The sequence below is a fragment of the Desmodus rotundus genome, chromosome 11 (genome assembly GCF_022682495.2).
Source record: "Desmodus rotundus isolate HL8 chromosome 11, HLdesRot8A.1, whole genome shotgun sequence".
Classification (NCBI taxonomy): Eukaryota; Metazoa; Chordata; class Mammalia; order Chiroptera; family Phyllostomidae; genus Desmodus; species Desmodus rotundus.
The window spans coordinates 88,394,052-88,505,134 of record NC_071397.1 but is presented as its reverse complement, the minus strand read 5'-3'; the positions used below and the strand labels follow the sequence as shown (position 1 = coordinate 88,505,134).

The following is a 111,083-nucleotide window of genomic DNA, read 5'->3' as shown; positions in this document are numbered from 1 at the left end:
TAAATCTCCATTGAACACGAAATTACCATTGAGATTTGTGTCTATTGCTAAATTGAAGATCAAACAGCAGCCACAATTTCCCTGAAGGGCGCAGTGCAAATCTGCCAATACTACCTCATCGCCGCTAAGAGACCAATGTTTTCCCCTTCCTGCTTAGGAATATCATTATGTGCTGTTAGTTATGCAGAGCAAATTCGTAATAAGGTCTCCGAGACCGGGACTGTAAGTGGGCATGTGTCTTGTAGCCAACCACCCTCCTATAATCCGCACTTTAAGCCAGTCCCCTGGCGCGTTTCTTAATGCATTCAGATCGCACACAGAGAGTGTGACATGAATAAGGCAACAGCACATCCTGGTTCGCCAGCAGGGATCTAGTTTACATCTCTTGTAAACCAATGAAAACATAAGGATTTTAACACCTCTTTTCATCCTCAAAATTGACCTGCTTTGAACAATAAATTACATGGTCACCCCGGAATTGAAAAATTTGGAGGCAGTTCCGAGGAGATTCAAGAAAACTAGAGGCATAGGAAACAGCCTCTGTGAAGAAATGACTAAAGGAATTTGTTTGTTTATTTGCGGCAGAAAAGAGAATGCTTAGAGAGATACTTAAATGTAGGAACTACTCTAAAAGGAAAAAAGTGTCTCTGCCTTCTCTCCTACCCAGAGCTGCATGGATCAAAATTCTCACAGTGCAGTTGTGCTGTGTGGGAGGTAAGAAGACACACACACTGGGTTGTTCCCCTGGGAAAGGTTATTGTTTCCTATTTTCAATTTTTTTAAAAAACAAATACAATGTAAACGTATTCTGTGTTCAGCAATTCTACTTCTGGGTATACGAGGTCTGTCCGGAAAAAGTCCAGCCATTGTTAACAAAACGAGAACAGTTTGCAGGACGTCGATGTCACCTGGCAGCCAAGGAGAGTGGACTGGAACATACATGCATGAACAATGACGACTTCACTGTACTAGTCAGTTGGGGCAGTAGACATGGTTGAGTGAGTATCTGTACTGTGTGGCCGTCGCATACAAAATGACTGAGAACAGAGCAACAAATCTGCATCAAATTTTGTGTTACGCTTGAACATTCCTCCACAGAAACTATCTGGGTGATTCAGAAGGTTGCAGCTATGGGCAACCGGTGACTGGCAGCTTCATCACGACAATGAGTCTGCTTATGTATCACATCTTGTGCAGATGTGTTTTGTGAAACATCAAACCACCCAGGTGACTCAGCCCTCCTACAGCCCAGATTTGCTGCCTTGCGACTTTGGGCTTTCCCAAAACTAAAATCACCTTTGAAAGAGAAGAGATTTCAGACCATTGATGAGATTCAGGAAAATACAATGGGGAAGCTGATGGTGATTGGGAGAACTGTGGGAGGTCCCCAGGTGCCTACTTTGAAGGGGACTGAGGCATCATTGTCCTATGTACAATGTTTCTTGTATCTTGTATCTTCTTCAATAAACGTCTTTATTTTTCATATTACATGGCTGGCTACCTTCTGGACAGACCTTGTATACTCTAGAAAACTTGTGCAAATGTACATCAATATATACATTTATTAACCAGGCTGTTACTAGTTTTACTGTTTGTAATAGGACCTAGTGAAAATAACTCATGTGTCTATTAAAAGTAAAATTTATGGGATACTCAAATGATGAAACATGCTATAAATAAAAATAATTGACCCATATATAGTTACATGCCACCATATGTATGTGTTTCAAAAAAATAATGTTGAGTGAAAGACATACTACAAAAGAATACATGCAGTAAGGTTTCATTTATATAAAATTCAAAAAACAGGTGAAACTTATTTTCTTAGCATGAGTGACCCAAAAGGGAATCTTAAATGAAGGATTCAAGCTCAAGTATTAAGTTGAAACATGAAACTGCTGATATTGAATCATTTTTGACCCACACAAAAAAAATGGCAAGTATGGTTCAATCAAATAGTTTATTTGGAAGAGGGAGAAAAGTACAAGTAGACCTGGGGAAATAGATAAGGATGGAAGCAAATAATATTGGTGCATTTTCAGGCCAGTTACCACTGTGGATAACTACAGCCCAATCCCATTTGGGAGACTCAAGGGACCCAGTAAAACACATGCACCATAATTAATGTATGTAGGGCAAAGAGACTGAGATAGTTAAGCACCATTTCCAGTCACTTTTTATTGGAGAGATGTGCCAGGGTTTGCAGGGACTCCACACAGCATCACTACCTACCTCAAGCATCTCTAGCTTGATGAGATCGGCTGGCACATATGTTCCCACAATCATTGTCATTTGTACCACAAGCTGGAGCGGCTACAAGCCCCTTTTTTGTTCTGGATCCAGTCCCAGCTGGTAGTCTTCCAAGTTGCCCAATGAAGAGGTTTGAGGCAACATTCCCAAGTGGAGTACATGCTCTCCCCAATCCACAGAGGGTGACTAATGCCTGTGCTTCTTTCTTAGTTTTAGGGACTGCAGGGTGCACTAACTTGTCCTTTACTCTCAAGGAGATGTGCTGGTATCCCCCGGCCACCAAATCTTTAAATACTGTTGGTGGTAGTGTCCCCTGCCCCTAAGCATGAAGGGATTATTTGTAAGCCTCTGGTACGTATTTGCCTTACTAGGACACCCAGAGTTTTGCAACTTCTTCAAACTCAGTTCCAATTATTATGCTGTCAAACGTAGTGGCTTGCCGTGATGTTCTGAGAAATATCCAGACGACTGAGATTCCTATGGGAGAGCAGAAAAGTCATAATCTTGGGAAGACTGTGCGGTGGTCTGCCGTTAGTCTATCCGATCCACTGGTTTTTTAAGGGACTGGACTGGTGAATTAAATGGAGATCCAGTGGGAACGTCATGCTGTTGCCACTTCGTTTGAAACATGAACTTGGTTATGACTCTGTATGTTGAGTTTACCATCCAAAATATCTTCAGTAAGATCACAGTACACTCCAGTCTCAAATTTGAAAATTTCTTGTGTACAAGAAAAACAACGCATCAACAGAGTGTACGTTTTATACTGCTGAAGCAAATGTTTATATTTGGTGGGAAGACTACCAATTTCACATTTTTATCTTTTTTAAAAAATTGAGGTAACATTGGTTAATAACAAGTTTCTTGCAAAGCTACATCCAAGGGCATTATGGGACTGACCAAGATTGCCAGGTAGATGAAGCAGAGTTGTTTTGCCTCTAAGATACATGGGAAGGGCTTGCTTATCTCATGCCTAGTGATGCGACCAAAGGCATGAGAATCAATTGACAGTAGACACATGAGCTGATTTCTGGACTTGCAGTTCTGTTTCATTCATTGGTCTAGATGTGTGTCCCTATGCCTGTACCACACTGTCTATTAGTAGCTTTCTATTAAGTTCTGAAATCGGAAGGTGTGTATCCTACATCTTTTTTATTTTTCAGGATTATTTTGGTTATTTTTCATATGAATTTTAGAATCAGCTTGCCCATTTCTGCAAAATAGGCAGTTAGAGATTTGATAGAGATTAGATTAAATCTGTCAATCACTTTGGGGACTATTGCCATCTTAACAATACTAGATCTTCCAATCCTTGAACATAGGACAGCTCTCCATTTATATAGCTTAATTTCCTTCAATAATGTTCTATAGTTTTCAGTGTATAAGTCTTGCATTGCTTTGGTCAAATTAAAGTACAGAAATAAAACTGATTTTGTAGATTGATCTCACATCCTGAAAATTTGGTGAATCCATTTATAAGCTCTAAATTGTGTTTGTGTGAATGTGTAAAGATATATTACTTCACAGGAAAATTAGGGCCACATTGTCTGATTTCCCTTCTCCCACAACATTTCAGATCAAGGCTTCTACTCATCTAGGTCATTCAGTGAACATGATGTAGAGCAGAGATATGGCCAACCCAATACGGACCTGTGATATGAGTGAGATAAACCGTGGGGGTTATAAGTCATGGATATTCGGGGGATGTTTGTTCCCAAAGTGTAACCTAATCCTAACTGATACACTTACTGTTTCAGCCTTTCCCAAAAGGCTACTTGAAGGGAGTGTAGAGAAAGAGAACACAACAGGGTATGTTTTACAGCCTTGAAGTCGGGAGGAGGGATTCCTTCCAAGTCAAGGGGTATATGTGTTCAGCTGCTCCCCCAGCTAGAGAGGTAAAGAATAGCATCAAGATCAATAGGTCCTTGCTGAGGGGTGTGTGCATGTGTGTGTGTGTGTGGGGGGGTGACTGTCTACCTGAAAAGTAAGATAACGTATAATGAGGTTAATATTGCTCTTGAACGCATTCCAGACCATGCAACTTCTTGGAAAATTCCAAGGTGGGGAGAGTGAGGTTTAAAATGCTGATAATATGTGGAACCATTACCTTCAAAGAGTAGCAGAAGGTACCCTGAAAAAGCTCTCTAGTATACTGTTCATAAAACCAAAATATCACTGACATTTATTTTCTTGAGGCAAACCACTCGTATCAGTCATGAATGATATATTTTCCAGTGGATATGTTATTGACACTTGATGTTTCCACACAGTCCTTCAGGAAAATGATTGAGGATGAAAACCATGGAAACAAGGAAAAATACGTCTCTGATGATTCTTCATGTTATAGGAATCTAGATTTATAGATAAAAAAATAGATGAGAATCTTAAAAAATGGTCTTATAAAAGCAGCAGTTTCCTTGTGTAACAAAGAGGCTGCAACACAAAGATCCTTCTGGCTCTTAAAAACCTGAAGCTCCAAATACAATAGTTTTTAAAAATTTTTTCTAACTTGGGGTAAAGTGGAAAACTCACTATGTTGAACTGACTGCATATTAAAGGTATTAATCTGGTAAAATAAATTATGTTTTCATTTATTCTGTGCAGGAATTTCTAAATTTAATAATAGAACCAATTGCTACTCCACCTGAGACATTCAAATTTAATTAAACCACATAATGTTTTTAGGTGAACTTAGTGGCCCTGCAGTGAGTATGTCAGAGTTGGACATTTATCAAAAATTAAAGATTCTGGGAAAAAAAACGACCTTTTCCTCAAAGTGATAATAAATTACATTTTCTAAAAAGAATGTTTTTCATCTCAAAAACATTTGCTTAAAAAAGCAACCTCATGTTAACCTGTACTTCAAGAAGTTTAGATAACTGAGTGAGATTATTAAATGCACATGAGCTTTGCCATGATTAATGTTGTTTTTTTCGTAAGTTTGTGCGGTGCGGTCAGCTACTCACTGCCGAATTGATTATAACAATTCACAGTGCACTGATTCCTGCCGCTGTGAGACAGCGTGATGGAACTCACGTCCTCACGCTGAACTAAGGTGTATGAAAGAGTTCACCTCTTGCTTTTAAGTTTGATTTTAATAAGGTGATTAAAGGCCCACGACATTTTTCTTCTTCATAGATCGACTTCAAACTGTGGTATGGGAAACTAAGCGAAAGTGCATAGTCTAAAAAAGAATTAAGTAAAGCAAACTACGGTTGTAGTACAATTACGTTAGAAGCCAATTTCTGGGATCCTTATCCTTTGTCACTCTAAAGTTCCTCTGTCTTCAATGTGCTCGGAGATGTCCTGCACCTGCTTTCGTTGATGCGGTGCCCCGACTAGGAATGCCAGGGTCCCCTCACCTCCGTGTCGTTGTTTTCATCTATTCCCAGTTCCGGCTGCAAGTCTTTCACGACCTGCTGTCAGGCCCAGTCTGTCCAGGTTGGGTGCACAGTCCTCTCCTGACCTTTACGGCACTCGTTTCTCCTTGTCAGCCGTTGCCCTGTGACAAAGAATTTAGTATTGTTAACTTAAAAAAGTTCCTTTCCTGTGCTGCAACCTAAGTTTTCATGTGTGCTTATCTCCAGCAACTACTCTATAGACTCCTGGGGGCAAGGCTCTCATAATTGGTGAGGTCCAAGTTCCCTAAGCCAATCCTGCATACTTCAGAGAATTTGTCTATTCATTGTTGGATGTGAATTAAATGCCTTTTTTTTGGAAAGATTTGAAAAAGATTAAGAAGGTCAATTAAAAATTAGAATGGCCAAGTGCAAATCAGTATCCTAGCGTAAAAAGGAGCAAATTCTCTTCTAGGTTCTTAGGGATCAGGTTTTATTTGCATTTTCCTTTGAAAAGCAGGGGTTTCAAACTCAAATGAGTTAAAGGGGTCACACAAACTGGTGGAACAGTTCACCTGCTTTGTTTTGAAACCACTGTTTGATATGTGATTTATGTTCTATACACCTGTCTTCCATTCAAAGTGCACGCGGCAATGGCTGTTAGTACAGTCACAGACTCGTGCAACCATCACAACCACTTTTAGGTCGTTTCTGACGCTCCACTCCCAAACCCCATACCTTTCACCAGCCACTCCCCATTGCCCCCCATTTTCCTACTCTTGTCCAACCTGAGGCAACTAGTCTACTTTTTGTCTTCATAGGTTTGCCTGTTCTGGACATTTTATACAAATGGAATCAAAGAATGTGAGTTCTTTTGTGACCAGCTTCTTTCACTCAGCACGTTTGCAAGGTTCAGCCTTGTCGCAGCAGGTGTCGGTACCTCCTTCCTCTTGCAGGCGGAATACAGTTCCATGGCATGGATATACCACTTTTATTGATCCGATCGTTAGGTGGATAGACACCTGGGTTGTTTCCAGTTTTTGCTATTATAAATAATGCTGCTTTGAGTGTTCAAGTGTAAGTTTTTGTAAGGACACATGTTTTCAGTTCTCATGGAGGAGTGGAATTGCTGGGTCATGTAGTACCTCTATGTTTAACCCTTTCGAGGGACTGTCAAGTTGTTTTCCAAAGCGGCTGCACTGCTCCACATTCTCCGCAACAGTACATGAAGGTTCCAGGACCTCCACACCCTTGCTAGTTTCTTTTAATGCGTTTACAAAAAACTAACTAACAAACAAAAACTCTGGGAGTGTCAGAATAAACAGCAACTTGGCCTCAGTTTCAGGGAGAAAATTTGGTGGTAGAGACTAGAGCGTCAGCAGTTCAAATCCATCCAAAGGGCAGGCAGCTTCCAGCTTCAGCCTACTGCGATTTTGAAGGTTGTGGCCCCTTCTTGCCAAATCTGGTTTTTAAAGAGAGGACAAACATGTGTATATTTGTGTGAAATTACCCAATTCTTATTTTTCAGCAACTATTTAAATAAAAGCATACATATGCCTGTCAGATGTGGTTTGCTATTCTGTGCCCTCTGACACAGAGAATAACAGAGGTATCTAAGATCACAGACTAATGATGTGTCCCAGTGGTTACTTCCTTCAGAGGGAGCAACAGGTTCTATTGCTACAATGCCTCCACCGATGCAACCCCTCCGTTTCCTTATCCCTCTCTTCCCCACGGGGTAACTTTGTAAATGCCGTAAGCCTGTGTGTGCATGTGTGTGGTGTGGCATGGAGAGCATAGCAGCTCACTCCATTTGGTCTTATTTCTAGCTGAAATTGAAGTGCAACGTGTTGTCAGGTTCAGAAACCTCTTTCATTCATCATAGCCTTCTCTGGCCTCCCTTCAAGGCAGGAAGCGTTAGAATTTTTGTTTCCTGTTTCACTCGTCATTCAGTTTCCTGAGCTGCATGAGGGTTGTGGCGTTTCTGCTCAAGTTCCTGCAGAACTAGGTCTTAGCAGAGAGCGCAGGATCCTACCCAGGGCCGACCCCCAAAGGCAGTTACTACCAGCATAGAGAATGTTGCAAAGTCTAGGCTACTGCTCCAAGTCTATTAATAGTTAGATGCATTTGTATTTGTGTATACAGATATGTATATGTATGTATACATGTATATGCAATCTGCTAATAGCAGTTATTTTGTTACGGATCTGTCCCAATGAGTAAAAATATTGAGATTTGCCAAACTGTGTCTGACAGTAGTTAACTTAAAAAAAATACATTTGGAGTCAGGCTTTAGCTTATATAATGCCTTTGTGGGACTCGGGGTCATGAAATACGTCACCCCCGGGCATTATCCACCTGCATGGCTTTCTACATATTTTTCCCTGTGTCACTAGGCTTACCAAGGAGCACGCATTTTAGGGGGAGAGAAAAGCACTCAGAGTAAAAGGCTCTGCAAGTGGAGCGCGGGCCCCTTCAGCCCAGGGCTTCTGTGCAGTGCTGAGCTGCACCATCACACGCCGAGTCCCTGGCTGGCGAGGCTATTGGGTCAGACACTCCTGGGTGCAAATCCTGGGTCTGTCCTTTATTAGCTGTATGGCCTTAGGCAAATCAATTAATGTCCCCAAAACTCAGGTCCTTCTTCTGCATGAAGGAGATCATAACTATGTAATGGAAATAGGGGAATAAGGTAATAATAAGTGAATTAGAGAAGATAAAGAGTCCAGTACAATGGTAGACAGACCATTGTACAGCAGTCCATGGTTTGTCTACCAGGCTATGGCAGACAGACGTCGAGCAAATGGTAAGTTTTTGTTGTTTTTATACATTGTTAAGAAAAAGTATCCAAAACTTAGTACTGTAATGTAAGAGTGACTGCATTGTCTCAGTATCTGTAAGATTACTCTTCCTGCAAAAGAACAGTGGTAGGGAGGGGACTCAGGGGAAGGGGTAGGCTCTCATAAATGCCAAGTGTAGAGGTGGGACGGACTTCAAGTAAGGCTTGATTTAACAGCTGGTGCGGGAACACGGTGCAACTGTGTGTTTTCCCTTGCAATCACTCTCCTTGGCCCATCCAGTTCCGTAGCCATGGTGACTGAATAATTTAATTATTGTTTAATAAACTGCTACAGAACTAAAAAAGAAAGATTACTTATGACTTGCCTTATTTAACAATTTTACCATTGATTAGGGCCTTATCCTCAAAGCTACATACTCAATCTTGTAGGTGTTCTGTTACACATGCGAGTGATTTGTGTCTGGCTGAAGAGGTAAACCCACAGGTTACAATCTTATGGCCCAGTAGGAGATTAATCAATTTTGCATCTGACCTAGTAATCTACTAGTCTTTCAGTGTCTATACACATTAGATCTTGAATTCTTTTTGACCCATCCTCACCATCCTGCTGGTTCTTTTGTTACTTTACATGCGAGTCATTTTGGAAAATTGCACCTGGCAGCATTGGTAGTGCATGCTTGAACAAGTACGTATCTTTGAATAATAAGTGGCTGGTTCCACTAATTAAACTATGAGTACACCTCTTCCTCCTACAGTATTTCTGCATTTCCAGAGAAACCCGGAGCTCCTATTGAGAACTGACGGTTTGGGGCAGGCCTACGGTCTTTGCCCAGCTCTGACTTACCCTTTCTCTCCTATTGAAGGTCAACGGGGCTTCACTGCAGGTTCTCCTTTCCAGTCACCACTACCCTGCACCTTCCTTTCTGGGAGCCTCTTCTTCATACAGATGATGGAGTAAAAGAATGTTTTCCAACCAACCTTCGGCCTGCTTTCCTCTCTCCATCTCAGAACTAAGCACCCTAAACAGTTTACGTTGAAAATACTTTTAATATAACCACAATCAATGGTTAGGGAAAATGAGCAAAAGGCAAATTACAGAGGGTTCAGATTCTTTAAAAGCACCTGTCAGGCTTGCCTCCTTCTCTCCCGCCTCCTGGCTTCTGCCCCACTTGTCTCCATTCTCCATGTAAGTATAAACGGGCCAGCTCTGCTTTCAGCTAACCTCTTTTCCTTTTATCAGACTCTTTGAAAGTTCCCCCGGGAGTCTCAAATCATCCCTTCCAGCCACCATTCCTTTTTATCTAGGGGGTGAGTTATCAAGCCCTCTACCCATTTTAAGAAAGATGTTAACTAGCCAGCCATTCAAGTTGCCCCAGACCTAGGAGGCTCTTCTTACCTCTGAAGGAAGCTCTGAGCTGGCGTCTCTAACCTTGAGGTCTGGCCACCCAGCTTGTCCCTCTCCTTTCCCTAGGAAAAGTCAGCTGAAGTCAGTGACTAACAGAACCCAGGCTTGATAGACCCATTGAGTAGAGGTTCTCAGCTGAACCGTGGGAGGAGGTGTGTGAGTGTTAAAAGGCTGATAATGTGTTGGGATGTGTGAGGGAGGGCACAGGTCAATGCTTTTGAAAAGGCATATGTCTCAGGGTAATTTTATACTTAGAACATTTTTTAACTATAACTTATTGATTATGCTCTTACAGTTGTCACAATTCTTCCCCTTTGCCCCCCTCCGCCCGGTACTCCCCTTCCCTCCAGCATTCCTTTCCCTCCTTACTTCATGTCCAAGGGCCATGCATATAAGTTCTTTGCCTTCTCCATATCCTCTACTATTCTTTTTTTAAGTATATTTTATTGATTATGCTATTACAGTTGTGCCATTTGTTTCTCTTCTTTATCCCCCTCTGCCCTGGCCCCCCTCCCTCCAGAATTCCCCTCCCGCCTTAGTTCATGTCCATGGATTGTACATATAAGTTCTTTGGCTTCTCCATTTCCTATACTATTCTTAACAACTCTCTGTCTATTTTGTACCTACCAATTATGCTTCTTATTCCCTGTACCTTTTCCCCCATTTTCTTCCTGCCTGCTCCCAGCTGGTAACCCGCCTAATGATTTCCATACATACCATTCTGTTCCTGTTCTGGTTGTTTGCTTAGTTTGTTTTTGTTTTTTCAGATTCAGTTGTTGATAGTTGTGAGTTTATTGTCATTCTGATCTTCTTCTTTTCCTTAAGTAAGTCCCTTTAACATTTCATGTAATAACGGCTCGATGATGATGAACTTCTTTAGCTTTACCTTGTCTGGGAAACATTTTATCTGCCCTTCCATTCTACATTACAGCTTTGCTGGATAGAGTGATCTAGGTTGTAGGTCCTTGCCTTTCATTCCTTTGAATACTTCTTTCCAGTCTTTTCTTGCCTGCAAAGTTTCTTCTGAGAAATCAGCTGACAGTCTTATGGGAACTCCTTTGTAGGTAAATCTCTGCTTTTTTCTTGCTGCTTTTAAGATTCTCTTTTTATATTTAAACTGTGGCATTTTAATTGCAATGTGTCTTGGTGTGGTCCTTTTTGGATCCAACTTGTCTGAGACTCTCTGTGCTTCCTGGACTTGTAGGTCTATTTCCTTCACAGGGAAGTTTTCTTTCATTATTTTTTCAAATAACTTTTCAATTTCTTGCTCTTTCTCTTCTCTTCCTGGCATCTCTATCATTCAGATATTGGCTCTTCGGGAGATGTCCCAGAATCTTATACTTTCCTAATTATTTTTGAATTCTTGTTTCTTCATTCTGTTCTGGTTGAATGTTTATTCCTCCCTTATGTTCCAAAGCATTGATTTGAATCCTGCCTCCCTTCCCTTCACTGTTGGTTCCCTGACAATTTTTATTTATTTTACTTAGTGTAGCCTTCATGTCTTTCCATATGCTTTTGCCATGCTCACCGAGTTCTCTGAGCATCCTTATCACTAGTGTATTGAACTCAGCATCTGATGGGTTGGCTATCTTCATTTCATGTAGTTCTCTTTCTGGAGTTTTGTTCTGTTCTTTCATTTGGGTCATGTTTCTTTGTCTTCCTAATTTGGCTGCCTCCCTGTGTTTGTTTCTGTGTATTAGGTAGAGCTGCCTTGGCCCTCTGTCATAGTGTACCTGTTAAGTTTTATAGGGTGGAGCTTTAGGTATTTGCCAGAGCAGGGCAACCTGCTTCACGGCTATGTGACTCTGTGTGTGGGGTAGGGGTCAGAGAGGCTTCAGTGACGCTGCCTGGCTGCTGGAGGCTTGCTCAGCACTTGCCCCATTTCCAGTAATTTCTCCCACTTCCTGCATGTGACTGGCGCCCTTCTAGCTGTTGCCCCGGTGGTGGTTCCCAGAAGGGGTGGGTTTGCATACGTTGTAGGACTATGTGGGGCATTTAAATGGACTCTTCTGAGAGACCAGCAGTTTGTTCTGCTGCTCCAAACCCCAATGGTTTTTATAAGTTATGAGGCTTTATTTTCCTGGTGCTGGAACCCTGGGCTGCACAGTCTGGTCTAGGGCTGGGATCACCCGCTGCCAGGGTGTCCCTCCTGATTTTTATCCACCACACTTGAATGGGGGACCACCCATCCCGCTGGCCACCACTGCCACGGCCTTGCTGCTGCCACCTGGCCATGGCCACACTGTATTCTCTCTACCCTGGCTCCCGTCTCTGCCCCTCTGGATGAATACGGCTTCTTTAAATCCTTGGTTGTTGGACTTCCGTACAATTCAATTTTCTGGCAGTTCTGGGTGTTGTTTTGAGGTTAGTTGTGATCCTCTATACTTGGAACACTTTTAAAAATTAACATTTTAATATTGTAGAGATCACAAAAAAGACACATGACAAAACTGGCTGTTGGTGAGGCACTGGAGAGTCAGTCCTTCTCTCTGTCAGGATGGGGTGGGAAGTGGAATCACGGGAGTCCCCTGGAGATGGGAGATTTTTATGTGTCTCAAAAAGGACATGAATTGTTTACATAGTTGAGAAGTGTGGGATTTTTGGATAAAGCCTTAGTACAGCTCAATTCCTTCTATTGCTCCAGATTCTCAAAGGGATTTCAAATAGCCTAGCCTACAATTTTCCAACCCGGGAAAGTCAGCCACAGCGTACAAAAGTTGCTAAGCTGTAGTCAGATTCTCTGTGGAAGGTTTTGTTTGTTTGCTTTTGTTTTTATTTTTTTAAGCTACAAAATTTGAAATAGTATGTGTGATACATTAAACCCTTAGCTATGTTCTGATACGTAATAAATGAAGAGTTATAAGGGTCCCTGAAGTATTTGGATGAAATGTGGCTCACATCAGTGAGGACGTGTATACATATACAATGTTATAAGGACAAATTTATGACAACCCACTGACTAGCCAAAGTTGCTGCAGGAAACATGAATCACAAGAGAGCTAAGTAGTACCTCTCCCCGAGGGGCTTCGAAATAATTAACATTTGAATTGGATCCTGAACTCTGAATTTGAATTCATCACCCATTCTTCAAGAAATATTGTAGTTATTGTAAGATAACACCACAGAAAAGAAATCCAGTGAAAGAAGTGGGTTTGGTGTTTACAAAATATTACCAGAATTATATTATTTTATTGAGTTGATTCATGCTTTAAAGTAAGCTTGTACAAGAAAAGAAAAAAGCAAACAAAATGTAACCAGAGACATTGAAGTTAAGAGCAATCTAACAATAGCCAGAGGGGAGTGAGGAGGGGACGGTGGGGAGAGGAGTGTCTTCAGGAACTACTATAAAGGACACATGGACAAAATCAAGGGGGAGGGTGGAGGTGGGGGAGGGAGGTGGGTTTGCCTGGGGTGGGGTGGAGGGATAGGGAGAAAATGCAGACAACTGTAATTGAACAACAATAAAAAAATGTTTAATTAAAAAAAATAAAGTAAGCTTGTCCTTATATTATCAAGAATCTGACCTCGAATCGATTTCATAAATAGTCCTTTTTACTAAATATCATGATTCTTTGAAATGTAAAAAAAAAAATGTCACATGGGGAACACAAGTAGGAAAAAGGGCCGGGCATAACACAGCTTAGTAAGTAGAAAAATTCTGCACCTTGGTTTCTTAAATCTGTGTTTCCATCACCAACAAGACAGGCATGGAAAGGCATCAAATGACCATTTTCTAGAACCTGACATCGACTCCACTCTAAACGCCAAGGCATTTATGTCTCTACAGCCTCACTGATCAATTTAGATTGCTGTTTATGATTCTGCACCATCATTCCTAGGGATGGACTTAGTTCAGGAAATCATTACAGGAAGTTCATTATTTATTAAGACCTAATGAAGAATAACTCATTTAAATATGCTGGGACTTAAGTGCATTCGGTAATGATTTTCCTTATCAGAAACCAAGTCATGCACATTACATATAATGTAAATTTATGTATTATGTAAATTTTAACTATAGGCTGAATGAATGACTTTAGCCCTGGCTCTGTCCCTTCCTTATTGTGGCCTATTTGCTGGACCTTTCTGTGACTGTTTCTTCACATAACATGGGGATAACAATAGTAGTTACCTCATAGAATTGGTGAATTATATAAGGTAATATGAGCATGAAAACCACATGCTCGGCACATAATAAGGGCTCATTGGCTGTTATAATTTTCATGGTTAACAAATTCAAATGACTTACAGTCACAGTATGATCGAAGCTTTGCCATATGTCCTTGAATTTATATTTTAGTCTTGCTCTTCTTTCTAGTTGTGTTTTACTTGCTGTACAATGTAGCTATCACATTTGTACAACATATAAATCCATGTTACAGATTTTGTTTAGGGGTACTTCCAACTGTTAAAATTACTCAACCTGTTTATAATGCAAGAGGAGGAATAATGTCTGTGGAACAAATACAGTGTTTTCTTTCTCTTTTTAGTTGATGTTTTATCTATGGAATGGTGTGAAAGAATTTTAATCTAAAATGGAACTGGAGGATATAAAGTAGAAAGTCACAGGGACAACAAACATAACGACTGAGAGACTGAGTTCCTGTAAATTTGTGATTTACAGCAAACTGATAATATCGGACTTTTCTTAAATGCAAGGGAGTTGGTCAGTGGTTACCTCATATTAATCTTGGGAAATTTTGCTTATGGTTTCTCGAGCCATAAACAAGAAATGGCCCAGATTGGTTGATCTTGCAAAATAAGCTGAATTGAGTTTTGTTTGTATGACTGGACTCTATTTTTCTGCTCAGGAAATTTTCAAAGCTGGTTTTTACTTTTCATTTTAATAGACTCTAACTGAACTTTCCCCTCTTTACATTCCTTGCCCATGAATACAGCCTATTCCAAATCCTCGATAGATTGGCCTACAGCTTGCTATAATTTGCATTTCCTTTATTGCAATTTCTCTGCTATTCATGAAAAAAAAATCCTATTTTGACAATTTAGAGCTTGCCTCAGTTTACTTCCTTATTTAGGTTGACAATGGACAGTGTTCATTTTGGAAGAGATGATGGGAATAATGCCATCTGGAAAGTACACAACAGAGGCAGCGGATTTTCAACAAAAAAGTCCTGAACTGTCGGCTCCTAGTGTTCTTGCACGGCCAGCTGACTCTTAATTTCCTAACATTAGTCTAAGAATATTCTGTAAGGTCAATTTGAATAAATGGACTCACATGCCACTGTGATTTAACGTCTGCTTTGCTAATGAATCAGCCATGTTTGGCCCGCCTTGCTGTCTTCACATTTTTCTTTGTGTTTATCCTTCAGCTTAGCAACCAAGCAAACATTGAATGGAATATCAATATTTAAGAGTAAAGCATACTATTCATTTACTAATTGTTCTACAGAGAGACTGCGTTTGTATGGTTTACATTTTGGTACTTTTCTGTTTTACTTATGATAATCTGAATGCATGACATTTTGGCTTTCATGATTAACAAGTTTTCAAATAAGAGATTGTCAAGTGTTTGTGAATACACAGACGTAAGAACAGGAGACCAGTTTTATTAAAGAATCAAAAGGAACAAATATGTAAATGGGACACTCAGTTATCTTATAGCAGTGCCAAAAATAAAGCCCCACCTCCCCTGCGAATAGTTTTCTTTTGACGTAATAGCTATAAACCTGTGTTTCTTGACATAAAAGCTTTACGTTGAAAAAATAGCCCTGTTACTGGAAGACGATCTTCAACAAAAGTTCTATTTTTATGCCATTTAAAAGTTATGAATGCCATACATTTATAATCACAGAATGAGTTTTTGTTGTACTTTGGGAAGGTAAAACAATCCATTTTACACATACTGAATTAGTACATTTTTTGAAAAAGGAAAGTGATCATGTTTTATTTCAGGCATCGATTTGGACGAGGTAGGAGAAAAAAAAAACCACTGTGTCTTTGCAAAGGGTCTGGGTCCTCGATGATGCCTCTCCCACCAAAGAGAGAAGCTTTGGGATTGGCAGGGTCTTTTAAGATCAGTATTTTATATCCTCATTTTTACGGATAAAGAGCCCGAGGCCCAGAGAGAGAGTCAATGTCCTGTTCAAGGCCTGGGGCTCTCCAGACACCAGGCCCGGATCCGTCTCCAACTTCACTGTTACGGAGGCTGCCTTCTACACGCCGTTCCCTTTTTGTTTGGGAACCTCCTCCAGTCATTTCCTGTCATTTGAAAAGATGACTGCAAAACCGCAGGGCTTAGGAGGTTTTCCTCCCTTTCCGAACCCCATTTTCTTTCCCCTTTCTTTCTACAAGGCCCCAGCCGCCGCGGAGCCGGGTTAGGAAGAGGCCGCTGGACAGGGGCCAGCCTGACTGTACGGGTCAGGCGGGGGGTGGCTCCCGCTGACCCTTTTCCGCGGCCTCAGGTCCCGGCCCGGGCGAGAGGCCCGGGCTCCTGGGCCGCGTGATGCAGCCCAAAAAGGGGCAGCCTCGCACGTGTCCCCGCAGGCGCCCGGGCCTCCCGCGTCCCGGCCCCGCGCGCCGCCCAATCGCCGCGTCCGCCTCGCGCTCCAGGGACACGCCGGGCACCGGGACTCGCCGGGCACCGGGAGCCGCGCCGCCCGCCGCCATGCGGTTCCGGTTCGGGGTGGTGGTGCCGCCCGCTGTGGCCGGGGCCCGGCCGGAGCTGCTGGTCGTGGGGTCGCGGCCGGAGCTGGGGCGCTGGGAGCCGCCCGGGGCGCTGCGCCTGCAGCCGGCGGGCACCGCGGCGGGCGCGGGGGCGCTGGCGCTGCAGGAGCCCGGCCTGTGGCTCGGGGAGGTGGAGCTGGCGCCCGACGCGGCAGCGCAGGACGGGGCGGAGCCGGGCCGCGTGGACACGTTCTGGTACAAGTTCCTGAAGCGCGAGCCGGGAGGCGAGCTCTCCTGGGAAGGTACGGGCCGGTTCTCTGCGCCCGGGGCACCCAGGGTCTGCTTGGTACGAGGTGTCCTTCCCCGTGCCCGGGCCCTGGGCTGCCCGGCCAGCCCCGCCGTCGTGGGTTCACCCCCCCAGCTCTGCCTTAATTGTTTCTGTGCCCTCATTTACTTGCCTTATTTCCCTAAAAAATGACCCCACCCATGAAGCCTGCCTTTTCGCTAATCCTAGGCTGCAACGTGCCAGTTACGTTACGATCCCCCCCACACATTAGATTTGAGAGTGAACTGTTATAAAGACGTTTGAGCTTTTCTTTTTGGATCTTTTAAAATCCCAAATATATGACAGTTAAGGCATGCTCTGAATTTTTAACATGTAAAAACAATAATACTTCTTGTAAATCAAATGCACACTCCAAACATCTTAGGCCCACTCATTGCCCAATATATGGATGTGTGTACGCATCACCTGTTAGTGTCATTCGGTATAGATGTGTCTCATTTTTGAAACGGCACCAAAATATTCTGCATGTACCAATGTACATTTACTTTAGGGTTTTTTCCCCTCCGTTATAAACAGTAACAGCGTACTTGAAAATCTGTATGTAGAGTCACCTTTGCGCATTTGGATAGGGTTGATTCTGGGAAATGAAATCGTTAGGCCATCGTTAGTTTGCATGTCCAGCAGGACTGCCCAATTCTGCCCTGAAAAGGTTACGCCAGTGTAGACTCCTGCCAGTGATACGACTTTAGACGCCCTTTCTTTAAATGAAATGTGTTTGGTGAAGGATTGGAGTGTGTGACCCTCAGTAGTTGTCGAAAGCCGACGAAATGAAGGTCTCTTCAGAAGTTTATATGACAAAGATAGGCCGTGTAATCCAGAAGGACGTGGAAACAAAGAGTGAGTACAGAAGATGGGAATTCTGCAACGTGCGCTGTGTTACCCCCGTGCCTCTGTATCCCACTGGGTTACCTGGTCTGGCAGCACTTACTGTCCTATTGCGTTTCCATGTCAGAACCGAAAGTCACCCTCTTCGGGGTTTTTTTTGCCCTTCTTCACAGTGTACTACTATTACCAATACTTACTTTTTATAATAAAATAACCTGACACTTTTCATAAAAATTAAAGTGGTTAAAAACAAAGGCCTTCCCAGTCCTCCTCATTTTCTGTTTTAGCTTTTCTGGTATTCCTTCCACACTTTGAATAATTTGTTTATATTGCTATTTTTTAATGTAGCAACTTTAACTTTTCTGAATTTAGATTTTTCTGAGTTACCATATAAATAATGTATTTTATTAGAATTAGACAATACCTGTTTTAAACAGAAGAGGCATGCCAGTCCTCAAAATTTCCTAGCTTGATTGCACCATTTGATGAATACACATTGCTTACTTTTTGAAGACATTTTTTTTTCTTAAAGAATGGGGAATTCCTCTTCTAATTTTCACTAATCTATAGCTTTCTGAGGGTAGCTATCTGGGACTTTTTTTTTTTTTTTTTTGGAATTGAACTCCTACATCAGTTACATTGTTTTGGATTCCACATCTTCTTTCTTGAATACCTGAATCATTTTGTTGGATTGTATCCTCAAATAATTTTCAAGAAACAGTAAATGGAAGATAAAATGTCTTGAGTTCTTAACTGCCTGAGAATGCCTTTGTTTTGCCCTCCCCCGTGAGTCATTGGTAGAATAGTCTAGTCTCAAAATAATTTCCCCCTGGATGGCTTTGCCTTTGTAACTTTCTAGCACCCATTGTAGCTGATAATTTTGATGTCAAAATAAGCCCATTTCTTTGAAGGCGATGTTTTTTTTTCTTCTTTTGAAACTTAAACTTTCCCTAAGATTATTTTATGAGGATGTATCTGAGGGTTGTGTGTGTGTGTGTGTGGCTTGTTAGCTCATTTATTTTTATTGCCGAGTAATACTCTATTTATGGATGCACCACAGTTTGTTTACTCATTTACCTATTGAAGAACGTCTTGGTTGCTTCCGGGTTTTGATGATTGTGAATGAAGCTGCCACGAACATGGATGTGCGAGTTTTTGTGTAGACCCGGGTTTTTCAGGGTGCCATAGCATTTTTTTAAGCCATTCCTACCAGCTATGAATGAGAGTTCCTGTTGCTCCATAGTCTCATTAATAATTGGTATTGTTTATTTTTTGGATATTAACTATTTTAATAGGATGTAAAGTGGTACCTCATTTTAATTTGCAATTCCCTAGTGATCGATAATGTTGAGCATCTTTTCATATGCTTGTTTGCCCTTCGTGTATCCTCTTTAACATACTGATATTGTGTCTGAGTGCCTACTCAGCTCTTTTCTCCGTTTTTGGATGGGGTGGTTTGTTTTCTTATTGCTGACTTTTAAGTGTTCTTTGTATATTTTGGATATAAATTCTTAACAGATATGTGATTTGCAAATATGTTCTCCCAGTCTGTGGCTTGTCTTTTCATTCTCTTAACAGTGTCTTTCCAGATATAAATCTTTCAATAAAGTTCAGCTTATTAATTTTCCTTTCATAGATTGTGCTTTTGGGTTTGAATAAAAAAATTATCCCCAACTTCAAGGCCACTTAAATTTTCTCCTATGTTATTTTCTAGAAATTTTTCTTTTTTATTGGATTTATTGGGGTGACATTGGTTAATGAAATTATATTGGTTTCAGATGTAAAATTCTACAATACATCATCTGTATATTGTATTGTGTTCACCACTCTAGAAGTTTTATGGTTTTATATTTTATGTTTAGGTCTATAATCAATTTTGTGTTAATTTTTTGTATGTGGTATAAGGTCTGTGTCTAGTTTTTTTTTTTTTTGTATATGGATACCTGATTGTTCTAATACCATTGATCAAAAATACTATTCTTTCTTTGTTGAATTGCCTTTATCAAAAATGAGTTAATTATGTTTACAGTGCATGGGTCTATTTCTGGGCTCTCTATTTAGTTCCACTGGTTTATGTTTCTATTTTTTTCACCAATATCACACTGTGTTGATGACTATAGTTTTATACGAATTTTGAAATAGTGGAATGTGATTAGTTCTTCAGTTTTGTTCTTCAGTATTATATTGGCTCTTCTTGGTTCTTTGCCTTTTCATATACATTTTAGAATCAGTTTGCTGATATCTACAAAATAGCTTGCTATGATTTTGATTGGAATTTCATTGACTATAGATTAAATTCAGAAGAATTTACACTTTATAAATATTGACTTTTTTAACCCATGAACATGGAATATATTTCTATTTAATTAGGTCTTTTATTATTTTTTTTCATTGGGGTTTTATAGTTTTCTACATACAGATCCAATACATATTTCATTAAATTTATACATAAGGGTCTTTAAATCCTATTTTAAGTGGTGTATATTTTTTAGTTTCAGTTTTAAATTTCCATTGTTCATTGATCATACCTAGGAAAGAAATTGACTTTTGTGTCTACTGATTTTTGTTTGGATGCTGGACATTTTAGTTTTATATTGTGTCAAAGAGTGTGGACTTTTTCCACCAGCAATTACTTCTGGATTTGCTTGTTCCCCTTGAGGTTTATCTTGAAGGTTTATAAGGGCAGGCCTATAGTATCTTTTACTGTAGGCCTACTGTAGCCTCGAAAGAGACCTACTAAGCCATGCTCTTTCTAGGTTCTCTACTGAATACGCCATGTGCTATACAAGATCCCCTCTGGTGGAAACTCGGATGTGCCCCTGTGCTGTGTGAGCACTGGTTTTCTTCTTGACATTTTTCTTTGCACAGCTCTGTCAGATCCCGTCTTGTGCACTCATAGATTGGACGCAGCCAGAGTCTAGGAGACCTGTACGCAGATTTATGGACCTTTTCCTCTGCGTGGCTTTGTCATCTCTGGAATCTGGCTCTCTAAATTCGAGTCACTGTTCTTCCCAAATTCAGATGTCTGTTTCCTTAATCATGAGACCACTGGGCTCTGTCTGGGATCACGTCCCTGTGCCATTGTTAGAAATTCCCTACAGGCGGAAATCCGAAGCATTCACATTGTTCATTTTGTTCATTTTTCTTTTCTCAGGGGTTACAGGTCCACGCAAGCTTTAGCTCAACATGTAAAAATGGTTGTTTCATATATTTCTCCACTTTTCTAGTTTCCACTTTTATAGACAGTAGAAGCAGTCTCTGATTTTTATAAGTTTATAGGTATGTATCTTTAAGATAATATATAGTTTGCTAGGGCTATCATAATGGAATACTAAGAATGGATAGCTTAAACGACAGAAATTTATTGTCTTTTAGTTCTGGTGCCTTAGAAGCCCAGAATCTAAGCAGTTACGTCTGAGGTCTGTGAGGGAAGGATCTGTTCTAGTCTTCTCTCCTTGACTTATAGATAGCTGTCTTCTCCATAGGTCTTCTATCATCTTCCCTCTGTGTGTCTCTCTGTCTGATTTTTTTCTTTTCATAAGAACACCAGTCATGTTGGAGTAGGGTGCAACCAATGACTTAACTGTGATTTGATTACTGCTGTAAGACCCTCTCTCCAAATAAGGTAGCATGCTGAAGAACTCGGGCTTAGGTGTTTAAAATATAAATATTTGGGGAGGGGGCAAAATTTAACCTGCAATAGATAATAAATCTTGACAAAATTTAAAACATTTATTAAATTGTTGTTAACATTCTAACATTACTTAGAAGAGGCTATCGGTTATCTTTGAGTGGAAAAATTTGCCCAGTAACTACTTCACTATGCTAGATAGAAGACATACATTCTGTAGACAGTGTGAAGGGACACCATAGTACCATGGAGAGGACAAATGTTTGGAGTAGGATCAAGCCAGATTAGACCAAATTCTGCGACAGACTTGTGTAACCTTACATAAATTACTTAACCCAGTGAGTCTGTTACTCACTTTCTAGAAGTGGGTGGTAAACAACCACACTATGGTTGCTGTGTGGACTAGTTTACAAAGTAGTAGTTATAACTTTAAGATACGCAACAGTTTTGGGTAGCAGAAAGGTATCTCTGCCTTTCCGCTTTTACTGAGATGGACTTATTTATGTTACAAACTGTGTTCACGGAGGCAGCAGTTCTATGCGGTTGGACTGCTCCATTCACTGCCCCTAAACTACAGCAGCACTACGCCTGCACTGAGGCCATGCTGCAGCTCCATGTGACTGCACCTCGGTGACGACTGTGGCAGAGCAGAGCTTGGATGGACACGTGCTGCCTACGGGCTTTCATCCACATTCCAGCCAAAGTTTGTGAGTACAGTGCATCGCTTTTAATTAGATAGCCTGAATAGAAGGAAGGTCTTCTGTCTGGGACCATGGTCCTCTGTTTCATCTGTTGATGGAGTGAGAGTGTCTCAAGAGCATAACTATGCGTACTACACTCGAATGAACCGTCAGAGGACTCCTTGAAAAGGTGAGTTGAGACTCAATGCCAGCTGGTCTTCTCTCGACATTCTCTTAATCCCTCTTCCCACTTTTTTTCAACCTAACACTCATTAATGTGTTGTTTCTGTCAAAATGACAAAGTTTTTTGAACATCATCAAGAAGGGCATTCGGATAAAGATGAAAAGCATTGTTTTCCCTCTCTTGGACCCAACCACAGCCTACCACCTGTGCAAACAAGTTGTGCTGGACTGAAGTAATCCAGGAGTAGGTACTATTGCAGTTTCTCATTCCATCTCCCCCAGTACCGGATCCCGGTCCTTTGCCAGAAAGTTAATGGGAGTTGAAATGAGAATTTTGCTGCTTTTAGATAACTTGTTCACATCCCCTGGAAGTGGAGTGAGGTTCTAATTTTACAGAAAGTTAAAATGTTATTGCATACTCACATGGTGGGAAGAGAGGAAAATCATGAAACTCTTTTTTCCCCCAAAAAAGGTGGTAGAGCAAGGGCGACCTTACAAATGTGCCTTGGTGCTTCGGTGGAGACAAAATAATAAGCTGGATGAGGCATTAGTATGGACCAGAGCAACATAGTGTATGGTGTTTAGGGAAACATAAACCCTATGAGAGAGATTTTATACCTTATTAAATATGTTTCTTTGTGTGAAGGTAATGCTCACGGATGTTTGGGATTTGAGAATGAATGAGAAAAAGATGTATCTATTGGATTTGTAGAAAGCCAGAGAATGGATTGCTTAATGAGGTGAGGGAAGTCTGCAGCCTTCTGGCAGAGAGACGAGTTCAGCGGGCAGGGCAGGTCGGACCAGCTGGGCCTCCTCTACGTGTGAGGGGTGGCTCTTGGTCTTGGCACCAGCGCTGGTGCCAGGGCTTCTGTTACAGTAAGCGCCTTAAAATGGTCTGTAGTTCCAGCACCATCAAAAACTTGAATTTTGTTACCTGGAAAATGTTCTCAGTTTTCTGCCCTGATGGTGGCGTCCTGGGCCGTGTGCAGCCAGCTCAGGTCTGTGGAAGAGCCAGCACACACTGGGGTGAGACGCTTAACCGTTGTCAGCTCTGCGACCTTCGTGTTTCTGAATGCGAAGTCCTAATGGCACATTCACAGAGAGCCTTATCCTGGATTTTAGCTGATCGGATCATAGGGGGTCAGGGGAATGGCTACTCTAAAATCATTTTCTTTTCCAGTTTAGTTGCAGAAGGATCTAAACTGTTCCCAGGAACAAAGGGAATTTTTATCATCATTTGATCTCTTTTGCCATCATTTCTGGATGTTATATTTGTAAATCTTAGGAACTATTTGTACCTTTGGGAACAGTTAGTATAACATTGGCATTCAGGTCTTTTACTATAGATTACCAATATATTACCTTCTCCACTGATCGAAGTCACTAAAAATCTACCTATTCGATGAGTGTGGCAGTAGTTGTGCAGATCAGTTCCAGAAATGGAGTAGTTTGCACGGCCCTACACAGAAAACTATGTTTGGGGTTAAGCTATAATTTCCATGTTAGATTCAGAACTGTTCTAAATAACATCAACTGAATTCCGAGGTTGTGTAAATTCTGCATGTTTTATAAAAAGACACTAGAACATTTACCAGTTCTGAATAATTGTGAGGAAGAAATGAGTTGATATACGAGGTCTGTCCAGAAGGAATCCAGCCATGTAATATGAAAAATAGAGACATTTACTGAAGAAGATATGAGATGCAAGAAACATTGTACATGGGACAATGATGCCTCAGTCCCCTTCAAAGCAGACACCTTGGGACCTCACACAGTTCTCCCAGTCACTGTCAGCTGCCCTGTCATATTTTCCTGAATCTTATTGATGGTCTGAAACCTCTTCCCTTTCAAAGGTGATTATACTTTTGGGAGAAGCCGGAAGTTCTAGGGCACTATATCTGGTCTGTAGGAGGGCTGAGTCCCCTGGGTGATTTGATGTTTTGCTAAAAACTCTTCATGAGACGTGATGCTTGAGTGGATGCATTGTTGTGATGAAGCTGTCAATCACCAGTTGCCCATAGTTGTGGCCTTCTGAATCGTCCAAATAAATTCCATGGAGGAATGTTCAAGCTTAATGCAAAATTAAATGCAGATTCATTGCTCTACTTGCTCAGTCATGTTGAATGTGACAGCCACACAGTACACATGCTCAGTCAATGGCGTCTTCTGTCCCCACTGACTAGTACAGTGAACTTGTCAATGTTCACACATGAGCATTCCCGGCCACCTCTCCTTGGCTGCCAGGTTATATCAATATTGCATGCAAACCATTATCATTATATTAACAATGGCTGGACTTTTTCTGGACAGACCTTGTATATGAACATTCTTTGTAAATGGGAATAATAAATATTTGTATTAATAATATTGAATGAAAAATTTATTTATTTATTTTTTAATGTTTTTTGTTTTTTTGGTAATATCTCACATTTTTTTTGTAATGAAGGGGTATCCTGTAAAAAATACTATTTGTGACAACATGGATGGATCTAGAGGATATTATACTAAGTGAAATAAATCAGAACACGAGTTTTTTTAAATGTATGGATTCTTGGGTCCATCCCAGGTCAGCAGAATCTCTAAGGATAGAGCCTGGAAATTCATGTGGTTTTTAAATAGTTTTATTGAGATGTAATTGACATACCATAACATTCACTCCTTTAAAACATACAATTTAGTGGATTTTATTCTATTCACAAATTGTGTAGTCACCAACACTAATTCTGCAACATTTTCACCACTCCAGAAAGAAACCCTGTACTCATTACTAATCAATCTCTATACCTCCCTCCCCCATTCCCTGGCAAACACTAATGTACTTTGTGCCTCTGGATTTGCCTATTCTGGATATTTTTTATGAATGGAACCACCCAACATGTGGCACTCTGTAACTGACTTTTTTACTTAGCCTAAATTTTCAAGGTTCATATGGGATTGTGGCATATGTCAGTACTCGATGCACTTCTGCTGCGGAGTAATATTTCATTATAGAGCTCTCTTGCCTTTGTTCACTCATCAGTTGATGTACATGTGGGTTGTTTTCACTTTTTGATAATGCTGCTATGCACATTTGTGCACAAGTTTTGTGTGGACATATCTTTTTGCTGCTTTTTAATTTATACCCAGAAGTGGAATTGCTGAATCATAGGATAACTACATGGTTTGCTTACCTTTTGAGGAAGGGCTAAACTGTTTTACAAAGTGACTGCACCATTTTACATTCCCAACAACAGTGTATGAGAGCTTCAGTGTCCCACATCCTTGACAGCACTTGCTGTTGTCTGTATTTTTTATTTTAGCCATCCTAGGGGGTGTGAAGTGGTGTCTCTTTTTGGTTGGTGTTCCCCAGGGACTGATGATGTGGACTATGTTTGTCATATGCTTATTGGCCACGTGTTAGAAGACAGCGCTTGTGATTGCGTCTTCTTGAAGAAATGCTTATTCGGATCCTTTGCCCATTTTTAATCGGGTTATTTGCTTCTCAGTTGTTGAGTTGTAAGAGTCCATGTTTTCTAAAAACCATGGGCCGGTGACATTGACACAGATAATCCCTGTATAGGCATGCCTTGTACGGGACAACACAGGGTAGGCAGCTGACACACCTAATTGGACTGGACGTTGAAGCTTCTACTTTGAAATGCGTGAACTGGTTTAGTATAGAGCTTCCTTTTGTTGTAGACAAGTAACACAATAAGGGTCAATGTTGATTTAGTGGAATTAGCTGTTGGTAGATTAGCCCTTCCTTGGCCACCCCTAATATGGCCAAGTTCATCTTTCTGTGCACTACCATTGAGTGTAAGTGCTCTTTGAGCTTCTTTCCTCAGGTCACTGCTTACATCAAGCTACATTGCTTCTTTGGAAGATCTCCTTGAATCCTATGATATAGCTTTAGCTGTAATTTCTTTTCTGGGCTCCAGACTTATACATCCTGTTGTCTGTAAGACTGGTTTCCTGTAAGTACTTTAAACGCCATACATCTGAACCTCAGCTCATGAACAACCACAGCTCCATCACTCAAATATGTGGAAACATAAGAACATCTGAGGCTGGGCTGCCTGCGTCATGAGCCTCTGGGGTATGAGACTAGCATTTCCTAGGCCACATCTGTAAAGACTGGGATTTAATAGTTCCAGGAATGGCCAGGGAATGAGACTTTTGCAATTTCTGCTGATGTTTTTGATTTGGGAGACCACTGTAAGGAATTCTGCTGTGGAAATACTTCAATTCTCCCCACCTCCCTTCTGCCCCCAATCACCCCTTTTCATATTCATTCCATTGCTTCTGCTGTAGGTTGGTTCCTTGTCATTTGAGTGGACTTCTGCATGATCTAACTCACATTCTGTCCTTCCTCCACCCTGCTACCAGCGTTACCTGACTAAAACACAGATTGGATATGTCACGTGATTAAGTTATTTGATGATTTCCTAGTTCCTATAGAGTAAGTCTGAAATTCTTAGTATGAGAAGGGCCTCATAATCGGACAGTTAACTTTTGCCTGCATTTCTCCTGCCACTTCCTAAAAGCAATCTAAGTTCTAGCCATCCAGACTCTTATTTTCCCCCAACATACAATGCAACTTTTTGTTAATGCTGTACCCTTTTCTTGGATTTCTGCCAAAGCTGTGGCAGTCGGAGATCTGTGATGAAGCATGCTACATCATTCCGTTGGCTTTCGTGTGACACTGTGAAGTGCCATCAGAGGTAGCCACTTCAGATCTGAACAAAGCGTTATGATTAACATACAGCACTCACACGTGCATACGTGCCTATCTTCAGAGTAGGGAACGGGATTAGTATCTTAACCTCTATGGCGGCGTATCTGCCCTGGCCCATGGGTGGCATTGTAGGTAAGGTTGCTTTCTTCTTCCCTGGTAGCTGCCTATGCCATCAGCATTGATTGGGTCTAGTACAGAGGCTTTATTAGAGCTTCCGGTCGGAGACTTACCCTTCCAGCTGGAACAGAGGGGAGGGACAACATGCACTCCTCCAGCTGGAGCATATGAGAAATGGGACACAGTTCAGTGAACTCACACACTTTGGGCATATGTATGATTGATTGGTACATGTGCTGGCTCTGTGGCCCCTCCGTCAGCTGGTTGTGGGTTTTACATACATAAATTAGGCACCCGAATGTGCTGATCCTAGATATAATTCGTGTACACCTGGCTCTGGTGCCTCCACCCACCTGCTACAGTTTTGTGTACATGCTCGGTAAGCAACCCTGCCAGTTGCTTCGGACAAGATGGAGCATCCGTCACTGGACACAGGCAGCTCCCATGAGTTCAAACTGATACAGCACTGTGTCCAGAATGGCACCAAGAGTCATATATAATTCATACGTACAAATACTCTAAATGCCTTTCTGTGTTTACTTGTCCAGTATGTACTCATTTTTATCTCACATATCTGAGGCCTAAATATTACAAATCCTTTAGTCTTCTATGATAAGCCTTTCTTCTGATATTTACGTAAACTTGCTTGAGTTCGCACCCCACGTGCTGACAGATCTGACCTCTTTCCTCTGTGTTACTCAGAACCACCTTTCCCAGGTAGACACGGAAAAGCCTGGCGTGGCAGACTATTACTGTTTACCAGCATCCATACCCTCTCCCCACGGGCGGATTAGTCTTTGCTGAAGAAGCCCAACTTTGTCACGCGGCCAGCTTTGGTCAGTAAAATGTGATGGACGGTGATGTGTGCCGCTTCCTGTTGCTTTGCCTCACTCTTTTCTCTGTGCTGTTCCCAATAGTGATGGCTTTGTCTGGTGGTCCCAAAGTGAAGATGATGGCAATGTGGAAGGAGCCCTGAGCCATCTGCAGTAAACTTCAGCACGGGAGGGAAGTAAACCTTTGTTCTTCCATGCCACTGATAATTTCGGGGTGTTTGTTATCACAGTATGCCCCAGCACTAGCACTCAAAAACAATGCCTGGCATTTAGCCGGTGTTCATTACATAGTTTGTAAATGAATGAACTTGAACAATGCACTTTCCAGGTGTCTCAAACTCTTCATCTTCCCATCTTCAGTGGGGTCCCGGGCAAGTGAATTTGTAGCATGGGATAGAGATGCACCAGTGTCTTAAAGCAACAATTTTTCTAAAAGACATTTGAGGGGGAAAAAAACCCCACATTTTATAATTAAAATAGACCCACATATGATGTGGAATAGAACACAAATATTACACAATTTTTTAAAAGAAAAGTACAAGTCTTAAAAATTTTCATAGCAACTACTGCTCCAGGCTACATGACAAACTTCCAAGACCCCCGGAGGTGTTCAATAAGCCTTGATCATCTCTGAGCCTGGTTCTTCCTCTGTGAAATACAGTAGATCGGATTAGAGTGGAGACATCAGAAGTCTTCGGGAGGGGCTCCCTGGTGTGAGCAGCAGTGAAGCGGGAGCCAGCAGCCTCAGGCTCCAGGACTTGCTTTGCTGCTAAGTGAACGTACAACCCTGTCAAGTCGTTTAATCTGCTAGAGCCTCAGATTCAGGAAAAGGTGTGCTCACACTTGTGCTCTCTGTGCCACTGGATTGTTTTTTAAGGAGTACTATTTTTGAAAGTATTTTGAAAATTATTAAGCTCTGTTATTCCAATAGAAAAGTTATAGGGAGTTCTTTCACTCATTTCCAATGTGAAGATTTTATTTATATTGTAATTCCACTGGGTGGCAGTATTTCATCGTGCTCTACTGTAGTTTTACAAGTTATGTGTAATCTCGAAGAGAATTTAATCGGCATCGCATTCTCTCTCAGTCTCCCCTCTCCCCTCTGCTATCCCACGCTCTCTCTATCTCCCAAAACAATTTGGAGACAGTGTTATCCTTAATTTAAAGCAGAATTAGGACTCTTTTAAATGACTCTTAGGGACAGTCTCCCTATGTCTTAGCAATTTGGCTGGAGTTTCTGCTTCATTTGGGAAGAAGTGTTAAATAGTTTATATTACTCAGATGTGAGCACATTACCTTGATGACAGGTAACTAAAATCAGTTAAAAATCATTTACAAAAATCTTGCCATTGACTTTTTTTTTGTGAATGCTTTAACAATTATTTTTTCCCTATAGACTCGTGTAGACATTTTTGACTGATAACACTGGTGATACCTGTTATATCTTAAAGATTTTAAAGCTGTTATGCTGAATCCTTTGATGACTATATATGTTTGGGAAGTATTTTGTCTCGGTTCCATATCAGTTTGCTTTGTGTCAGAATGTCTTAGAGAACAAGTTTCATAAATTGAGAAATAAGAAAAGTACACTTGTAAAGCTTTATAAGTGATTCCTTCTAACTTTCGTTAATACTGAGGTTTCACTATAAGGGATGGTCTCGGTCTGTTAGAATAGTATTGCCCTGTAGTGTGGGAAAAAATCAAACACCTCTAGCAACGTTATTTGATTTCACTTGGAAGGAGACCGCTGGTCGATTTTTAAACTGCCACAGTCCCCTGCGTTCTACGCAAGAGGAAGTACCTCCTTTGAAACACTAGGCTGGTAGAAAGGTGTTTATAAAACCTGCTGTAAATAGAGAAGTCTTTATTTTTTAATGGCTAATACCTGATAGAAAATTTTAATTGTTTTGGGCCAAATAAATCTTTGCTGTTTTCAAGGAACAAAGGAGAGAAAAAGTTGTAAAAAATGGTATTCAATTGGTATGTTAATGAAAATTTTATCTCTTTCTCTTACGGTCATAATTAGGAACCACATTTCTTCTCTTCCGACATACAGAATAATGATAAGATGTATGCATTGTGGATGTGAGTGTTAAAATTTTTTGGGGGGGGTGAAGATGGGATTCATAGCTTTTCATCAATTCTTAAAGGGCCTTGTGACCCACATAAAGTAAAATGAAAAAGCCCTGATATTTTATCACCATTACATAATTTTTAAACATAGGTTTAAAAATTGCCTTAGAAGGTTAGCCTCGTCAAATATCAACCCTCACTTGTACAAGGGGATAAAAAGGAGGAATTGTGTCTCTTGGTTTCAGTAAAGGATTTTAGAAAAATCTCCCAATTTCTTTGCATACAAATTGAAAAGTAACTGGCTGGCTAATAGGTTAGGTGGGCGGGTTCACTGCAAGTTGAGCAGCTGAAGCTGACCTGCTCCGTCAATAAGCCGGGAAGAACAGGAGGCCGAGTGCAAGTGGCAGGTTTCCTGCTAAATCTTTTTCTTCCTGATTTAGGAAGCTTACTTATCAAGTTTGCTGATAAGAGAACACTGGGAGAGAGAGACTTGTTATTTTGTTTGAGAGAAGCAGTACTCAAAATACTTAGTCCCAAAGATTGGAATAAACTGACAAGAAGAAATGAGTAAGAGTTAAGTCTTATATTTGCATGAATAAGTTCTTTTTATAAATACAGAGAACTAGAGAAATTTGCCTTGAGAACAATTCAGAGGGAAAAGATTTTGGAGTTTCAGTTAGTTTTGGTTCTAGGGAGAAGTTAGCAGATTTGGGGCAGAGAGTGGTCAGAATTTGTAAAGTAGGTGAGTTACTGGGAAAATCAGTGATCTTTTCTTTGGAACCCACGAGCCCAGGTGAAGTAGCTGTTGTGTAGTTGTCGTGAAACACATACGTCTGAACAAAGCTGTTGTTAAAGACGATTTGACCTTTTTTAGTGGTTTCCTTGTTTTGCAAGTCAGGGTACAGATTTGCAAGTGGACTAAAAGGACCGGACGAAATAGAAGAGAAGAGCAGTTGCGAAGAGTTATTAGTAAGTTGTTATGGAACACTAACCATCACAGGCCCTGTGTTTAATCTTTTAAGTGGATTAACGAAGTGAGTTTACTCACAGTTCCCTGAGGCAGATGGCAGTGCTATGGTCCCTTTGTCGCAAATGGGAAAGCAGAGGCACAAGTCGCTGGAACGACTTTCTCAGCGCTGTTTACAAGCAGTGAATAGTGTAACTTGGTCCGGAGCCCGCCTCCGAGTGTGGAGCCGGTGCACTGAACTGCTGTAATATACTGCCTTTCAGGAGGAGAGAATTATGGAGCCAGCAGAGGAGAGATTCAACAGAGAGGGGTCACTGTCATTAAATGCTGCAGGCAGGTAAGGACACAAGAAAAACGAACCTGACAGGTAGGCGATGAGTTCATTTCAAGGGTATTTTTCAGTGGAGCGTTGAGGGCAGATGTCAAATTGCAGTGCACTGAAGAACAAACAGGGAAGTGAGGTCCTTCAGTAAGGACAGGGCCAGTTGGAGGAAAGATAAGGTTAGAAGGCACGATGGCAGGGCAGAGACTGCAGGAGAACTAGACGCGGAGGAATGTGCGGAAGTTTACGGCTGAGAATAGAGGAGATGCTGCCATTCTAGCAAAGAGGTGGTACAAGCCAAACGCAAGCAAGCGTTGGACTAATAACCTCTGTCTCTCTCTGTGGCTAATTTTTAGCTTTTTGAAAGTCCATTAAAATGCCTTTTGTTTTACTGTTGCTTCTCTTAAAAAAATAATTTACAATGAACAATTTAGTACATTGGGTACTTTTATCCGAGGAAACGTGGTTTAGCTTTCAAAATGGTTTGCTGGAGAAAGATGATGTGCTCAGACCTAGCACGGTTGCCACCAGCGGCCTGATGAGCATTTGCTTTTCCCCGCTTGCCCTGGCTAGCAGAATCCTGACTTGCTTTGGTAGAGGTGGGCGAATCATTATTGCTCTAACTAGTATGGTAATCTTACTCCTTGGCTGGCAGTTGGTCTGAGGACGTTTGTGTCACTTAGTTCTGCCACCGAATGTAGGGAACCGGTCTGCTTGGCCATGGCGAATGCAGCTCAGCCCTGCATCGGAAAACCGACAGGAGCGAAGTGGTGGGCTGGAGCCAGACCCTCAGATCGGTTTTCCTGTGGGAACCAGGCCCGGAAAATGCCTCCAGACTGTTCTGGCCTGCTCTTGCTAAAAATCCTCACCCTGGTCTGAAACAGTAGATGTTTATTGCGTATCTTTAAGGTAATTTCCAAAGCCTGTGTGAATTTTCCCAAGGACGGAGTGTCATCAGCTCACCACCCTTCCTTTCTGCATTGGTTATTTTCGTTTCCTTGATTGTACCTAAAATGTAGACCACAGCATGCTATGTAATAGATAATAACTCCTTCTTTGATGTAAGACCCGAGAGAAACAATAAGAGCCTGTCCAGGCAAGGGTCTGGGCGCTCTCCCCTTGGGGGGAGCAGCCGTTAGACTCTCATCTGGAGAGAGTAGCTGCGCCGTCCCTTTTTCCGCACAGGACTGCTGTAGTGTGCGCGTTTGTTCTCGTCTTCAGCCGCAAACCACACAGACTCCGCAGGACAGAGTCTGCAACAAACGAGAGGTAGGAAATCTTTGGGGGGAGGCTCCCAGGAACGTTTTCACTTTTCTCATGAAACGGAGCGGAGGCTCTTCACCCTTCATCACGGCTAGGGCTCCAGACACGATGGGTGCCTAGAGGTTACCCTCTGAATGTGAGGTGACATGCACGACAACAAAGGCAAGGTGTGAAGGATGGCAAAGCCCACGTTTAGAAAGCACTTGGTATGTCACCAGCTCTGTGCTACCTGGCTTTGCGCCTTCTGTTATGCGAGAGATGGACCTGTATTTGTTAAATCACTGTTAGCATTTCTGTGGCTTGCAACCGGACATAATCCTCAGAGAAGCAAAATTCTTCAGATCTTACACATGTGTAGTTTATGGGTATGATAAATTTTAAGATAATCTCCTTAATTGACCCTCATTATTGTTACAGCCTATAATGTCTCATTAAAAGTGTTTAAAACAATCTATCTTATCAATTCCCTAAAAAATTGGTCTTTAAAAATTACATTTGACCACTCCTTCCTCTCCATCAGCTGGACATTTCTGGTTTCCCTCCAGTGACTAGAGAGTGCCCGAGTGAAGCTCACATCAGCTGCGTCTCTATAACGGCGATAACATGTTTTTGTCATGGAGGAAACCAAAGCACTGAACTATCCGACAGGGATTTTACATCACAAGTAGAACAGCTCAAAAGAATATTTTGTTAAACAATTTAGCCCACATTTTAACAAATCTTAGTAGAAGAGAGATTTCATGCCAAAACATTGACTTACTTTAAAAAAATTATTTATTGATTTGAGAGAGAGAGAGAGATCAGTTTGTTTTCCCACTTACTTATGCATTCATTCATTGATTCTTGCATGTGCCCTGACGGGGGTCCAGCTGCAACCTTGGTGTATGGGGGCGGTGCACTAGCCAACTGAGCTGCCCACTCGGGCCTTACTGTGAAACTGCTAAAATGCATGTCTGCTGGGGTCGTCAGGGGTAGGGTGGAGTTAAATATAAAATAATCCTCAATGTTCTTCAGAGTTTCCTGGGGTCAATATAATGTTTCTGTGTTCTTTAGATCTACCGTATTTTGCTGTGTATAATGTGTACTTTTTTGTCCAAATTTTTGAGGGAAAAATAAGGATGTGCATTATGTGTGGGTAGTACGAATTCCACATCCATATAAATGTTTTTAACTCTTTTATTTATGCTTATTTATTAAAAGTGTAACTGTAGAAAGCAGTAATGATATCTGTATGCAGAATAATACCCTGGAATATGATAATCAGTTATGTTTCTAAAGAAAAATAAATAAGAAATTGAATTAAAAAAAATAAAATGGAAGATTTTTTCCTGAAAGTTTGGGCTGAAAATGTGGGTGTGCATTACACACAGGAGTGCATTATAAACAGCAAAGTACAGTAAAGGTTGGACACTCTTGAGATGTGGCTCTTAGGGAAGGTGGCCTTCTGCCTCCGCATCATCTGCCTTGAAGTCCACAGAGACAGGTAACATGGGGGCTTTCGCCCTGAGAGTCAAGGTATGTCAAATGAAGTAGTGAAGTCTGATTAGAGGAAATTGCTTTATATAGTGAGTCTAATGCTAATATTAATACTTCATCTGTTTTTATAGTGGGACTTGGATTTGTGTTTGGATGATGAAACACAATGAAATTTCTAGTGAATTCTGAGAGTGCCGTGGGGAGAAAAAAAATGACTCCTCAATTTAACAATAACAAAAGTCTAGACACTACTATAAAAATTAAGTGGCAATATCAACATTAAAATTATTAGAGCAATTAACTAAGATTTATTGAACACATGAATGAACATCTCTGCCTGGGGCACAGAAAGTAAGTATGGTATCCAGCAAATACGTCCGATTATGCAGAGATGGAGCATTTTAATAGGCCGACCTTCCTGTGTAATCCCTTCAGTTATGGCATAATTAGCTACCAGAGGATTTGATCATTCCAGATCAGGTGGTCAAATCTTTGGCCTCACTCTTAAATTATCACACTGAATGAATTATTAATAATTCAGTCTTGGTGCTTTGAGTCAAGACTATTAAGAACAATCTAAGTTTCAGATTTTCTCTAAAAACCATAGAAAAAGGAGAGCTCTTTTATTGTATTCAGTTTTAAAGGGAAGCATAATTGCCTGGTAATGCCATTGTTTGGGGTGTTTTTAAAGAGAATCTTCAGTCTTTGAGATGCTTCCCATGAATCACTAATTAATGTAAATCTTTTTTACTTAAAAAAAATCTGACTGCTTAAATTACGGTTAGAGAAGTGGTAATTCTGTTCTCTGCTTTCCCAATCTATGAATCTAGTTGTTTTACAGTGCTTGCTTTAGAATTTGTAGTTATGTAGATCTCCTATGAGTTCATATTATGCTGTCACTCTACCCACCAAAATAAATGTATTTGTTGTTGTTATCTATTTGCTGCTTTGAATCATGTTCGTACATTGTTGTGCTCTTTGTTATGTCTCTAACACATGCCCTGTTGTCAATCACAGCTTGAGGCCCCTCCCGTCTAGCACGAACCCTGCCTCAGTAACTAACTCACACAGATACAGCGTCTCCATTTTCAGTCTGCGTTTGTGTGCCTGCCACAGATCTGTCAGTTTTCTTTCCCAGGGAGCCGATTGCTCACGAAAATACATCTCCATGTAACATTGCACATTAAAAATGTCATTTCAGATGAAGCGTATTTGCAATCTTTGAATAATCTGTTAATGTATCGGTGTTTTGCCGTATAAAGTTATATTCACCATTTAGTTTAGTTTTGTTTAATTCACTAATTGATTTGTGTAACCTTTGTCTAAGCAACAGTGGTCCATTCATTGTTGGAATCAGGTTTTCAATTTCATCTGTCTATCTCAGTTCACCACAGGACGGGACACAGAACAAGGTCTCGATAATATTTGGTTATTAACTGGATTAAACTCTAGAATAAGTCACACATATGAATGTATTAGTCTGCTTGAGCTGCTATAACAAAATACCATGGACTGGGTAGCTTAAATGACAGGAATTCATTTTCTCACGGTTCTGGACTGGGGGCCCAGGTCAGGGGGCCAGCAGATTTGGTTTCTGGTGAGGACTCTTTTCCTGGCTTTGCTGATGGCTGTGCTCTCCCTGTGTCTTCCCTGCACGGGGAGAGAGATCTCTGGTATGTCTTCCCATTCTTTTAAGGACACCAGTCCTTACGGGCCCCACCCTTATGGTCTCCTTTAACGTTAGTTACCTCATTTCCTGAAGGCCCTATCTCCAAGTACAGTTACTTTGGGAGTTAGAGCTTCAACATGTAAATTTGGGAAAAAACAATTTAGTTTATAAACACTGAGATTATTAGTGTTTATAAACTAAATTGTTTTACTAAATTAGTGTTTATAAACTAAATTGTTTACTAAATTGTTAGTCTTTTAAGAGCTATTGAATTTTGCTTTTCCCACAAGTTTTTCTTTCCTATTGTATTTCTTCAGCATAGCTTGTTCTAAGCCTCCATTTCACACATATCTTTCTCTAATCTTAAAAGCTTTTCCTTCTAATGTTTCCTGCTCTGTTTGGTGTGGCAGGTGTTAATGAAGTCTCCTTAAAATTGTTAGCCTTAACTGATCAAGGCTTTTCTGGGCATTTTACTTAAAAGATCCCCTCTGGAGGCCTGGCAGAGAAGGACTCCAAGGCCAAACTCCATGAATAATTCTGGCCGTTCTCCCTTTCTGCACACCTCGTGTTCCCCTCGGAGAGGACCCGCCCACTGCACCTGGCTGCTAAACATCCCTCTGAAGGACTTTTGTTGATTATTTCATAGAATTTGAAGCATATGTGAATGGCCTTAAGTCTGATTGTTAATGAGAACAAACGAGGTCCTCATTAGGTCTCCAACACTGTCTCCGAACGTAGCTATTTTCTTGGTTTGCGTGTTGCAGTTTATCAAAGTCTTCGACCTGAACAGGGTCCGCCCCTCCCAAAGAGGCAGTTGATTGAACAAAAATATTTTTTGTTTTGCTTTGTTTTGGCCATTAGGGCAGAATATCAAGATGCCAAAGAGTTTGTAATAATTATGGCATATGGTACAACTTTATGCACCAATAACTTATGAGGTAGTAACAGGTGGAGCTGAGAGAGATCCAATTTGGATGGATTATTAGCTAAAATTAGAGATTAAGGTGTTAGGTTCAGACTTTATGTTCATGTGCTAGAAATAAAAACTGTACAGTAATTAAACTCTGAAAAGGATTGATTCAAATAACATTTAAATGATGATTAGAATTTTAATTTTAAGTAAATTAGACTGTTCAATAGATATTACTTGTCCAATATAATTTCAAAACTTCTGACTTTATAAAAAATAATTTTAACCTTAACTTTGAAATTTATAGCACTACTTAAAATAATGCATTAGTTCTGATTATTTTACATTCTGAGGTTTCTTACTTTTCTGGCTTTAATTGGAGTTCTGGAAAGCAAGCCTTTTACCACGTTTACTTACTTTATTTTAACTTAGCTAACTTGCTTTTTTCTTTTTTTCATTCTGTTTGAGACCTTTGTGATTCTTGATATAATGAGTGACTTTTGGGGACACCTGGACATTTTGAGTATTATTACATAATGAGACTCTGGGCCTTATTTACACCTTGTGTTTTCACTGGATTCCTCTGACCTTGCACCCGCAGGAAAGTGGGGGTGCCATCTCATCACCCAGGCTCCCCTCCCAGTCTCCACTGCCAGCTGGAGGGATTGGACTCCTGACTACCGCTGGCGTGGGAGTTCCCGCTCTCTGCCAGGTCTCCGCTGATGCCTCCCAGGCTGAGAGAGACCCAGGGGCTGCATTGCTTCTCCCCATGTGGCTTCCACGGAGAGCCGGGGGTGGCAGGGAAGTGAGGGCCTCCCGTGACCCCCCATCCACGGGAAGGGGAGAGCATGTTGTTGTTTCTTTGTGGAGGTAGAATTCCATCTCCCCGGATGGCCTCCATGGCACTGCCAGGGGGGTGCTAAAAGTCTCGTCTCCTTTGACACCCCCCTAGGGAGCAGGTGTTTATTACAGCCCGGTGAGGGTGGAAGTCTAGGTTCCCCACTTGGCCCTTGCATGTGTGTGGGGTCACATTTTTTTTAAGTGGCGTTTGGTTGGGGTAGAGCAGTTACTGTCTAAAAGGTTTCTGCTATGCTCTTTCCTTTTGCTTTGGCTGACTGTTGGGTTTTCTTTTGTCTGTTCTCATTGGTGTTGCTTCGTGGCTGGCTTCTTCAGATCCAAGTCTGGGATACATAAGGCAAAGCACATAACCAAACAACTCAGGGAACTCGGCTGTGCACTTCCTTGTTTCAAATATCCCTGGGTGGTCTACTTTCTCCTTGCCTCTCGGAGTCTCCTTTGTTTGTGTTTATATATGAGGTGGGGCAAAATTAGGTTTATAGTTGTTCATATGGGAAAAATACAATAATAAATAATAATACAAGAATAAACTCTCTGTTCTGTATACTCACAACTGTAAACCTGCTTTTGCCCCACCCTGTGTAATGCCCAGTGATTTTAGTTGTAGGTAGCAGGAAGAATAGGGAAAAGTACATTTACTTCATAGTCACTGTCACAAGCATATGTTCTTGATACAGTCTTTCCTATAAGTCAGCTGGGCACCCGCTCGACTGGCTGCCTGCTGAGCAGCCCAGCACCAAGGAATAGATAAGAGTCACACACAATAACTATGCTATTCACTCAGCTTTCATTGAATGCAGGTTCACTCAAAGTAGAACATCAACATACATTAATACCCTACTTACACTGTAACAGTCTAAGAGAGACATAATATAAACACAGTAATCAGTGGGGAATAATGAACCCGACCGAGTCCCAGAGTCTTGGTCTGTGGGTCCAGGAGACAGCAGACTGGGCAAGGGAGTTGTCAGCATCTTGCAAGGAAGGACCTCTGGAGCCAGTGGGCAGCAGGGCAGGTGAAGTCCTCAGTCCAGCAGGGCAGAGCCTCCGGTGGCCGATGACAAGGGAGATCAGCGTGGTGTGGAGCAGCACTCTGGTATATGGAAGTCTCAGCAGTGGTCTGGACCCTGCCTCAGGTATACCTTGAAAGTGGTACTCTGCACCCTTCTGAGTCTCTTGATAAATGTCTTGGCACCCCTGCTGGCAAGTGGACCATTTCCCCGGGAGCCTCTCTGTGGGTTGTCCCACTCTGCAGACACGGCTGCTCTGACCACATGTGCCAGTATCTTAGGCGTGTCTCCTTGCCAGATGTGTCTGCTCTGACTTAGGCAGTTTCCCTCTTGAACCAAAGGGTCATGGCTGACTGGCAGCCATCCTGGTTGACATGAGTGACTCCACGTTGTTTTATATACTTTATACCAGGGGTGTCAAACTCATTTTCACTGGGGGCCACGTCAGCCTCGCGGTTGCCTTCAAAGGGCCGAAATAATTTTAGGACTGTATAAATGTAACTACTCCTTAACTGTTAAGGAGTTGAAATTACATTCGGCCCTTTGAAGGCAACCAGGAGGCTGATGTGGCCCCTGGTGAAAATGAGTTTGACACCCCTGCATTATGCTATCTTGACCGGACCAGTGCCATTCTATGGGTCTTGCTCTCCACACTCACTGCTACAGAAGTCTTAAAAACAAGATTTATTTTATTGTTCACTTTTTAAAAGCTAAATTCAAAAGACAATGGCTAACCCTCTAAAAACACTTCCTATAGAGACAATTTGCATGACCCAGGTTATTATATATGAAAGATCCCTTTAAAAGTTACCTAACATATGTATATAAAACTAAGTGACGAAAGACATCAATTCTAGGGGTGAAGAGTTCTTAGGAAGTTGATGTTCCATAAATGATTTTTCTTGAACATTATAATTTGTATATATTTGAGATCCTCAATAATTACACTTATTTAAGTTGTACATTTAAATTGTTATAAGTCTGTTGTATTGAACAGTGGGAGACATGCATATTATTCTTCTACTAAACTAAAAAGTAATACCTGCTTTTTGTAACAAATCCAATAAATTCAGAATAGTTTAGAGTAAAATTGTATCCCATCCCAATTCCATTCTCCACATGTAACTACTGTTAACCATCAGACATGCATCACCCAGCCGTTAGTCTGTGTTTACACCTTTAATCATGCTCCCCCCACCTCACTTACTCCCAGTTTTCCTCTCCAGCTTCTCTTTCTGTGCGTCCTGTGGAAGCTCACCCTTCTCTCTCCAGTTGTTAAATGTTGGGATGCTGTTTGACTTGGTTCTAGAATGCTTTAATTCTCAGTCAACATTGTGTGTCTTTGTGATTCATCTATATCCTTGTTTCAATTGCCATTTCCATTCAGATGAGTCATAAATTTATTTTCCTAGTCCAGACCTCTGGTCCGAGTGTCCAATCAGTAACTCAGACTCTCTATTTGGCATCCCCTTTTGGGTACCCAAACTGCACTCCGAGCCCAACATGCCGAGCTAGACTAATGAGCTTCCCTTCCAACCATTTCCAGATTTCACGTCTCAGTGAATGAAACCACTATATATTGAGTTATACTCTCTAGAAGCATATTGATTCCCTTTCTTCTTCACCTCCTACATCTCATGAATCACCAAGTCGTGTGTCTTTTTCCTCGTGAGTCTTCCCACTCCTTTCCATTTCTACCTCAATCTCCCCCCATGGATTTTCTGCTTCCAGTCTCATTGCTCTTGAATTAATGTTTTACTCTGTAACCAGAGAGATCTTTACAAAGTACAAATTTGGTCATGTCACTTGCCTGCTTAAAGTATTTTAATTGTTTAATTGCTTTTATGGTAAATACCTAAATCCTTAACAGGAATTATCACAGTGCTTGTCGTATAGTTGGCATTCGCATATTTGTGGAAGAATGAATGTGTAAATAAACTTACACAGGTTACAGTATTTGTTGTTAAAATAGTATTGCCACATACATATATCTCTGTATGTATCTTCCTTTACTCTTGTTAATATTTCCTTTAGATATATTTCTAGAAGTGGGGTTGCTAGTATAGTTTAGTTTTCGTGTATTAAATATCGAGGCTGATAGAGTAGCTGGTATAGTGTCGTGTAGTTATGAAGAGCAACAGAGGAGTCTGATCCAGGAAGGTTAAGTGATGATTTAGGAAGGTGCAGGAAGGAAGCCACCCTGTAGCTTCTGTCTGATGGAGGGGAATTATATCCATCAAAGATTAAAGAATTGCCCAATGACTTAAGTTGGATTTTTTTTTTTGAGATTTTATGCCAAATAACTTTAGATTACATATTTTGTAAGAGCAAGGGAAAAATGAGTCAAAATTTCACATTCATAACAGATGTGACTTATCCCTATTTTTATTTTGCTTATTTTTTTATTAATGACAATTATGGAAATTAGGTAATCTAAAGAATAGTTTGAAATGAGGTGGTGACTTGAGAATTGCTAATAAACGTAATGTGCGATTTATATTTCATAGAAGTAAAGTGTGGTTGATACTGGGCAGATAGTGTTTTCAGGGACATATTCTTCCGTTTCTGCCTCTTTTGCTCCACTCCCTGGAAAGAGGATGGTTTGTGAGATGCTTGTGAGAAGGGCAGAAACAGCCCGAAGACATCAGATTTTGGAAAGGTGGGGACTAGGGGCATTAGGTTGCCACCAGCTCTGTACTTACTAGTTCTGTGACCTTGGACGAGCTAGTTAATTTCTGTGATTCTTAGTTTCCCCATCTGAAAATGATACTAACTACTGATTTACACAGCCAACTACATTGGATGTGATCACTTTTTTATTATTTAATAAGGTATTCATTTTTAAACTGTGTTTATTTTTGAGCTGAAACAAAAATACTTTATAGCTGATTTTACTTTATTTTTAGTTACTTTTATTTTTTACTTTAAAAAATTATATTTTATTGTTTATGCTATAACAGTTATTGCAAAATTTCCTCCTTTGTCCCCCTCTACCCAGCCCTTCTACTCCCTCAGGCAATGCTCTCACCCTTGTCCATGTCCATGGGTCCTGCATACACGTTCTTTGTCTACTCTCTTCCCTGTGCTGTACTTTACATCCCCATGATTATTCTGTAACTATCAATTTGTACTCCTTAATCCCTTCACCTTTTTCCTCAACCCCACCCATATGGCTACCATTAAAATGTTCTCTGTATCTATGATTCTGTTTCTGTTCAGCTTGTTTATTATTTTTTTTTAGTTTCAATTGTTGATAGATATGTATTTATTGCCATTTTCTGTTCATATTTTTTATCTTTTTCTTCTTTTGCTTAAAGAAGACCCTTTACCATTTTATTTAATACTGGCTTGGTGATGATGACCTCTGTTAGCTTTTCCTTGTCTGGGAAGCCCTTTTCTGTCCTTAGATTCTAAATGATATTTTACTGGGAAGAGTGTTCTTAGTTGTAGGTCCTTGCTTTTCATCACTTTGAATATTTCTTGCCAAACCCTTCTAGTTTTGAGAAATCAGCTGACTGTCTCATGGAGGCTCCCTTGTACATTTTTAAGATTCTCTCTTTGTATTTAACCTTTGACATTTAATTATGTCTTGGTGTCTTGGAGTGGGCCTCTTTGGGTCTGTTTTGTTTGGTACTCTCTGTGCTTCCTGGACTTGTATGTCTATTTCCTTCACCAAATTAGGGAAGTTTTCTTTCATCGTTTTTTCAGCTAGGTTTCCAATTTCTTGCTCTTCCTCTTCTCCTTCTGGCCCCCCTATGATGTGAATGTTGGTATGCTTGAAGTTGTCCCAGAGGCTCATTACACTATCCTCATTTTTTTTTAATTCTTTTTTCTTCTTGCTGTTCTGATTGATTGGTTTTTGCTTCTTTATGTTCCAAATTGCTGATTTGATCCTTGGCTTCATCCACTCTACTGTCGATACCTCATAAATTGTCATTATTTCAATTAGTGTATCCTTCATTTCTGACTGGATCTTTTTTATGCTGTTGAAGTTCTCACTAAGTTCCTTGAGCATCCTTATAACCAGTGTTTTGAACTCTGCACTTCATAGATTGCTTTTCTTCATTTTGTTTAGTTCTTTTTCTAGAGTTTTGATCTGTTCTTTCATTTGGGCCATGTTTCTTTGTCTCCTCATTTTGGCAGCCTCCCTGTGTTTTTTATGTATTAGATGGAGCTACTCCATCTCCCAGGCTTGATAGAGTGGCTTAATATAACAGGTGTCCAGAAGGCCCAGTGCCACAGCCTCCCCTATCACCCAAGCTGGGCACTTAAGGTGTGCCCACTGTATGGGCTGTGTGCATGCTCTTCTTGTAGTTGAGCCTTGATTGCTGTTGGCATGTCTAAATCAGCCGCTGCCTGTGTTCTGTTTGGGGTCATAAAGCATTAGCTACAAAGCAATCTGCAGATGGCTGCCACTTTGTGCTGGACTTGGAGGTGCCAGGAGAGGCCAAGCTGTGAACTTAGGCTGGTTGCTGTAGTGCTGGGCCTGGGGCAACTGAGGAAGAGTTATGGGGCTAGCTGAAGCCAGATCCAGCTTGTTTGAGACAGTTTAGGAAAATCTGAAGCATGGGCCAAGGCAAGGCATTCAGATGGAAAAGCCACTGGAAACAGCTTGTGTGGGCCTGATAGTTGGGTGGGGCAGGGCCACAGGGGATCACCAAGGTATAGCAAACAGTGTGAGCCAGGTTGATGGAGTCTCATATATGGCCCCCACCTGCTGGGTCTGTGCGGGGAGGGCTCAGAAAAGGAACAGTGGCCTTTGCCAGGATTTCTGTCTGAGAGAAAGCTGCCGCCCAGCTCTTGCCCTGACGCCAGACAATTCCATTCCTCCCCATATATTTCTGATGCCTTTCAATCTGGTGCACTGGCACTGGGGCTCAGAGGGAGTGAGTCTGGGTAAGTCTGTACATTGGCTCTGCAAGAGGAGCTGCTTTGGATTCCAGCAGTTTCTGTCTTCCACAGACTCAATCCCTGCTGAGTTTTACAGCCAGAAGTTACGGAGACTGACCTTCCTGGCACTGGAACCCAAGGCTGCAGGGGCTGGTGTGGGGCTGGGACCCCTTGCTTCTGAGATATCCCTCCTGGCTTTTATCCACCACTTGTGGGTGTGTAACCAGGCTGTTCGGAGTCTCCAACCCCCTTACCAGTCTCAATGTGGTTTCTTCTTTAATTCTGTAGCGGTAGGACTTCCATTCAGCTCAATTTACAGCGGTTCTGAACGATAGATGTTCTATGGTTTAGTCATAATTTTGGTGTGGTTGTGTGGGGAAGTGAGACGTGTTTACCTCCACTGCCGTGTTGACCAGAAGACCTATTGGTGATTTTAATCATGAATTTGTATACCAGAAAATTAAAAGTATGTAAGACAAGGACATTAATTGCTTTAAGAAACATTTTCAGCAGTTTATCAGGTTGTAAAATAATCCACAAGAGGCTCTTAAGGCACTGAGAAGTACCACGAAATTCTGAAAGTGTTAATATGCTTTTGGAAATGTCCATGTACTCAAAAGAACACAGAACTTTATGACATTCATAACTAACATTTTACAAATTTCTGCTGTCTTCCCCCTCACTCTAGTCTACTTTTTAATACTGAAATGTGTAGATTATGCAGCTTTGTATTTATTTTCATGTTACTATTAATTTTGTGTCAGCGACTTTGTGGCTGTTTAAGGAAAACTTTTATTTAATTGCTGTGTTTCTCATTTCTTCTTGTTCCAGGCAATGGGCCTCACCATGACCGCTGCTGTACTTACAATGAAAACAACTTGGTGGATGGTGTTTATTGTCTCCCAATAGGACACTGGATCGAGGCCACTGGGCACACCAATGAGATGAAGCACACAACAGACTTCTATTTTAATATCGCAGGTCACCAAGCCATGCATTACTCAAGGTAAAAATAGTGCCATGTTTATAAACATAGAAATAGGACAAGAGGTAGCATTAGGACAATGGGGATATTTACTGCATTTAAAATTGCTGTGTCTCCCTTCCGAGGGGTCCACAGTCCTGCAGTTCTTTGAGGGGCCAAATTACAGTGAATCACAGTGTGACCTTTTGTAGTGCTAGACATGAAGGATCCTTTGAATGAGGTTTTTCATTAAGTTCATACCCTGGTATCCACATTTTTTGACCAGACAGTAGTTAAACAATCTTTGTACTTAGTGAATTAAAAATAAAAACTGGGTGAAAATACCCTAGATCAGTATTTGTATGTTTTATGCTTCTGACCAAACAAAAATGGGTGTCTCCTTATAAAATCTTATTCAGATAAACATGGGTGAAAATTTAGACATGAAACTAGATTGGGTGTGATCATTTGCTCTATTATTTATTAATATATTCAATTTTATATATTTGTTTATTTAATTATTATAGCAGCAATATATGCCTTATTAAAAATTCAAACACAGGGAGATGCTAAATGAAAAATAAAGTTTCATACATTTTCCTTTATTCCCACTCATCGGAAATACCTGTATTTACCCATTTACCATTAGTTTTTCTGCAGGTTATAGTCAAGTCTTAAATAATGTGCACGTACTGTATTTGTGACTGTAGCAATTTAAAAATAGCTGTTGATTCCCTCTATGATGTGAGGAAAATTTAGCTCTCATATACTTGTTCTTTTGTCCCATTCCCAGCCCCTCTCAGACTCATTTGAAAAAATTCTTCTGTTACTTAAGTTCATAAAAATTCTGTTTCTTGACCCATAAATTTTTGACAGTGCCTCTTGGTTTTCTACTGCGTAAGATCCGAAATGTATCCACATCTATTTTCACCAGTTAACTCCTGTTTTTAATTACTTCTACATTTCTGGGTTTATAGAACTTACATTTAATTTAGTAAATATAAATAAGTATTTCATATTTTGATGATTTCAATTTTCAAGCCAACATCCAACATATGAAATACTATGTATATGTTATTTGGTGTAGAACATGTAGTGTTTGTACCATAGACAAAGAGATGCATTCTCACGTTCTCAAACATTATATTGCTTTGAATGAGAGAGAGAATTAATACTAACAGGGCGGTGAGGGATCGGAGAGAGCGAGCATGCAGCTTCGTCCTAGGGTTAGGGAATCAATAATCTTCTTGGATGCACCTTTTTTATGAATTCATGCTAGATCTTGGTCTTGCGGATGGGTGGGATGCCGATCGTGAGTAATGGAGTAGTTGAGCGTGACTCATAGTTTTGTGGTCTGAGCAACTGGATTAATGGTGTTGCTGTTTACTGAGATGGAGGACTAGGAGATGAGTAATTTAGAATAGGGGTTGAGATAAAAATTCTATTTCAGATATTACCTTTGAAATATATGTTAGATTGCAGAAAGGAAATCAATTTGATGTGTGAAGCTTTGGAGAAAGGCTGGAAATGGAGAGATAAAATAGATGACATTCAAAGTGATGAGAGAAGATGAGATCATTTAGCAACTGAGTGTAATATAGAAAAGAAGCGAAAAGACAGGCTCTTGGGGCCACATAATTTAGAGATCAAGAAGGGGATGCAGAGAAAAGATTGAGAAGGAGCACCCTTTGAGATGTGTGGACATCTAATGAGGATGTGTTTATGAGTTATTTTTTGTTTATCCCGAACTACATTTGCTGAATCCTTTTGTCTGAAAAGTCATGTCTTAGAGTCTAGGGATTTTCTTCTATTTGATTATCTCTTCCTTTTATTGTCTTTATTCTGTCAACAAAGACACTCCTGAGATGGATGTTAGACTTTATGCATTTATATACTATTCTGGACTTCTAAAAAAAAATTTCACCTTCTGGTTTTATTGCTTTACATTTTTTTCCAACTCAACTACTTAAAAAAATTTTATAATTCTTAATTTTTATGGACTCTGATTTATTCTGTTATTCTCTTTTTGCATATTAGTTTGTTTTAGCTTATGAATGAATATATTCTTTAATCTTAGAATAGTACTGAAAATGATTTAAAAATTCTCATCTCTTACTGGATCTACCTTGTCAGTAGTTTTCTCTTCATTTGATCTTTTTCTTTTGTGTCGTTAGTTTTTCAAATAGCTGGTTATACTGACTTGTTCATGTTTATTGTGTAAAAGAGTAGGTGGAGTGTTAAATGTGGTTGGCATGGCCATCAGTAGCTTCTTTACCTGTGAGAGTGTTGGTGTAAGCTGGGTGCCTATGGACAAGTCATGTCTCCCTGTATAGACAGGAAACAGCCGGCCGGCCTGGGCACCCGTGCCGCCCCACCCCGAATGAAAAGAGGAGGACCTGTGTGGGGCATGCCTGTCACTTTGACAGCCTTTGTTCCTTAAGTAGATGTTTTTAAGGAAGCATTTCTTCAGCTTCACAGTCAGTATCGTAGCTGTATGTGAGGTATGAATCATGGTTCATGTTCTCAACTGTGCAAAAACGGTTACATTTCTTTATTTTCTTTAAAGCAACTTAGTTTTATATCAAGTCTCTATCCTACTGATTTACTAGGTAATTCAACCTGTTATTATCCTTCTCAAGGATGTAATTATATATTTAATGTGTAATAAACATATAAGTATGTGTCCATGTGTATTATATATTGCATATATGTTATATACCAAGTATAAATATACATAATCATGATGTATAATATGCAGTGTAGAATGTGGTATTTAATATATACTAAATAATAGATATATACAATATAAATCTGTATCATAGATATATATAATACACACACACACACACATATATATGTGGGACAGAATCTCAGACTCATCCCAGTTTTGCAGTTAACAGCACCATCTGCTCCTCTATTTATCTCCACACCAGAGATAACTAGAGACTTTGTAATAAGTAACAATTGTTTATAGTGGGCCTGGTGCCATATCTTTGCTTTGAAGGAGTCCCATTAACCTCCAGTATTTCTCACAGTTCTAAGTTCCCAACTGAAAATCAATTGGGTGGTATAATTTATTTTTAAAAATAAAAATCAATTGAGTGATGGATTTTTTTGAAAAAAAAGTATAGATTTGTGGGCCTCACTAAGTAGTCCAGGAATCTTTATTTTCCAACCTGTTCTTGTGATTCTAGTGGGCATAAACGTTTGAGAACTTCCGTGATTAGCCCAGTAAATACAGTAATTTAGAATAAAAAAGGAGAAGATTTTTGGAGATTTTCCAGTCATTTTCATCTAACTCCCCTTAGAAATCCCGGCCACAATTCATCCTCGCTTGAAACTGGGCAAGATAACACTGTGAACTCAGTTCAAAAGAGCAGAAAAGACATTGATGTGTGCTGTTATTGAATTGAAAGCATTTAATTGTTATCTGCTTGCCCTTTTCTTCTGATCACGTATAAAGCTAAAATAATTTGCCCATTTCCCTTGGCTCACGACAGAATAGGTTATCTGTGTTTGAGTGCCTGTGATGACAGATACTCAACTCACCTGAGAGTTTGCAGTCCCACACCTGCACCCTTTAGTCAGAACATGGGACTGGAATTATGCCTGTGGGGTTTTTGTGGTTTTATTGTGTGGGTTCCATTGCGTGGCCCCTGTGTTCAGTGCTGGATGACCAGAGGGGGAGGGAGACAGTGATTCCGCTCTCAGGAACTCCTGTTCTCCGGGAAGACAAGCGCGTAAACAGCTGCAATAGAGTGAGAATTGTTACAGTGAAGTTGTATGTGAAGTGTTTGAGGCACAGGGGAAAAAGTCTTTAGTTCAAGGAAATTTTTATGAATAGAACTTGTACAGAAATGGGAAGGACTCTGCTCCAGAAGGACATTTGGGAGAGAAAACTCAAGATAAGGAGACTAGCAGGGGCAAGTGCATGGAGGTGTGAGAGAGCAATATTAAGATGACCAAATAATTTTGTCCAATGCAGATAATTTTGAGAGTAAAAAAAAGGTATTTTTAATAGTTTATTTTTCAATGTATTTTTTCCATTACCATGTACCTCCCAACCCCCATTCCCCGCCGTCCTCCCATTGTCCTCCCCATGAGTCCTTTTCTGGTTTTGTTCGGTCCCTCCACCCCTCCTCACCCCCGAGCTGTCCGCCTGCTCTCTGTCAGTCCGTCCATCTCTATTTTGCTTGTTAGTTCAGTTTGTTCATTAGATTCCACATATGAGTGAAATCATATGGGATTTGTCTTTCTCTGACTGGTCTGTTTCACTTAGCATAATGTTCCCCAGGTCCATCCATGCTGTTGCAAAGGGTAAAATTTTGAGAGTGAAAAGAGGTATTATTTCTCATAATTAGCCTGTATACAACAGGTATAATATGACTATATCATATTGGTTTTAGTTTTAGGTATTATCTATTCATTTCACACAAGGAAATATGAAGATTTATCTTTTTTTCTCCCCTGCCCCCCAAAATATCTCAGTTACATCTTTTCTATTGTTCAATCCTCCCCATTTAGTTACCCCACAGTTTTGAGAAGATCAATGTTTTGCTTGTTTGTTCGTACACCCATGTAAATGCTATACAACACCCCTCACCTGGTCACAGACGTCCACACCTTTGAAGACTGTAGAGCTGTCGGGGTGCCGTTGAGACGTGGAAGCCGTGATAGCTTCTGATCCTTTGTGTCGGAATTGTTTCCCAGCCTCCAAGCTTGTAGAATCTTTTCTTTCCGGTATTAGTGATTTTCATGATGGTGTGTCTAGATGTGGCTCTATTTTTATCCATTTTTCTAAGGCCTCAGTGAGTAGAGTTTTTAACTCTGCAAATGCAGGTATTTGTTTGAAAGTGAATTTCTTGAATTGTTTCTTTGATGACTTCCTCCCGTTTCTTTTTGGAACCCCTATTTTTCAGATACTGGAACTCTAGCCTGTGTGTTTTGCATTTTGCATGTCTCTATCTATTTTGTTTTTCTCCTTTTTTCTGACAGATTTTCTCAATCTACTTTATCACTCAACTGTGCTATTTAGTTTTTTATTTCTAATATTGTTCTTTATATCCTAGGAGCTCGTTTAATTCTGAGTGTCCCCCAGTCCAGAGACTTGTTTAACCTTCCCCAGAACCTCTCGTCTTTGTCAGGACTGGAGACGGAGTTTCCCGAGGAGGAGAGTGGGAGAATAACTCAGTGGGTCTGGCTGCTTCTTACACGGACTTCCAGCCAATTCCCCCATTCCTTTCACCCACACCCAGAAGTACATGATGAGACCAGCGTCCGAGCCCGGTGGGGATTCTGTAGTGTAATTCCAGTCTGTTCTCAGCATTTTTTACTACTGGCTTTATAATTTAGTTTTTTACTGTCTGCTAAATTATTCAGCCATCTTTCTTCCTGTTCTTTCTTGTGATTTTATATGTATACTTTAAAAAAAAATTTGCTCTGTTCTTGTTTTAAAGGGGTTTAATGCAGCCAAACTAGATGTATGAAATCAATTCGTCTGCAATAAAAGTGAAATAAAATGTCATGGTGCCTAACATAACACCTGGTCATAGTAACTCAGTAAATATTAAGTCTGTTCTTAATTTCTCTCATTTAGCTTGTAAGATTCCACTAGACTAGCATGAGATTTAAAAAATTAAAGTGGAAAAAACTGGGACAACTCTAATAGAATAGCAATAAATTTTTTTAAAATAAATAAAAGAAAGAATGAAAAAAAAGTGCACTTCCATATTCAGGCTGGGGAGAGAAAGTTTGTACTTGGTACCAAACTACATCGCCCTCTTCCATAGATTTTCCCTTATGTAAAAGGATGAATGTTTGCCTTAAAGACACAGATAGCTAATTTAATGAGACTTTAGTGGAAAGGGACTGTAATTTTTGTATCTTGAAAAGACTTATTGCCAATTAAATTCATTTCAAGAAACAAATTAGACTTTATAAACATCACCTTTTATGCTGTTTCAAATTATGACAGTTTAGAGAATGTATTCTAAAAGCATGCTTATACTTTGCAGTCCCTTTGGCTTAAAAAGAAAAGGTAAATAGCAGTTTTTAACACTAAAAAATATTTTAAACACTAAAGCAATAATTTTCCTCCCTTTAAAACACCATTTTATGCAGCACATTTTCCAAAATGAATGAAATCAATCATCTGGGAGAGTGAATGAGGAAGTTGGGTGCCAGCCCAGCCTTCCCATTTACTGCTGGGCAACCTTGCAGCAGCCCTGTAGCAGTTCTAGATTTCAGTTTCCTGATTTGCACAGGGAGCCGGTTGAGCTCCTCAAGGCCATTCCAGAAATAATCAAGGATTAAAGCTGATTTAAAAACCTAAAGCTTATGAAATATTTGGCCAATATGTTACATGTTGGCCTATGAGCAGCTATACTTCGTATTGGCTTCTCTGGTTTCGGATCCAGGGACCAAATGCCTGCAACTAGCGCTGTCTCTAGATGGCGCTTCCCCTCATTTTTCTGTAGCCCAGGACGTACATTCAGTTCAACTTTTAAAAAGCTGTGTTTGGAAGTACCGATTTTATAGCCAGGGTACAAATAATCTTTAATAAGTGTGTGCTTCTCATATAATGATATTTTTATATTGCTCATATTTATAATGAAATTCTGACAAGAAATCTCTTTTGGAGTAAATAGAGAATAGCCATAAAATTCCGTGTGCAACAGCGTCTCATTAAATTTTCTACTTCTCTAGGTCCCAGTCATGGCGCTGTTGGCTAAAGGAAGAATCTACTTTCAATTGGTGATTACATCTGACTGAATGATTTGAGATTTTTCTAAACATTAAAACCAAGATTATAATTGTTCGTGCTTGTGTAGGAAAGGAAAACAGTGCAGTCTTTCCTTTTGAGTTCTGATTGGGCAGTGATTTTTACTGAGTATTAACTGAGTGTGTGAGATTCCTTGAAGCGTTTCTTTCCCTATATAAATAGAGATGTTCATATTTTATAAGATCAAGTTAATTGATGGATATCCTCTTTTTCTTCTTTTTTTTTTAATCCTCACCTGAGGACATTTTTTTCATTGTTTCCAGAGAGAGAGTAAGGGAGGAAGGGGAGAGGGAGGGAGCGGGGGAGAGAGAGAGAGTGGGAAAATTATTGATGTGGGAAACATCCATTTGTCATCTTCTTGTAAATCCTCTCAAAGTGGGAAGTATCTTGCCTCCCACTTTGCTCCTCCCTAACGTACTGCCTAGATACTGCACCGAGATACTCCACCAAGATACTGCCCTGAGGTCATAACAGCTGACAAGGACGAGAGCTGCCGTCCCAGTTCTCCACGTGCCTCTATTTTCTCCCCGTAAGACAGGACTCCATTTTCTTTTACCAGAGCGTTCTATCATCAACTTCTGATCAAAACACACACATGGGCACGAATAAATGGCAAAAAGGATCCTCCTTATTTTCACCAATCAGATTTTCAAGTTTATTAGTCCATGGAAGTCTAGAGAAGCTGAGTTAATTAGAACAAAGATCAGAAACCTTTTTCTTTCTCCTAGCACTTTTGTGCCATTTTTTGACAAGTGACATTTATTTAGGCTTTTACCTTGTAGTTTATCTTGCCTGGCTGTTCTTCCCACCTTGTAATCTTGAACTATTGTATTGATTGCTTGTCTCACTTCTTTCCCTAGACTGCAGATCTTGTCCAAACACCCCTTTCTTCCATAACACTCCCGTTTGGCTGTTTGGCTTTTCTGGGACAATTACTATTAATCTTCTTAATTTAGTTGCTGGCTTTCCGATTGCTATGCGCTTGTCTTGGACATGTTTACTGCATTTATCATTATGAATAGGTGTGTTGGTGTTAGAGGAAGGCATTTTATGAGAGGATCTTTCAGCGTAAAACACGTTACATTGTTCTACTGCTACTGCAGCTTAATTGTACCAGATGTGACTCCTCACGCTAAATTTTGTGGTTGTGGAAACAATATATAAAGTCCTAAAGCTCAAAGGGACATATTTATACTAAGTTGGAAGTCCCCAGAGAATTTGTTTAAATGGTGACTTCCTCAAGGATTTTGTAGTTTATTTCAGACATTTTTTTTGTCTAGTTTTAGGAGGGAAGAGAAACCTAACGCTAAAATTAATGATCAATCAAGATTCAAAGTTAAGTTTCTCAAAATGATAAACTGATGAGAAGCATGATCAATTTGTTATAAAAATAATAGGTTTATATGAATTATGAGGAACCGTTTTGCTGTTCACAATGAAATATACCTATATCTATAAAGCTACTTGAATGATTACCGTTGTTCTTAGTCATAACCTGGAAAAGTTAGACAGGAAGAAAAGAGGAGGGAAGGCAGAGAAGGAAGTGGGGAGATGAAAGAACACAGACTTCTTTTCTGGACTTGGCCAGTTTTTGTTCTGCTATTCTGTGATGATAGCAGATGGTCACGTGAATTATTTTTTTAATCCCATTTCCTTCTAAAGCGTGCTCTGTCCCTTGCAATTTCACACTGAACAACCCCTTGTTTTGTATGTTACCAGAGGTGTAGAAATAGGGCTTCTTGTGTATATCATTGCTTATAGATGATGCGTTTTTATTATTTCAGGTCTTTTCAAAGAAAACAGGGATGCCGTGAAAGTGAAAGGACCATTCAGAGAGAGATCAGCAATGCGTTGATCAGTCATCCTCAACCAGAATAATAGCGGTTTACAGTTGATGTGCTTTCACGAGCTATCCTTTAATTCAGGATGTTTAAATTAGATATTGTTTCTTTAGTCAAGGCAGAGTAACACGGAGGATAAGAACAGTATCATAGAAGCAGGAAGTACATGTAGTTAATTGAGTATAGAAGTAAATTTGAACATCAGCACACCAAATTTCAAAATACCCTTTTTATAGGATTGATTAATGTTATTCTCTATTTAAGTGGGGATTGACTGTGGGAGTGGCAAGAGGGGTGGGACAGGGGAGAGAAATGGGGGAAAATTGGGACAACTGTAATAAAACAACAAAAAACTAAAAAATAAAAAAAAAGTAAAACACAGAATTTAGAAGTATGTATCATTTTGATTATATACCATGTGCCTGGTACCGTGCTAGGTACTGTTAAAATTTCTCAACTTAAATAATAATGAAATTTTATGCTACTTATTTATATCACAGAAGTGTTCTTCACTTTGTGAAAGAATTTAGAAGAGTAGACATTCTCAGGGAGGAGCTAAGGGGCAGGATGTCTCCCCTACCTGCATTAGTAACGCCAGAGGAATGTTTCTGTGCCGGCCACTGCCACTCTGGCAAGGACAAATTACCAATAGGGAAAAAACCCTCCAAAACTGCAAACAGTAATTGACCAGCTAATTCACATTTCAAAGATGAGTCATGAGAAGTTGAAACCCTGAAATTCATGAACTACAGATTGCACAGTCGTGTGCATGGAACTTTATCTACAAATGCACCTTTATCTACCAGGTTTTGCCCTCGTTCTCTGCCACTTCTTCTGTTTTTCTGCCCTTTCCTCTTATTTCCAGGCTGCTTCTCCCTGTGATCCCACCCCTCTTTGTTTTATGCTTTTCCGTTGTGCCTCTGTTCCCTGCTGGCCTCTTACTCTTCCTTTGGCTTTTCCTCTCCTCTTTTCCCTATCCTAATGGCCTTCCCCCTTTCTTTACTGCTTGATATTTATTAACTGACCACGATGTGAGATTGAAGTCCATATCTAGACAAATATTTAAAATACTTTGTACTTTCTGTTCTGAATATGATAATCAGGTGAGTTTGGTCTGTGTTCTTTCCATTCATTGATTCATTCCTTTATTCAACTCTTTTTGAGTGCCTACTTTTCTCCAGAAACTAGATAAACCTGACCTAGAGTCTCTGCTTCAGAAGTGAGCGGTGCCACCGTAGAGACAAATAAAGTATGTGTTACTGTGATAATCTTAATCCAATCAAACTATGTTTTACTTCTCTGTGATTTTTCAACTTATTTTTCTTCAGTGGCCTTGAGTGAATTAAAGCCTTGAATTCCTGTTGACATTTCTCTACATTTAAAATGTGACTTTGCTTACCAAATTTTAGTTATTTAATTTTCATGAACTTTTTTGTAATAAATAGAGAGACCATGGTACGTAAAAATTTTATGAAGTCAAGAAATTTATAAAAGTTTTATTTACCTAGCATTCTTATATTCTTATCCTAATGACATAATTATATTTTTGAAGTACAGAAAAAGCCTCTGGGTAAAGTACAATACTGTCTTTAAAATTGTGCTTGAGGTATTTACCGTTATGAAAAACTAAAACTTCATAGAGGGTTGGGTACTGCCCACTGCCTTGCAGTGTCCAGAACACATGATTCACGGAGCAGTTTACATGACCCCTCCTCTGCCCCAGTTCCTCGTTGTGGTGCAAAGCCTGCCTTGCTGCATGTGGGGAGCCTATTGGCTAATAATTTTACCCGCCATACAGAAGTCGAGGTGGTAGGCATTCTAATCTTTTGGATTGATATGTACTTTAAAATTTTGTAGTAGATTTTTGATCCAAGACACGGTAAGTCTAGGAAATTAGCTATATTAACCTCTTTAGTTTATAAGTCAAGTGATTGATTTTTCAGTACATTTCTTTTGGGACTCTTGAGTTAAGGCCTGTCAAGGTTTTTAATCTTCAAGCATATCCAACTTTACAGTGATGGGTTGTAGAACTTACTACCCCCAAATATGGCACCTTGGGACATTGAATATTTTAAACTGAAGGAATGTGAGAAACAACATGCAGAGGAAGGACTTTCTGACCTTCCCCTAAAGCAGGTAACAGACCTTCATTTGAGAGGCGCCCTTACTCTCTGACCAGAGGACGGCAGCATCCTTTCCTCCGAAGACTGGGAGGAACACAAGTGCACAGGCCTTGGTAAGATTCTCCCAGTTTACTCTTCCCAGTGCCTATCCTTTTGGCCTGTCTCATATTTTCACTAGTTTTCCACTCTTGTCAAACCTGCTGTAAAAATCCTCAGGTTTAACTGTGTCAGCTGCCCATTTCCTTATGAAGGCTTCCATGCCATGTAAAACTTACGTCAATAAATATATATTAATATAAATACATTTGTAGACCTTTTCACTTGTTAATTTCTGTTTTGTCTGACTAATGTACAGAACCCCAGCTGGAGAACATAGAAGGGTAGAAGGAAAAACTATCCCCCACACCCAACATTCTGGAACTTGTAGAGGGAAAATGTATCTAAGCCTAGAAACAAATATTTCTAAACACAATAGGAAAATAGAGATTTAAAAATCATATGAAGACTTCAAATCCATTGGTGAGATTGGGTTGGCATTTATTTCATTAAAAATTGAAGTTGTTTTGGATTTTGAATTAAGAAAACTTCTGTGGCTTCTCACTCCTTTAATTGTATTTGCCTTGCACAGGGCAAAATGGATTTCCCTACACATTTAGGTTTTGAACATTGTCTTACAAGGTATGTGTTATCCCAGAGTAGATTTTTTTATTGCTTAATTATGAATTGAAGGTTTTTCCTTTTATTTTTATTACTGACCCTGATACAGATGTCCCCCTTTGTCCCCTCCTTCGCCCGCCCCCACCCGTCCCCCAGCCCCCTTCCCTTGGGCCGTCACTGCCCAGTCATCTGTCTCTCCGAGTTATGCATATACATTCTTTGGATAACTTTCATCTGGAATTCAGTGAACCTGTGCCGTTATGAATAAGACTGAAATAAGACCCTGCAGTGGTACTTTAAATGAAAAGAAAAGGAAAGGCACCTGCCAGGGTGTCTGGTTTTAGGACTGAAAGTAAGAAACAACTAATTCTCTGAAACTCTCCCAGCATTCTAGCAGTCGTAATAAGGAGAAATAATGAGTTTAAAAGCAAAAGTCATCTACTCTGTTGTAAATCCTAACTGTGGATCTTCATTAAAAATAGGCCTGTAAAGTTAAAAAATGCTACAGAGTGCAGAACAGATCAGTCATTTAATGGAACAGGTCTATAAATAAAATGCAGAATAAAGAGAGGGTAAGAGAGGACTGCATGCTTGGATAGGTGCAGGCAGCATTTAACGTCCAAATTTGGTGTGAAGTATCTTGTCTTGTTTACTCAACTAATGTCTTCAACGTATTTCAAGTTGTTTGTCTTGGGTTGCTCTCTTGCTAATGCTAAAAGCTTTTTGGGGGAAATCAAAATAGTAAATATAGAATGCTCATAAAGGTAGCTAGTGCACTGAGAACAAATAAGGAAATAATTTTATTCCAGAGAGCTGAGGGGACAAATACGGTCTTACGGTTTACTAAGCTGATGGCATCTGGCCCTCAGTTTAGGACAGAGTCGGAGGGCACCCCGACGAGATGTGTCACCTGAGGGTCTGTTCTTCGAGCTCAGCAGACTGGCAGCAGAGATTGTAAATCTTCTGTTTTGGGAGTGAAATGCCCGTTTTGATTACTGCAAGGAGTTGGTCTTTAAAATGAACTTGAAAACCCTAACAATAGGTTGCTCCGTGTTCCTAAAGTTATAGTAAAAACCGGTCCTGTAGCAGCCTCAGACTCCAACTGACCAAACAGCCACTTATATCAGGGAAGTGGGATCCCCGATTATGGATGGCGTGCTTAAGAGAAACTTGCATAGAAGGAGAAGGGGCAAAAGAAGAAAGGGAATAAGGAAGGATATAAATGAGAAAAAGCAGGTCAGAAAGAAAAACTAAATGTAATCTAATGAGGAGAATAAACCCTGTCAGGAAGCACAGCTTCCGTGAAAAATTACAATGTGTATCTGGAAAAAAGAATCAGGAAGATCAAATTTCTCAAATAAAAAATGAGGGAGCATTTTTTTTTTGCTTATTGTAATTTCTCTTCAAATTTATTGTTGATTCTAAACCTTTTATAGAATTTCTCTAAAATGAATCAACCTTATTTTGTTAGTGGATACTGAAAAATATGTCTAGCATTTCCTAAAAAATAAGCTAATAAACATAAGACCCAAGAGAATATTTTACCTTTAGAAGTACAACATTGAATTGGGTCCATTTTTGAAAATTTACTGATTAGAAAGAGAAAGAGAGAAAGAGAGGAAGGGGGGAGATATAGATAGATAGATAGATAGATAGATAGATAGATAGATAGATAGAGATATCAACTTGTTGTTCCAATTATTTATGCAATTAATGGTTGATTCTTGTATGTGTCCTGATGGAGGATCAAACCTGCAACCTTGGCATATTGGAACAACACTCTAATAAACTGAGCTACCTGGCCAGGGTCCATGTTTATCTAAAAGATTGGGTACATCGTCTGCTGCCAAGCTTTAAAGGAACGTTCAAGAGCTTTGCAGAGCAGGGATGTTTTTAGACTTCAAATACTTTGCATGGCATTCTGTGAACAACAGCATAGTTACAATGGATCAGGAAATTATCCCATCCAGCTTCATGTGGTTTCTACAGCCACAGCACTGTGACAATATCAGCTGTTTTCCATGATGTTGGCATCACGTTGACATCTCTGGATATTGATCAAGCTCCTTCTCCCGTGGATTCTGTTTTTCTCTGGCCATGAAGGTAGAGACCTTGTCTGTCTCATCCACTGCTGTAGTCACAGCTTGGTGCCTACACTTTGCTTATGTGATTGATCATTTCTTACTGTATATGAAAGTTATTTAATGAGGCATTTTGATTTTCCTATAAGAAGACTATAAACTTAAGTGCAGGATAAATGTCTGAATTGAGCTCATATTCATTCACAGGTTTGAACACAATGCCTGCACGTATCTGATGTTTACATGGGTACATTAAATGATGCATGTCATAACCTATAATGGCTAGTTATTATTTGCCATTTAGGAACTTATTCAAACCTTTTGCAACTCATGGGCTGGTCTTGTGGGGTGCCAGGGGGTGGGGAGGAGGAGATTACAGCTGGGTTACTACAAAGACCTAGCTTGGCCACCCTAGGCACAATGCCTCTCCCCTCCTAGGTTCTCCAGAGTGTCCGAGTCTGACCATGTAAGGTTGGCAATCAGAGGGAATGTTCTTCAAAAGTCACCCATTGTGATGAGTATTCTTTTCAGTGGGTATAGTGAGTGGGCAAGTGGGAGTAGAGAAAGGTGAATAAATCTAAATTATAAAAAGTTAGAAATAGAAAATTGTAGGATATTATAGGGTCAACTTAGATCAAGGTGGTTGAGTGCTTCCTGTTCACTGTTCAGAAAAAAATTAGTAGAACAGGCCTAAATTGCCTATTGTTAGACAAGTCTTTTTGCAAGGTTGGCCTTTTTGCTATTATCTGGAAATTGGCTAGGAAATGGCCCCCTGTGCTGATATAAAACTATCCCAAAATAATAATGGTTGTTCACTCTGCCTAAACCGTGTAAATAATGTGTTTGTGATTAACTCTGGCCTTCCTTCTGGGAGTCTTGAATTTTAGTACATCCTAGGCAGAGGGTGGCTGCGTACCAGCCTTCAGTAAAAACAGTGTGTCTGGTGAGCTACCCTGGTGGACAGCCCTTTCCATGTGTTGTCACAGCGTGTTGCCGGAGGAATAAACACGGCCTGTGTGGTCTCACTGGGAGGGGACTCTGGGAAGCTTGCAAGCGGGTTTCATCTGGACATCTCTCATGCACCTCTTCTGGTTGCTGATTTTGCTTTATACCCTTTCATTGTTATGTATCTCAGCTGCGAAGTCAACTATATGCTGAGTCCTATGAGGCTTCCAGCAAATCACTGAACCAAAAGTGGTCTGGGGGACCCCTGATGTGTCCACTTTATAGGACCCAGTCTAAATAATGTCTTGCACTAATCCTGCCCACGACTCCAGGTTCTCAGAAGGCTCATCACCACCAGTCAGTAGGGGTGCACTAGGGTATTTTAGTCTTTCTGCCTTAAACCAGGATCTGGTCAGCCTGATAAGCATCCAGAGTACATGTGTGCCTATTTTGTGTGGGTGGCTTTTTGATGTATTTTCTGTATTAGTTTCAGCTTGCATAATGCCGTCATTAAAAGAATGGTCTCTGAGTTGGGCTGCCAAGGTTTTAATCCCAGCTTTATCACTTCCTAGCAGTAGGATTCTGGGTAGATTACTTAACTGCCTGGGTACATTACAGATGGTGAAACATGTGTAAGGTAAATATAACCACAAAACTTACCTGCCTTGACTGTTGCCGTGATCAAATGACATAGAGTAGTGTGCTGACTTTTTCATTTGGTTCAAATGGGTTTACATTTGACCATATTTTGAGGTCAGTATTGTATGGTTGGGCTCTCCTGTTAGTTGCAGACCTGATGATATAATTCTTCACTGTTTTGATTTTGTGTGTGTTTGTTTGGTTTTGTGAGGCAGGTTTTGCAAGCCTGTGTCTAAGCTGCCATTTTTTCTGGAAGTGAACTCACTTTTAGGTATTCAAAATTTTTATCACTAATGGAACTATAAGATGCTGATATTTAATTAGTCTTCTATTGCTTATGTATTTTTCTTAGTTCATGAGTAGCTTGGAAACAGTAGAAAACACCAACATTGTAAGAAAGTAAATAAAATTTTGTTAGGCATCTACTCGCTCCTAGGTAACTACTTGCACTAATTCATGTTATTCTTCCAACACTGCAATACAGGTATTAATAGCCCCTTTTTATGATGAGGAAAGTAAACCGCAGAGAAGTCAAATCCATTAACCAGGCCAATGTCGCCAGTAAGTTGCAGAACTGGGATTTAAATGCAGGACTGAAGTTAAGGCTTGTTGTCCAAGTAATAAGTTGTTTCATTATAAAATCTTAATGAAATAAACACTAGTTATCAAAAATAAAAATTAGGGCACAGGGAAGAATACTCCTACATTTACTACATATACTTCTCTGAAAGTGTATTTGGCCACATGAACGCGGTCAAATTAGTCAGACTTCCTGAGATTTCTGCAGCAGAATTTACTGAATTTTTTGTGACTCCGTTTTTATCAACATTATAGACACTTGAAATTTAATGCTTTAACTGATACCTTCCCTACCTCTTTGATGTTAGTAGATTTCTGGATTAGCTCTGAGCATTTCCTTCCCCAATATTGTAGAAAAAATAGGTCTTAGCTGAACCCTCAGACAGCATTTTGGGGTCAGAAACCTAAAAATATCCAATGATAGCCACTCTTAAAAAAATCTTCTCAGTACTAAGGACTAAGCTCATTTATGACACTGTAATTAATTTTAATGTTATAAATTTATGTATTTGTAACTTAAAAGTAATTTTTGAATACCCAGTTTTTTTCTCTTCACTTTGTCTATTAGTAGTTTATTTTTTTTTAGTTTTATCAGAAGAGTCAAGTCAAGGAACGTGTGTAAAGGACCACGGACAAAGACAACGGGGTCAGGGAGGACTGAGTGTGGGAGGTGGGTAGGGCTGGCGAGAGTAATAAGGGGAAACGGGGAGAACTGTAATTGAACAACAATAAAAAATTTTTTTTGAAAAGAAAATAAATATCAGTCACAAAAAGGACACATTTCAATAGAAATACCAACCCAAAGAGTTTTACCTATGCCAACCCCTGATATTCTCTTTCAAAGCATTAGCGTAGGGGGATCTAAAGCCTAACAAGAAACATCCTCATCTAGTACCATATTTCTTTAGAATTTAGGTCCTTAGATCTTCAGTTATTATTATTATTATTGAAGTCATTCTGTTTTGTGAATTTGGAAATAAATTGTGACTTTAACGTCTCAAATATTATTTGAGTGCTGTTGTCACTGTTTTGTGAGTTTTTGGTATTAGGAAGCATATTTTATTTATCTTTTGTACCCTTACGACCTAACTGAATTCCTGGGATGCTGAGTACGTAGTCCAGAATGACCAAAGAGGCCTTTGGATTGGTTTTTCCTTTATCGCAGAAGCTATACACGAGTAGCTTTTACACACTTAACAGCTATTTTGCACTCTTCTAGCTACTTTGGACAGTGTGTAAGAGGTGTAAGAATAGATGTTCGGGCCCTTAAACACCTATTGTATGGTAGAATATAATGCTAACCCACCACTAGGGAGGCCGATCCTGCTTTCCTTTCAGAGTAAAGTAATGCTGCTGGGGTTACCAGGTTCCCGGAATTTCTAAAATTCTAGATTTGCTCCAGTGTCAACACACGTACACACACACAAACACAACCAAACCAAATAAACCAAACGATCCTCACAACCTTGGATAGTGCCAAGGAACCCTTATACAAGCAGAGGAAGGGATTCAGGAGACAGGAAAATTGTCCCAGACTTCAGGAACCTTAAAAAGCAATTCTGTTGGCTTACAGGATTCAAATTAAGCAGAAATTGGTTTTAATATCTGCAACTCAGTAGGCAGTTACCAAACGGTAAGCCAAATATTTCGCTTTACTTTAAACTTTAACCAGGAAGTGATGTCATGCGATTATGGGCGTTAAGAGATTTCTCCTACATCCAGTTGCTGGGGAAACAAAGAAGTTAGAATCTAGGTCACGTTGTAGTAAACTTGACAGACTTTATAAAACTCTGAAGGAATCTTTGAATTTCTGTTGAACTTCAAGTATGGCAAATCAAAACCTGTTTTGTATGTCATGCAATCAAGAAGAGTTTCAGTAGCATAGAAAGTTAACTTATTATTATTTTAGTTCCTGCTTCGTGGTCCTGAAATAATTTTCTGCTGTCTGTGCTTTTATACAGCATTAGAATTGCATGGCCTGTGCAGAAAATGGTAAAATCGACACTTTAAAAATCCATTGCTTGATCAACAAATATAGTTAGTTCTGAGGTCAGGACAGTAGAGGACTAAAGAAGTTCAGGAAAACCTCCCTGACCCCCTGAAGCTTACTGTCCATTTGGAATGACATGGCATTAATACCTGAACATGTTTCTAGCAATATATAAATTAAACAAGATAAGAGTAGAAGGGCCTCTAGAGGCAGCGAGTGATGCATACCTGTGATTGTCAGTCTTATGTGTCAACTTGGCTGGGCCACAGTACCCAGGTGTTTGATCAGTCATTATTCTAGATGTTTCTGTGATTTTTTTTTTTTTTTAAGATGAGATTCGTATTTAAATCGATAGTCTTTGGTAAACGATACTACCTCCATAACATGGGTGGGCCTCATCTAATCAGTTGAAGGCCTCAATAGAAAAAGACTGAACTCCCTGGAGGAAGATGAAATTTTGCCAGTAGCTGGCCTTTGGACTTGAACTGCATGTTGGCTCCTCCCTGGATCTCTAGCCTGCCAGCCTACCCTGCGGAGTTTGGATTTGCCAGCCTCTATAATTCCATGAGCCAATTCCATAAAATGTCCTTTTTTTTTTTTTTAAATCTATATACACATCCTACTTTGTTTTTACAGAGAATGCTGACTAACACAATATCAGGAACAATTGAGTGCTATGGCTTGAGTGGAAAGAACCACCTGGAAGATTGTCCTGTATCTTTGCCTGCCTTTTCCTGCATTTAATCTGTCCTCTTAGACAAGGAGCTCTGAGAGATCAGTGGAAACAGTATCAAAGGCCTAGTTTGAACAAAGACTTTCAGGGGGAGCATCCTTTAATTCCCAGGATTAAAGCTGTCAGAAATTACTTTAATATGCAAAAAATGCAGGCTTATCTTACGGATTTCTCTTTTCACTGGTTATTAGGAGGACGTTCAGAGATGGTAGGCGATGCTGTGGCAATTGTATCAGCTGCCACGTCTAGACTTTGTTCTTCGAGACTTGCATGGCCTTATACAAATTGTGCCGTGTCTCCACGCCTGTTTCTGCCTGTAGGTTAAGCAAGATAACAGAAGTTCGTGAACCTCCAAAACAGGCAAACAAACCTGTGTGCCGTGAGTCCAGATAGTGGCTGTCCTTGTAACGATGAGAAAGGAGTAAGGGGAGAAGTTCTGTTTCTGGATATTTGGCTGCTGGCTCTATGGATATGTTCAGTTTGTAAAATATTCATGGATGAGTACATTTATGTGTATTTTTAATGCGTATTATGTTTTAGTAGAAAGATTTTAAAAGTTCACGCCTTGCAGATACTTTTAAAAGTTGAGAGGGCACAAAAATTATGATGTGTTACAAAGATAAATGACCAAAATAACTTGCCACAGCATTTCCCTTTAACAGAGCCCACCAGAAAGTTAGTAAAATCAAACAAAAAGGGATGGTAAAGTGTAGACGAAGAAAGACAAATTTCTTTGAAGTCCACCAGCTGATTTTCAACAGCCCCGCCCCCATGGCATTTTAGATCTCTGGTGCGGTACTGACTTTCTTCGTTGATGTCCGTCTCGAGAATGCAATGAGCCCAAATGGCTGTATTTGTGAAAGTGCTTTTTGATGTTTGGTAAAACATGGTCGAAAGCCAAAGCAATAGCAGTATAAAGGGAATAAATAAAGGCTCTTGCAAGCATAGTTGAAGCTTCCTGGATCATCAAGGCAGAAAATGAAATTATTTGGTGTTTCAGTAAAGCCACAGGTCCATCCTTTCATGAGTCCTAAGCGTCGTGCCAGCTGCCTACTTTTAGTATCAGTGAGAAGCAGATGGATAGAATTTTCACACACACAGTGTGTGCGGGAAACAATCAAACACACCCACTATTTCCTGCAGATTCCCTTTGACCTCTTAAAAAAGATAACAGAATCCCAGATTATGAGATTTTTTTTTAAAGCCCCTGAGCAGCTGAGACACATCCTTATTGCAGGTGTGTTGGCAAGAGTGGACGTCAGTGCAGCTCAGCACTACTGCCACCCTCCTTCTCTTGTGGTTATTTAATATTCATGACCTTATTTGAATATAAGGGTACACCATGTAATGCCTAATTCTGGGTGGAGAAGGCAATCCATTAATACATCCCTCAGTAGTTCTGGTTGCAGAAACGCTATGCATTGCTCAGCAGAGGCAAAGGAAAGCTTCCTTTACATTGATAGAAACAGGTGTTCTCTTTGAGTTGTTAAGTCAGCTCCCTTCTGAGAATCTCAGATAAGTAGTCCAAATCACATCTAACGGGAAAATTCGCCAAAGCATAATTACTTTTCATCAGGGTGCCACAAATAATGAAAAGAAAAGAACATTGGATGTATATTGTAGTCTACTTAATCACCATCATTTTAAAAAGCTGATGTAGGATTCCTTACTTCAAGACAAATTGTGTAGCTTTGGTGGTAAATTAGGCATATTTTCCAAACACTAAATTATATTCCTTCTAATTCACATTTGGCTAAGAAAAGCTGATTAGACTAGTCTTTGTAGCAATGGAATATGAGAGATAAGGTTTGCAGCTGCCATTTCAAATAGTGCATTTTTGTTTGTTCTTCAATAGCTTCCTGTGTTTCTATTCATATTGAGTGAATTTCCTTCTTTATCTTTCTTGGTGAGATAAATTCCATCAGCGTTGCTATCTATGCAGGACACAGGCACAGTTCTCACGTCACCTCGCCCGTCTACCCCCTCTGCCACCCAAGAGCTAAACTTGTAGAGGGCGTTAGATTATTAGTATGGGTAGAAATAGTGAAGCTTTGCCCAATGATAAAGTTATCTTGCACAGTGCATAAGAAATCCTGCTCAGAATTTCACATAGCATTTCTCTGCACTTAAGAGAAGTCCTAGAACTGCAAAACTTCAGTAATGGCCTAATAATGGGAAATCTGAGATGGATAAAACTAGGCTTGACTACAAGCTCAACCAACCATTGATTATTTATGGGGAAGTTGCTTAAACTCCGCATGCCTTGGTTAATTCATCTATGAAATCAGGATAATAATACCTATCCCGTGAGAATCAAATATCATAACAAAACAAAATTTCAAGTGTTACATTTAATTAATAGTAGTAATTGTCAAGGAAACCTCATATTTTGGGGAGGGCGAGTAGACTTTTCAGGAGGTGATTGGAGAAAGTGTCCATTCCACATCAGCATCTTGAACGAGGGTCAAGGCTTTCAAGTCACTTTGTTTTCCTATTTGCTTTCCGTTTCTCTCCATCAACAGCTCTCCCGCTGCGATCCTCACTGTTTATCCTTTTCAGCCCGTGTTATTGAACACCTTCCATCACCACAGCCACTCTCTCTCTGCAGCCCACACTGATGACTGTTTCCTTTCTCCCTCCAGCCATCTGGGTTGTTGGAATAGAAATGCCCACTCATACAATAAAATTTGTCTTTGGTGATCATGTTACTCTGGAGAAGAGCTCTGGGCTTCCTAGTACATCTCATATCTAAAGCAGAGATGGGCAGACTTGTTCTGTGAAGGGTTGGAAAGTGTGTCTTTTAGGCTTTGTGGGCCACATGCTTTCCGTTTTAGCTCGTCACCCTTTTGCTGTAACGTGAGAGTGGATAGAGACAACATGTAACCAAACGAATGTGGCAGTCTTTCATGAGGACTTTACTTACCAAAGCAGGCAGTAAGCTGGACTTGGCCCATGCACACCGTTTTCTGAGACTCTAAGACGTTGAGATGACTTGCACCATGCTGGAGCTTAAAGGGACATAGCAGTCATGTCGTTCGGTTTTCCCCAGTGCGTGCTCTCCTGCAGCCTCGGGTTAACTGGTTCAGCATATTTTTGAAATGCCACGTGCTGTGGCCCCTTCTGAGAGGCTCATCAACACATTAGCACACTCAAGGCCCTGACTTTTTTCGAGAGTATAATATTAGTAATAGGAATAATAGCTAATGCTAATTTACTACTTTTTACTATGTGCTTGGAATGTTCTAACCACTTTTATATAGTTTCACTTAATCTCACAACCCTGTATGGTACACAGCATTGTTAATGCCATGTTATAATCAGGTTATTTAACCTGCCCGAGGAAAGATGATCCGTGGATCCAGGGTTCAAACTTAGGCAGCCCAGATCCAGAGTCTGTGCCCTCAGGCACCCATCCACCTAGCGGTCACAGCATGTGGACACCTCTGTGAAACAGTGTGAGTTGAGAAAGTGCTTCTTTAATCCAGCTCTCTCCATTTGCACATTAGAAGTGAAGTCTAGAGAGATTCCCGTGACTTTGCAAAGGTCACAAGAGTAATTAGTAACTGAGATAAGTCTACAAATCAATTAAGACACTACCTGGTACTCGAAGAAATGCTTAAATTATTCCTTTATAAAGACAGAAAATCCTTTTAAAAATGAGTAATCACTTCTAATTTCCCCTTTTTAATTCAGGTTTTATAACCAATTTCATTTAATGGGGATAAATAAACAGTTTGATTTTTGAAAGGTAGAATTTTTTCACTTTATTATGAGGTAGTATTATCAGGAAATCCCCTACCAAGGGAAAGATGAGGAATCTTAATCTCCAACTCTGCCCTCTCTCTCAGGCCCCACATCAGTGATCTCCAGGCCTCAGTGTATGTTAAATCACTTGGGATACTTGAAAAGATGGTGCTGTTCCCACCCCACCGCTTCAGAATTCTGTTCTGATCGAGGATCTGGTATAAGTATTTCTGAGGATACCTCCAAGAGATTCTAGTGTGTAGCCAGGATTGCGAATCACTGCTCTCGAATCACATTTGTTATTGTCTGCTAAATTTGTCCACTTGCTATAACAGCTAACGTTTAAAATACTACACGTCAGGAAACGAAACTTATGGCTATGGTCCATGGTTTATAATTAATAAAAATGTGACCATATTCCAAGCATGAGTGGAACTTTATTATTGCAGATGAATTGTACTAGCGGCTATAATATTCAATCAGTTTTATGTGAGTGGGGCCATCAAATTGACACGCATAGCTGCAGAACCAGACTGACCAAGATACTCAGGGGTTCTGATAGCTTGCTGCAAGTCTGTGTGGCTCACACAGAGCCCAGAGCCTACCTTTTATGTGGCTGGTTAATGCCTGGGACCTAGCGGGGAAGAAACAAGTATTTTGGAGGATTAGGTTCTGGCACCATCCCCCACCTACTTACAAATATTATAATCATTTATAATAGGGTAACTGAGAAAAAAAATCATGTATCATAGAAGAATTTAGGATAGAAATATACCACCTGTGAGAGCAAATGTGATAGAAATTACCAGGGACTTGAGATGGTCTAATTACCACTATTGAACACCAAATTTGTCTTTAAGCTTTCTGGCAGTTAAGACAAAAAAGGAAACATGTTGAATTACGTAATTTATATTATGGCTGAAAACAGCTTTCATATTTGTCTGCAAAGAAAATTGGTATTTTGAATTAATTTCAACCAGTAATTTAACACACATGTCCTTGGGATAACATAGTTAAAAAATCTTCACCGCAGTTTTGCAGAAGTCATAGTCTGTAGTTATGCATTCACTCATTCATTTATTCATTGAATCACCTATTTGCTTTTAAGTGCTAACTATATGCTGGGTATGATGTTAGGTTCTGGGAATATAATGTTCAGTAAGACATCATTCATCTCCTCAAGGAGCTCAGAGTAGAGAGGAAGAGATGCTCAGAAAGCCAACATTCGCAGTGAGAGAGGCCAGAGCGAGATAAAGGTGTGTGATCACCTGTAGCTGCTGTAGGAACGTGCACACTCAGGAGCTAAGTGAGCCGTGGGGCATCAGGGAAGATTGAGTGGACTTGATCAGGTAGATGAGCAGTGAAAATGCTTCCCAAGAGGAAGAACTGCAGGACAAGAGGCAGGGAAGGGAGAGTGCATGGCGCTTCAGGAGACTTACAAATATCTCCAATTTAGGAGCTATCTATGGAGATATTATCTCCATAGAAGAGAATCCGGTTTGTGGGTAGGGAGCCAAGAGGAAGGTGGTGAAGAGGAGTTCAGGTGATTCCTGCAGGGCGCTGAGTGGAGAATTCCCGCGGAGCATTGAGGTCTGCGCTGGAGGCAATAGATTTGTAACTTACCAGCATGTAGATGGCAGTTATAGATGGCCATGTATGTTAACTAGTGAGAAACGTAAGAGTATATAAATTGAAGAGAGACCGCAGTTTGGAACTCTGAGAAACACTCACACTAAAAAGGCTTGTAGAAGATACAGGGCTTATGAAGGACACAGAAGCATAGGAAGAGTAAACCAGGAGTATTAGCATAATGGAAGCGACCAATGTGAGCAATGGGATAACACTACCACCTAGTAATATAATTTGGGAAACAAGATAGAATGTGTACATCCAACTGTCTCTGTGAAATATAAACGTGTCAGATGGGACTCGAGAGGTGTTGGGTCTTTGGCAGCTGGACTGAATTTTCTTAATAGGAGACTATGGATATTATTTAAGGGACAGATGGTTTAGATATCTGATAAGTTTCAAAAGTTTGACATCTGAACATTTCTTTACATACTTCAGCCCAGTTATGCATGCAGAATAACTCTCCTGGAAAATCTTGAAAATATCCAAGTGCTTGCAGTGCTTGCATCTTGCGCTGTGCAAGATGGAGATGACAACATCCTGGACTATGAAACACGGAAAAATGTAGGGCCAGTTTGTACCAGTTAAACACTTCAATGAAGAGAAGCTAAGTATGCTCTGTGGCACGGGTGGTCTTACATAAAACTGTTGTGAAGGTCTTGCCAGAATGAATTAACTACATGTAAGAGCACCATATAACTGAATGCGATCTCATGGTGATTAGGGTTATTTGAGGTTATTTGAACATGGCAGTAATAGTTTTGATATGATTGGACTTCATTTTCTTTGTGAATTGTATTGGAATACATGTCCGACTATTTATTTAAGACCTTTCCTAGTTAGAAATAATGTTAAGTACACCAAGTTTCACTGAACCTGCCCTGCTCTCCCACGTCTGTGGGTCCTCAGGATCTGTGGCAACCCGAAGAAAACGGGCGTTTTTGATTTGCACGTCCTTAGGAGGGTTGATTGGCAATCACGACTGCTGTCTGGACAACATAAAATACACCATATGCCCTGCCTCCAGGTTAAATGAAAGAAGCAGAACTTCACAGGGATTTTTTTAGGTCCCAATATGGTAATATTTTCAGTTGTGCATCTCCGTCCCTCCAACACTAACTACTCACACCTCAGAGGGGAGGGAATGTGTTTATTTTCTGTCCTTCTGGAACCTTATTTAATTTTTGACTCCCCTGAATGCAACACTGTCGATCGCATCACAGTTCTCAACCGTTTACATTCCTTGGTGTCTCAAAAATTTCATGTCTTGTGTGTGTTTTTCCCAGTTTTCAGCATCCCTGTGTACAGTCTCAAATGCATATTTTAAAATATAACACTAAGGGGAAATTCAGGTTCCTATTAAGAGGCCAATGAGCACTGTAAACAAGGGGAAAAGAGGAATGTTTTAGAACCAAGGAAGGTCATTTTGTAAACATACTGTTCGGATCAAACACTCATCTTTTTGTTTGCTCCAGCAGGAGATCTTGTTTTGTTTGATGCTCAGTGCACCAGAGCATTATGTATAGAACTATTATAATGTATAACAACATAATAATAGTATTTAGATTCAATATCATTACTAGGGTACTTCCTGCTACTCAAAGTCTGTTCCCAGAGCCGGCGGCACTGGTATTACAGGGGAGCTTGTGAAAACGCGGAATCTCGGGCCCCAGTCCGGATCTCCTGAATGACTGAGTGCATCTCAACGCCGCCCGCAGATGACTGTCTGCACTTTGATATCTGGGGAGGACTGGGTTAAATGTGTAACAACCACAGGTCTGTCTAAAATACTTTTTGTCAATAAAATTACAATGAAAACAGCTATTGTGGCTCAAAGCATTTAATAGAATACCCTTTCACTCCAGAAATTGCTCATCTTTTAGTAAATGAAATGATTGCTCGTCAATGATGAAGAAAATTAACATAAAATAGAAGAAAAATCATGATTTTTTTCAATTTCCAACTGTCTTTTTTCTTAATTTATTTTGGTTTTGAAGCTGAAATAGACCCACAAGTTGAAAGAATAAATTAAAAAAAATCTCTTCAGTGAATTGACTAAATAAATAAACTAGTTCCTTTGTCTGTAATAGATATTTCCCTCACAGGATGTACATCTAAATGATGGGCAACATGTCTTGTGTACGAAGTTCTTACATCAATAAAAGGCTCTGCCTTATTAATATATGCATAATATAAATAGAGATTTGAGTGGAAACTGGAAGGAAGTTTGAATAGTTTGATATCATTAAGATTTTAAGCCTATGGATGCCATTAGCATGATGGCTAACAAATAAAATGTTAGTTAATCTGAAATGTAAAAATATATAGCAAAGAAACCTAGAGATACAAGCTTCATTAAGGGCAGACCTGGTTAAGAAATTGTAGACTATAATATCATATGAGTAAGTTTGTAGTCATTTTTCAATCTTTCCCTCAACCCTTTCATTTAATTAAAGTGCAGGTTCTCTTGGCTCCACCTCTAAAGTACATTTGAGTTGCCCCACTTCTGTCTGCATCAGTAACTGTATTCCAAGCCATCCGTATCCAAAAGGTCTTCCCTCTTCCCCATGATTAAAGAGCACATAATATATGCTACATGTAAGAGCACCATATAACTGAATGCAATCTCATGATGATTAGGGTTATTTGAGATTTACCTATTTAAACATGGCAGCCAGTCGCCTTTAAAAAGCTCTAAAATAAGTCCGTGTCACTCCTTCATCGCCTTTATATCTTTACGCAGATTTCCTAGCACCTCAGTAAGGCCTAGTATGGTCTTCTCAATCTATCGCACGCCACAGTCCTTCTTGCTCACCTCGCTCACGTCTCTAGGTTTCTCTCTGTTCCTAAAGTCTGACTCACTCTTCTCACCAAAAATGTGGTATGTCTCACTCATTTTCCTAAATCAGGTTGCAGCTTCAACGTCACCTTTTTGGAAATGACCTTCCTGATCGTTTTATCTGCATTTCTAGCTCCCCGGTGGTTCTCCAGTTTAACTCCCTGTTTATGTCCGTGAGAACACATTACAATGAAAGTTTATACATTTTGTATTTGCTTATTGCCTGTCTTCCTCACAGACTGTAGGTTGAAGTGGAGGCACAGCTTGGCTGTCTCCCTCACCGTTGATTGCCGAGTGCCTGGCACGAAGCAGGCATCACTAGGTATTTGTTGAATGGAGAGAATGACTTTAAAACAAATACAAAAATTTCACATGTTTAATTTTTTATCTCTTCCTTGATCTTCGAAGTTGATCTTCCTTGATCCTCCTTGATCAATTCATTATGCAAGTGTTTAATTTTAAACAAATCCTTTTAAGTTTATTATTAGGAAAATATTAGACATGGCATTTTATTCCTTCAAGGACTGCTCAGCATTGGAAACAAAACTGCCACGTCAAGAGGGTATTTTATCGGAACGTTTTGGTGAAGTTTGTGTCAAGGAAACGATTGGGGCTGCCGTCCTAGTTGTGTGTCTCAGTCCCGGTGCTGCCGTGTGACTGACTGCAAGAGAGTGAAGTGCGGCGGTTGCCTTATTTATCACTGAAACCTGTCAGCATGGCACAACAGCCGCATTTCAGGGCGACCAGCGCACAAAATCGGGACGGCCACATTCTCTGGAGCGGAGAATCTTAAAAAGTCATGGGACTGAGAGACAGTGCTCCTATACGTTTCAGGTAATCCTCCATTGAGGTCCGTTCTGTGACAGCCCAGCAAAGGGACCCAAGATCCTACTGTATTTATCAAACTAGACACCTCGGAACTGTGGAACTGGGCCATCAGCCTGTGAAGGAAGCCAGCTAGTCCAGCCGGGCCCTGATGATCTCTTCCACAGTGTTGGGGGCGCTCAGGCGATGGACTGAAGGACATGCCAGAAGGAAGGAGAGTGGGCAGTACTGTGTGTAAGAGAACAATTTAGGCACCACAGTCAAATGTTAGTCATATTTGTAGGATTCCAACCATCAGCATGAAAGGTGAAAATCTTTTAAAATGCTTTCCTTTAAGTACACCTGATGTATGGATATTTGAAGAGTCTGGATGATTGAATGCATATATTTTAAGTCTGAATGTTTCGACCTTGCATTCATCCCCTGGATCGCCATAGCAAAGTGTCACAAACTGGGCAGCTAAACAACAGAAATCGATGTGTCATAGTTCCAGAGGCTGAAGTTTGAGATTCATTTATCTGTAGGGTTGATTCATTCTGAGGGCTGCGAGGGAAGGATCTGCTCCTGGCCTCTCTCTTGCTTTGTAGATGGTCGTTTTTTTCCCTTTATCTTCATATCATCTTCCCTCTATACATGACGGCGCCCAAATTTCCCCTTCTGATACGGGCGGAGTCATAGCGGATTGGAGGCCACCCTAATGGCTGTATCTTCACTTGATGACCTCTGCAGAGACCCCGTCTCTGAAGAAGGTCACCTTCTGGGGTGCGAGGGCTTAGGACTTCAACGCAGAGATTTTGAGAAAACACAATTCAACCCATAACAGACCTTTATAATTATTTTAATTATATGGCAATTGATTATATAGAAAATAAAAGAACACGTCAAAAATAGTCACTTCACGTGGTTATAAACTACATAGCACATCTATAAAAATCTAAGAAAGTGACTGTATTTATAGAAATTAGCATGTGCTCTATATACTCAATAGTCTATGATCCATAAGCAAACTATAATAAAACGATGTTTTTAATAAAGAAGTTAATTAGTGTCACTCTCTAAATTGCCATTTGTCTTTGAGCAGTTATTCAGCCTTAGCTAGAGTATATAACAAGCACCCTTTTGGGTTAGAAGTTTGGCATTAATTACTTAAAACTTAACACCAGAGGACAAATTTTCTGCAGAAGGAGTTATATGTGCTAATGAAGCTTAGAGGTTTTGGGGGGTTGCTTTTAATGTTTCTCTTGCTTTTTCACTAATGAGATCTAAATTATAAGACTGATAGACTTTTTTCTCTGCCCATTATTTAAAAGCCAGATCACATTTTAATTTCACATCAAATTGCCCATAAAATATTAAATAAGGTAAATGTAGCACAATTACTCATCTTAGGAAATGTGCTATATTTTTTTGCTCCTAAATCCTTAGCTGGGTTTTATGAGGAGCCTCTGCTAAGCCCACTTTCTCCATCTTTGGAATGGTGCTGGGTGTGCGTGGCTAGGAAGAAGGCACTGCAGTTTAGTAGTTGTCGTCTCTGGGGTTGGTAAGAAATATACAGACACCTATGTTCATACACTATGAACATAAACATAAACAAAAACCTATGTTCACCATTCCTGTGGTTGCCCTATGGTCAAAAAATAATGCTAATTGTCATCTTCAGGAAAAGGTTATTTTGCCATTTCTCTGGCTCTTACTGATGGAACTTCTGATGTGGGTCTCACTTCCCGACATCTCTTGTCTTTTTCATGCCCCTCCTCCTGCCAGTACCCTGTGTGTTTTCCTTTTTCCCCGTAGCATGTGGGTGCATATTCTGCCTGCTGTACTTGTTATTGCCAGTGAGGCCCCTTCTAACTGAGAGCTGAGATGTAGTAAACTGGCTCTGATTCTTATGCCTCAGTGGCCATTGTACCAAGGGCCCGGCCCGGCCTGGAGCCAATGGTGTAGTGTTGTGATGTGACTACCTGGAACCACACACCCAGATTCACTCCAGTGAATGAAATCGATTTTGATTTGCAGTCCAAGACGGTACAGTTCCAGAAATGTCAGCCATGCATTTCCTTTTCCTGGTTGTTGGCTACGTGGTAGTGTTATGAGGACGGATTTTTATCTAAATCCACTCTTGTTGAATCGGAGTGGCAATAGTCAAAACCCAGGTTACATTTTTCTATAAAAGCACATTATTAATGGTTATAACCATATTAAATATTTGCCATGACTCAGAAGTAAGTTTAATTTGACTTTTAAAGAAACTATACACGAAACACATGGGCACAGGTTCTCTTTCGTAGCAGACCCCTTTCCTCACTCTGTCTAGGCATCATGTGCACTCTTGAAACTGTTTGGGGGAAAAGGTAAAGACTTCCTTTTCGATGTACTTGTGTGGAGGTGAGCAAGCCCATGTCCTCTTATTTCCATGTTTTTTACTTCTACTAAGAGGTATTAAGATCTGTATACTGAGTTTCTCCTACATGTTTATTGGGTTCTGCTAAGCTGGTAGCATACATAATCTGGTTACTTTCTAAGGGAAAATAACTCACAGAATCTCACACCTCGCTCCAGAGCCATTTTATGAGTGTCTGTGGCGTAGGTCCTGGTGAGGGCAGTTTTTATAAAAGCGCCGGACGTGACTTGAAGCAAAGCCGGGTCTGGGAGCTTCTCTTCTGGGTTGGCTGAGTGGCAGTTCCCATTTGGTTCAGTGGTTTCTGTTTGAGTTTCCAAATAATCTGTAGCGAAGTTGCCAGAAAGCTCTGATATAACTCAACATTGATAGTGAGTTTTTTATAAAATAATTCTCTGGATGATTCACAATGTAATTGACAATATAAGCTATATATTTTATTCCATTATGATATCTTAGAAGTTTGGTATGTCTTGCATTAAATCTTTTAAAAAAATTTTAAAAGATTTTATTTATTTATAGACAGAGGGGAAGGGAGGGAGAAAGAAAGGGAAAGAAACATCAATGTGTGGTTGCCTCCTGCATGCCCCACACTGGGGACTGGCCTGCAACCCAGGCAGGTGCCCTGACGGTGAATTGAACTGGAGACCCTCTGGTTCACAGGCCCATGACAATCCACTAAGCTATACCAGCCCGGGTGACTTGCATTAAATCTTTACAGAAGATTTTTATTCCTTAAATCCCACATTTCAAAAAGTTTCTTTTCACCTTTAAAAAATCTGATTTTTAAAATTGTTTAAAGTATCATTAACTCCAAAAGAAGATTAAAACTAAGATGGAATGAGTAAAAATTGATTTTTGATGATGTCAAGTTACTCTCTTTTGAATGGATAAGTAAGAGTTTAATTACTATTTGGAAAGTGAATCATGCATGTCATTACTTCTAGTGTATATATAACTAGAAATACATCCCCTACTGTGAGACACAACAGACTGAAATATGTGAGTGTAAAGGCCACTTTAACTGTCTGATTGAGCAGAATCCACTGATTTGTGTGTTTTTAACAAGTCTGGTATTTTGTCTCTATGTTCCATATAATGGTTCAGTAAATTTACTTTATTACTCTAATTCTCTATCTTTCAATACAGTGCTCGTTTTCAGAATTTAGCTTTAGTTATCTGTCTCCTAGGTTCAGGACATCTTCCTTTAAAAATCAGGAATTGTTTTATACTCATTTCTTAAGTATGGACTCTGACTTCTGGCATTTCTAGAGGAAGAATTAATTATGTTACCCCAAAGCTGGAAATAATCCGATATAGAAATTAGTGTTTACATGTGTGTGAAAGTGTGGGGGTGCATATTTCAAGGGTTTATTTCCATTAGAAAATAGATGTGGGAAATATATGTGTTAAGGTACCAAGTTTGGTTCTGTTCCTCTTTGGCTTTTTCTTAATTTCCTGAGGTTCCCAGTTAGTTTAAATGTATTTGAAGACCATGGATGAATGAGATGATGGAATAAAACCCCCCCTTTTTTTTAGCAACACAACGTGATTGTATATACTTACTCTGTTTTGAGATTCTGATTTCTAGTAAGCTCAAAAGCCCCACTTTTCCCTTTGTATATCTCTCTGAATTACTCTTTGGTCTTTATGCAAGTCTTGCATGCTAGCCATTTTATTTTGGCATTTATTTACTAGCTAAATACTCAGTGCTACTCACCCAAAGGATACAATATTCAAGTGAACTCTGGATAATGTTTGGAATTCAGCTCGCCTGTCATGAATATTTGTTTTAATATTTCACCTGTCCACTTTAAGATTTTGCCAACAACAATCCATTGTTGTTCCAATGGCTCCATTTCTTGGTTGTGTCCCTGAGGTGTCCACATCCCTCTTTTCCAGCTAAGGGTGCTTTAATATTCCAAGTTAAACCCCGAAGCATAAGTATGGCAGCCCAGCACTCTTAGCTACTAGGCATCCAGCAGGTGTTTGGAGGAGGACTTTTTAAGGGAGGATGGAACATATAGATGGAGGTAGGTTTCTCGTCTCACTTAACAGCCAGAGGGAAGGGGCAATGACCCAGGGGTAATGAAGTTTCCATCAGATAGCATGACCTAGTCAATTGCAGCTCTGGGGCACCTGAAAAGTGGCCCTGGTAAGGGTCTTTCTCTCAATCCACTGGGCCTAATGGGATAGCCGAGAATTTTTTAGGGTCAGGATTTAAAGTGAAAAAGATTTTGGATCCTTCATCCCTCTTCATAGGACCATTAAATCTTCCCTAGGTTTCACACTTTTCTCTTTATTTTAACTTCTGTTTCTTTTATTTTCCCACAGTAATCCACAAGGAATTTCCTAATAACCCATAAGACTGAGAACCCAAGCAACAATGAAAAGTTGGTTTATTCTCTCCTGGAGGGTAAATAGGGTGCAAGCATTAGAAAGACAATGCTTGACCCAGGAAGATATTCATTGAGGATGGAATGACAATACCCACATTTGAGGTTCAGTCAGCTGGCTTGTTATGTTAACAACAACTGGATTTCATATAAAATACAGGGTGAATATTCGATTCTCTGCAACATTTAAAGAAAGGATACACTGAGCAATGCAAAATTATCGGAATGACCATTACTATACAAAATAAATTCTACAGTAAGTCCATTATAATAACTAGACATAAAGTCCACTTATGTTTATTGTGCACTCACTAGTGTGCTATTCAGATGACTTGTTTACTTTCTTTTACTCCTTACAAAGGTACTGTCAACTAGTTTATTTTATTTTAGACCTATTTTAAAGGTGAGCAGACCAAAAGCTCAGAGATGATAAGTTGGCCTAAGGTCAGACTGTTATTACCAAGTGCTTTGAAAAACGCTGTGCTAGAATTTCCATTTGAACTCCGTTTTTCTGGCTTGTGGTTAGTGCCCCTTCCATTTTGCCACACTAAAAATTTATTGTGCTTGTCAACTCTCTAATATTAGGCCTTTGTTTACTCTCTAGATTCCTCATGTTCATATACATACATTTGTATTTTAAAATGACATGAGATAGTGTATTATAATCAGAATCACATAACTGATGAGCCACAAACTGTGTCAGATATGTTGGGCTTACTCCTGTTCCACATTCCTTTTCCTGCTACAAATAGTAAGAAGTTTGATTTCACTTTTATTCTCCTAAATCACAACTCCCTAACCTTGGCATCACTGACATTTTGGACTGGATAATTCTCTGTTGTGGGAACCTGTCCTGTACATTGTAGAATGCTCACCAACATCCCTGGTCTCAACCTAATAGAGGCCAGTAGCACCACCCAGTGCAACAATCAAAAATGGCTCCATGATCATTGCCAAATATCCTCTGGGAAGCAAAATTGTTTCCAGTTGAGAATGATTACTCTAAACTTAAAGCGAAAGTAGTTAAATACAAGTTTACTCCCTCTGCTCAGTTTCTTTCCTGCATATTTTAGAGGCTTCAGACGATTAATGATTTAGAGTTTGTATTAGTCAGAACATGTCAGGTTACGCGGTGGTAACAAACAATGCCAAAGTCGGCTCAGCAGATCAAGCCTGAGCTCTCCAGGGCAGCCATCCTGCCTGACGGAGCTTAACATTCGGGTTCCTCTAGTCGGCTAGCAGCTCAGCATCCACATGTGCTTTCACGGTCATTGCCGCAGGGAGAGACAGACGGTAGAGAAGCATGCATAAGTCCTTAAATATGTCCCTGCGGAAGTGACGCATGTCAGTTCAGCTCACCTTTTATTGACAAAAGCAAGTCACGTGGCCATGTCTCACATCAAGGCGGGGAGGGAGTTTAGTCCTCCACGCTTGAAGGGAGGTACTGGGAACACTGCCGTGCTGTCGTCCATCATCATCTGATAGCTATTGTCTGGGTGTCCTATAATAAACCCGGTAAAGTTCTAGGGACATGATTCACGTAGTTTGGAATAGAGAGTTTACCCTTTAGGTCTGGAGAGAATGTCTACATGTAAAATACTCAGTGAACAAGACAATGTATACCATATACAATAGATTATAATGATGCACATTAGATGTATGTAAGAATTTGGAAAAATTTACATTTTTATGATATGCACATTTTATAATTTTAAGTCTTCCAGATAAAGAGCTGGTATATCTTTTGGGTTCTGGGGCCCAGTTCCAATGTGTGGGGGGTAAGGACTTCCTCGTCATCCAAGCAGCTCTTCAGACACCCTCTCGTGTCCCACAGTTCAACTCAAGTCTGGCACTGTCTATCCGGAGACAGCAGCAGGTTCCACGGGTTAGGGGTTTGGTCTCACAAGACCGCCCCTCCCTTCTGCACAGCTTCAGATGCCAGTTGCAGGCCCAGGTTGTCACTGGTGTTTCTGGCTGACTGGGTACAGATTGGAGGTTCCCAAGACCCCCTCCTTCCTTGAGTTCTATTCATTTTCTGGAGTGGCTCACAGAACTCAGAGAAACAATTTACTTAGCAGGTCACTAGTTCATTATAAAAGGATATGTTATAACTTGGGAGCAATGGGACAGAAGAGATGCATGGGGCAAAGCATGGGGGAAAAAGGGCTCAGAGCTTCCACACCCTTCCCAGGCAGCTACTCTCCCCAATCTCCACCAACCCACAGGCTCTCAAAAGGCCCTCCTTTTGGGCTTTTATGGAGGCTTTGCTGCACAGGCAGGAGTGGTTAAATCATTAGCCATTGGTAATTGATTCAATTTCTTCATTCCTTGTCCCCTCTAAGAGGTCAGGGGGTAGGACTGAAACTTCCAGCCCTCTAATCACGTGGTTGGGTCTCCTGGCTATCAACCCCCATCCTTAGGAGCTCTCCGAAAGTCACCTCATTCATATAAAAAAAGGATACCTTTGTAACTCTCAACACTTGGGAAAGGGAAATTTCTAGAGTTTTAGGCGTTGTGTGTTTAGGGGAGGACGACCAAATATATACTTCATATAATAAATCACAGTATCACACGTATCCATATCCTTCTATTTATTGGTTGTTGTGTATTTAATGTCCTCCGGTAGAATTTTGTAGTGCTTTCTGGTTAAGTGTATTCCTGCATATTCTTTAATTTGTTATTATTTCTGAGTGAGATTCTCCACCCCCACCTGCTTCATTTCTGTCTGAGTATTGCTAGTGCAGAGAAAAGCTGCTTGATTTTTCTGTAGTTTCCCTCATCCAGATATCTTAATGTTAATAGTTTCAATACTTTGCATAGTTTTTGTATTTGAATCTCTTAGGGACTGGTTTTCCAGCTTTGACCCCTGAATTAGGATATTTAGGTAATCATACTTCAAAAACTAATGATAATATTTTCTCTTTTTTAAAGGTAGTTATAATTCCTTCTACTTACCTTGTAGCATTAGATGAAACATATAGAACAATATTGGGTACTAATGGAAGTAATCTTTACTTTGATTTTATTTAAAAAAGATTGTTGTTTGTTTCTGGTATTCAGTATGTTTAAAAGGCCTCATACTATTTGAAACGAATAGAGTTTAGAATAAGAATGATTGCTGAATTTTAGCCAGTGGTTTCTAGAATTTATTAGTATAATTACAGGAGTCTGGCCTTTCATTTGTTGGTATTTGAAATACGTTGATGGGTTTCCTGGTGTTGAACCACATGTACATTCACGAAGGACGTAAACTTGGTAGACTTATTTTTACATAGGGCCTGGCACAAATAACATCCATTTTTTATTAGAAAATCTTTTATTACAAAATCATAAGCATGTAATTCTATGACATAACAGTATCACACTCAAACACTGTATGTGACATTGTGGGTGAAATGTTCAAATTAAAACTGTAAATTATTACATCCATATTATTACCCTACCAACCACGCTCAAACAGGCCTTTCTTCTGCCCGACCCTGTGTATTACTAGATTTGGTTTGCTAATGCCTGTTTTCCGGCATTCTAGCTAATTGAATTACTTGTTTCCCCCCAAACTACATTACCAGTATTTATCTCTTTCAGTAACAGTATTGGTTCTCATATTCTTATATCTCTTCCTTTGCCAGACTTGAAGGTTATTTGCATTTTAATGCCACATTTTATGCAGCTCCTCCAATCTCAAATCATAACGACATTAGTAATAGTTGAATCCATATGTTCTCTCTAGAATTCTACCAAATCTCTGGCTGGGTAGCTGCCCTCGGCAGGTGGAACACGTGACCATCAAGCTGAAGCATGAGTTGGGTGTTACAGCTGTAATGAACTTCCAGACTGAGTGGGATATTGTACAGAATTCCTCGGGCTGTAACCGCTACCCCGAACCCATGTCTCCAGACACTATGATGAAGCTGTACAAGGAGGAAGGCTTGGCCTACATCTGGATGCCAACGCCGGATATGAGCACCACAGGTGAGCATTGGGCTCCCTCTGGCTTCCTGTGAGATGTGTTTCAGAGAAGCTGTCATCTGTCTGCCTGGCTGGCTGTCTGTCTCTCTATCTGCTTGCCTGCCTGCCTGCCTTTCTGTCTATAATTGATTGACCTAAATATGAATGATAAAAATGGAATTGAAAAAGAGGGTTTAGGTTTAATACGTGTCTTTTGACAACTTAGCTAAGTTTCTGTTTAGCAGGGGTCCTTTGTTTCATTGATCCATTAAACATGTATTTGTTGTGTGCCTCCCGTGTGTGTGGCATTATGCTGGTGGCCAGGAACACAGCGGAGAAGAGAGCAGGCCAACTCCCGTCCTCGTGGAGCTCATGGTCCCATAGGCACGACAAACATTAAACGACCACAAATAGAAGTTACCCACTGGGCTGGGCTTTTGTCGCCATCGGGTGGAAAGATGCATAGATAGTGGTAGGAGAGTGTGCACAGACCGCGGATCTAGGAAGGCCTCAGGGAGCGTGTTCTGGGGGAGCAGTGTTTGGACTAAGATCTGAAGAGCCGGGTGGGGTTGGCGGTGAGGCTTGCAGGCAGAGGGAGCAGCTTTCGAGGAATCCCTAAGGCAGGAGAGCACAGAGGGTCCTAGGAACTGAAAACAAGCCTGGTGGCTGCGGATCAGAGGATCGGGAAGGGAGTCCTGCAGGGACTTGGCACAATAAGGACTTCAGACTTTACCCTAAAGTGATGAGAAGCAGCGGGAAGAGCTGTGGGCTGAGAGATGCCAAAATAAGCCTTTTCTTCTCCTCTAGGTAGAGGATGGATTGGGGTGGGCCCGGAGCGGGTCGGGGACGCAGTCAGGAGGGTAGAGCCACGTTAAAGTGACAAGTAGTGAGGGAGAGAACGCAGGGCAGGGACGGGCGGTGATAGTGCGGCAGCATCTACTGCCCAGGTACCGGCTGAGCCTGTCTTGGTGAGGAGAGAATTAGGGTGTGACTGGGGTGCTGCCCGGGAAACAGACAAATGGGGCATAGTTTTGATCTAATGGCAAGGAGAAACAGACGGGTTCTGAACTGCCTACAGTACAGAAAAGAGTGTGACGGGAGGGATGCATCATGCGCTCTGGGAGAGTTATGGCCCCGGAGGACCACTTTGTATGGAGAACAGGCAGGCGGCACGAATGTCTTGGCATTTGAGGTGGGCATGACAGGTCAATGCCAAATGCAGCAAAGTGTAGGCCAAGGGATGTTAGAGGAATGATCTATATTTCAGCCTGGTTGTTTTGTAGAATAGGGTTCTTGAAGAAAAGGAATGGAGCTGTTTATAGCCAAGAAAACCAAGTTACACTGGTTGTACAAACTAGTTGTCAGCAGGGGGCAGCAGAGAGCTATGAAAATGGCACAGGCTAAGGGAAGTTTGGTCAACGCTGGGGGCAAAGAAGAAAGACTGTGATGCCTAGGGAGGAAACGTTTCTATCATCAACCCTCTTCCCCCCAAAGTACGTTACGTACCAGACACTGTTCTAAGCAGTTGCATGCATTAACTCCTTTAATCGTCACAACAAGAGTCTGGACAGACGCTGTCATCTCCATGTTACAGAGGAGGAGACTGAGGTACAGGACTTCAGTAAGCTGGCCAGGGTGAAACGGAGAGACCCAGCCTGGCTTTCACGGCAGACGGGCTGACTCAGAACATTGCTCCAACACACGGTACATGCTCACATGAACTCCTCATGCCCGTTCTACAGACCACTGCACTTCCAGCCTGTCATTTTCATCTTTAGCTGGGATTAGGCAAAGTCATGGGTTTTCAGGGAGGTAGATAAGGCTCCTTGGAGTCAGTATAATCAAGGCGTTGGTCAGGACAGAAGACCTTGAAGGCACAGGCTGCCTGGACCTGGGCCGCATGGGCTCTTCATGAACCTCAGGTGGTCCCCCCAGCTGGGCTGGACCCCTTGGTGGGTCTGTGTGGGAGCTGCCCTGTCGCTGGGGATGCAATATCACTTTTGTTCCTTAAGGGCGGTTTGGGTACTCCCCTTGGTAACACTGATCCGGAGGAGCTTGATTTAGCCGCACAGGCTTTGTCTGTTTTCCAAGGGAGGAAAAGAAAACCCGCCAACTTCATTGACACAGGACAGCACTGGTCGAATCTAGGTCGTATTTGTCCTGTCCAGCTAGTTTCTCTGGTTTCAAAACGGAGGAACTGGTTAGGGAGTGTGCCTGTAGCTTCCAGGAGGTGGCTGGGTTTCTGCTTGCTCCGTTCTGGTTTGTTAGCACTGTTATCCCTTTGGGATACGATGTGAGACGAGGCTGGCGACGCTGAGGTGCCCTCGGCATGCATCCCACTCCAGCCCATGGCGACGGACCAGGAGTTTGCATGCTCATTCCCAACACCCACTGGAGTGTTAAAGCCTTTTCGGGGGGATCCTGTCTTTGTGAAGAGAGAATTATGATCTGACCTGGGTGCTGCTGGGGAAACAGGGACAAATAAGATCGCTCCTCGATGATGGGGGTCCCAGTCACAGTAGTGGAGCATCTGCCCCCCCCCCCAACTGCATGAAATGACGGCAGAATGAAAGCTCCCACTGACAAAGACCAAACCCCAACTCTCCACGAAGGGTTTCTTTGGTTCAGCCTGCCCTGGGGGGGAGGCAAAGGGTTAATGTCCATTTTGGCGTCTACCCCCGAGGAGTGTTTGACCAATAGATCCATCTCTGCGGCTCACAGTGTCAGCACAGGAAACGTATAGATTAGTTCTGCCGGATATTTTTAGAACGCTGGAGAAGAGTCCATCTGGAAGAGTTTTGAGCCACATAATGCTGTCAGCTAACGTCTGAGGAAGAAGACAGCTGGCGAGGGCCGACTGTCACCACGGGCTGTCACATACCTGTTTCGATTCTTGTGCCATCGATCCTCAGTTTGTACATTTTGTCATAGGCTGAGGGCTTGGTTAGGTTTTTCTTTCTGATTTGTTTTTTAAAACATTTTGGTTTGTGTCTTTCACCTAAGAAACAAAAGGCTCCCACATCTGGCATTCACCTGAGAAAAACCAGCGTGCTCCCTAAGATGCAGTTCTCCTGCACGTGGGAAGGACCCTGGTGGGGCGCTGGCCCCATTGGGGCAGCACTGGGACGACAAACGAGGTGGTGGGCTGCCCCGTCCCCAGCTACCCCCTTGTTGTCTCCCTCCGAGTTCTGTTCTCTGACTCCACACCCTGGGTCCAGCTCTGCCGTGAGGCAGGCACACTGGCCTTGGGGCCGCAGCACCGCGGCGTGAGCCTTGTCACCGCTGTGTGGCTGTGTGCTGTTGGGCCGGCCAGTTCCTGCGCTTGGAAAATGGGGATAGTAATTTCTGCTTTACAGGATTATAACGGTAGAAAAAGATGATGGATGTGAATGTGCTTTGAAAATTATTACGAAGTTGGGACTGTATTATTAGCCCCAAGTCCTTACATTTCTACCAAAGGATGTTACAGAAAATATGAACCTTATCTGCATTATAATGCAAAGGTGAGAAAGAAGATGTACTGAAATAGAAGAATAATATATTCGGCCATAAATCTGCCCCTGGATTAAGAAAGGAAAGATATGTGTGTGCGTGTGTGCATGTGTGTGTGCATGTGTGTGTGTGTGTCTGCGTGTGTCAGAAAGGCTGAAAGTTGTGCCAGGAATGATTTCATTCGGGGCCGGCCCCAGCTAAACCCTGGTTGTCGTCAGGGTTCCCCCCTAGTTTCAGGCCACCGTGTCTTGGGCCACCCCAGCTCCCCTTGTGCCCCTTCTCACCGCCTTTGCTTGTTCATTGCATGCTTCCGGGAGGCCCTTAGTCATTGCGGAGTTGGATTAACCTAGAGGACGTGTGGCCGGAAGTTAGATCGGAGGGGCTTAGTAGTGTCGCAGGGCAAATTGGTGTTGCTGGGCTTTGTTTTATGTTGTTTTAATTCCGGCATTCTGGGAGTCCGTTGAGCGCCAGGGCCTGCTGACAGTTCCAAAGGAAGAGTCACAGGCAGCAGAGGGTTCTGTTGGCCGGCACAGGGTTTCAGATTTTCCACTTAGTTGCCAACATTTAAAATTTGGACTATTTTACATTAAAAATATGCATTTCTGTCTTGCCTTTAGGAATAATTGTTTTTAAGAATAAGGACTTTTTACCAAATTAAATTTTATATGGAGCCAAAATACACAAAACAAACATCAGGGGCTCTGGCTGACACTGGCTTTTCTGTGCGAGCCTGGATCCCAGGGACCCCGTTCTGTCCCTCAGTGGGTTCCATGTTAGCGGAGGCTCTCTGGAATGGTCTGGAAGCAGAGGGACGCGGGTGCATTGGGCACACATGGCCCCTCTAGGCTAGGGGTAGGGGTGTGTACCCCAGGTCAGGTATGGCCCTCCCGCAGGGCTGAAAGCAGCGCGTGACCAGGCAGGTGGGGAGCAGGTGCTGACGTGAAGCTCAGGTGGACAGCATGGTGCTGGCCAGCACCACTGATCAGACAGGGGAGGGAAGGACAGCATCACAGAGGCTAAGACTGGAGGCTGTGGCTTCTGGCTGGCTGAGTTTGAGCAGCCAAGAGGGAATAACTTTGGGAAGACTTCTGAGCCTCAGTTTCCTCAGACATAACGGAGGATAACAATAGTACCAGGCTCCTTGTTGCCAGGAAGTGGTTGTAAATGAGCTTGTGCACACTCACTGCTTAGAACAGCACATGGCTGGTCCAAGGGTAGAAGGAGCTGTTATCCAAGCAGGTGTTGTGCTGCCCCTGGAGATCACAATGAATGAGGGCTCCAGCTGAGGCCAGGCTGAGGTGGGCGGGCATCCTGAACCCGCTGCTTGTCTGGTGCTCCTTTTTGTTATTTTTTCTTCTTTATGTCGTCTAAGTATTGGCTTGCCAGTTCTTAAGTGGGAAGGCTGAGTGATTTTAGGAGAAGACCCCTGGTGTGTGAGACCTGTGTTAGAACTGGGAGCCTTACAGAGCTCCTACGTGGTCGCTGACATTCAACCTTCAGGACTGCGTGTCTCAGATCATAGAATCTCAAAGTAACACATTTCCATTTTCAACTTCTAAACGCATATCCATTTGCAATAGTTTCAACTTCTAGACTCTTTGCATGCATCTGGGAGAATCTTTCACAGATACAAAGGAAAAGGGGCGATATCGCATCGTTTGGCCGTTTGGCGCACAGCCTTCCTCGGGGGGGGCCTCTGGCCAGAGAGACTGTCGGGCAGGGACCCTGACGGGTCCAGCAGTCCCTGGCTGGGGCAGGCCACTCACCCTAATGGTGCAGGGGCTGAGCACCAGGGGCTGGGAATCCCACTTCAGCAGCTCCTCCTGCCAATGGCAGCTATGCTCTCTTGATATATTTGGCCTTTAATAAAAACCCACATTAAAATACATCTATTTCCTGGCAGTGTACATGGTAGCTGGAGAGGTTGTTGTAAATGGGGAACTTGTCAAGTGGTGGATTAGGGAGGAGCAGGAAGAACCCAAGCTTCCTGCATCCATCACTGGGAGTTCCCTTCCCCCCACTATTACTCGGAGTAAACCTCTAACACCCCTTCAGTGCAACAAAAGCCCCAAACTTAAGCCAGCCTCACCCTATCAGCAGGCCCCTCGGACATACCCTGGAGGTTTTGCTTCCGCTAGTCACCAACTCAAACAGTGGACTGACTGCACAGTACTCTCCTGAGACGCACAGTGAGACATCTCTCTGGTGTGCACAGTGTTCTCACCTCGTTACATCTCCAGTGACATTTTCCTGCCTCGGGGACAGTGCCACAGACGACTGACTGTATAGCAGTCCCTCCCAGGTCTAACCTGGGAGCACCTCCCAACCAAGCACAGAGATGTCAGTCAGTCAGAGTTATGGCTCAGTATGGACGCAGAGGAATTACGCAATAAGTTAGAGCTGGTGTGTCTCCAATTCACAGGCCCTCAGGGACCAGGCAGGCCACACGAAGAGAGCTGGGGCCCCAGGGACTGTGCAGTGGGCCCTGCCTAAAGGAGTCCCAGTTACAGACGTCTGTAAACTGATCTCGAGATCCCGTAGTGACAGTGATCAGCAGAGCATCAGCAGCAAACATAGAATATTGTCCTGGTTTCCCGTAGACTTTCTGCTGCAGGGTGGAGTGGGAGCTGAGGGCGCTTAGGCCACGCGGAGGTCCTTGGTAACTAACACCCGTCCTCAGGGGCCGACTCCTGATCACGGTGTGTTATGCTGGCCCCTTCGGGGCCACTTGCACTGTGAAAGAGGACAGCTAAAGAGGGAAGCCTAAACTTCCCGGAGTGGTTCTCCTGGGAGAATTCAGCGCCCAGTGAAATCATTCGAGGGAGGGCTTCCGGTCCTCCAGTGGGCTGGCAGCGTGAAGGCCGTGGCCCTTGGATGGAGGGTGCCACACGTTGCATCTGTGTGGTTGAGGACAGAGAGTAGCTCGAGATTGTCAAATCATAGGCACAGCGTTTTAGTCCAGGCCTCTGCGCAGTTTCTCTGTTTCTTCCCTTTTTGAAGTAATTTATGCAGACCATTCTCCAACCCTCCCCCAAATCCGCTAAATATCTTTGACCGAGAACCTCCATGCAGAAGAAACTGCAGGCATCCAGGAGTTTGATGATGTTAGGGGGATCTCTTACAGCAGGCCTGAGCAGAGCCTGTGTATCCTCTCTCCTCTGTGTGATGAGGAGATACTTTAATCATCTCTTAACTGCAAAAGTAATCACGAAGCTGCAATAGCTGTAATCACAACTGCCCGGTGACGGAGAGACTGAATCAGTTGCGATGCCCACTGCACCGTGACGGAATAAGTGAACAATGTATCAAATATCCCGTGTGTGTCAATTAATGTTAGTCGTTCCATTGGACAAAGGAGAGCTAGCATCATATGTTGAATGGACGAGATGGATATCTTTCATCAAGACCCACTAATTCTGTCGGACATTTACCCGGAAGGTCCTTTTGGATTAAAGGAAGCTGAGGTGACAGGACCTGTCGGGCTCTCTGTGAGACCCTCTAAACCTCTGCCTGGTCTGTGTGCATGGATAAGTGTCAAAGTCGCTCATCTGACCACAGGCCACAGCGAACTTTTCTCTGAAGGGAAGCTGGACACAGAAGTCCCTCAAAGGAGCAGCCAAATCAGTGGCAGTTCAGAGCAGATCCATTACCTCTAAGGGCCCTTCCTACTCTGTCATTAGCAAGAGTCGATATTGTCTCACCTTTCCCTTCAAGACCGGGGAACGGAACGGGTTATATCGTCCCTGCCTTGCCTGCTCAGTGCTGTGACTTTGCAGGGTGCTGGAGGGGTTGTTATTAGCAGCGATATTGGAGTTCCACTACTCACGTGTCTGTGCTGTGCTTTCTCCACCCCAGGCCGGGTACAGATGCTGCCCCAGGCGGTCTGTCTCCTGCACGCGCTGCTCGAGAATGGACACACCGTGTACGTTCACTGCAACGCGGGGGTTGGCCGGTCCACTGCGGCCGTGTGCGGCTGGCTCCACTACGTGATGGGCTGGAAGCTGAGGAAGGTGCAGTACTTCCTCGTGGCCAAAAGGCCGGCCGTGTACATTGATGAAGACGCCTTGACCCGGGCACAAGAAGACTTTTTTCAGAAATTTGGGAAGGTGCGTTCTTCCATATGCAGTGTGTAGGTGGCCAGTCTGCCTCCCCTCTCCCAATTTCCTGTGGAAGCATGGAGCGATGGTAGTACAAGAGCCTAGAAACAAAGATTCCACCTGAAGAGACAGGCCTCTGGCTTCTCCCCCAACCTGCCTCTTGTAGTCTGGGGCCGACTTTCTCTTATGCTTTGGTTGAGCTGTATCGTCTTTGAAATATTTTACAAAGGAAGCTGTGACCAACACAGGAGAAAAAGCCACAGCAGTTGGGCTGTGCAGTGTAGTTGTAGCATCAGACAGAGAGGGAATGCGTGCAGGTCTGGCCGCGGGCAAGCCGACCCGCCCTTTGCTTTACAGACGCTGGATTTGCTGTATTGTGAATTCACCGCTGCACTTCCTTGCTGCCTTGTTGAGTGGCACGCAGATAAAAAGAGGGTGTTGTATAGACTTCATCACTTGTATGTGTGTGTGCACACACACCCTCACCCACCGACCCACCCACACAAACACACGCACACACACATTTTCTGCTGAAATTACAAAATGAGAGCTGGTCAATTGCCAAAGAAGGACATAAGGGTAGAAGCCTGGGCTATGACTAATTAAGACCTCAATGTGACCAAAATCGGTGGCTTTTTAGACCTTGATTTTGCATCCTGCTTCAAAGTCTGTTCCAAGGCATCACCTTCCTGATCCACCCACGACCCTATGTAACATCCAAAGTAGAGTTACTGTCTCTCTATTTGTTTTAATTGAGGTTCAGTGAACACGCATAGCTGCTTGAGGGCTCCTGGCTACTCAAGGATGAGGTGGAGTTTTTTGACTCGGTGCTGCTTCAGCGCAGCTTGTTCTGCCAGCAAACTGGTGAATTCAGTTTCTCTATCGCAGAAGTCAGGTCGCTGTTTCTGCAGCAGTTGTTACCATGAGAAATGGAAAAGCATTCTGATCAGCTGCCAAAGAATTTAGGAGAGTGCTTGTGTTTTGTACGGCCTACTTTAACACCTGGCGGGCTGTCTCAAAGCCAAAGTGGCCTGAGCCCCGGCTCACGAGAGGAGCTATACGGGTGGGGCAGAAGTAGGTTTGGGGTGTGAGTACGTGAAACAAGTTTATTCTTGTTTTATTATTTATTCATTATTATATTATTCTCCACCCAAAGAACTGTAAGCCTGCTTGTGCCTCACTCTGTATTACCGACAGAGCTCACAGAGCCCCAATCCGTAGGTCGTTGTTCCGCCGCAGGGGACCCACCCTGGTCCACACTCAGTTTAGTACAATAACAACACACAGGACACAGTCGCTGCGCCTCCAGCATGTGCAGCTCACCGCCTGTCCCTAGATCCTACTGGAAACACAAAGACGAACGAGACTTTGCCTCTGAAAGCGCGTAGCCTAGGAACAGCCCTGTGTTCAACTTAGCACGACATAGGATTGAACTGTGGATGTCATGCTAGGTGGGGGAAGGGGGAGTGACTTTTATGGGGTGCCTCTTATGTGCTAGGTGCTTTACCGTCTTATCCCTCTTAATCTCTGCAGTACCCTCTGAGAGAGGCCTTGTTATCTCCACTATATAGATGAGGTAACTAAGGCCCAGAGAGGTTAAAGCAACTGGACAGGATAACATGGTGAATAAACAGAGGAAATGAGATACACATCTAGGTTTGTCTGAGTCAAAGCCCATACTGTTCCTATGAACCTGCAATTCTCATTTACTTGTCTTTCCTACATATTTATTGATAGCTATGAAGGAGTCTGGCTTAGGAAGGATGGGAATAAGAAGGATGCAAGGCGAGACCCAGTGGCATTCAGAGGAGGGAGAGATGCTTTATAACTGTGGGCCTCAGGGCAGATGGCATTTCATTTGGTCAGGGCAGGCTGGACCAGGCACATTTCTCCTACAGTTTTACAAAGTTAGATTTATAAGCCAAGACGGAATAATATGAAGTCCAGCTCCCTTGCTGAAAAGAAATGGAGATAACTATGGCATTAAAGTAACCCCTTTATAGTCATAATGTGTTGTATAAAATTTAATCTTAAAAATGAAATATTTCTAATTGTATATTTGTGTGTGAATTTCCTTAATGTCTATGAAATCTAGTTATATAATTTTCACTAAAGGAAAATCCTTTTTGAATGAAAAATTTTTTTTTGCTCTGATACGCAAAATTATTTTAGGGCTAATAAAAATGTTTTGGAATAACTTCTCTTGGCTTCAGTGATCGGATTGTCCGGTGTATTTCAAAATCCCCTGTAATTTTTCCTAAATAAAGGAATTGAAATGACCTTTGTGTATAGAATTTTTTTTAAAAAGGTATTAATTTTGTTTACAATTCAAAAGAGCAAACTGTCTTTTCTTATTTTTCATCTAGTTTATTCCTTTAGTTTTCAAAGGAACAAACTCAGACTCAGAGACAGCAAATGACTCTCTATGCAGCAAAGGGTCTCAGCTGAGAGTCGGAGGAGAGGGATGTGCTGGGAGGATCGGTTGGGAGATTTATTTTCATCTTGAGAGTCCCTGGAGAGCTCGTGGGAATGAGAGGAGACAGTGTCGTTAGTGGGAAGGAATTGGTGGAAGGAGTCATTGGAAATTGGAGTAAGGGGAAGAAAAATGGCTAAAATGAGGAAAAGCAAAGAAAAGTGAAATTTCCAAAAGAAGAAGCAGGTGTTTCCTTTAATGAAGATACTGTTGGAAGGGCTGAGGAGGAAGGTGTGGCTGTAGTAGCAGAGGGGTGAGAGAGTCAAGGTTATGTTCCCAGGACAGAAGGTCGTGCTAACTATTCACGGCAGTAGGGAAAGGACAGCTAGGTGTCCTGTGCCGACCAAATAGGAGGGTGTGCTGTGCATCAGCTTATTACCTGCTAGGGAAAAAAGAAAAGAAAATCTGATAGGACATGGAACTAAGGATAAGGACTGAGGAAGCCACCTGGCATTAAAATGATAATAATGGCAAGATAATAAGGGGAAGAGGAGGAACAACCATGACAATGACTTCGTTCTTTCCTTCCTTAATCCATTTCTCCCGAAGCCTTCCCCAGTTTAGGTAAGGGACCAGAACTTCTGGTTGCTCAGGTTCCAAACCTCAGCGTCGTTCTTTTAGTAACTCCTTTCTTTCTTTCAGACATCATGTTTAATCTATCTGGAAAGCTGTCACCTCTCCTGTCAAAGTATCTATAGTCCGCGTTTTACGCCCCCCCACAGAACAAGCCTGGTTAGAGCATGACCTCTAGACTGAACTACAGAAATAGCCTCCTATCTGGTCTCCCCCCTCTGTCCTTCCCTCCCCCTCGCCCCTACCACTCCCCTGTCCGCTCTCACACTCTGGCAGGGGCATCCCGAGGAAACGCATGCATCGTGGCACTCCTGTGCTCAAAGTCTCCAGGGATGGGCCATGTCTCTCAGGGGGAAGGCCAAAGCCTTCAGGGACCTACACAACCTGGCCCTCTTGGTGTCTGACCTCATCTCCTACTGCCCTCCGCCTCCCTCTGCCCCAGCCACATGGGTGTTCTTGCGCCTTGAGGATTCCATGTGGTCTCCTATATCAGGGAACCAGCACCTGCTGTGCTGTCTGCCTGGGGGGCTCTTTTCCAGGGCTGCACACGCTGCTCTGTGCCTCCTTCATGGATGCCTTCCTGGACCGCCCACCGAGATGCACCACACCCAACCTCAGCCCGGCCTTGGCTCATTTTTTGTTTTTTTTCCTCCATGGGACTTATTACTGGCCACCATATTACGTAATTGTCTCATTTGTTTTAATGTCTGCATTCTCTCACTACAATGTAAACTACATGCAGGTAAACATTTGTATCTATTTTGTTTGGTGATGTACCTAGAGTGCCTATCACGGAGTCTGGCGTATAGTTCAATGAGTGAAGGTCAAGAATAGCTAATAACTGTTGACAGCATACACGTTCCATGGGCTGTTCTCTAAGGGCTTTGCATATATCAGATCATTTAATTTTCCCAACAAGGCTAAGAAGTAGATATTATTATTAATTCCCTGTTTTACAGGTAGGAAAACTAAAGGCACAGAAGAAATGTGCACTTCTTTTAAGGCAAGGAAGAGTTTCACTCCAGGTTTGGTAGAGGAAGCTCCTAATGAACCACCCTGTATAAACTGGGCACACCACGTGTATTACTAGTTTGCGAGCCGTGAAAATGCACCACAAACCAGCTGGCTTAAACAACAGACATTTATTGTTTCACAGTCTGGAAGCGAGGTCAAGGTGTCAGCAGGGCTGATTCCTTCCGCAGGATGGCAGGGGAAGCTGCCGAGGCCTCTCGCCTGGTTTCTGGTGGTTTGCTGGCAACCTTTGGCATCCCTTGGTGTGTGGAAGCATCACTGACCTCTCTACTCATCTTCACACGGCATTCTCCCCCTGAGCATGTGTGTTTGTGTGTGTGGGGGGGGTTCCAAATTTCCCCTTTGTATAAGGATGCTAGTCACATTGGATTAGTGGGCCACGCCATTTCAGAAGGACTTCATCTGAACTAATTACATATGCAAAGAGCTATTTCTGAGTAAGCTCACATTCGAAGGTACTGGAGGTGAGGATTTCAATATATGAATTTTGGGGGGCACAATTTAAATCATACCACTACTGAAAACAACTCCCTGAAGACTATGGAGGTGGAAAAAGCAGGCAGATACAAGGGGAGTGGAAGTTTGGAAGAAGGGACTAGACTGGGCTGAGTTTGCCATTTTTACAGATTTAGCCTGACGTCACGCCACAGTCACGGTGTTGCTGAGACAGGCAAAACGCTATCAGAAAACACGTTCATCCTTGGTTCAGGAACCCAGAGGGGAGCAAAATCAAGCATTTCCCTTGTGATAGAGATTAGTTCAGGAAACAATATGTGATATAAATGGGCCCCTGAGATACACAAAGAGTTTCTGGCAGCTTCTGAGTAGTGTTTTCACTCCCAACCCCTTTGGGAAATCCTGATTTTATTTTTTTAATTAAAAAAATCTTTTTTAAAATTCAATTATTTATTTATATTTATTTATTTTTTGATAGTTTATTACTTTATTTTTTAATTAATTAATTAATTTTTATTCAGTTACAATTGTCTGCATTTTCTCCCCTTCCCTCCACCCCACTCCAGCCAGTCCCACCTCCCTCCCCCACCTCTACCCTCCCGCTTGATTTTGTCCTTGGAATTCTATGCAGCAGAGAGAAAGAAGGAGCTTATACCCTTTGCAATGGCATGGATGGAACTGGAGAGCATTATGCTAAGTGAAATAAGCCAGGCGGTGAGGGACAAATACCATATGATCTCACCTTTAACTGGAACATAATCAACAAAAGAAAAAAGCAAACAAAATATAACCAGAGACATTGAATTAAGAACATTGTAACAATAGCCACAGGGGAGTGGGGAGGGGATAGTGGGGAGAGGGGTCTATAGGAGCTACTATAAAAAAATCTTTATTGTATTATTTTTCCATTACCATTTAGTGCCCTTATACCCCCCTCCCCCAGCAATCACCACACTGCTGTCTATGTCCATGAGTCCTTTTTCCTTTTTGCTCCAACCCTCCTCCCCCTAACCGCCCCTCCCCCGCCCGCTCGCTCGCTGTCATCCTGCTCTCCATCTATGAGTCTGTCTGCATTCACTCTTAATAAAGAACAACAGGAACTGATGCTCGTTCTTCCTTTGGTTCCTGTTTTGTGTGGATACGTGATCCAGACTAGTGGGGCCATCTTCCTACCAGCTTGAGAATAAAGCCCACATGAAATGACAGAGAAAAGAGAACTCAAGTTGTGGCTACTAGATAAATTAGCCTTGAAGTCTGCTCAATTTCTTGACTTCCAGTTGGATATGATGACATATTTGTGTACAAGCCAATTAGAGTTGCATTTTCTATTGCTTACAGTTGACGGCAAAGCAGTTGGCACACTACCAACACATAAGTTCTAGTTTTAGTAATAAAAAACAGTATTTATTTTGTCATAATCTGTGGTATTAAAATACATTCTTATGTCATTTAAGGAACTTACGTTTTTATAGTTGCTTCTACTGGGACAGAGTCAATAGTAGTTTCTCTACCGCTGGGCTTCAGAGGACAGTTCTTAACAGGACGATGATCTACAAATTGAAGTTTTGTGATGGAGAAGGTAGCCTGTCTCAGACTTCAGCATGGCTGTGTTTGTGATTTCCAGCTATTGGCCTCTGAGCAGTGGTTCCTACCTAGCTAACTGGAAGCCACCCCAAAGTGGAGATACTACAAACTTTCCATTTTTCTTGGCAATAAACACGTGCACTTCAAAGAATTACACATTCGGGTAATCTTAGTTAGATGTAGCCAAGTGGCTAGTGAAAATGAATGGATTGGGCTGATTGGAAGTGTATGATCCCTTTTTCCTACCTTTAGACAGAAACTATACTGAGTATTATTAAAAATTTTTTTAAAGAAAAGAAACATTAAAAAAAAGGGTACATGAAGTAGAAGAAGCAGTAAAAATAATGAACTTCTCACAAACGGAATCCTTGGCCCCAAATATGTGAATTGGGGTTTTACATTTTAAAAGTAGAATTCTCAAGTAGAAATTTGAAGGAGAGAGACTTTTAAGAGCTTATACGTATGACAATGTTCAGTGTTTCTAGCTGTATACTTACGGACTTGGACCAAGTTTTTAGTCTAATAAAACTTTTATTCGAAACTCTAACACAAAACATTCAAAAACATGGTTTGGTTTAAAATTAACTATTTTCTCTCATGAGATAATTTAGAATTTGGTAAAATGTGTATTTTATATTATTTGTTGTCTACTCACATCTTTTTATCACCGTCTAAAGATGTCCCATTAATCGTGTTTGTTTACTTTTGATCCCTTAGTATTAATTTAGTACTGACATAAAACATGTGGGTCGTATACATTGTAGCAGGCATCAGATAGGTAAACAGTTAAGCTCTGGGCTCCTGTAGCTAGAGGATATGGTGAGATATCCAAGAATCTGTCCAATGTGGGAAACACTTTAGGCTCAGATGCATTCCAGAAGTTATCATTTGGCCCAAAGGACAGACAGGAACCCAAGAGCAAAGCCCAGAGACAGCTGAAAGAATAGTGTGAGACAGAAAGAAAATGTAGGGCCATTCAAATAAGAGACAGGAGGAATTCCTGTACTGTAATTGTATCAGGCATTATTGTACCACTATAACTAAAGGAAATGCTGCTTAGTATTCAGTGAATAAGAGCACTGTCATTTGAAACCTGAACTATGAGCAATCAGTATTAAATGACCTGACATAGCATCAGAACAGTACAGATTGCAGAGGAGAAAGCTGGAAGAAACAGGACAGTGAGGAACAAAGAGCTGGACCCAGACCAGAGCAAAACAGGTAATTGTCACTGTCATACCTGCAAGGCTTTCATTGATTCCTAGCGAGAGACAACTCAGAACTCACTGAATATAATTTAGTTTTTAAATTTTATTTTTCAAAATTTATTTTTCAATTTTAGTTTTCATTGAATATTACTTTGTATTAGTTCCAGGTCTATAGCATAGTGGTTAGACAGTTGTATAATTTACAGAGTATTCCTCCCCTGGTGTTTTCAGTACCCACCTGGCCCCATACATAGTTATCACAATAATGTTTATTATATTCCCTATTCTGTACTTTGTATCCCCATGACTATTCTGTATGTACCAATTTGTATTTCTTAATCCGTTCACCTTCTTCCCCCAGCCCCCCAACTCCCCTCTCCTCTGGCAGCCAGCAGTCCGCTCTCTGTACCTTTGACTTTGTTTGTTTTGTTTGTTCACTTACATTGTTCATTAGTTTCCACATATAAGTGAAATCATATGCTATTTGTCTTTCTCTGACTGACTTATTTCAGTTAGCATAATACCCTCTATCTCCGTCGATGCTGGCACAAGTAGTACAATTTCACTCTTTTTTATGGCCGAGCAATATTTTGTTGCACATGTGAGCCACCACTTTTTTATCTACTAGTTTACTGATGGGCACTTGGGCTGCTTCCATATCTTGACTGCGGTAAATAACACGGCAATGAACAAAGGGGCACAGATATTCTTTTGAATTAGTGTTTTGGATTTCTTTGGCTATACACCCAGAAGTGGAATCACTGGGTCATAAAGCAGTCCCATATTTAATTTTTTGAGGAACCTCCATACTGTTTTCTATAATGGCTATACTAATCTACATTCCCACCAAACAGTTCATGAAGGTTCCCCTTTCTCCACATCCTTGCTTGTTTGTTGAATTATTGGTGATAGCCATTCTGACGGGTGTGAGGTTATATCTCATTGTGATTTTAATTTGCATTTCTCAGATAATTAGTGACATTGAGCATCTTTTCATATATCTTTTGGCCATCTGTAGGTTCTCTTTAGAGAAGTGTCTATTCAGGTCCTCTGCTCATTCATTAATTGGAATGTTTGTTTTTCTGGTGTTGAGTTGTATGAGTTCTTTATAAACTTTGGATATTAACCCTTTATCAGATGTATTGTTGGCTACTATCTTCTTCCAGTTAGTAGGTTGTCTTTTCATTTTGTTGATGGTTTCCTTTGCTTTGCAAAACTTTTTTTGAATTTAGTTTGCTAGATACAATGAAGAATATAGAATATATTTTTTCTTCAAAAGTTTTTATTTTTACCTTGTTAAAATTAAAAAAAAAACAAAAATCAAAGGTAAATATGGATTCATGTTCCAGAAAATTTCAGTGAAGACTTCGTACCCATTGAGGTCAAACAAGGTAAGCATCCCTTGTATTTTACAGAATGGTGTTCAAATAATGCATAGATCTACCCAGCACCTCACATGTTGCTGGGGCTTAAGCCATTTCTGTTTATTGTGGTGCCTTATATATTTGGGCCTTTTTCTACTTGTTTAGTTTTTTATTTCAAAAATTTTCTGCCATTTCTATGTTTTAGTTATATTTTTTCTTGATTTTATTTTTTACTTTAATTATTACTTCTCCTTAAAAGTAAAAGAACTAATCAACAAAACAAGTGAGCAAAATATAACTAGAGACATGGAAATAAAGGACAAGCTGACAGTAACCAGAGGGGCACAGGAAGGGGGATAACAGGGAAAAGAAGGGGAAGGACACATGGACAAAGACAGTCTAGAGGGAGGATTGAGTGTGAGAGATGGGAGTGGGTAGGGCAGGGGAGAGTAATGGAGGGGAAATGGGGACAATGGTAATAGAACAACAATAAAGACCGCCCCCCAAATGAAAGAACTTTAACATTATACTCAGCGCTATAGCATCTGAAAGTAGGATGGTAAATGGTGCTTAGCAATACAGGTTCTTGACATTCTCAGATATTACTTAAGCCAAATATTTCTTTAGATCCTGTGCTCAGACCTAACGTATATTTTAAGAGAAATATGAAGAAAACACTTCATAAGAACTTTTTTCATGTAAGTTAATGATTGAGTAATTTATTTATTGAGTAATTATAAAAGTGCTATCAAAGGCTTCCTTCTTGTTTGTTTTAGGCATTTTAACAACTTTATACGTATAATATCAAATTGTAACAAATATCATACGTCAACATCAGAAAGCCATGATCTTATAAAATGCTATATTGCATTTCAACCCCATCTGTTTCTGAGAATTGCATTTATTAGCTCTCCCTTTGCTTTGCCGTTATACGCTGACACCAAGGCCCTCAAACAAGAGCAGCCTGTGAACTGCGTTGCTGTGTGAACCGAGAATGTCGGCCCTCGTATTACACTGCCCAGTATTCTCCCAGCGAGTGAGCTCATGGCAGAAACTGCTTTCTGGCTAAGGAATTAAGCACAGCTGTTATTTTTCTGAGCAATAAAAATGCTTTATGCAACTGTGATGCTTATAAATAATTGTTTTACTCTTCTCAGTAGCAGTTAAGATTATGCAGTACTAATTTCTTGAACTAACTTTACTCCTTGGTCTGCCTTTTATTTTACCCTATGGCCTTATCTTCTGTAGTTGGTTTTAATTTTATTTTAATATTGCTGTGCTGTTTTATCCATCATAACGTGTCCTATTTAATTCTTTTGGGGGAAAGAGGGGTGTAAATAAATACAAAATATGGCCACGGTGAAGCTTTTGCACAATCTAGAGGCTGACATTATAAAAACTATTGTGTAAAGGTCACAAAAAGGGGAAATGTCATGAAATGTCATATATATTTCAGGGTAAAATTTTGCCTTTTGGATCCTAACGTTAATATCATCCTTCACCTCATAGACACAGATATCAGAGGATCGGGGCAGCTATGGGAGAATGTCTTCGTGGCTGTGTGTTGACTAGATTCATAGATGCACCACCGTGCTCAAGCAAGGATGAACTAGAGGTCAAGTCACCAGCCTAAGTTTCCTGTGCATCTGCAACTCTACAGGTACAGGAGTGTGTCTTCCTTTTCTTTTTTTCTGATTAGTCCAACAATTTGCTTAGTTTCCGATAACTTATAAACAGTGGAGTTAATCATCAGATGGAACCATCTGTTCTTGCATATATTCTGTGCGGCGTATAAACAGCCAAAGGCCTCAGGCTGTCGTGAATAAAACGCACAGCGAAGAGATCAGGCAAACCTACTGGCCCGTTAGTTACATTTCGGGTCTCTGAAGAGTGGAATTCTCTGCTCCGCAGCAAACTGTGGACTTGGTAGTCAGTATTATTACACGGGCAGTGTTCCCTTTCAAAGTCAACACCAAGTTTTAACATTTTCCAATTTATAGTATATTGTTTTTTTCCAAATATAATAAAAAATTAACTCAATGCTTTAAAATAATCATATTTCTAGACACAGAAAAATTTTGAGTTTTAAATATATTAAGCTGATTGTTTTAGTACATTAAGCTGATGACTAGAAAATGGAGCGACACTGTTTGGAAGATCGTTACACATGTAAGCCAATTAGGTGAAAGAGCCTTGTATATATGGCACTGGCAAGCAGTAATTGGAGTTCTTCAGAGAAAATTTGTTTTTATTTTTGGTATTTAAATAGTTTTTGATATGCATGATAGATAACAATTAATATGAAATAATTCTGTTTTGTAAAGTGATTTTAAAGTGTTTCTAAGCAAATTCCTAATTTAAATGGAAACATTAGCCAATATTATTCTTCTAGGAATCATTTTCGCAAAAATACTTCCTGTTAGTAGAGAATATATTTTATTTCTCAGTGGTTTATTTTCTTCTGAATAAAAGAGAAGAACTCTTTGAGCTATGATACATACTTTTTTATTATTTTTAATAACAGAAGTAGAAGATAAAGGAAATCTACATTTTAATCAGGAGTAAATATTTACATAGCTCATAACTAAAGTGTTGTCAATAAGATATTTTAAAAAAAATTATAAAAAAGAGAAGCCTGGTTTCACAGTAGTTCAAGTGAAAACAATGTGGGGCATTTCAATGAGCCAGCCACTTGCTGTTGCTGCTAAGAAGGCAAACAAAATGATGAGGTGGTTTATCACACACGAAAGCACACAAATGAACCTGGAGCACTTGGGCCCTGGCCCCACAGCGTGTACAGTGCAGAACTTTGGGTCTGACCCCTAGGTCCACCGAAAGGTTGTATTGATGTCTGTCAACAAGTTCGAAGTAGGGTATCAGACAGTTTTCCAAAGAGAATTTCTAATTTTTCACGAAGAATAGATGAGAAAACGAGACCCAGAGAGCTTTGCGTATTAGAGATTTCATCGTTTGAACAATTGCAGGAATGCTTACCGCCGTCCAGGTGCTGGGTTGGACTTCATTCACCCAGTGCTCTCAGTGGCCTTGTGGACCGGATTCAGTATCGAAACCTACAGCGGAGAACTGAGGGAGATCTGCTTAGAAAAGACTGTGGAAAGAAAGAGCACGCTTTAACTATTTGAAAGGTTGACTTATAAATAAGACAATTACCTTGCACATGGTTAGGAGTTATAGGGTGGTAGCATTCATCTTCCTTTAAGAAAGAACTTTCTAAATAGAGTTGGAAAGTGGTAAAGCAGATTGCTTTTGGAGATAGTGATCTTTCTGCCACTAAATGATTTTAAAACAGAAGTTGAAAAGACTCCAAAAATGTTTTAAAGGGGATTAATTACTGGATGTGAGATTTGATCTTTTGACTTCTGAGGTCCCTTCCAAAGTTTTCCTGATTAATAATCTATGCTTCTAATTATTGATTTATGTTAGCTTTCCATTTTTCCTCTTCCTTTGAACATTAACAGCTACAAATTAGCATTTATGAAGGCAGCCAAAGGGTATTGGCGGGGAGTACAAAAGTGTTATTCCAGTGCTCCCAGAGAAAACAGGATGCTCGATTGGCTCTGGCCACTTCCAAGTGATGTTGGAAAAGATGAGTAAAGAAAAGGCACATCCTAATAAATACGTGTAAACCTTCTGTAGCTATTCAGGGGGGTTCATACTGTGTGTAGGGGATTCTGGAATAACTTATTTGGGGCCAAGTGGCGTGAGCTGTGGATAGCTTCCCAATAGAAGAGCTTTAATGGAGAAAGAGCGTCACAGACCACAGGGGAGAAGAAGCCATCTTTGCCACAGGAGTGAGCCCCTGAAATCATTTTGAGTTCATGTGACTGTCCTAATCAGGGCATTATCTGCTCCATGTGCTTTCCATATGGGATTTTTATTCAGAAAAATTAAAGTGAAATGAAGATTTTACTTTAAAACATCTCTGACAAAAATTTAATCTGGTATCAGTAAAAGAAATTTAAATCTGATCACCCCAGGACCCAGTTCTAGTTTATTGGCTGACAATTCTATGAGCCATATTAGATTGGGCAGATTGACTGGTCAAATCCTGCTCAGTTACTTATTTATTTTCCATTTTAACTTTGATCCAAGCACAGAGTCAGATCAGATTGAGTCAGAGCTCTACTCAAGACAAGTGTAGTGGACATACCGGGATCTTCTTAATTAGCTGGTCTTCCGGATGAACACCATCCCGTTCCTCCCACTGGAAGAACTTCCTTGTACTGTTTCACAGGACAAGAGCTCTTTTCTGTGAGGATGTCTTAACCAAGTGCATTCAAGCGAAAGATGCTTATGAATATGATCACATTTCTCAAATAATCTCCCGAGTAGTTTTCTTCCTATTTTCACTGCTGTTTGATTTCTTCCCTTTGAAATAGTTTGCTGCCTGTTCAGTGAGCAGCTATGTATTTGCATTAATTAGATATCTGTCGTCTACTGCGCAGTGGAGGTGCTCAGCTCGTGATGGGAGCTGGCATCACACGCTCGTTCTGAGAGCCGCTCTTCGTTTCACCGTCTTCTCCGTGACGCACTTGTGTCTGTTTCTTCAGACTGCGTGTGACTCTCTTCTAATGCATCAGACTTAAATGGGCCCCCAAAGAAGCACTTCTTTTGTAGTCTGCCATTTAAGAAAGTGGGTTGATTATGTTTTTTTCTTCTTTAGTACCACTGGAGAAGAGACATGACCAACTAAAGAGGTAACATGAACATTCGCTTTCATTTACCAAGATCTTGAGCTGCTTATGAGGTGATATGTGTGAAACAAATGTAAGGGGTAACAGGGAAGTTTTTCAGATGAGGGCATGCAGAAAGCAGCAGTCATTTTACAAAGAAAACAACTTGAAAAGGGTGTTAATGGAATCGTGTCTTAAGTGTATTTCTGCTATTACTAGCTTTGCACAGCGTTTGCCTGTGCACACGTGCTTCAGTAAATATGTATGTAAAACTGTTTTTGAATCCTGTGTCCTGGCTTCCCCACGCACTCAGAAACAGTGTGCCGAGTGCCTGGCCACCAGGCAACTGGCAGTGTCAAAGATTTAGGACAGGAGAGGAGCTGCAAAGGGTTGCGATAGTAAGTGCTGACCCCACATGATAATAAGTGCTTTAAAATACCAATGTAATTTTTTTGATGTACTTTTTATTTTACCTGCTCACCCTCTTAATTTATATTACCTTGGGCATAGGACCAGTTGGGATGGAGAGCCCATATCAGCTGAAGATGCAAGAACAGTAATGTGTCTCCCTCCATAGCCCCTGCTCTGCCCCTTTGTCAATCAGAGCAGCTGTGTCATCACCTCCCCTCCAGTACCAGCCACAGACCAGGGTTATTTCCCCTCTTCCGAGGTCTTCAGTCTGCCCACCCACTTTGCTGCTAAACTCAACTTTGTGTTTCTCAGCCCTCATATCTGTCCCACTCCGCTCCCTGCCCCACCCCGAGTTACAGCCTGTCCCAGGTACTTTTTATTTTGTATCTTGATCAACTTCAATCCATAAAACATATAACCAGTCTCTGCCATAATTGCTTTTTGCCATCCTCCTGTTCCTTTGACCATTGATTACCATTCTCTATTCCTTCCTTCCCTCTCCCCACCCCAGTAATGCCAATAAGCCAGAGTATGAATGTTAGGAAGCCTCACCCTGATCCCCAGGCCTGTCCTACTCAGGAATAAGCCATCTCTCCTCCTCTCCCCACTCTATCTGATTTTCCCTCCTGCTTGTGACTTACTTTCATGGTTGGGCAATGACTAGGTCTAAGTTCTAGAGGCAACATGGTGGAATAATAAAAGTTTGGTATATTTAGTGCTTGCCCCAAAGTTAGACACCAAAAAGGGACCTGTGTGCCCACCACAAAGATCTCCAGAGAATGAATCTCAAGCAGAGCAATGTCTGATTGTATGATGGTCTGGGTGATCTTTAGAGGCCAGTGGTCCACATCAGTGTTTTCCAAAGTGAGACCTTTTAACAAGCCTTCTACATACATATACGTAAGTCTTCAATGATCACTTGGAGGGAGAGGTTGAAAGACGTCAGAGGTAATATGCTTTATTCTATTTTTCCAAAAGGAAGTAGTGTTGTTCATTAAGGGACATATTTTTCATGAGAATATGAGGAGTAAAACAACTATTCTCTTTTACTCATTTTTCTCAAATTGCCTTCATTTTCTCTTATGTTTCTTTGGAAAGAAAGAAGGAGCTCCTACCCTTTGCAACAGCATGGATGGAATGGGACATCTTTTTATATGTTTTTAAGTATATTTTATTGATTATGCTATTACAGTTGTCCCTTTTTTTCCCTCCCCTATATCCCCCTCCACCCTGCACCTCCTTCCCTCCAGCATTTCCCCCACCCTTAGTTCATGACCATGGGTCATACATAGAAGTTCTTTGTCTTCTACACTTCGTATACTGTTCCTAACCTCCCCTGTCTATTTTGTACCTACAATTATGCTTCTTATTCCCTGTACCTTTTCCCTCATCCTTCCCCATCCCCCTCCCCATTGATAACCTTCCATGTGATCTCCATTTCTGTGATTCTGTTCCTGTTCTAATGGTTTGTTTAGTTTGTTTTTGTTTTTTTTTTTTTTTTAGGTTCAGTTGTTGATAGTTGTGTTTGTCGTCATTTTACTGTTCATAGTTTTGATCTTCTTTTTCTTACATAAGTCCTATTAACATTTCATATAAGAAGGGCTTGGTGATGATGAACTCTAACTTTGATGGACTATTTGATTTATAAAAATTATTCTCAGGCTCTGGAGCAAATGTCACTAAATACTGTACTTTCTCAGGAAATCAATGGTCATTAATGATTTATTTTGAAGATTGTAATAAAACTAAATGGGGGAAGTTTTCCATGTGGGTAAAACATTATTTCATGTTGAATAGATTCTTTCAAGATATTCTTCTATGTCTGGGTTAGATTTCCCAATAATTGCATTTTGTAGATTCAATTTAAAATTTACATTTGTTAGAGCAGGGTGAAAGCTAAAGCTGAATCATTCAAATATACATATGTTTTATTCTTTACCAAGAATCAAATTTGTTAAAGGGGAGTGTCCTGGATGGTCCAATATGTCCAAATATATATCTTTTGAGTCTGATACTAAATTCCTAAAGGAAATTTTCAAATCTTTGTATACAGTAATATTATCCAGCAGGCATAATAACATTTCTGAAATTTCCAAGTATAAACTACTTTATTTTGTAAAATAAGTTAAAAAAAAATCACACACATTTTAGGTATTTGTGTGCCCCAAAAAGAGCATAAACTCTTTATGGTTATTTAATTTAGCTTCTGTGAATAAACATTCTATTTTTTATAGTTCTATTGGGTAAAAATCAAATAGTTAACAAATTTTCATTCTACATATTTTAATGAAATTTCTCCCCCATTTCTCAAATTTACCCTGAAGGACTTTTTTATTCATTTAACTTGCTTAATAGACATCGTTAGTGGTTTGAAATATGACAATGTGTTTTTATTTAGTATCATATAACTTTTAGCTTTTAACTGGAAGGGATCCTAAGAGATCATTTCTAGAATAACTACTTCACTCAGCAGATTTAAAAAAATTAGATTTCTAAAAAGCCAACTGAGATACATGGCAGAAATACTAACTCCAAGTTCAGGGCCCAGATCAGCGGAACAAACATTTATCGAATACTTAATGGGGATTTTTAATTAATCGAGAAATAATGTTGACCTTCTAGGATCTTATAATCTAATGGGGTGTAGATGTATAAATAGAACATATAAATAGAATGTGTTAAATATGGCAATAAAGGTAACTGCAGGATAAGAATGTAGAGGAAGAATTGAGTCATTTGATAAGTGCTTTTATTTTTCATCAAGTAACATTTATTTGGCAGCTGCTAAACGTCAGGCAGTAAGTACTGGTGAACTAAAATAGACATAGTCCCTGGTATCAGGATTTTTAGTCTTTGGGGGGACGGAAGTCAATGAATTAAGCACACAAAATTATACTAAATATTAAAATAAGTGCTTTGACTATAGGTCTCAAAAGCACATAAGAAAAGAGCCTGATGGTACTAGGAGGTCCAAGAAAGAACTCCCTCTCATCCAGTCACTGGGACCACGCACAAGTGGAAGGGGTCAGCCTTACTGACTTTTACAGTCAACTTACACAATCCTTTAAATTTAGAAATAGCAGATTCTCTTCTGGATAGTTTTGTTTGTGCAGAAAAAGGTATTTATGAAGGGGTATTTGGCAGCATCGCAGGGTTGGGGGCCTCACAGCCAGAAGTGATGCCTGAGCTCCAGAGATGCCGTGTTCTCCATGCCCAAGTAGACACCCCAGAGAGCCCTGGCGACGTGAGACGTGGATGCCAGCAGGAAGGCCTCTGCCACTCTGTCCTTGGTCACTCTACTGAACCAAGTTTTAGGAAAAGTCACATTCTTTATGCTGCTGCCTTCCAAAAATGAGGACTCGGGAGCAGAAGCAGATCCATCATGAAGCCATTTAAGCTCAGGACCCCTCATTGGCACAGTCACTTCCACAACCTTGGGTAGGACCCTCGGAACGTATTCATTTGGTTCACATTCGTTGGCTCCTGTAGGACACTGGCAGTGTGTGCTCACTGATGTTCTTGGGGACCCTGGGGTTTTTACTGTGCCAGATTACAAATGGTTTCAATTTGTAGCTGACAACATTGTCCCCCAGCAGGACTGTTACACGGTCCTTAAAAGCCTTGAAAACTGGCATTGACTTGGCCTCCTTAATTAAGGATGAAAGTCTTTTCAGGCATCCATTTCAGGAAGAGGGAGGTTTTCATCCACATTGAATATTTGCTCTGGCAAGTAAATTTCCTCCACCATCCACTTATTTAGAGTTTGCAAAAATTCTTCAATTGCTTTCACATCAGCACTCACAGACTCACCATTCACTTTCATATTATAAAATGAATAACAAATCTTGAGTTGTTTAAACCACCCAGAGCTGGCAGTACATTCAACATCAGAGTTGAGTCTAGTCTTTTCTTGCCCAGTAGGTTTGTTTACACCAGCATCACCACAGACGCGTGCATAATGCATTGAGCTACAAGGTTAGGCGTCCTATAGTGTCAGTAGGCAACAGGAATTTTTCAGCTCCATTATAATTTTAGGAGACCACCATCGTATATATTGTCTGTTGTTGACTGAAATGTCATTATGTGACACATGACTGTAACCCACTGTCCTTATATTGAAGCCCTGTTGATGTGGTCTGTCTGTGTGGCTGAGGAGCAGTGTTCTATAATCTCATGATTAAATATGAGTCTTTTAGTGGGCCTGCATCCTTGTACAGTGAACTTCAAACATGGTGGTAGTTTTTCCCCCTGTGTAGGTAAAACAGGAGGGCTGCTGGTGTGCAAGGCTCTGGTAAAGTCTTTTACTTTGTTATGGAGAACATTCTGGGCATATTTCAATGATTACTCTCCCTGCCTCCCAGCAAAAGGATGAGAGGATCTTTCGTGGCTCTCCACCAGGAGGAGGGGAGGAGATTCCTGGAAGTAAACCCACAGATATGTGAGGGTTTCCCCAAGACTGTGGCCCACAGGGGTTTCTCACCCTCCCTCTAGGCCACGTTCAGACCCCAGCAATTTGTCAGAATTACCATGTAAATGTCTCTGTCTGGGTAAGCAGACCTTGACTATGGTTTTCTGCATTTTCCTGTCCCTACCTTTCAGCATTCCGGTTTGCCCTATGACTTCAATTCTTTGATACAGGTCATTGATTTTTAGTTTGTTGAGCTTTTTTCCCCTCATTTTAAGAAGGCAGTGGCAATTTCCAAGCTCTTTACATATCAGAGCTGAGACTGGAAGTTGGGATTATTTTTTTCTTAAGTTTTAGTTTGCTTTCCTGTTTCTTTCTTTTTAAGATTTGAATCGTACATGTACTGCTTAAATAACCCATATATTAGTCATCTTCTCTTCTGTTCAACTTGATTCTCTTTTGGCCGAAAATCAGTCAGTACGTGACACTCGGACCCTTCACTAGCTTCATAGGAAATCCAGTTGAACTTAGCTCCTGCCATCCATCATCATTCTTTTCTTTTTCTTATTTTTTGCAGCCCCTAGTTTAGATTTACAGAGGCACTGGAAAGGGTGACAGTCACACACTGCACCATGCCCCTAGACAAAGCCTCATTAAGCACATCTTGTACGAAGTCACTCTGTCCTGTTGCTCCTTCACCACCCCCTGGGCACCCCATGTCTCCTCAGCAGCAGGGATACTCAGCCTCCATTTCTCCTATAAAGCTGCATTCTGTGCATAAAGCACCTATTATTCTGCAGAGGTTAGCACATTTGTAAATGCGAAGTGAAATAATGAAATGCTTTGTGCAGTTGTACCCTAGACTGTGCTTTCCTCCACAACAGCCACTTCTGAGCAGCTCTAATCCACCCACCTCTCTCACAATGCTGGGCTGCTTCTGTGAGCCAGCTCCAGAGACCTGGGCTCTTTCTGCAGAGCAGTACTGTCCCATTCTCTCTAGCAAGTGTCTTTGTCACCAGCAGATTTTGTGCTCCTGTTACAGCATCCCCTTTGGAAGAAGTCTTGATTATGGTCTTGGCTGGGGAGAAGGTTGGCTCCCAGTCATTAGCTCCCTTATTTTGCACTCTTCCATAGCCCGGGAATAGTAGCTTTTGTTTCTGCGACTCTAGACCCCTTCATCTCTCTTAGTAGTTAACTTTGAATACTTTCTTATAGTGTAGTTTCCCTGTTCAAATAACAGCGTGGTTTCTGTATCATGATAGGATTTACCCATCTGTCACAGTGCATTGCTCTTGAGTCTTTACCTGTCTGTTTCCTTTTGATACTACAAGTTTCAGTTTATAGACTATAAAACGTAAGGCAGACTGCATTTTAGTCATCTTTTCATCTTTAACATCTGGCATCATTCCTGGCATGCCCTGAGAGCTCCAAAAGGGTTTGGCGAATGAAGAATGGTGGTGATTTTTTTAAACAACAAAATGTAAAATGTTTCTATACTTTGATGATACAAAAGGAAAAACTAGAACAAAAAATGCCAATTAAGATGGTATTTCCTAAACTTTGATACTTGAAAATTTTTCTTAACACTTTCCCCAAATTTGAATCACTTTTGGATTAACTTTGGGATTAGTAATGAAAACTGGAGGAAAGTTTCCTGAAGAACATTTCTCAAAAATAGCTCAATTCTCCAAGCTAAGTATGTTTCACACGAGGAATTTTAATTCTGTTCCCTAAGGAATTAATTCATGAAATGCGTGGTTTGTCCATTCTTGTTAGATAAAACATAAATGGGCCTGTAAAGTAAAACTAATTTATTTTTCTCCACCACTCATGGTTTTTATTGGGTTCTTTCCAATATTAAAGAATATTAAACTGTGATATTATTTTCTCCCCAGAAGATAAACATGTCAGCAGTAAACACAATGAGGTCTAGCTGTAAAACCCTGTATTTGGCAATGGAGGCGCATTACTAAGTGTTCCAGTTGTCTGTGTATATCATTGCAGTTCAGCAGAGAAACTTAGCCTGCGATTTTTGCTGTTCACTGTCAGCGATTGATAAGTATTCTTTTAATACATTTTGCAACAGAATAAATGACAGCTAAATCTGTGAGTGGTTTTTCAAACAGAATGCTCTCTGATTTGGGCATATATAACCTTTTTTTAAATTCAAAGTTTCATGTATGAGATTTCATCAACATTAAATTTTTATTTTAAAATATCCTGAAAAATTGAATTATAGAGAATAGGATGGATTTGTTCAAGAAAAAAAATGGCATCTCTTTTAAGGATTTAGATATTTTGTTGTTTTATACCTCATCAAAAGTTCCTTCACCCCAAATTCTTGTGTTTTTTCTCCTGTTGGGAATGATACAAGAGTGGATTAAGTGAGAATGATGCTAGGTAATGACATTTAGAATGTATGGATTGGGTACCCAATGTGTGGGATACATTGCAAGGATTTATAAATTATGTTTTGGTCCTGGCTTCACCTGTTTGAAAAAAAACGAGTCCCTTCTCTTCTCAACTTGCTGTACGGAAAGAATTCATATCTTACAGAAGTCAAGCAACAGCTGTTTACTAATGGATCACAGCAGGGGAGTAAACACAGCAGTCTGGGCGGAGGATATTTTTCACTCTTGTGCAACTTGTTTCTCAATATTTTGTCCTCTGTTGTGGATTATAAAGTGCGTATGCAAGAGTAAACATCAGGCAATCACTCTTCCTCTCCCCGCTTGAGGAATAACACTTTGAAGCATGTTAGTAATGCATATATTCCGAACCATGTGCAATGCAGTTCTCTACTGAGTAAAACGAGAACAAAAGAAACACGGGTTTGGTTTACTTTTCTCATTAATCATAAGAACAACATGTTAAGATGGGAATGTTTCTTTCAAATGGGGCACCCCTGATTTGGCTGTTTCTATATTCTGCTAACTTATTACAGATCACCGCATGCCTTCTATAATTACATGGCTATTGTCGTAGGCTAGGTGAGACATTAGGAGAGTGAACCAGAGGAAAAGTGATTGGAATAAGAACATGTGAAGGAGATAAGCATTTTCAAATACTTGAATGACATCATTTATAAAAGAAAATAAAAGAAATACTCGGTGGATATGGCAATTAGAGGTTTTGGTAATGTTGCAGCCAGGGTGGGAGCTATGGTACGAGGGATAAATATAGGTTATTGATTACTCTTTCTAGAAGATTGACAGTAGGGACCATCAGAGTTCCTGTGGAGGTTTTATTTAGGTAAACTAAGCAGTAAGCATCTCTAGGTTGGGGATATATCTGGAACGATTTGTATTATCTTAATTTCTAAAATTTTCTGTTTGGAGGTTGGATTAGGGTTGTGAAGATGGTTAGAGTTACTGTTAAAGAAATAGGTAAGATCATTTTAAGGGGGCACCTGGTTGGCTCCACATTACACAAAGATCTAAATATAGGCACGCTTCTTTGACTGTGTCGTGTCTGATTTACCATATCACTTTACCCGCAAATACAGTGTTCTCTCCTTTCACATTAATGCTGTTCAAAAAATAGATGCGTGGGCCTTAGACTCAGTGACAGAGAGAATTAACAACTTAATTCCAAAGCATTCACAGTTCTGAAGAGACATTTTGGTGTTTGACAGCACCCCGCTCTTACACCCGTGTGCTGCTTCCTACTCCCTTGAGGGCAAGCCCTCGTTCTGAGTGCCCAAGTGTAGCCCAGAAAAATAATGGGAGGAATAAGATTTCGCTGGTAAAAAAAAGACTAACATTAAGGAAAAAGATTGTGAAGATGGTGTAACAGGGAAAAGATTTACCATTCCATATTACGCAAGCAAAACACTAGGCAAAATATATGAGAAAATGGTTTTCAAGATACTGTATACCAGGCAATGAAGGACAGTAACCTTAAATGATGAGAAATAAGTGACTTGAGCCCAATGGCTGCCTTAGAAGAGCTCCCAGGCTGCCCAGTTTTGGGGGATGTAGGCAAACCCCAGCACACTCCCTGAGTGAGGAGAAGGAGCTAGGACTTGTGTTGCCCAAAGCAGCTAGAGTTTGTAGGAAAGAGTACTGGATCGGTGAGAACTGGAGAGAGAGAGAAAAGTAATAGATGTGAAAGTTCCCAGCATTCACACTGAGTGGGAATTGTGCCTGTTCCTACCAACTGGATTGGAAAACCTAGTAATTCATAGAAAACTGGGTAAGTACATAGAAGGGCTTTGCATCAGTAGTGAGGCAAAATTAGCCTTGGACTAGAGGCTGCTCTGATCCCGCTTGATATATTTTATATTATTTTTATGATTCAATAAAACTTTTACTTTTTATTTTTAAAAATTTTTATTGTTTTTTCCATTATACCCCTTATATCCCTTTCCCCCTGTGCCCTGCTTAATATATTTTAAATTCAAGATCCAAAAAGATAAAACTGTTTCCAAGTAACTTATTTGTATGCCAAAACAAAACTCAAAAATGCATACAAAGACATATATTATAGTCACATAGCTGACTTACACTACATGAAGTATAAAAGGAAGCCTTTAGACAGAAGGACAATGATACCAGTTGGAAATATGGATCTAACCAGAAGAATAAAGAATATTGAAAATAACTACATGGGTCATTTACAAGAACTTTTTCTTTTTATTTAAAAACATAATTGACTCTTTAAACAAAAATAATAACAGTGTGTTCTGGGGTTTATAACTATGTGAACACACAAAGCTTAAAGACCAAGATGAGAGAAATCAAAGTATAGTATATTGTAAGGTTATTATATTACATACAAAGTAGTATAACTTAAATAATGTTATGTTAACTATATCTATTATGAACCCAAAACAACCACTAAAATAATAAACCAGTGAGTGTATAAATAAGTGGAACAAATTGATGTTTCTGTCTCTCCCACTCTCAAATCAACAAATACAAAAATTAAAAAAACAATATTTAGCAAATGAGTCCAGCCACAAAAAGCACAGAAGGTACGATTGACTTATTTACATAAATC

The 111,083-nt window shown here is 40.9% G+C and overlaps 1 protein-coding gene across 3 annotated transcripts; it reads left to right on the top strand.

The window, feature by feature from the left end:
* The first annotated feature begins 16,140 nt into the window (after positions 1 to 16,140).
* On the top strand, positions 16,141 to 90,161 carry EPM2A (EPM2A glucan phosphatase, laforin). 3 transcript variants are annotated; one of them, XM_024552091.3, is made up of 4 exons: positions 16,144 to 16,716; positions 44,013 to 44,187; positions 80,076 to 80,317; positions 87,641 to 90,161. In XM_024552091.3, the coding sequence occupies exons 1-4, from the start codon at positions 16,254 to 16,256 to the stop codon at positions 87,916 to 87,918; spliced, it is 1,158 nt and encodes a 385-aa protein (XP_024407859.3). In that variant the 5' UTR covers positions 16,144 to 16,253; the 3' UTR covers positions 87,919 to 90,161. The 3 variants fall into 3 exon arrangements, with proteins under 3 accessions (XP_053770248.1, XP_024407859.3, XP_071075749.1); XM_071219648.1 differs by lacking the exon at positions 16,144 to 16,716 and adding an exon at positions 30,952 to 31,120; XM_053914273.2 differs by lacking the exon at positions 80,076 to 80,317 and having other exon boundaries at positions 16,141 to 16,716.
* Positions 90,162 to 111,083: the final 20,922 nt, after the last annotated feature.

Bases quoted from the DNA above. Each gene is read 5' to 3' on its own strand.
- EPM2A (XM_024552091.3), top strand. From the start codon at position 16,254: ATGCAGCCCAAAAAGGGGCAGCCTCGCACGTGTCCCCGCAGGCGCCCG. The intron at 16,717-44,012 runs GTACGGGCCGGT...TTCTTGTTCCAG, and splicing joins AGGCGAGCTCTCCTGGGAAG to GCAATGGGCCTCACCATGAC. The intron at 80,318-87,640 runs GTGAGCATTGGG...TCTCCACCCCAG, and splicing joins GCCGGATATGAGCACCACAG to GCCGGGTACAGATGCTGCCC.